The following is a 144,179-nucleotide window of genomic DNA, read 5'->3' on the forward strand; positions in this document are numbered from 1 at the left end:
CCCTCCAGAGCTGTAGTTCATTGTCATTGCTAATGGAGCCTCCTCTGCAGGTTGTTGCTCTTCACTAAATTAGTGTGAAGTCTTATCCCAAAAACATTGACTAATACTGCACTTAATCTTAGAAACTCTCAACTCCTGTGAAAAATCTCATCTGGAATGACACTGATGCATCGGAGCATTGCCCTGTATTGCATTCATCATGTTCCTGACAAAATTAATCTTGATAGACTGAAACCAAATTACACCTGAGTTCACACCAATTGCTCACCGGAAACACTGAATAAATATTTATTGATGATATGTGTGATTTCTTCTGCAGTAGTAAAGTTGTTCAAGAAAATAAAGATGAAATAAGGCAACTTTTGAAACAAAATGTGGGATTTTTACTGTTTGAACAGAGACAAAGAAGAGTGTGGGAAATTATGAAAATAACTAAGGCTGGCTCCTCAAGGTGGAAAACTTTACTGATGGTAAGATGAAAGGAAAACCATTAAAGTCTGACTATATATATATACATATATATATATATATATGTATATATATATATATATATATATATATATATATATATATATATATATATATATATATATATATATATATATGTGTGTGTGTGTGTGTGTGTGTGTGTGTGTGTGTGTGTGTGTTTGTGTGTGTATAATGTGAATTCTTCTCTTAAGACGAGTCTTTTAAACGCTTTAAACAAGCAGCGTTTGGCATGGTTACAGTATGAAAATTTATATCTCTGTAAATCTGTAAAAATTACAATTTTAGCTGCACTTCCCTTTGCAATTGTGCATTCTTTTCAAACCATCAGCGTTCCTTTTAAGTAGCTGTGTAAGCTATTCAAACAGTCTCTGACTCTTTCAGGGAGAATGGGGCAAAAAACACTCATGTTTAGCCCTGCCAACCAAAAGCATGCACAGCTCACGTTATTTATCATCCAAATGAACTCATTTTTCACTACTAATTAAAACATGTTGAAATGAGGAGGAACATGGAAGAAGGGAAGCATTTGTTTGTGAACTGCACAGTCATTCATTTAGACATGTATGTTTGGCTTCTGTTTAAAGAAAGCAAAGTGATGTACGAATGCAGAGCAAGTTGTTGTCACTAATAGTGAAAGACAGTCGTTTGTATTGTTGCGGTGATGCTGACACAATCAAAGGGATTGACAGGTCTTAAAAAAAGGTCGGCCAACCTTTTTTGGTGCCCCCTTTAAAACAGATCACCCCGTTGCTTGTTTATTGTACTCTCTCCTGTTAGTTATACGGCAAACCAACAAGAATATTTTTAGCTGATGGGGTTTATGGCTATGTGTTGGTGATTAATTGAATAAAAAGGTGGCATTTCACAAATCATCCCTTTAATTAGTCGGTGAGCGTCAGTGTGACGATGCTGCCTCTGTCTGAAAACGTGAAGACGGGGGTGGGTGTACCAGCCAGAGCTCCAGCAGGGGCCGGGGGCCATTAGGGGGCTTTGGAAAGAGGTGGGGTGCCGAGGAGGTGGAGGGGAGGCAGCACAGCCCCAGGCAGACTCTGCTGCACACCCAGGTGCTGTTGTCAGCTGGAGTCCTGCTCCAGCTGCTCGCCAAAGATTGATTTAATTATTTCCATTCCCTCCGTCCCTGCATTTCTTTAATTCTTTGTCTTCTCTACCTTGTTGCCTTTTGGCTTCTCTCTGAAAACCCAAAGGTATATATTGTGGCCAAAACAATACATCATATATATTCAAATCTCCGCATGGAATTTATTGGATTTCATGCAAATCTAAAGCGTCTTTCAACGTTTCAAAGCAGCACAAAGAGTGTAAAATTAAATTTACTAGATTTTCTAAGCCAAATTTTGACACTCATATCGCTTAATCTACTTCCTTTCATTCGGTTCATTTTTGCACATAATGAGACAGATTTTATAATTACAGATGTACTGCATTGTTACAGACCATAAGTGCTGAAGGAGATTTTGGCTGTGGTCGCTGACTTTGAGGTCGCAGGACTTGTGTTATCAATTCTCAATGATTTAAATTACTAAAGTTCTTTTTCTCTTATCTGATCTTTTAAAGGGTAATGAAAGGGCCCATCTTTTTACTGAAACCCATCTTCAATCACTGTTAATGTTAACTCCATGTACACATAAGAGGGCTGATAAAGAATCATTAGTCTCGTTAATGGAATCACAGGTCCAATCCCTCCATCCTTTTCTATTGAAAAGCCCTCTTCATTTCAAAGTTGTTCTGCTTTATTAAAGCTCATTACCATTTCTCTTTTAATAAGCACTCTTTAAAGTCATTACCTGCAGTGGAGTTAAAGGCTCAGCTATTAAAAGGTTACTTTAATGTGAATAATGGCCTCCCGATATACTCAAGTTAATTACTATTGGATACTGGTTCTAGTTTAATCTAATGCTTAAACCTTAATGAAAGATATGTCACAGTACAATGAAATGGCAAAAAATTGTTCCCAATCAACAGAAGTATTTGTGCTATCTCTGCTCACACAGGCAACATCCCTCCATCCTCAGCTTCACAGCAGTCTTCCAATACATTGAACTGCAATGTGCACTATTTTCTCAGAGCACCAATAGTCACATGGTTAGCATGGTTAATTGCAATTGAAGACAATCTTGTTAATGTTGTCTTCATTAATCACTTTTTCTAATGTTATGCTGGAATCAGTAACTGCTCTGTGGTTTAATTTCTTAGGTAAACATGCTACTTCTTCTTCCTGGAAAAGTAAAGAACTAACTGCTATCACTGTGCTGATACTGCATAAATTTAAAATCCTGCATAAATTTCAAAACTTGATTCCTAATTGTAGATACATTATGAAAACATTATCCTGGCCCTATATCTGCCATGTTGCACAATACTGATATCTATCTATCTATCTATCTATCTATCTATCTATCTATCTATCTATCTATCTATCTATCTATCTATCTATCTATCTATCTATCTATCTATCTATCTATCTATCTATCTATCTATCTATCTATCTATCTATCTATCTACACACAAAAAGACTGGCTATGGATACAGACTATAGAATGGAGCAAACATTAGCCATCTCTTCTACATGGATGACAGTAAGTTGTATGAGATTTTAATTCACTGATTTACACTACCAGGATCTACAGCAGGGATCCTCAAGTCCAGGCCTCGAGGGCCGGTGTCCTGCAGGTTTTAGATGTGTCCCTGATCCAACACACCTGAATCAAATGGCTGAATTACCTCCTCAGTATGCAGTCAAGTTTTCCAGAGTCCCACTAATGACTTCTGTATTTGACTCAGGTGTGTTGAAGCAGAGACACATCTAAAAGTTGCAGGACATCGGCCCTCGAGGCCTGGACTTGAGGATCCCTGATCTACAGCAATGACATCGAAATGTAATTCGAACTGGTAGTCAGATTGGAACTGACTACCAGAAGGCAAAACTGTAGAAACTGAGGACAGCTACAGGTACCTTGGAATCCCACAGGCAAACAGGAGCCATGAAGTGGCTGGTAGGAAAGCTGCAACTGCCAAGTACTTGCATAGATTAAGACAAGTCCTGATGAGTCAGCTGAATGGGAAGAAGTTCCGGGCAATCAACACCTATGCGCTGCCGTTCATCAGATACCCTGCTGCCAGAAGAGGAGATTGAAGTTACTGACATCAAGACAAGAGAGCTGCTTACCATGCATGGAGGGTTTCACCACAAATCCAGCACCCTGAGACTGTATGGTAAGTGGAAAGAAGGAGGCTGAGGACTAGTGAGTGTCAGAAGCACTATCGCGGATGAAACAACAAAGATCCATGAGGAAATCAAGAAGATGGCCACAACTGATCAACTACTTATTAGTAGTAGTTAGGCAGTAGAAACCAGAGAAAGAAGAGGAGCAAGAACAGGAACCATCATGGAAAGACAGGCCCCTGCATGGCATGTACCACCGACAGATAAAAGAAGTGGCTGATATTGAAAAATCCTACCAATGGCTGGACAAAGCTGGGCTGAAAGACAGCACAGAGGCACTAATCATGGCAGCACAGGAACAAGCTCTGAGCACAAGCTTTATAGAGGCTGTGGTCTTCCACACCAGCCAAGACCCCAGGTGCAGGCTGTGCAGAGATGCCCCTGAGACAATCCAGCACATAACAGCAGGGTGCAAGATGCTAGCAGGCAGGGCATACATGGAATGCCATAACCAAGTGCCTGGCATAGTATACAGGAACATATGGAATATTATCCCCCACGGGTGGTTGAGAATGACCGAGCTAAGATCCTGTGGGACTTCCAGATACAGATGGACAAACTGGTGATGGCTAACCAACTGGACATAGTAGTGGTGGACAAGCAGAGGAAGCAGGTCGTAGTGATAGATGTAGCAATGCCAAGTGATGGCAACATCAGGAATAAGGAACATGAGAAGCTTGATAAATACCAAGGGTTGAGAGAAGAGGTAGAGGATGTGGAATGGGAAAGTGAGGTGGTCCCTGTGGTAACTGGAACACTCGAGGCAGTGACCCCAAAACTGAAAGAGTGGCTCAGGCAGATTCCAGCAATTACATCTGAGATCTCTGTCCATAAAAGCGCAGTCCTAGGAAGAGCTAAGATACTGTGCAGAACCCTCAAGCTCCCAGGCTTCTGGTAGAGAATCCAACTTTGGAGGAGAAAAGATTTTGCAAAAGCTTGTAAAAGTATGACAAACATTTCTGAGTTAAGGTGATTTTCTTTGGTGCCTGGTACGGTGCTCAACCTAACCACCCTATTGTATGTCTGTTTCTTTCTTCCTGGGATTGATTGAGCTGGCAGCGCCCTCAGTGGCAGGGGCTGCAGACACCCATCTCCCCTATGTTAGTCTTGTCTGTCCTCTTGGATGGCTGTTCTGAGTGGAATTTCGTTGTATGTATAATGATTAATTTCGTTGTATGTATAATGATTAATTTCGTTGTATGTATAATGACAATAAAATTCTATTCTATTCTATTTTTAATATAAGTCACTTAGTATTTTGTTAATACAGGCATAAACAGCCTCTCTATGTTAACATGAAATCACATCACTCACTGAATGTGGAAGGGGTTGGTAGTGTTGCCTGACCTTACAGATCCCCCCAGCTTAAAGTGATTTTCAGCTTTCAGCACACAACTTTACTTTTTTGTTTCAATTGTATAGAGTTGTTTCTGTACCATGATAAATATATTAATATACAGTTAAAGTGACTCATATGGATTACTTGGAGATAGTGTTGCATGAGACAATAAATTACAGCTAAATGTCAGTCAAACTGTGCCACCAAAGGTATTCAGATATTTGGAAGAAAAACTGTGAAAACCCAAAGTTTATTCAAATTAATAATTGTTAAGATTTTGCTATCATCTTGGCCATCTAACATGACACATTTGACCTCTGTGTTATCTTCTTTTATGAGGGCACAGGATGGATAACAAAAACTGATTACTTCATTGCAAAAATTAAGATTCACAAGTGAAAAGCCAAATTGCAGTGATCTCCACAGAAGACCAGAGCTAAGGACTGCTGAGGATCATGAATCTTGAGATTTTAGTGCAGTACACCTTTTAGTGCTGCAGCTTTGGGAGAAATTGAAATTAAAATATAGAACAAATTTTACCAAAACACAGAAAATCAGGCACTTCCACTGGACAGATACCCACACTTGAGACTATTAAAACCAAATCATGGCATTTATCTTCTTGCATGTGCAGCAACGTTCCAATTTTGACCATCCTTCACTTGTACACAGTTCATGGTGGAATGATCATTTAAACTCTACATTTATTGAAAAATATATGAATGTTCATTTTGAATATGATATCGGCAAAAGCAGTTTTTTTTTTTTGCGTCACTTCTTTGTTTTAAAACATTCTCTATGTGTTTGGGCACTAAGGGGACAATTGAAATATTTTCACATTCTTGCTTTATAGAAGATTTTAGTTGCTTAACAGTGTGGGATCTCCTTGTGTTTTACATGTCATAATGCACCAAAAAATGTTTTTCGTATATTTTAACCAGGTCAGATTAACACAGAGACTCTTTTGCAACAGAGCCATGCTGCTGGAGTACATGCAGAATGTGGTTTGACACTGTCTTGCTAAAAAAAAAGAAAGACTTTTTTTTTAGCAAGACAGTGTCAAACCACATTCTGCATGTATTCCAGCAGCATGCAGAATGTGGTTTGACACTGTCTTGCTAAAAAAAAAGTCTTGCTAAAAAAAAGAAAGACTTTTTCCTTAAAGAAACCTACGTTGGATGGTAACAACACCTGTATATGTCTGTCAGCATTAATTGTACCTTCACTTATAAGCTAACATTAGCCCAGCTAATGTTAGGCTCGGGTGTCCTAAAAAATCATACTTTCCCTTTAATAAACAGTTTGATTACATTCTCACATCGTATGAAAGTTTATTTGCTAAGTGTCCGAGTCCAACAATGCACTTCAAAGCAGTGTTAATTTCGTTGACAAAATATTTTCATCATAGTTTTCATCAATGACCCTTTTTTTTCATGACGAACATGGGACGATAACTAAATAAAAACTACCTAAAGGGATAAAAATGATGATGAAATTAATTGACACTTTCGTCAACGAATGAAAACAAGATGAAAATGCTTGGCGGGGATGACATCCAATCAGAACTGATTTAATTTTGTGAAAGGCAGGGACAAGTTAGGAAAACATCCTGTCAGAACCGATTTAATTTTGTGACAGGGCAGGACACGTTAGGAAAATATCCAATCAAACACACAGTTGCACAAATTTGCTCTAAACCCAGGAAGGCCAAACTAGCCTGAGATTTGTCGTTACTTCCGATAGATCTAAGTTACGTAAACAATGTCAGCAGGGAGAAAGAGAAGAGCCGATGTACGGACACATTTGTCCTTTGATGCTGTGACAAACAAAACGATGTGTAAACCATGCAGGGCCACTATCTCATGACAAAAAAAACATGACAAATCTTAAACAACATCTGCAAACCAGTCACCCAGAGCTCCATGCAAAGGTAAGTGTTTTAATGTCATGCAGTGTGAAGTGTTTTTCCCAGTTTAGCGTTTGTGTTTAGAGAAAATCTCCACACCGTGGTGGATTAGCCTTTCCTAATCTTAGTCCTGAACACTGCTCTGTACCTTTCAGAGAGTGTCCTGCTGTAAAACGCTCGTATTATCTCAGTAAGGTGGTGTTAATGATCAGGTGTGTGGGAAGCAGGTGAAACGCTAATGTTAATAATATTAATAATATTGCATAACTTTTAATAAATGTTTAATTCTGTGTAACTGCGTATAATGACTAACTCAAGGGAACTGAAGAAAAAGCATTTAAATTTTACACCCTTTATATTTTATATATATATATATTCTTACGATAATTTCATTGACTAAAACTAGACTAAAACTAAAACTATCCAGATGACTAAATTATGACTAAAACTAAATTACATTTTCGTCAAAAGACTATGACTAAAACTAAATCAAAATTTGCTGTCAAAATTAACAGTACTTCAAAGAAAGTTTCACTAAACCCTACTAACAGCAGTTAACAGAGGCTAACAGCAGCAAAACCAGCAGTGCTTACCGACAGAAAAGTTCAGGATATTCTCAACAGCTCGCCTCAGTATCGCTGTCTTTGAATAGCAGTGAGTTTCACTGACTCATCAACTCATATTGGACTCCTTTCGCAAAGTTTTACAGCCTCCTCCGGAGTAAACAGACGTGGACGCTTCTCAGGCGTTATTGGTAGCTGAGGTAAGTAGTGGACTGATAGCCTACCCACATACCAACTTTGCTATCTGGGTACACTCACCACAGATAAACGGTTTTGAAGGTGATCATTTGTTTTTAGACAGCAAGGGGAAAAACATTGATCAATGTTTTTAGTTCCTAATTTTTGCAAAGTGCTGATATTGTGCACTTGAATTGGGAGAGGGGTAAGATAACAGAGCACAATTGATTGCAATCTACCATCTAGCAACATCTAGTGGTGAAATTTTACACACTGTAACTTTAACTGTTTGACAACACCCTCTCCCCCCTTTTTTCCAGCCTCTCTGGAAAGTTGTTTTTATGTTTTGATCTCCAAGTCTTCCTTTTATGAATTTCATAATAAACTAATGTATATAAAAAAAGAAAAAACCACAGAATTCCCCAGTTTCAGTGTGTAATATGTTTTCTTTGTACTATTTTAAATTGATTTTTTTTTTATTCAATGCATTCTATCTTTATTTACTCAGTGTTCCAACTTTACTGACTTGACATTGTACATCCACGCAATTTATTGAATTTCAGGATGCTTTACTTCAAAACAAATGACTAAGTTCAATATCATCAAAAGAAAACCTAATTATAGCTACAATATCACCATATACAAATTAGAAGTACTAACACTAATTGCTAAAGAGCAGATTCCCGTAATTTTTAAGGATGATGAGAGAATACATCACTCTAATGCTCCATTTTTATTTTTCCTGAAGTGAAATATGTGTCTTATTCATGCACAGAATTAATGTGCACCAAATGCACCACATTAGCATTTTCCAGTGATATGTTTCTCTCTCTCTTAAGGTCATGTGGCTTTAGCAGGAAGCTTAAGTAAGACTCATGTGCATGTGTGTGACCCATTTCATAAATCCCATCACCTCCTCAGAGAGATAGTGGATACTAAATGTCACAAACCAGTAGGTCATCAAATCCCTTTTCCTCAACAAACAGCATTAAGACAATGATAAGAAGTGAGCAATGGCTGCGTTGGAGGGCTTCACTGTGCTAAAATACTCTGATGACAACAAACGCATTCCATCATGTCAACAACAAACGGTGCATTCATGAATAGGTTTGTTGAGATGTGGTGGACAGATGCAGTTGTACTCATTGGTCTCCATGCTTGACAGATTATTTGCAGAACTTCAATGTATCTTTGAAGCCCAGGGGTCGCTTACTGCCAACCAAACAGAAATGGCACTGTCAGAGAAAGAATGGACAGGCGACTTCCAGCAAAGAACAGCAAGATGAAAAGATGCAACATTGTTTCTTGATCAAGAGCATGAGGCTTCTGTGGTGCATTGGCTTTTAAGATCAAATATTTCAGTTGAAAATTGGCTGTAGCGCAGGCTGTATGGTGGTGCACTTCATAAATATTATACTGTATGTTTCACACGAATGCCAAGAAAAATGGGACATAGTCACCTGAAGACGTTTGAAGCAAACTGACAATTAAAAGTGTAATCATGTGACTTCACAGAAAGTAAAAATAAGGATTTTTTGCTTTTAGCATTTATTAAAATGCCTCCTAATTACACAACCCAGGCTGGCTGCTGTTTTCCTTCTTTTCTTTGAGCCCTCCATACAGGACACTTAAGAGAAAAAAGAAGACAGCTTTTGGTGTGTACGGTCACATTCACACCACTGCTTGTCAGTAACCCAACATTAATGAACTCACTGTCTGGTTGTTTGGTGCACGAGGACTATTTCTACCTGGCATGTTTTTATGAGAAATAAAGGATGACAAATGTTTGTAAAGGAGAAAAACAACTGTCTTAAATGCTGACGTGTGTCAAATGAGCTACTAATTTGTAAAGTGTAAAAGAAAAATCAAGTTTAGGTAACAGGAGTGTGTACATGTGAATCTGAAATAGCTGTCAAACAGGCTATTTTAATCGAGCTTGAAATCCCTGGATAAGATTCATATGGTTTTCCAAAAACTAGGATATGACAAAATTTCCCAGCACATTTAAACTTCAGTAATAAATTATTTTTTAGTCCTTACAAAAGGCAGTGTAAAAACAGCACATTTGATGAATGAAAGATTCAAGCTGAAAATCTTTACTGACAAGTGCTGTCTAATTTGTTGAGAACAAAATGATGTAACGGTGGTGGGTGGAATCCAAAATCATCAACCCTTTTAGGACTGGCTTAAAAATCACACACACACACACACACACACACACAAAAATCAAAGTTAAAATTGTTCAAGTGTTCACTTTTTGAGTAGTATACTTTGAGCTACTTAAAAGAGAGACGTGGCACTCAAATAATCTTGAACTGAAATCTGTGGAAGAATTCTGTTAAGATGCTAGTTGTGTCTGTTCTTCGGACAGACAAGACCACAGTGGAGGTGTATGGCCATAATGCACAACACCGCATTTGGTGAAAACCAGACACAGCATATCTGCATAAACGCCTCGTACCAACTGTCAAACACGGTTGTGGAGGGGTGATGATTTGAGCCTGTCTTGGAGCCACAGGACCGGAGGACCTTGCAGTTATTGAGTTGACCATGAACTCCTCTGTATACCAAAGTATTGTAGGGTCAAATGGGAGGCCATCTGTCTACCAACTAAAGCTCAGTTCAAATTAGCTCCAGCAACAGAACAATAATCCCAAGCACACGACAGCTGAAAAAGAAAAATACCAAGTTGCTGCAATAGCTCAGTCAAAGTCCAGACCTCAATCTGTCTGGCATACTGTGCCGGGGCCATAAACGAATACCCACAAACTTCAATGAGCTGAAGGAATGCTGTAAAGAAGAGTGGGCCAAAATTCCTTCACAATGCTGTGAGAGTCTGACAAAGTCATACAGAGAACCATTATTTCAAGTTATTGCTGCTAAAGGTGGTTGTACAGGCTGCTGAATCATGGGGCGTACTCAGTTTTTCAGACACTGTTTCTGCATTTTGGCTCAATTTTGGTTGAATAAATGAGACGGTGTAATTTGTCACATGTAATATGTCAGATGAATGCTGCATTCACCTGATTTTAGACCTATTTAAATTTTTTTATTATGTCCTGATATGTAAAACCTCAAACTTGACAGAGGGTGTATTTCTTTTTACCATTTTTTTTTTTAAATATCCTGATGATCATTAAAAAAAAAGAAGACTCTCTTGCCATTTATTTAAATAGCACATTGGTCATTTTCGCTCAGCATTAGGACAATGGCTGCCCATTCACAACTAAGCAAATATTTTGCCAAAATGTCTAATTTAAACTTTGGGCTGGTTTTACATCGCAGGCAGTTATGCATTTTGACTCCTTTTCCCGATGCTTCATTAGTTTTCATTAATGATAAAACATCTGTGATGTTTGTTTGCACGCTACTATTCTTTCATGCACCAAAGAATTTCAATATAATGACTATTTCATAATGATGAGCTGAAAATTACTCGATACACTCGTCTCGCTCTCGTTCTTTCAAGTGAGAAAAAAAGACAGTAACACTGCACCCCCCCATAATAAAAATAATGAAACTCGCTGGTCTCCTTGTTTCTAGCAACACTACATTTGAACTTTATGTTGACAAAGCAACAAAGCCATCACTATCTACAGCTAGAGCTTGCATTATGCTGATGAATGGAGAGCCCTGCCAGATTACTTGATTTGATAAGCAGTACAACCCATCGGTAACATAATACATCACAAATTGTTTTGTCAACAATTTATGATACCATTTATCAAATGACCATCGCAGTGGGCTGAGTTATGGTGTCATAGCTGGCATAATGTCAATACTCAAGCTGAGTTGAGGGCAGTCTGGCCGCAGTGATTTAGACATGCTACACTCTGACCTCTTCTGAGATTTTCTCTTCATTACCAGAAAAATTGATGATGGAAGGAGTGAAAAATATAAAATTTTATGCTTTAATCTTTATAATTAGACTCAAGAAGGAGATAAAGTGAATGAAATGGAGTCCAGAGTTAGTCGTGCTGAAGGCTTCTGCAGTTTATGTTCATTACATAGAAAGACAGCCTAGCTTAAATTTAAGTTGGACTTCACAAAATGAAGGAAATTTGACCCAAAAAGTAATTAAGATGAACAATAACTGATTTTTATGAGCTGTATGAAAGAATTTTACATCTATCCGTCATCAAGATTCTGGCTGCCGAGCCAAAGTCACAGTCGCAGTGGGATGCGGGTCGCCTTCCTGACATCCCTTTCTCTCTGACTCTGGCTTTTTGTCTCCTCACAAATTTAAGAAATCTAACAAATTGATTTGAATTTTTTGGTCTGATTTTTATTCTCCTCCTGAGAATCAATTCGGGCTGTAGCCTGGATGACAATTAAAATGTGAGGCCTTAAAAAGTCTGCTGAACTCAGTCCATGTCTTTGGTATTGACCAGAATATATGGCCCGTGTCCAAGCCACCACCACTCGCTGGCCAGTCTTAAAGGTTACTGCATCCACTACATGTACCCACATTAACAGGACACTCACCTCTCTGGGTTTATGGTCTGTGTAATAATTTTAAGCAAAGAGAGAAGAGCATTCAGTGGAGACAGTAACAGCGAGAGAGTCGAGGGAGGACAAGTGTAGTATGATTGATCGCGCTGAGCAGTATAGCTGTGTATTTCTTACCCCCCTTCCCCGCCCTCCCCCCGATTAGTGACTGCTCCTGATCTCTCACATCTGTCTTGACTTTCTCAAGAAACAAATTCCTGAGACATAAAACTCTTGGGATTAAAACTTTATTGAATGGTTGACTTTTTAGTCTCAGTCATACACATGAATGAAGTGGACAGAGTGAGGCGCTGCGTAGCTCCACCAGTACAGGAGCTACAGTAGGTGTTGTGTTTTAATTAAGCGTATTTAGGGGGTTATAGTTGAAAATTCTTCATCTGAATATTTAACAGCCAGATTTTCAAAACTCAAACAAGCTATAAATTCAGTGGCAACATTTTCTCATGTCCCACAAACATGTTTGAGGTATATCAAGTCTCTAATTGTGCGTTTACTGGAACTTTAACATTGCATTAGTTTACCTCCCAGCACTTGCTTGAAATAATCACAAGGGGAGTTAACGTCAGTCATTAGCACATGTAGTATTTCCTGTAAACTGTAAACTACTGCCTGCAGTCTGAAGTACTGCTCCAGTTTAAAATGTACTTGTTAAAGTATTTGAATTTTATTTTGCGATTGTGTTAAATTTGCTATCTTTTTAGTTTACATTTGTAATTTGAAGTTCACCTGTCTTCTCCTGAAAGCCTCTGTGTGGCTAATGGTGTCCAAAAACATGCAAGTGGCTCTTTGTAGATCAGAGCTACACTCAACAGTTTGTAAAGTACTTAAAATCGACTCGAGCTTCAACACCAAAGTGCTTCATGAAAATGCAATCAGCAAGAGCCACAGTCCCAATGAGTATTTTCAAAGTTGATGCTCTGAGTCCATTTTGCTGATAATGCTTTGGAAAGCTGGATGTTAATTCAATTAAGAATATAAATACTCCTTCCATAAATACCTTTTCATTTTGCTATGTTTCTCATTAAGTTTATAAAGTATCACGTTGTGTCTCTCTTGTTTATATCACCTATTCTGTGTATTTTTGTACATTTGTACTGTCAAAGCATACTTTAAAATGCATTACATGAATAAAGGAGAACTGACCTAACTTGAGCCGCTTACATCCAGATTTTTAAGGGCACCATTTCCTGCAGTTCAAACCGATATTCATGCAACTTCTCTCTGCTCTAACATTTGCAGGCATAATGGAGACAAAGTGCATGCATGGGAGCAACAAATATCAATAAATAAATAAAATATCCAAACCAGATGAAAGACTGTTTATAATTGGGTTAGTAATGTCCCTGGCACCGTCTGCTCGGTCATTTCCTTCAATCTCCCTGAGCAACAGGGGATCATACAGGCGACACTCAGAACAGGAAGTGTCTCGCTGCTCTGTGACAGGCTGCTTTCTACATTCTTTCACCTTCTTCAACACCAACTCTGATCCAAGGAAGCCGGGAGAAAAGACATCCTCACTTGTAACACACCCGGCGATTTCACAAATCTTTTAATGATTTCTGACCCCTTTTGTGGACGGCGAAATTGTGAACTCACGCACCCATAACTTCTCACTTAATCTGTATTACTCTCATCACAACAGAGCAAGCCACTCTATCAGTAAATGCTAATCTCCTAATTAACAAGCTAATTAGGCAATTACAGCTTTGCAGAAGGATGCCTAAATGAAATATGACAACGCAGTCACTTTCCACAGCACCTGTGGGTCTTTTCAGATGTCACAATGAGAAGCATGATGACAAAGTGTTGTCTCTACACTCATAGGTGCTTATTCCTATGCCTCGCTAAGCTCATTTGTAAAAATATTGTCATTTTATTTAACCTAATCTACAGTACTTGTGGAAACAGCGTGTCAAATTTAGGTCTAAATTATTTCTTCACAGATAAACTGACCTGCATCATTTTCACACCAGCAGCAGTGGTTAGCGCAACCCCTTGGTTATGTAAAGATGGTTTTGTCAACTAGTAGACCCGCCGTGTCTTACTGTAAGGGGCTGTCACATACGGAAATGAATTATGTTGACATATGGCTGAAAACAACAGCGAATAGGCCTGCTATGCAATGCAATGAAGAATCATGCACTGCAACAGAGGAGAGGAGTCGGAGCTGTACCTTTGAGCCCCTCTTGACAGGTATGTAGTGTGACTTGACAGCTCAGTATTTCAATGATAAATGCAGTAGTCCTGGGACTCCATTCACTAAACTCAAGAGTGCATCGCTCCCATACTTCAAGGTCAAATGAATGAGCAAAACTGCACCGACCGCTAGAGGCAAATTTGATTGTTTGGGGTTTTTTTCACATGTTGAAATTGATTGTGATGTTAACATTTCTAATTTTGGAATTTGGTACATACAGGAGTGCAAACTTTCAGCATTAGTGGTTTCTTTTAAATTGAACATGCCAATCCTAAAGCTGGGATTTTATGAATAAAACTTCACATATTCATATCTTTTAATTCTAATCTAAGTGGAAGAAAATCAATGGATGGATGGCTGGATGGGTATTATAATTACTATATGTAGATTTTTTAACATCTTCTACTTATCGTCTCCTACTTCTTGTACTTTAGATTGAAATCCTGACAAAAAACAAAGCAGTGGGCCAGTCTTCTTCCTATTATTGTAAGAAGATCAGAAGCTGAACAGTTATTTTAAGTAGTGACTCATCCTATCATGACATCAAAGGAATGTCTTTTAGTAAAAGTTGCTTCCTGTTTGCAAGATCGATCCAGTCACTGAGTTCTGACTCATGAAGATGAATCATTCTCCAAAACTATTCTTTTTAAAGACCAGTAAGAACACAAACTACTACAGTATTACTTGAACCCCTGACAGATGCCAGGAAAATATTTAAAAAGGAGCACTTCCTGAAGTAATAAGAATTTTCTAATAATGCTGAACAAACCACATCATATCCGTCAGCTCTAAATGAGAAAAGTAACTTTCATAAGTGCCATAAGAGTTTACTACATGCTATAAGCAACATTACTAAGAAAACACTATTTACCATAGACAAACTAAAGACCACACACTGGATCACACCAGTGAGCTTTTGGACCCATAGTCATAGTCTCATACTCGTAGTCAAGCTTGCTTTATTCCAGTGTCAGCTACACACCTGTAATATTTTGTAACTGCATCTTGCACAGTTGTGACTCTCATGTTGACAAAATCTGTCACCAGACACGCAGACAAACACCTGCCAAAGCTCTAAAAAAAAACGCCTTTGTGGTAGTTCCTGCAACATTGTCTCGAGGACCACATTTTGTCGCGATGACATACACACACACGCACAAGCAGACATGCACACAAAGACACAAAAACAGACCACAGTTAAAACAATACCAGCTATGTCTAGTAAATATCAGGCTTTCATATAAAAGATTAAGACACTTAATCAGGGAATTACAAAAATATTAAGAAGTAAGAAGAAAGGAAGGGAGTATTGTGGGAAGCTGCCGTAACCTCTTCTAGTCCCTCTATTGGTCAGACCACACCCCTCTTTGATTCCTGCCTTCATTTTGAGCTCAGCATCACATCTGTAAATCTCTGAAGCTTTAAATTGTATGATTGTGACACTGTTGTGTTGACAAAAATCTGTCCTCAGATAGACATATGAAAACCTGCCAACTACAGTAGTTGTCTCCAGGAAAACATTTTTTCGTGACGATGCACTGACAGACTCACAAGTTGAACACACTGCCACCTTCCCATGTCAGAGTTGCTGCTGGTGTGTATCAGATTCAGACTTAGGTGCTTTGCCTGCTCTTTAACTTAGCGTCATCCTGTGAGTCTATGAAATCCATGTTATCTTGTGAAAAAAAATTATACTATGTATCATGTATGTCAGCCTCTTAATCAAAATCAAAATGTTAAGTCTTTTCTTTTTAAATATATGATTGTGTTATGAGGGCATTAGCTGCACAATAAATAGATAAATAAAATCAATAAATAAATAAATAAAACACAAAAATGTGGTTTATTCTGAGAATTGCTTTACAATAAAAATCAACAGGCCGGATTGTCACCAAATACAAGATTTTTTTTCAAAGATAGGCAGCATTTATTGATCTTATTTTCTTTGATGGTTGGACAAACTGGAGCTCCAGGAGATCACACACAAGCAAATGGAAGCGAATGCAAACTGCTCACAGAAGGGCTCTGTCCAAGTTTGAACCCGGGAGTCTCGCTGTGAGGCACAAGCGCTAACCACTGAACCACCGTGCTGCCAACAAAAAACCCCTTAGCCCTTAATGGCTGCAAAATCACCTTTTCACACACTTATCAACTGGATCTTGCACTTTTCTTCAAAGGTAATAAATGCAATTTTAGTCTGTTTTTCTCTGTTGCTTTTTTTTTTAAGGTTCAGTGAAACACTGGATGGACTGCTTTAAATTATGCAGACACCATTTATTTAGAGATTTCAGTGTTAATCTGCCAAAAGTTCACCATTAAGGCCTTGGTACAACACAAGGCCTCTTTTGGAAATGTGCTTTCTTTTTTCCTTTTTTTTTTTTTTTTTTTTTTTTTTTTTATAAAACTCTGCCCACATCCTTTCCCCTCGACATGGTTATCATTCTTTTTAACTGAAGGGAACCCCCTATTTTTTTTTTTCTCTCTGAATCCATGATCTCGATGTTTATAGTAGAGCTGCACTGTATATTTGCTGCCATTCCTCCGGCTCAACAACTTGTCTGCTGCCATAGCAACTGCGAAGGAGCACAGAGCAGCGCCGCCTGCTTGTGCAGTGGATGTCACTCGTAGCAACGACCAATCAGAAGTTCCCATCCTTTTGTAAGAGCAGTGTGAAGATGGAGGGATGAAGTGGGTGGGCTTTCGGCATCATGCATCTGCCAGCATAGGACACGGAGATCGTCAGTCTTCGTCATTCTCGCCTGGGATTGGTCGAGGAGCTTTACTTTCCAATAATATAAACATGTCTACTGCTTGCCTGGCTTGAACCGAGGCTTACAAGGGACTATGCAGTTCTACATCAAACTGTATAAAAACTCTCATTATGTGTTTGCTTGTATTGTTGCAGAGCTAAATCTTTGTTATTGCTAGAGAATATGCACATAGCTTCACGTGCACGCGTGAGGAAACGAGGATACCCTGCTGCCGCTGTTGCAAGAAAGAGAGGGGACTCAGCCGTGCTTTCATCATTATAATCACCATCCTAAGTACTAGCGCTTAACATTTTGTTTTTCGGTGTTCAGGCGAGAAGTGACAAGAATATAGACCCCTCCTCTGCAGGGCGGAGCGTGCATTTTCATTTCGTATTTTGTATTTTTTTTTTATTATTTTTTTTTCTACCCTCTTCCCTGCTCTGACACGTCTGCACTGAGTGAGTGGCATTGGCACACTGTCAATCGCTCACTACCGCTGCCATCAAACAACATAAAACACACACAGGCAGAGGCTGGAGCTCATAAATTTCAGAAGGGCAAGATATTTTTTTGCGCATCGCCTTTATACAGCGTTGTCTCCTAATTAATTTCTTCTCGCCGTTGCCTTTTTTTTTTTTTCTAAACAGAAATCTCCCAACTTTTTGTACATTTCATATTTTTTGTAGTCACGTTTGGAAACCTTGCTGCAGATTGTGTATTTTTTTTAAATGCTGTCAGTTGTCGCGGGAATAATTTCTGCACATTTATAGTTGACACCTGCAAGCCACAGATTGTTTTATTTGTTTACACGTTTTCACAGCGGATATTTTTTTTTTTTTCCTGCCGGTGCTTCACGAGGAGGATTTGGACATTTTCGAAAGGAAATGCGCCGGGAGTCCCACGAAGAGCGTTAATGAATGAGAGACCACCAAGGACCGTTTCTGTCTCTACCACCCGTCAAAACCCAGAGAAAAGACTGATCGGTATGAGGATTCGTGCGGGATGTGATGGACCGTCAATTTTGACAAATAAGTTTTAAGAGGAAGAGAAAATATTTATGCGTTTTTCTACAAACACAGACACGCGTTTTGGCACTTTGGACCGCGCGTAAAACAGCGACAACTTGGACACAAGATTCACGCTAAAAAAAAAAAAAATTAAATAAAATAACTGCTGTCTATTAAAAAAAAAAAAAAAAAAAAAAAAAAAAAAAAAAGAAAAAAAATTGCGTGTGCTGTCTCTCGCCGAAGAATCAACACAATCGTGCATCTTTCCAGTCTGCGGCACATGTTGTAGCCCATTTCGTATATGAGTTTTTCAATTTGTGTGGCTCAGTGCACAGACTCTTTAGCGGCTACTATGGACGATCAAGCCCGGATCATGCAGTCGATCGGCGGTGTCAGTCTGGCTGGCCACTCGGTACAAGGAGGCATGGCACTGCCGCCTCCACATGGACACGATGGGACAGACGGAGACGGAAGAAAACAAGACATTGGTGACATTCTGCATCAAATAATGACCATAACTGATCAAAGTCTGGACGAGGCGCAAGCAAAGTTGGTTGATTTATATGTTTTATTAACTTCGCCACACCAAAACGCTGAACGCATCATTATTGAGATGTGGCCCGCTTAACTTAACTCCCCAGTGCACAACAATAGGCTGGAGTGGCTTTAATGATAATCTTACTCTGAGGTGTATTTATTGCCTCGCAAAGCTTTAACACAGAGAAAGTTGTCACTGAGGGAACAACAGCATTTTAGTTAAACTGTCTGAGAGAGCACACGTGTTTTTATAAATGTTCATTCATCTACAAAACTATAAGTGGTGTTAAAACACAATTAATGCCAGTGGGCTCATATTATGAATAAAATTGCCACTGAGAGTAATACAGTGGAGTATTGACATTGGTTTTATTTATTAACTGCTTTTATTTTTTTATAACTTGACAGTATATTTTACTAGAAAATGATAACATTTAACAGAAGAGGTCTAGAACATTGCCAGGCATCACAAAGTGTCAGCTTGCAACCTTGAATAATTCTTTTACCTGTTCATGTCTAACATGTGATTTAACAGTGAACTTATTTCACTATTTTATTTTGTCTTATACTGAAACAGGAAACACGGGCTGAACTGTCACAGAATGAAACCAGCACTCTTCAGCGTTCTCTGTGAAATCAAAGAAAAGACAGGTAAGATCTTTGTCTAAAATATTATTATATTAAGCTACAAACTCAAAACTCACAGAGATATATAATTGGAGAATCAATAAAATGGCACACAGGCATTTTTACCTCTCAGTGAGCTGATGACAGCCTGCATCCAGGTTATAGGTGACCTTTGACCAAATGAATCAGTCACTTTTTTAAAAATATGTCACTGTACCATGCAGAAACTCCCGCTGTCACGGAACAATAGGCAGAGTCTTCTTCCTCTTGTTTCTGCAAGTGTGTTTTAAAGCACTGGTTGCTTGGATTTGAACATAAAGTGCGCTCCAGATTTCACACTCACCACCCTGCCAGTGAAGAGGATGGAGAAGTCCCGTAGCATATGCTCTACATAGCTTAGATCACACAGATTTCAGGCTGTAAAACCTGACAACATTTTGCCACACTTTCAACATATAAGAGAACTATTGTTATTTTTTTGTCAAATGATATGACAGGCTCACAAATGAATAATTAGATTGCAGTTGCATGAAACCCTTCCTACAAAGGGGGTTTAGTTAATCTTGGGAAATGCAAATAATAGATCTTCTTCTGGGAAGTTATTTAGATAAAAAGAATAAGAAATAAAGAATCTGATATTTTTTTTATAATTATATAAACTGCGCTTTTTGGTGACTAGGGCTGAAAATCTTAACACCTCTAGTATGCATACACACCTATCCATTTGTATATTATAGTAACAGTTGTAATTGCAGGTGATGATTTTGTTTCATAATTTTTATAGCTTAAACTTTGCTGTAAACTTTGTGTATTTTTTTTAAGTCCAAACCTTTATCTAGAGAGTTTAGTGTTTAAACACTTTCCCCACAGTGTGCATGGGACATATGATAAGGTGTATTTTCATAAATGAAGACAATAGCTTTTTAGTAACAATTTTTTACAGACCAGGCTTTCTAAACAGGTGCTTCAAATAGCCAGTCTTCGACATGTCAGCTATTTATTTTCCTAGTAATATGTATATTTTAAAACGGTAAAAAAAAAAAATCAAAAAATTGAATATAGTAGAAAAAAATGAGCAAACCTGCTGTCTTGTCAGATTTGTGACCTTTGTGTGGTTTATGAGGAAATTAGCTTGAAGGAGATCATAAAAGTTTATGAACTTCCTCAACACAGGTGGCGTCCACAGGGGCAGGCTGAGGGTCCACAGTCTAGCCGAGCTGCTCTGCTATGTTTGTGAGCCTGTTGATTTCAGACAATGAAAGAGACAGAGCAATAAAAAAAAAGAAAAGAGTAGATGCAGATCACACAGGATACCATCGCTGAGGTGAAAGTGTCTTCCAGTACTGAAGCGTTGCTGCGATTGTAGAATGTGGACCTCACCGGAAAAAAAAAAATAGTGTTAGAGGTGATTTTATTTTAAGACTGTAGCAACCTACTTTCCCAGATCAGATTCACCCGTTTGTTTGCTGAAAGTTATAATGGGTCCTGTTTGAATGTTTAAGCTGTGCACTAAGCACAAAGTCATTCACAGGAGTATTAAAAAGTACATGAAAAATGATTTGAAACTGACTCCTTTTGCATGTGCACATGTGCATTTGATAGAGATCCTGGGAAGGGGTGAGTGTGAAAAAGAGATGAGACAGAGCAGGAGAGTGAGAACAAGCCTGTGTGTGCATGTGTGTGTGTGAGCGAGTGTGTGTGCATGGTTAACCTGTGGTTTAAAGTCACAGCCTCCCCCTCTTAGCCATTGACAGAGCTCAGCTGGTCTGGTGGCCTTGTTGACCGGTCTGCTTTTCCAGCTCACAGTAAGCCATTCACTGGCTCCTGTAGCATCATTCACAAGGCTTCCTTGGCCCTTTCATGTTTGTTGAGATGGCACATGGGACTGCTGCCTTTTAGCCACGGAGCCCACCACTGTCTGAAAATGGCTTTTAATAATAAATTTGAAAGTGGTCCAAGAATCATCAGTGTAATTACTGCACACGTGTATCATGTTATCAGGGCTTACTGCATAGTGTGCAGATGATTAGTAAGACTAAGGTCTGGCTTAGTATTATTTTGTGATCAAGATGGTGAAAAGGAGTTAAAATCTGAAATTATACTGTAGTATTTTGGAATGGATAGGTTAAGAAAATGCATTTTCTAGTAACAGCAAGACACTTCAAAGCTTTTTTTTCAAGGTGTTTAGAAGTTTATGGCACTCTTTTAACTGTTATTGTAGAGCTACGGGCACATTTCTGCATTGCTAATGCCCTCGAAGTATTAATTCACTTTGATATGCTAATTAGAGAGCATTATGCAAGAAATGAGATTAAGTGGCAGCATGAAGTCATTTGCCTGTCACTAAATTGAGTGTTTTAGCAGGAAGGCTTTTTTCCTCCAAAATTTCTTGGTTTTGCATTTAGATAAGCTGAATGTGAGATTTGGCTGGCAAGTGTTGTTCTTTGTCCTTTCGTGTGTGATCTTTTTCTTTAGGTTCATACTTTAAAAAAAGAAAAAAAAAATCTTTCATGTTTTTAACTGTTATAGGACAAAGGATACATTCACGCTGTACCTTTTCCCCCCTTAGGCTTCGTGAGGAGACAGTGAATGCATTGAGTGAAAATTGCCTGCGATTTAGATGAGTTTTGCAGTTATGCCTCTGTGCTGGGTTTGTTTTATCCTGCTGGCTACTCCCTTGTCTTGCTCTCTTGCTTGGAAGAGGGGCTCACAGCAGCAGGAGCAGCGGGAGCGGCAAGAATAACAAAGGTGAAAGATTACCTCCATATGGTATTTCTGACCAGGAAAAGAGAGGTTCTGTAGCAAGACTCCTCTTTGATGTGAGGTTTAATCAATAGAAAGAGATTACAGAAAACTATTACAGGCTAAATCATGGAGTACTACAGAGAGGCTTAGCCCTCTCCACAGCTCTCTCAGCTGCGTGGCGCTTCTTTGGCTGCGTATTGACTTGTTGTTTTCCTGACCTTTGACTCATCAGGTTCAGAAATGGGGGGTCTGGAGAGGTAGGGGAGGGAGGGAGAGAATGTGGCAGATTCAGGCTGATGACTGCTGCGATCCTGTGTTAGAGGCAGTGGATTAGGGAGGGACTGCACTCACAGGTTGAGGCGGTGTCGCCGTTTTTGTTGCACATTTTTGATTTGGCTTCTGAAAGAGCTAAACGTGCTTTCATGTATGCACTTCGGCTCGCCCGTGTTATAGTCAGTGCTCAGCTAAGAAAGACTGTGCTTGCTAAATACAGTTCAGGATGAGCCTGTAATTAACCACATGCAAGGCGGACTAAAAGTATTACCTGAAGTAAATAGAGTTAGGACTGAGTGGGTAAGCATTTTTGAATTCTGTAGGGAACATTAATTTGAGTGGTGGCAGGCAAATTTAATGAGGCTTCTCTTCCTAATTGAATTATTGCTATTATTACCGATTTATTATTATTATTATTATTATTATTATTATTATTATTATTATTATTATTATTATTATTATATTTTTCAGAAGCTAAATCAAATTAACTTTAGAAGCTAGGGAATTTTTAAAATTTTATTTTATTTTATTTTATTCTTCCCTTTTTTTTTTTGCTCTACCTCATGGGTTTTTCTTCATCCTGAAAAGGCTCCAGTAAATGCATGACAGAGAACAGAAAGCTATTCAGCAGCAGACACAATTGACTTTGGCTGCTTTTTGTCTCAGAGAGCCCCAGTGATGCGGCTGCAGTGACTAGATAGTGTTGTGCCGAATGGCTTGCGCACAGCTGGGTTCTTGACTGGCTCAATGTCAGGGCCACTAGTGGTTCCCCTTCTAAAGCACAAGGGGGACCGAGGAAGATGTGGCTATTATCTAAGTAGCTCCCAAATACCCTCCATTTCCCCATCAGCAAAGATGAAAAGAAGGAGAGCCAGACAAAGAGGAAAGGAAAAAAAAACCAAGAGTATACATATTGGTTTCATTTGGAAGGGTAAATGCTTTTGTGTTGTGGAGATAGATGTCTCTGCAGCTGTACTGGCTGGTAGCTGCACGTACAGAACCTCAAATCTTTCTTTTTTTTTTTTTGTACAATGATCCAGTGCTGTCCTTCCATCTGCACATGCACGCACCCATCTTGCACACGTCTCCCTCTCTCCCCCTTGAATCGCTCCAAGCGTTTTCTGCGGGCTCCTGCGCGATCAACAGCTCATAATTGTTTTTTGCACATACGTTATGCAAATGAGTCTTTATGGCAACTGGCATAACAATTAGCATCCTCCAACAATATTTTAGTAGGTTAATTGCGAAATTTCTGAATTGTACATCTGAGTTGTTAATTAGGCATGACAGAGGTGGTGAAATAGTTATCTTCAGGCGGTGGCAGCCAGCAGAGGCTGCTTTGGATGCAAAAAGGAAGGATTGATTGAAATTAGTTTACAGCAGTAGGAGCGTGCCTGCTGGAGACTCTTTGCATGCCCCTCTTGCTTTTTGTGGCATCTGTTTGTTGCTGAATGTGAAAACATAAACCAGAAGCAAACATGAAGAAGGTGGGTCAGATTTTGACACCTGTAGAAATATCGCACCTTTGTGTCTATTTGAGGAAATACTTGATGTAAGTGGAGTAAATTGACAGGAATCATACAAGATGTCTTGCTGGTGTGAGTTAGCATGATTTATTTTATTTTATTTTATTTTAATGCGTCACTACAGCTCGACTTTAAAAGATCTTATGACTGTCAGACACATTTAAAGCAGTTTTTTTTTTTTTACTTTTGTAAATGTAACAATATGAAGTTTTTTTTATTTTAAAGTTAAATGTAGCAGGGGGAAAAAAACAAAAAAAAAGTTCGTCTTTGTTATTCAGTTCTTGATTAAAAGGCAAAAGAAAAGAAAGTCAAAATGTGCTAAACTTGACTTCTAATGTGTTGATGATTATGAAAACACAATTTATTAAGTTTTTTTTTTTCTTAGACTCAAATTGATTCTATATGCTTTCAGCTATAACTTGATTTTATTTACAAGTCAGTAAATAAAGTCACAAAGAGACTTTATTTTAAAATTACGCTCCAAGTCTCTTGTGTCATGATGTTCATTACTGTGTCACCCGATGGCCAAGTGTATGTAATGCCATAGAGCTGGTTATTAGTGTAAAAAGCGTTACAGTGAAAGGCTGGTGCAAAGTAAGTCCTCTCTCAGTAATGACTCTGCTATTTATAGGTCCGTATTTCATTAGCTTCAGTGTTTCAGGGAAGAGTTTTCCTCATGGGACAACAGACACCATGATGTTCATTTACTCTGTACACATTACATGTGGACAACTAAGTGACCCATCATCTGTGAATGCAAGAACAGGGAAAGCAGTCTTGAATTTGCTCTTAATTTCACTTTTGCACAAGTGATGTTTTGCGTGTTTAATCTCTTTAATAGATGGACGCCTGTTCATTTTGGAGGGTGTGTATAGGCATGTGTTTGTGTGTGTGTGTGTTACAGGTGATGCAGTTCTCTTGCTAAAGTGACAAAGGAGATAAAGCCACTAGTCAGTAAATGTACACATTTGTAATATCTTGACACCGTAGCGGTCTGCCGGTTGTTATGTGGCAAAAGCGATGTGATGCGCAGTCGTCACCTTTCTTCTCTTTACACGCGATTGTTTTCCAAAAAAAAAAATCGGAAAATGTGAATCTTTGCTGTCTCTTCCTCATTTGCAAGCTTGAAAATGAAGCCCCTCTCCCCATTGTTCCAGATGCCATTGTTCCACGTTTCATACATTAGAATGATATATTGAAGGCAGAAATGGGAAAAAGACTGCAATGCAATGAAATTTTAATCAGCGTCTTCTGCTGCTTTAATAAGGCAAATAATTCTTATTGGCTGCTGTGTTAAGATTTCTAATATTTAATTCATAACAAACCTTGCATTATTCTGCTCTTGCCCTAAGACAAGCTCCACTCTGCTGCCTGCTAAAAGGCAACTGGGGGGGGGGGGATATAAAGGAAGTGCACACCCAGCATTTTTCTTATCAGTTTTGGCATAAATATCACACTGTTTTGATATTGCTCATGACTTCAAACATATATTTAAAACAATTTTAAATAAATGCGTCACTGGAGCTAATGATGGAGAAACTGGGCTGCCACTGCTGGTGATCAATGGACAAAGACTTAAGCAGCTTTCTTTGTAATTTTGTCAGCAGTCAGTTAAGCGCAACCATTTGCCAAGCTAATCATCTTTTTATTTTCTTTAGTCCTTAAAGTTCATTTTTGGGTCTGAAGTAATGGAGAGATGGCGAAGGGCCAGCAGCTAGGTGCTGGCTCATGTTACAGTGAAACGGTGGGACCTGTTTTCGTCTCTCGGTGAAATGGCTTAATTGGTGTCAGAGCCCCAGGGATAAAGGCCTCTTGCTCTGAAACACAGCCACACAGGCCCTGTCTTCCCTCAAACCAGGAGGAACGGCCGACGTCTGCTGGTGAATGAGGACTAAGCCGTGGCATAACAATACCAAATGATGTTTGGGATGACAGAAATTAATATGCACTTGCTCCCAGAAAGCTATGATTAATGACGGCGAGCAGGGAAATGCTGTCCCTCCCTTTGCTCCTCTTTGACGAGGATTGAAAACCAAAAAAGAAAGGAAAAAGGCTGGTTTCTCCTCTCTTTAGAAAGTGGAGGTCATCCAGAGTACATTACTGCTATTCCTCCTTTTTTTTTTTTTTAAGTTTTTCCTCAAGCAGAAGGCAGGAAAATACCGAACACTGGCAGTGAATTTTGGAATCATTCAGTAACATTGTGACCTAGTATACTGTCTCATGGCATGTGGCTCAAAGTCAAAAGAAGACAACACAAATACACGGATACCTTTGCAAAGCTTCTCACCCCCTGGTCATAATTTTGACTCTAGTTAAGAGTCTGAATATTACACTGATAACCAATATGCTTTGTAATGTGTAAAAACAAACAAAAACAACAAATAGCTCACTGAATATTAATAAGTGACGATCTGACAATGTCTTCTTTTCATATAGAATTTTGCACACACCCATCGATTCGAAGCCAAAGGTGTGAACAAAATGGTGGTGTGCTGTTGCCATGATAATGATCTGTATCTGTTGTGTCCTAGGAGGAGATGCATGAATATTTAATTGTGTCTGCTCGAGAGATTCCCCAGACCCTTCTGTTCATTTCTTACTTTCTCTAATGTGTTTCCACCCTCCCAGGTACTTCCTCTCTAAGTAATGGAGAATTAAAGCGTGCATTAAAATGATCTAAATTGCAATGTAAGGGATTTCTAAGGACATTTGTCTCAGCACAATGCGGCTGAAAATTCAAATGGCAAGTTTTGACAACGGACATTCTGCTGACACCGTGTATTTGCTTCATGTTGGCTCCTCAAATAAGCATTTCCTCTGTCAAGGTGATTGATATGTATTAAGCATGCACTTTTTACATCACGGCGCTTTGGAAGATAATGTGGGTGCACGGATATAAGTTTTAAGCAGTGAATGAGCTCCCCTCATATTGATCTATTTGTGCTGGCGGAGTGGCAGGTGCTATACGAAGACTGTGTCAGTTTTGATTGTTTGTGTCAGTGATCTGAGCCGACACTGAGCTCTTTTACTGTTCGTCGCTGCACTTGCTTCCTGTTGATGAATGGCAGCGCACTGCACAGATCCTCAAAAAAACTCATGTCTGTGCTGTCTCACCAACCCTGTGAATCAACCTTGGATCTCAGAGATTATTTATCGCTTGTGTACACTTGGATTTTTTATTTTTTTTTAATTCAAAACTGTGGGACATAGCTAAAATGTCCATAGGGCTGTTTTTATTAAATTCAATAATATAAAAGCTTTCAGTGTGAATGGGAGCATCAGTTGTTGGGGGACAGGAGGTGTGGTTCCTCTCCTTTTCTAAATATTCGAGTTCTTAACGTGTGTGTGTGTGTGTGTGTGTGTGTGTCTGTTGGCAGGAATGCTAGGTTATGGCGTGAAGGTGAGCCTCTGTAAGTATGCAGAGCACGGCGGGCCTCGCACGGGTGCTGAAGGAGAGCATGGAGTGGCAGAGTTAATTTATTTAATGACTGAGCGTCTTATATCTCCCCAGCCCTGATTAGAATCCATGCTTGATGAGGGAAGTGATAGAGGGGAGTGCGCTGCCCCTAGGCCCTAGCACGTACGTTCATGGTTTTCTTTCTCCAGTGCCTATTTCCCCACCCCCCCAAATCCACTGGGTTTTGCTATAAAAAAGAAAGACTTAAAAAAAAAGGAAAAGTGCACCACCAAGTAGGATAATTTCCGTCTGTGTCCGTTGTGATATTTTGTGATTATGTCTGTACATGTGATCGTTTTGTTGCACACTGGCAAGAAATGCAGCTCTGAGGCTGATTAAATGTGTGTGTTTGTGTGTGTGTGTGTGTGGCGTGCTCCGTGATAAAGACGAAGTGCTGTGGAGCTCCATGAACGTGGGAAAGCCAAACAGAGTGTGTCACTTTGGCAGCACGGGCTGTCAGCATTGGGGAGCTGCAGTTGTAAAAACCATGACCTTCCTCTTTGCCAGCATGTCTCTTGCAGAGCCAAAGCGCTGCCCTGTAGATCTGGGCTGGCTGTGGGAGGGAATACAAACATGGAGAGAGGACAGACAGTGAAAAAAAAAAAAAAAAAAAAAATGGTAAGAGCCATAATTGTGAGGAAGGGGCTGCTGAAGTAATGAAATACTTCTTGGAGCTATCATAACTGAGAAGGTGAGGGAGGGAAAGCGAGAGCAGTAGCAAAGAGGGGGAAAAATACTCCGTGGCTTCTAACATTTCCATGAGCCATCATCAGTAATGCCGCAGCAGCCTCACAAACCAGAAATTATTTCTTCAGGCGTCGCTGTCAAGTGTTATTCAAATAACACCGGCCTCACATTTGAATAACAGCCGACATTTTGAATTAATTAATCAGACAAGATAGTCTGGGCCTTTTCTCATTAGTCTACAGGTCAGGCTGGGGAAGATATATGCGCCGGTGATGATATACTTGTCTTTAATAGTGATTTATGGAGATTTTGGATTGTACTCGATTTGTCAAAGGGCCTGGTAGCAGAAAAATAGAAGAGTGTATATTTCATTACCTAATCTTTGATACGTTCCACGATGGTGAAAGATACAATCCCGTTGTGTAGATGCACAGGAAAGCTCTTTTATATTCACTCGTCTTGAGTGAAGAAGCACACACACACACACACACACACACTCAGAGTCACACATTTAATCTCATACTGTAGGCTTCCCATTTTACTTTTCCTATGCAATTAAGCGAGAGCTGTAAATTATAACTGTACCGTACTTTAATTATCATGGTGTAAAAATAGAGTTCCTGTCTTTGAGAGGATTTCATTAACTTACTCAATATTCCATGTCAGCTCGGAGGATCGCAAGATCACAGCGAGGTTTGTGTTTAACATCCTCTGAATTAAGTGTGCTACTTACCTGGATGCTATTTAATTAATAGAAGAGCGAAGGACAGTAGGCTTGCATGTAAATACAGACTCTGTGGCTTCCTGGCTGCATTTTAGCTCAGCTGGCTTGACATTTTATTTGGGGTTCATACTGGGTTGTGTGCGTATGGTCACAGTGAATAAAAAAGTACAGTTTTGAAAAGGATAGTGCTTATGATGTAGTGTCACCTGCTTCGTGGGTCGTTAGATATGAAGACATTCAGTTTATCAACAGCTATTTGTATTGTTTTTAACACGCAGAGGTTTTAATTATCCAAAGCAGACACGCAGCACGTGCAGTATACATCTGTGATTTTATGCTATACAATGTGTGCGTGCGTGCGTGCGCGCGCGCGTGTGTGTGTGTGTGTTGGAGAGTGTCAGGAAGCTACGAGCTGTTGCCATTCCAGTGAGCAGCCCACACAAAATGCACCAACACCAGTGTGACAAAACATTCAAATAAATTGCTGTCAGGCTGCCGAAACACCAAGTGCAGCGATTTTTATCTGACATGTGGAAGACCCAGACATGCAGTCCTGACAAGTAACGCCAGAGCACCTGTGAGAGACGAGCGATAAAAATCAGGATATGCCTGATCCTCGGCATAACAATACCTATCATTACTTGATATTATTACTCTTCTTAAAGAGAGAGCTCAAGATGGAAAGATAGTATGAACGTGTTGGCTTCTTTAAAGTCCGGATAATAAATGATCTTAGACCGCTGTTTGTTTAGACGCACAAACATTTATGGTTAAGTGGACTTATGCAGGCTGATGGCTTTTCAGCAAGTATTAAAATGGCTTTTAGGTTCGTGCAGAAATGTTTGTTTGTTAATATTTTTGGGGCATATTTTTTGTCCAAAGGTTTAATATAAAAAGTGCCGATGTCAGAAAATGAAATTTACTGGTCCAGCATCAGTATTCACCGATGTATAGGTGACTGCAATCAAATGCATACGAAGAGTGCAATGTGAAGATTTTTACACACATACACACACACACACACACACACACACACACGCACACACAATATTTACATTGCACTGTTAAAATGTTTAACACTGTTGAACAATTCTGCTTTTTTTTTTAGTTCATTGCAGTTTAAATAAAATTTAGCGCAAAAATCAACCTGACTGATGCTACTGATTGACTTTGTTTCAGCGCTGCACGCAGCATGGAGGCACAAATTAATACTAAGAGAGTCTGTGTTGCTTCACTTATTTTCATTGAGTCTACAAAATTGACTCAGTAATTCTTAAATCCAATTGAGAAGCATTAAAAATGTGCTTTTTTAGAATCTCTGAGACAAAGGACTCACTGTGCAATGTGCCATCCATTCTCTACTGTATTGTTATTTTCTCCCTTATAGGTTACTAATGAGGAATCGGCCCTCATTATGATTTTAAGGATGAGAGAGGAAAGCTTTTAATTAATGATACGTAAATGGTTCTGAATTGATTATGTTAGAATATCAAGAGAGATGGGTAGAAGCTGTGGTGTAATATATTTTAATTAAGAATTAATTAAAAATGATGGCAATTTTATAGAGGCAGAAAATAGAAGAATTTATTCTCTGTCACAATTAAATCAGCTCTTGATTAAATAAACAGACACATGCTGTATTCATTGAAGAGTTATATTTATACTTTGCAAGGAAGAATTATCCTGAAAATTAAAAAAAAAAAAAAAGAAAAAGAAAAAAAGATCAGCGCAGTATGTCAGTGGTCGACCACAAGCTGGGTTCTCTGGGGTTAATGGTGATTTATCTCATTCCTAATTCATGAGATCCTCCTGGTCTGTGTTAGGTGGATCAATAAAGCTGTGTTTCCTTTTTGAATTCAGTGTCTACAATTAGATTTGCAATGTGGAACACAATTATAAGTAAGACATGAATGCATGTTTTTATCTCTTGTGGCAAGTGAATGTGCGCTCCCAAAAGATATCAATCTGTTTATGAGGTAAAAAGATTTGTGTGAAAAAGATGACTTGTGACTAGACGTGGACCCTTGTTAACCCTTTTAATTGTTATCTGCTTTCTTTCATTCATTCTTCAGGGCATAGGGAAACAGAGGACGGTGCGTTAGCGGTGCGCGCTACTATTAAAGGGAGAGAGGTCTTTGTTTTCTGCTAACAGTGGCATACATGCTCTGTGCTAAACTCCGCGATCAATGGCAGAGAGGCTGCTATCACAGTACTCGGAGCAGGCGTAGCTCAAGGGGGGGAGGGAAGGGGGGTCCCTGGTGGTTCATTTTGATTGGAGCGCAGAGTTTTGTGTTGAAAGGCGAGGGAGAGACAGGCTGTTGGAAGCAAATCCCCCCGGATCAGTTAGAGCTTTGCAACAAAAACACCTTGATATTCCTGGGAACATTTGCTTAGGAAAAAGAATGAATTTAAATAAACGGGCAACGAGAGAATGAAATGATCTAAAGCATTTCTGAAGGTTTCTGTGTTCAGAGAAAGCTTGTGTATCTCCGGCTTAGAATTAATTTAGAAACCACTTTTCAAATCACAGTAAAGCGCTGCAGTGTACAAAATGGAAATGAGTGTAGCTGTAGTGTTTTGGTAATGTTGCTCAACATTCTTAAAAAAAAAAAAGGAGTTTTTTAAACAAATAAAATACATGGTAGGAGGAAAGTGTTTAAGGTGGTGTTAAGTTGATTGTCTAGCAGTGTGTGAGAGAAAGCCTATATTAGCTAACCAATCTAGAGTGGGAGTAAGAAGAAGAAATGCCTTTTATTAAGTGGTGAATGGATTATTAGTCTGACTTCCCTCACACAAGATCACATATAAAGGCTTAGAGGCATCAACAGTCATGTGTGCACACATCAAATGTCTGTGAGCGCACACACAAATGTAAACGCATATGTGACGTGCAGAGCGACACATGTCGAGGAAAACGCACGGGGGCCCAGGTGTGTTCATGCATGCACATACTGTATATATTGCATGCACACCAATGGCTGGCAGAGCATCTTCTTTTTGACACCTGCAACTAGTTGCAATACATCACTGTCAGGATCACTTTCTCCACCCATCCGCATTTGCACGTTAGTTATCCGCGGAGGCCTTCGTCAAAAAGTTGAGCAGTCTTGACATCAGCTCCCTTGTGGGAACCGGAAAGGTGAAGTTGCGCTGGGAGGTGCCATGGCGGGTGTCATTTCTGGCTGTACTTGCTGCACCCAACAGCATTGTAATCACTGCACTGAAGAGAGAAATGATGCTTTAATGTGTAACTACTGTGCCACAATTAATCGCGCAATTGACATGTGAAGAGAAATTGTGAATGGCAAAAGCAAACATCTCGTTTTTCTTGCTGCTCTTTCGCCAAAGTCACAAAGAATATTGCGCTCTCTGCACTACTGTATTTATAAAATGCAGGGAAAGACATAATAAAAAGACAGGTTGACTTTATTGGATTTAGAGCTCCTTGTAGTAAATGCATCTAGTTGTGTAATTGACAGTGAGTTTGGCTGTTGAGGAGGAAGTAGTCGGGGCATGGTGCCTCCTGTGTGAGCTCACAGTGGAGATGAGGAGAGCCTGCGAGTGGCGTTGCTAGTGGTGAGCACCATCAGGTCTGACCACGACAGAGAAGAGGTGGGGAGTGGTGGGTGGGTGGGTGGGTAGGTGGGGGTGGGGGTCAGCATCTGAACTGGCTGATGGGAGCCAGAACATGAAACAATGCCGGGGGAACGTCTGGTGGGTTCGCTGCACAGAATTACAAGCGAGGGAGCAGGCCTGCTGAGGCAATTACAGCTTAATGGGGTCATTTGGAAGGCAATTGCCAGGGGTTAATGTAGTATGGAGAGATGAGGTGAGATTGAAGTGAAATTTTTGGCTAGAAAATGTGTTCAAATGAAAAGGGAGCAGGCAGACAAGTTGTGCACTGATGGGGTGGGAGGTTGATTGGGGGAACTGGAATGCAGGCTTTCACTGCCACACAGAGAGACATTAGGCCTGACCGTTCACTCCGATGTACACCAGTGCAGGCAAATGCACATGTCTGTACAGGTACTTTTGCACTCCTTCTCCTTCTGGCCTCACCTTTCTGCCCAAAACATGAACAAGAGCCCCTCTGTCCCCCCCCCCTGCTTCTGAATACTGTCTGTATTACCCACAGGCATGCCCGGTGGAGGTTTTCCTTTGTCTTATATTACTTGTGATATCAATTCCTGCATTGGGAGCATCAACCATCAGGATACAAAATTGATTTTTTTGTGTGCAATACAGAGAAAGATGTATCAGATAAAATACAAGAGGCACCTTAGAGAACAAGGATAAAAAGGATCATTATGTGCTGTTACGTTAGCCAGTTCATTACCTTAATTGCCCAACATAATCCGGTGTTGGAAGGGTGCATTGGAGCTTTGGGAAGGAGTCTTTGCCAGGGCTTCCTACCCCAGGTCTCATCTCCCTGATCCCCTGATCTGCAGTAAGCAGACTGATCATGCTAAAGCTAAACTTTGATCAAAGCCAAACTTATTTAAGGTCAGCCATGTGAAATCTCCTGGGAGCTGCCGTGTGCGCCGAAGCGGACTGCGATATAGGAAGTAGTACAGCGCTGTGCCTTGCTGCTGCTGCCGGTGACCGTGCTGGATCACTGGACAGCAATAGCATTATCATCAGCCCTTTCAAGTCTTCAGCATTTTTACACGATTATGCTCAACAGTGGAACTTAAAATCATCCACGGCTGGAGATTCCTTGAGAGTGCGTTCTCACTCCCTCTCTTATCCCTCTCTGTCTGTCTTTTTCTCACTCTCTGTCATCTCTGTGAAGTCTGTGTCTCCCCTCCTCTCACTCCCCTCCCCTTCCCCATCTACACAGGGTTTTGGCCAAGAGCCGGCCACTTCACTGAGGCAGATTTTCCCAGGCTCCCTGAAGGCTATTTTACCAGGATTCCCATTAGGTCTTTACCCATTACCAATGTTCCAAATCATTTACAGAAGAATCTATTTATTTTATGCCGTAATGAATTCATTTGACATGCCTTTTCTTAATGAAACTCTTCTTTTAACATGCATATTTCCCCGACTGAATAATTTACTGTATTTTGTATATTTGGTTTGATTTTTATCTGTTACTGTCTCTGAATATGCCCCAAATCATCCCCACAGTATGCTCTCCGTCACAGTACAATATTGCACAATGCAGAGGTGGTGGAGCATTGTGTCAGTGCTGCAGGAAAAACAAGTGTGATGCAACTGTGTTGTCATTTTAGATTGACAAATAGACAGTGGCAGACCATCAGAAAGGGGAAGAGAGTGGAATGGTGTCGCTGACAAACTGCTATGACCTTTGGGGTCCTTTGGCCTCCAGAGTGCAAGGCACATACAGTGTTTACCGCAGGTCAGCAGCAGCATGAACATGTTGGTCCCCCATGGAGAAAAGCCTATTGCACTCATCACACTGTATTGTCAACATCAATAATAAGTCAGATAACCTTTAGTCAACTGGATACATGTTTCCAAAATCTGATTTTTAAATGTCCAGAAGCTGTGCATCTTTTTAGATTGGAAACTGCTAATTGGCTGTGTTAAATATGTCATTTCCGATCTATACTGCTTAAAACCTTTACGTCATCCGAAGAGAAGCAGAGCACCTAAAGCTGGTAGTCACTTCTCTTCCCCCGTATTCCATGTCACCAAAGCATCCCATCAAAGCTCGCCTCCTTCCTGTTGTAAGGTAGGAAAAAAAAAAATCAATGATGCAATCTTTTCTTTTTGGCTCCTCCAATCCGTAATTGAAATGGAAAATCAAATGAACGGCAAGCAGATAATTGTTTTATCAATATTCCCTGCCTGCCCTACAAGGGTCAGTGCAGAATGATCATGAGTCGGGGATATGACGAGGACAAAATGTGAAATTGAACAGCTAGGAGGCAATAAATCAGCCTTGACAACTAAGAGTGACCAGCATGTAGCTGCAGCAGGCAGCTCTCCCTTCAGAATTTGTCCTAAAGCTGTCTACACTAAATGGGGAATATTCATCTCATTATTGTTGCACTTAATATTGCTATCAAATATTATTCCTAGAGTCCAGACGGAAAGTCAAGGTCACCCATTCTATTATTGTTGTCATTGTTAGTGCGTGATATTGAGACTATAATGGAGGGCAATGCCATATGGTCTGCTAGGCTTATGAAAAGACAAAGAATACATTCAGTGAGTTTTTAGAGTTTAGGAAATTGGTTTGCTGTTCGGTTTTCATTTGATGACTAATACTGCCACTTTTAAACAACTAGGAAACCAATAAAAATGTACAAAAACAGACATCAGTAGTGATAAATGTCAAGTTTCATGGTGAAAGAATAGATACACACAAAAAAAAATTTATAAACTTAAATAATAATAAATAAATTAGTACATCATTCAGAAAATTTAAATTAATCACCTGATGATAACAATCCACTGGAAATTAACTTGTATTAACTTAACTTTACATTACATTAACTCATATTAGCTGACATTCTGTTGATTATTTTTCTTTGGTGCTCAGATTCTCAAATGATGTGCTGCAAAAATTTGTTTTTGTTTTACAAAATATTCCACCTGCAATGAGGTTGAACTAAATAAATAAAATAAATGAATTCTTCATATTTTAGATGCTAGAATTAGGCCATACTCATTAGGTCCTTGAGGAGACTGTTTGTTGTGATTTGGCGCTTTATGAATAAAATTGAATTGAATTGAATAGGTAATCTATTAATGACCAATTAATAACCAATAATGCATGCTAGCATTTTTAAAATGTTCTCCTGCATTATATATCTTTAAAAAAAAAAAGGTTGTGCCAGCTTTCCAAGTCTTGTAAAAACTGCAGATAAAACTGTTGCCAAGAATCGACATCTTAAATCATGTGACATCCCTTCCCATCTGGCTCATCCAGTTGCAAGGCATTGACAAAAATATGAAATTGATTTGGTTGACGGGTGTTAAAGAGCCGACAGGAGAATGTCACAAACAATGAATGGTCACAGCTTGGAGGAAAATCAATGACAGAGGTTGAAGCCAGTCTAGAGTGCTGCTTGGCAGCATTACACTGTTCCTGGGAAAGAGCTGTCTTCTGGCCCTGGTTGTCTGATCAAAAGGAGAACTTGATAGTTTTAATGATGGAGGATACGATAAAAATGACAGCTGAAATATGGACACCGGAGCAAAGATTGTTTGACTTCTGTGTAGGTGGAGGCTGCTGCATTGTTTGAAATTCACTTTAATTGCTGCAGAGGGATGATTATCTATATCCATAATATAATGTGCAGTTGTAATGCAGAATCACTGTGACTGTCTATTAACATGTAAAGTAATATTGTTTTCATTTAAAGCACATAGTTCTGCTAGAATGTGTACATTACTGCATTTTAAGTACAACTTTACATCATGGAGATATATAAGTAACACTAGTCCACAGTCAACAGATGAGGGGGAAAAACGGCTCTGTTAGTTTTACAGTTTGGATTATCATCCTTGGAAAAAAAAAAAAAATTGAATTGGCAGTGTCTTTCAAGTGGACAAAGTGATGAAAATCCCCCCTACTTTGTTGGGATTGCAGTTGTAAGCTTTGCACCATATGCTACTTTCCTCTTTAGCTGGGATTATGCCATCATTATTGCTGATAAAAGCTGTTTACTGCCTTGGCTCCAAATCGATGCTCGGGGCGCTCTGAAACTGGCATTCCCTCTCCAGAAGAGTTCATTCCCTGCCAGCTGCTCAGGATTCAACCCCCTTTTGTTTAAGATTTCACAGTTTTTGTAATGTTTATTTTCTATTTAGCCCCCCCATCTCCCCCATAGATTTTTTTTCTGCATTAGCATATGTTTACAATAATTTGACATTTACATTTGATTTGCTTACAGCAGATTGAAGGTGTCTGAGGCATGGTTTTACAATACTCCTGGAGCTACAGTGCTAGATAACGCAGTGCATACAAATAATAAGGCCTGGTTGGAGTCAAGGGTTTTGGTAGCACGGTGCTATCTTGGTACTCAAACTACTCTGATTTTGGAGTAATATCCTAAAAACGCCCTCCTCACAGTGTTACCAATCAATGGCATAATCAGTCAATGCAGACTCAGCTCGACAGCTGTGTTAAGATAACAACTGGTTCTCATGACTATACCGGCCCCGGTGACCTTGTGTGCCTCAAATTAATAATGTAAAATCAACACAAGACAACCACCCCCCTGGTTCCCATGCAGACAATGATGAACTACCTTCTTGCCTTACCATCAAAGGCCACTCAAACTAAGTCATGTTTCAAGGCATATACAATAATGTCACTTTTTTTCCCCTTTCTTTTTTTCCAACTTAGGCTCCATGTCCCTTAAATAATGTCTCTCACTCTTCCTCTACAGCTCTCTAGTACCCAGGGAAATCATACTGATCAATATTTCCCATTTTAGAGGAACTGCAGCAAACATTCACACAGGATTTACTGTAGCCCTCTGTTAGACTTTAATCAAGCTATAATTTAGATCCAACAAACAAAAGGTTCCCTAGAAAATAAATGGAAAGTGTATTTGCAATTTTACAGGTTTTCTCTTTTATTAGGCTTATTTAATATTCTGTTCTTGCACAGATTATGCTGTAGTAGTTTTTATTTTTTACTTAACCTGTCTACCGGTGAGCGACAAAACAAAGGAAAACCCAACAACCAGCAGGTGGCTTAGTAAGATGTTTAACTACCATGTGCTACCAGTAGCTTCAATATGCTTTGGCTTTGATTCTTTGTCACACATCTATCTATCTATCTATCTATCTATCTATCTATCTATCTATCTATCTATCTATCTATCTATCTATCTATCTATCTATCTATCTATCTATCTATCTATCTATCTATCTATCTATCTATCTATCTATCTATCTATCTATCTACCTACCTACCTACCTACCTACCTACCTACCTACCTACCTACCTACCTACCTACCAATTTTTTCAGCTACCCTGTGTGTTGTTCTTTATGCATGTGCTTGGATGCATTGATAATGTCTTCACAGGGCATAAATCAGAACATGCTATCTCAGTACTTCTTTATATTGGTCAAGGGCCATTGAGCAAAACAGCTTAATGCGCCCTTAACCATTTCAGTCATGGCAGGAAGTAGAAAGACTGCTGACTGCTGACACCCTGTGCAGTCTCTTTACCTTAAAGTGCTCATGATTTTCTTCAAGCATTGTTGTTTGTTCATTCATATATATATATATATATATATATATATATATATATATATATATATATATATATATCCTCAGTTTTTAAATCACAATGGCAAATATCAATTTACTAGTTTGTGACATATATAAAATGGGCTAACTAAAGAAGACAAAAAACTCACACTTTTTGGGCATTGTGTAGGGGCTCTTCATTCATGTGTGACTGTCAGCACAGAAACTTAAGGTTAAGGGTGCATTCCCAGATCTCCAGAAGGTTTGGCAAGCATGCGGAGGACAGGGGAGAGCTGAGGGAATTTTATACCGAGCATGCAGTCACAATTATTGGAACATATACATACTCACATAAAAGGATAAATTGAACATGGGTGCACTGATGATGTGTTGTAAATTTCACTCTGGTTATTGTAGACTCACATTTGCTCATGAAACAAATGGGTGTTGAAAGAATTTTGTGAATGGAACCAAGTACTAGATATTTTGGGTTTGCTCGCTGATCTCTGCTTGAACTTGAGAACTGGGTGATGACAGTTTTGCTGTGCGTTATCCATGGCAGGTGGTGGCATAGCATGTGTGGTCCCCCATCACAGGTGTGTGCAATTAGCTTGACAGCTACTCCTGGATTGCCATGAAATAAGACCCTGTACTCTTTATGTGACTATGCTTGTGTGCTTAGGTGTCTGATCTTTTTGTGTTTACATGTTTACATGTAAATATATATTGCTCCACCCCCCCAAATGATCTTATAACGACGCCCCATGGTGCAGCAGTGTTGGTAATAGCACGCTGTGTAGATCCGAACTGGGTGCTACAGCGAGGTAAGAGAATTTGTGTGCCGTTTATTCAACCTCCCGTAATGAGGAATGGACTTGGAAGAGAAGAGAGGGTAATGTATTGGAAAATATCCCTTTCAGCACCTCAGCATAACTTGTCATAGGTCAGGCTTAAAACGTAGCTTGATACAGTTATTAACTCTAATCCGGGCATAAACACAAATCCTCAAGCACCAGCCCAATTAATAATTTGCATAATTAACATGCATTTTAAATAGAGGCTGGTCTTGTCGTTGCCAAAGCAGGGATGGGGGTAATTAGGGCTAACGGAGCAGTGCCTAGGGCCCTTACCCGCAGACGTGCTGCAGTCATTTCCAGCAAAGGGATTGACAACTGCAAGACAAGCTCCCTCGGCTTAGAGCAAAACCCCCTTTGACAGAATTAATAGTTGACAAACTGCTCCTAAAGCCCTGGCATTGTTTCTGTCAGTTGTTTGGTTTGATGTCACTGTTAGACATTATAAATCAATAGTGTCAGGATTTAGTAATGTTTATAGCCAGCCATGGTTTATTATTTCATGTGACTGTCATGGACAAATAGTATTTATCATAGCTGTCTATAAATTATTGCAGACAGACTGTTGGTTTACCCAAACCCACTCTGCTCTTACCGGGCCCATTCCAACGTCCACTTACATATTTAGAGTAATTTATTTTACCAGCCGTAGGCCCACATTAACCCTTCGCTTGCTCATACTCCTCAGAGACGTATTGTAGCGTGATCTCTTCTCTTCCACTGACACATCAAAACAGCTGATCAAAGCTCATTTCCGACTGCTTGTTGCAGATTTCTTTTTGACACTCTTTATTTTTGGATGTGTTTTCAGAGGGTTTGGAATTCCGATTAACAAAATTGACAGCCTACATCCTTTCATGTTTTTACGTGATATGTCAGTGGCTCATCTCTCTCGGGTAGAAGCAGGTGATTATGTAGAGATACTTTATTCAGAATGAAATCATTGTTAAGTGTTTCAGCAAGAAAGTCCACTCCTGCTTCATCAGTGTCACTCTTGACAAATTTATAACGCATTCATTCAGTCAGCCGCCTTTCACCGAAACAAAATGGTCTAACCTTTGCATCAGTGTTACACTCATCAAAAACAATTAGAATCATCGGTTTTAATGAGATGATTGATTGGTCAGCTCCCGCAATACTTTGTCAACAGAGAGCAAGAACACAATTGCTGTATTCAGTGATTGATGCTATCTGGTCACATTACCATTACTTACACTACCACATGGATTTGTCTTGTTTACATTCTGTATCATAATGAATACGTAACAATGAGACATTATTGACCAATGCGCTTTCTTTGGAGCAGTTGCCATTCAGGTTTATTGATGAGTTTTGCCCACCCCCCAAATAAACATTAATGCAGATTGCTTTTAAAATTCCTGATTTCATTTTGCATTAAAATGTCTTTGAATACATTTCCCAAGGCTGAAAGAGGATGCCAGTGAACATTAAAAAGAGAGAAGAGCGGGTAAACTGAGCTGAAGCTGTGGTATTGATCAGCTGCGCCATCGACTATAAGGTCCACTTTCAGCAGGGCGGTCATTAGTTACTCCTGGGTGCTAATTCATCCCTGGGTTGAGGCGTATCTGTTAGAATGCTAATTCGCTACTATGATCTGACAGCTGGGGTAAAGAAAGGGGCAAGCAGGCTGCCGCAGAGAGAAGCAGAGGAGGGAGCTGCAACGGTTTAGTGGTAGGGTCTTGTGTTTGGGTAAAGAGGAGGACTTCAGTTCATGGGAGTGTGCACAGAAAAAGGGGTGCGGAGCTGACCCCTGCTGTCTTTGCCCCCTAGCAGTAATGATGTAAAAGAAAGATGATTGGTGTCCACATTTAACTTGCATTTGCAGTCCACTTGAGAGGTCCAGTATGCGTGACCTACCTTGATTAAGCCTGGGGCTGCCTTGGACTGTACCCTTTAGACTGAAACAAAAAGTGGAAGCTCACAGGAGAAAGCTGAGCCTGTATAATTGGGCCAAGTAGAGCTGCGGGAGGCAGCCAGTCTCCGCTTTGCCTTTTGTATATTCATGACCCCCCCGACTTGATTGATGGAAGGATAGCATTTGGTGACACTGTCATTTGCAAGTTGAAAAGGTAGTGTAGTGGCTGGAGCGGTGCTGTGGCTGTGCCTTAGAAGGACCATGGAGGAGGCTCATTTCTATGCTGATGATATCCAGCCCCCTCTCATTTTCTTTGTCTCCGTTAGAAGGACATCTGCTGACAACACAGAGTTTAAAAAGAACCAAGTTGAAAATGAAAAGGGGATAAAGGAGCATACATCTGCGTGTTTGCATGTGAAAAGCGTGCGGTTAAACCACGATTTTAATCAGTGTGAAAGTTTGTTATTTGATATCTGCATAACTGAGCATTAATCGAGCATTTTGAAGCGCTAGGCTTGAGAAAGGAATTATATTTATATATATATTATAGCTTTGAAGAAATGCTATAATTGATCTCATCACCACACATTAAAACAGGTAGCTTTGAGTTTTGACAGATTAAAATCATATCTCACTAGTAGTTCTTTCTGCAACAGCTGCAGGGATCTGCTCATATCTCTGTTTAAAGCCCTCTGTTGCACTGCTGTCAAGGTTATGATACTTTTAGGATAGTTAATGAGTATTAACCTAGTCTTCTGTTTACACTTTAAACTTCTGTGATGATAAAAAGTAAAATTGCAGCTCCCAATGTTAATTTTTTTTTTATTTCTTGTTTTTCTTCTCCTTGAATTCACAGGATAGTCATCTGTAATTCCCTGTTAGACCTCATAACAAAATGAGCAATTGTTACATTGTTTCACAGAAGTGTCATCCCTAAAAATTGTAAAACAGTTATAGTTTCGTGACTGTCAAAATTATTTTTGTGAAAACAAGCAAAAACCAAAAAAAAAAAAAGCAGACATATACTCTCAGTGGAAAATAATTCAATGTATTATGTTATTTGCACAGAAAGAAATGTGGAAGCAGGCAAAGAAAAAAAAAGAGTGTAAAAAGAGAGACAATATTGCATCACCTCTACAGTGAAACCACAGTGTTTTCTGCTGTGGACCAACAACCCAGTTGTTATTTTTCAGGCTTTCCCCTCAGCAACACCACAGTCAGTTTAAAAATGAATATTCTGTATCTGTACAGTACTGTAAAAGGCACTACAGTACCAGAACTCAGGTTTCCACGTTTCTGGGAAGTGTGGGTAGTATATAGATTAAATTGTCTTTGATTGAACAGTGCTCTGCTAGTGCTCTGTAGCACTGATAGAAATGCTTAACCATAAATCTATATATAATCCCGAGTGGGAAACACTGTCACGTCTTCACAATTAGGTTGACAGCTTTGTCTGGACATTAGAAATGTGACATCTGACATCAAAAGGTGAATGAGACTTTCAAAGGCAGAAGATGTGAAGATGTCTTAAGCTATCTAAATATTATTCACGCTTTGCAGCACTTTGATTGTGTAAAGAAGGATGGGGGCTGCTGATTGAAATATCAGTTTCCTAGAGACACTCCTGCTATCCCTTCAGCACTACAACCCACACTTATCAGAGCCACAATTTATAGCTGCGGTGTGAAGTGTTCGCCTGCAACTCCCATCTTTGTATTTACACCAATTAGCACATAAACTCTAATTACTGAGATCAAGCGAACTGGGAGTCCATAAATGCAAAGCGACACGGGAGAGCCAAGTCAGCTGACAGAGAGGGAAGGTGACAATAAATAGGGAAGTATCAATTAGGCATCAATGACGCAATGATGCATGTGTGCGCTGGGAGGTGTCACACAGAGGGAGGTAGGAGTGTGAAATGTGTGGGGGCAGCAGGGTCCGCAGAATGCACAGGCTGTGGGGTCTTGTAACTCACATGCAGACACACAGAGCGGTGACACGTTGATTGTACAACATATCTCCATATTAACACCGAGCGACAAGTCTGCACTTCTCTTGTGTCTCAGTGAAAAGTAGCATTTATCACAGCACTGCGCCACTCATAAGGTAACAATGAACACATACTAATTTGAGAGGGACATGAAAAAGGCATAAAAGTTGGCGCAAAATAACTAGAAATGAATATGTTGCGGCAAAGGGTCACTGAAGATCCGTCAACACTGGACTAGAAGCCCATTCACAGTTGGAGAAAGTAGAGGCTTCATATAATGACTTGAAATGGATCTAAGACTACACTTGAACCTCAAGTTAAGCCCAATAAATTGAACTTGATCAAAGGCTATGGCAATAAAAAACTATGGCTCTGCACATTAATCTAACTAACGCATAAAACAGGACTGGCTCAGTTCTATAAATTAAACTCTGGCTGCAATAATGCTGATCTGGAGAAATTTTGCCAGCATTGGCTCAAGCTGCCTCTGAATGTCTTTAGTCTTGTTATCCCCTTGTCTTGATCTGGAATAGTGTTATCTTTTTCCCCTCTCCTTGTGCAGCTTGATTTTCTTTTCTTTCTTTTTTTTTCTTTTTTTTGCAAGATGGTCCAATGATGGATTTGCAAAGTGGCTGTTTACAAGAGAGTGTAGAGCATTAAAGAGCTGCCAGAAGGCCCATTAACATAAATGTTTAAATCAAACACACAAACTTATGCGCCCAAAATGAAGCCGTTTCCTGCATTAATCTGCCACATCTGCCTTTGGTCCAGCAATTAGTCCCTTCTCATTCCATCCACCTCCCACTCAGTGGCCAGTGTTTATAAAAAAAAAAGAAGCATAGAGGAGCTGATATGTGGTCGGACCGGTGTGACGCACCAGACAGTTTACTTCTCCTTTTTTTTCCTCTCTCTCTATCAACACATGGCTCCGCTGCTGATTTAAAGCCTTGTAAAAATGTCTCACTTTAAATACTGTTTGCATGCAGGTCCCTGGAAGACATTTCCTGCTCAGCAGATTTACATTATAGGCTATTAAGGTTTTATGATGCTTAATTTAAAAAAAAAAAAAAAAAAGCATTTCCCCAAAAACGCTTGGGAATTGTCCGAGTTCTCTCTGAGTCTGACTTTCTGTCTCCGCTGAGAACCGGAAGGTCCCCGACATCACGGTTGCAAAAGATAAAACCGTGTTCCACGAGAGCTTAATGGCATGCTTCGTCTTGACCCAAAAACTGAGCATAAAATTTAGAGAGACAATGAAAGCTAAAGCAGCACATGAATACATTTCCTTAGGGTTGTCAGTGAATGACCTCAATCATAAGAAATTCGACTAGAGTTTCGTGTTCCTCACCTCTTTGCTGAGATAGCAGATTTAATGGACTGATTCTTATGCTGCTGACATCAAGGGGAAGATGACAGAAGCAGATTAGAGTAGAATTAGCCTCAACTTATCTATTTCACTTACACTATCTTGTCTTTCGAGACATCAAGCTTTTTTTTCTTTTTTTTTTTAAAGTTAGTGTTTACAGGATATTTCCCAGACACTTTCCTCAGTTTCATGCCTTGGAAGTCCTGGAAGCACGATTTGGAAGCAACTGAATTTAGCTGAGATGAATAAAGCATGTGAATTGATTCCTCCATCACCTGGATAGGCTGTTGATTTTGGGGAGAGTTATCGCTGTTTTCCTAAGTGTGGCGTGGAGATTTGCTAGAGGGCTGAGTGATCGATTCAGCAGCCTGTAGCATCCTAGTGTGTTTATACATGGCTTGTATGGCAGCTTTCATAAGACATTTACCCCATGATTTGCGATGAGCTTATGTGTGAATAATTAATGGCAATTAATCCTTAATTACAGTAATTAGGCAAGTCACAGGAAATTAGGCTGCAGCTGGAGAAGCCCGTGCCTAGGAAAGGGAGGACTGGGGCTGAGAGAACGTGCCATTTAGTGACAGTGGAGCCATGCTACAGTGATTGTGTGGCAGTCCTGCACCAGTGTTTCTCGCTCACCAGCAGAGATAAGAGGTGTAGGAACACACAGATGCTACCGTCCAGCAAACCAGACCCTGAAAAGCAATCACAGGCTCAGAGCTCCAACTCACCCAATAAAACCCACCTATAAAACTCCCAGCGAGGTGACCTTTGACCCCCGACAGCACTTTTATTTCTTAGTTTGCTCAAAATCGCGTGAAGGTGATGAACCACTTCAACAGGTTGGGACTGATGAGCTAACAGTAATTGGTTAATGCTACGCAGTGAGCTCCTTTTTTCTTGCTTTTATAAAACTAGATTTACCACTTATTGAGGCCCCTTAGGCTGCAGACTTGAGCGCCCAGTGTGCTGTTAACACGAAGTTTATGAATCTACTGTGGCTGGAAAGGGAGACACTCCCAAGAAATATTTATTTGTACCTCTAATAAAACAATTAGGCTGCTTGGAATTATTAAAGGAAACTACAGCAGGCGGACTTGTTTTGTTGCTAATTTCATTGTTTGGTAATGGTGGGAGAGATTAGGTGGATCTGTTCTGGGCAAAGACAGAGCAGAAGAATAGGGACAAGGCTCTCTGTGTCTCGCTCGGAACTCATTTGTGCTTTTCCATGCTTGCCTTGATGAATTTCCGCTTCTTTCTGCTCCTGTTGCTTTCAATTACACTCTTATTCACAATCCTAATTGATATGCCAGTCTCAGTAGATGAACCATGGACTTTTTACAGTCAGTTTTTCTATTCTTAGACCAGCGATTCCCCAAAACAGGACAGGACTGCGGATATCACAGATGTGAATTTTTTGTCTTTTGTTTTCCTCTGATTTTATGTAAAAACATTATAATGATGTATTGCTTTATTTAGAATAAAAAAAAAATTATATGCTTTTAACCCACTAAACTTATTTTCTTAAGGGGCCCTTGAAAGATTATTTTTATGGTGTAATTTGTGGGCCCTCTGCCATTACGAGCTCCCACAATCGTTACATCCTTTCATGCATTGCGCGCTTTTTTCCCCCTTTTTTTTCATGGACAGACTTTTAAGCTAACAGGGAATGTAAGTGAGTTGAGGAGGCATCCAACTGTGATATTACATTAACCCATAGTGCTTGGCAATGTCTGTCAGTGACTGAAGAATAAAGAGAACATGCTCTGCTCTACTCTTTAGCCTTCAGAAGTGCTATTAGAAATAATGAGGATATATAGTAAGATAAAAGACGCTCTCCTAGCTCCTGAATTTTGAATAGCTGCTCATATTCCACCACCAAAAGCTAAATAAGGCTCACTAGTGATGCTTGCAGAGCCATTGTAATATGATTAGTGTATGCATTATATTATATATTATAAAGCATCTCATTACTCTTATATTCAGAAGCAAGCTGGGTATTCAAAACCAGATATTATGCAGTGCTGTGATATGAGCTTATGCTGGATGTGTAATAAAATCTTTTAATCAGAGCTCAGTGGGCATGTTATGTTGTTCAGCCATTCAATAAGCAACTGTACTGCTCCCATTAACTTCTCCTTTAACATATGCAGGAAGCCACAGAGTGGTTGGATAACAATACCTGAACAGGCTCTTCACTAGCTCAGGGAGAAGCTGCTAACAGTGACAAGGTCAGCACGTTCCACAGGCCCCGCACATACATTCCTCACTATAAGTAATATAAATGAGGCCATGTTAGCCGTAAACTCACAGCGTGTTGCCTGTAAGCAAAAGGGTAACTGCACAAGAGCAACACCTCCAAATCTCCTCCTGAGCAGATCTCACTGCACATGGGAGTCTGTGGCGTGAAAGATAAAGCCACCTGCTTGAATCCATCTCCTGTGTAAAGGTTTTGCAGAATTGGGCAAATCATTTTAGGTAAATATGCCAAACAGTGCTCAGTTGCATATGAATACATACACAGAAGGCGTCGCAAGAACTGTCTCCGCGATTCGTGCAGACTACACCACATATATGCATTAGCATGCATCTGCAAGCTCAACTAAATTTGTTGAGCATACAGCTTTAAGTGGGAGCAGCAGCAATTGCGTTGTTAAGGACATTCTTGTATCTACAGTGGTGTTTACTCACATTGGCAATTAATTATTAATGCAGAAGCAGTGAGAGGTTACAGTGATATGGCGCTCAGACTTTCTAAGCACTGTCTGTATGAACAGTCAACATAGTGAGTGCTTCAAAGCGGTGCTCTGAAATGTTTCAGACTCTCATGGAGAAAGCTTATTACAGCTGAAATGTTTTTCTAGGAGCCCCAGATATTCTTTGTGAATGCTATTGCTGGGAAAATATGGGGTATTTTTGTTTATCTATATCAAGTGGCATGTAAACAAAGAGACAGTCAGCACTTGCAGCTCACTTGGTGTGAGTATTTCAGTTCACAAGTGAGAACTTGTTTGTGCAAAAAAAAAAAAAAAATTGTTTTGTGAAAAAAAAAAAAAAAAAACTGTAAAAATACAACAAAGAGCCAAAAGTCCAAAAATATATTATTTTCTAATACAACTCATCACACAACATTTGCACAGTCCGAGGCTAATCAATGTATCCCACTAATTTCAGATGTCGTCTGTCCAAGCAGACACAGCCTGTGAAAGTTTTAATAATGAGTGCCGAGATAAACATTAGTTGGCCGTCTGCTCTTTTTAAGATGGCTTTGTTGCCTGCAGAGCCCCTCTTGATGACACCTCTGCGGATCTGCTAATAGAGGAGGACCTGTAAGGCTATCCCCTGGCCTTTGTCTGACCTCTTTGTGGAGCTGAATTCTTCAGATGTTTGCAGGATCAAGTCACTTAATCTGTGGCACAGACTAGGGCCAGAAAAATGAGGACAGGGAGAGCACAAGGGTGGGGGGGGGGTGGCAGACAAGTGCCTCACTCTGAAGGCATAGCATTCAGCACGCAGGGTAAAGAACTGCAAATGTCTGGCTGTTCTGCTATGCACCATTGTTTCATACGTAGCTGGAAATAGACAGAAACAGTGTAGCAGCCGAGCTCTGGCAGGCGGTGCGTTTTATTACTGCTAGACCATAGACTTCGACATTAGTGAATATGGCTCATTAAATGGCATGGAATGTTACCATTTTACATAATTCCTCCTGTATCGTTGTTGCAAATGAAATCCTGTTTCTGTCCGTGACTGCACTCCAGTCACTCAACAGCCATTACAGCTTTCCCATCATGCCCTTGCACTCCTTTAAAGTAGCTATCTATAATTTCATGTCAGTGTCACACACAAAAGGCATGCTTTACAAGCCTAATGGTTTGGTGTGGTTGATGTGGAAAGGATATTGCACAAATAAGAGCAAATCTGAAGAAATATTTGAGAATTAGGCAATGATGTATTCAGATGGCTAGAGACTAGGGTGGGCAACAAATATAAATAATGTATGTGGCAGGGCTCCTAAACATAAGCTGGAATTTGCTGCCGTTCTTTTTGTTCTCAATCACCTTGATGAAACAATCCCGAAGAAATGGCTTTGTGAATGAGACCACTGACAAGCTGATTTTCCACCCCTGGCATGAGACTGCTTTCTCCACTTAATGTTCTCCGATAAAGTGTAGCACAGAAGTAAACTAGAAGAGCCTCCACTCCTGACACATGTGACAGTATTTGCATCAATTATGCAGTCTACGGCTGCGGCAGGAGGGAGAGGGAGAGAGGGAGAGAGAGGGGAGGAGATAGAAGAGAAAAGGGTTCGTGACAAGACGCAGAGGCAGAAATGAGAATTTCTCTTTAAAATGCATTCTTTAGAAAATAACATTCAGGATCATTTACATGAAAGCGGCTGCAGCAGTGAACTCGACAAAGCAGCAACAAAGTCTGTGGAGCATTTTGACACTAAAGACTTTGGCAAACAGAGTACAGTATAATGGAGAGTTCTTTGTCTTCTCTGTATTCACTGTATGCTGAATATCTACTCTGAAGCATACTGTAGGAGACAGTAAAAAAAAGAGGAGAATGACTGGATTAGAGCTGAGAGGAAGGCTAAACAACTAGGCTCTACAGAACCAAATAGACCTAACTAACTGGACTTTTAACCCAAGTAATAACCATTTATGCATTACAAAACAATCTTCTAAAGACAGTTCAAGTGCATCAAGGTCAGTTGTTAAAATAACATTCCAGAATTGCATTTGGCAAAGTTATGCTAACAATAGTCTGCAAAAATGTGTGTAATAAACCATATTTCCAAACCCATGAGTCTGCGATTCTTGTGAACCCCTAGTTCTAGAGGGAGGCGAATGTTTATTGGCAGAGGGAATAACTTTTAAACCGTGTCCCAGTTCCAACAGACTCCAGCACAGCATTTTATTTCACTGTGTCCAACCCTATTTCACATCCTAGTTAAGTACACTTACAAATCTGCTGTGCCATGGTTTCTAACCTCTCATACACATGTGAATCCACACACACACACACACACACACACACACGCTCACACATATACACGCACACAGAGTCACATCACTAGGCCTGTCACCGCCTTTTATCCATCGTCAACCTTCAGCTGTATGGTTTATCCGGAGTGACACTATAGCAAAGTGCTTGACTGCTTTTTGCCAACAGACTGCAACACTTTAACTGTACTTAGTCATGCATCATTATGGCAGACTCAAAGCGGTGTGTCTGGGAACGCCTGCAGATGGTGGAGGCTGAACCATTTGGAAAGGAAGCCTCTGTGACAGTGATGCTTATTGCATGAGTAAGTGTGTATGGACACAAGAGTGCATCTATGCAGCGGCACTGAATAGAAAACACTGTTTGAAAAAAGGTGCAATGCTGCTAATTCAACAGGCTTGAGAAGGCATTCTCTGAGAGATATAATATATGAAATCTGCATGTAAGTCTTTGTTAGAAGAAACCCTTTATATGTGTGTATTGATCAGTCATTGTTTACTCCAATCGATGCTGACTTAGTGAAATGCAGCCTCCTCTCTGTTCTTTATAGGGATTTAACCCTCTCTGCATTGCATTTCATGGCTTTGTTCTCCTCTTCAAACCTCCCTTCTGCTGAAAATGTGATAGCATTTACTGTCACTTGTCACTTTATCTTTATTTCAACAGATGACAAAGCTTTTATATTCAGCATTCTGCTCCACACATGGGTATTTTCAACAGATCTCTTCTGCTATTGAAAGATAAATGTTAACTTCATTCAATAGAAACCTCATTCAAGGTTCATACAAAGCTGACTTCTTTATTCTTTAAGGAAATGAAGAAACCATTAGCAAAATATTCACTGACGGAGAAAGAGAATCTTATCTTTATTCTGCATGACCATGCAGAGCCATATTCCTTTTGACATCATTATGTAGAACCAATTTCTCTTTCATATCATTTCTGCTGTACTGCATTGCCACATCTATGCACTCGCTATTCTTTATTACAAAGTAGGTGGCCTAGAGGAAAATATATGCATTTGTTCCCTATGGCATAAAATATGCATATAGGTGCCTCGTTTCATCTCCAATCTGTGTTATTCCTTTAAAAATTCACCACTGCCTGCAGTCCCTCTTTAATATTTAATTTGACAACTTTTTAATCTGTCTTTATGTGATGATGAAGTAATCGTCAGCTGTCACAAAAATGATTGAATTGTACAATGGGACTGAAGTGACTCATAGGTTGTAGGCTTCATTATTTGTTTTTGCTTCAGCTGCAACGTGAGCTTGAGGGAAAGAAAATCCTTTTTCACACACTAATTTATCTTCCATCTTTATTCATCTTCTCCCCCTCCCCCTCCCCCTCCCACCCCCACCCCCACCCCCCGACACCAAACACAACTCTGTATAACATTCATACATCATTCATATTTTGTTTACAAGCTTTTAGTTTGAAATCAAAATTCTACTTTCTGTTGGTATGTTTAAAAAAAAAAAGTATTTAATTGTGTATCTGTGCTCCAAAGTCCTTCTTCCTGTTTTTTCTTTTCTTTTCTTTTTTTTTTTAACAAGAACCACAGAGCAGTGCTAATTACTCCCTTTTCTTAGCTCTGATCTTTAATGATCACATATTATCCATCAAGCTAGCTAAATAATTAGCAGGAACGTCTCATGAACAAACCACCAACAGATGCTTTATCAGCCACAAGGTGAACATGGGTGCTATTTCTCCTCGGCGAGGTTAACAGAACAGAATCGTTTGGAAAACAAAACAAATAGATAATGAAGCAACTTAAATGAATGCTGCAGCAGATGAATGATCAGTCCCTGCTAACTCTGTAGCACCACCTCTCCTGGCCTCTCTGGCAATCTGGCCATGTCGGGCCCCCACTGTGGACCAGCATGGCACTGGGAGTTGTGCTAGCCAGTCACCCCCATAGCCCCAGGCTGCTTCTACCTTTGGTATGCTACTCAAGGTTAAAGGGATCCCAGTTGGGTGTTTAACAGTGTTGTGCTCAGATCTGAATGGCTTTTTTTTCTCTATCTGTACTGTAGAGTGTTAGCCTAGAGAACTATCCAGAACTGTTCATCTTAGATGATTTTACATTCATAATGTAGAACCTGCTTCACTATTTCACTTGCACTATTTCCATAGCAGACCTCTAAATCCCTACACTAGTGTTATACTCTTATAAAGTAGCAGGGGTAAGTGATTTGAACCATTTTACCGTGAGGATCTGCTGTTTGCTGTACACACGCAGCTTTTGCTGACATTCATTTTGAAACCACTCGGAGCACTTGCGACTCAGAGTAACAATGCTGGGGGAAAAAAAAAAAAATGCCTGCTGAGCTCTACAGTGAATATACCTCTGACCCAGACCGAGGAAGGGGAGATTTATGAAATCCACATGTTTAATACATTTCATTTTGTCCAAGGGATTTGTATTGCTTACCACAGTATTTTAGGGTTGAAGCATTCCGTATAGTCACAGCTTGTATTGTCTGAGGAGAATAAACCCTGTCCGGTTCTGGCTGCTGAAGATTTGTTTTATAGCACCTCCTTTTCCTTGCACACATCAGCCATGTGCTGTCTGAGGTATTGCATTTTGTTGTGCTGAGGTATACACACCCCTAATCTTTAATGCATAATCCCCTGAAAATCCGCTACATAAATGAAAAAGATAACCCTCATATCAGCGTGGTGACAGAAAATAAGATAGCTGGGTAATTTAATAAAGGATTGATGCTGGCCCTGGTGTGATATGGTGTGTGACCTCTGTATATTCATTGTGTAGCACAGAGCAGGTGAGCACTGCTTATAGAGAGCAGTTCTTCCTGTTCTGAAAACCCATCCTGGGAGTGCAACATCCGTGGTGACACACGGGATGCGCCATATGGATTAAAGCACAGCGAGGGTAGTCACTGAAATATTTGCTTTCCCAAAGTGTTGATACAGTATGAAAAAAAAAAGGAGAACCATGGCTACGCTTTCCTCATGTAATCAGGCAGCAGTTATCTCACTGAAGTGTTTGCCTACCTAATGGTGTTTCCATTTTGTGCGAGTCTGTGCCATTGGCTTCCCATTTAGACCCGCTTCCTCCCACAGTAAGTGCCGGCCTACAGAGGCTTAACATGTAAGCACTTCTGTGTTTGTTCTGTCTGTGAGAATCAACAAACAAGACAAACCGGTGAAGTGGGCGAGACAGAAAAGTAGTTTGAAAGCATCACAACCGTGGCCAGCCACCGCTGTAGGGATCGTTTAGTTCATTTAGCAGCTGACCACACCGAGTCATAAATACTCCTCCCGGTGAACGCTTGTTTTACATCTAAAATGCACTTGAGTGTAATGTTGACAGATATAGCTTGTGACGAGTGATAGTCAGAATGTATGAGCGCCCATAATGCCGCTGTCAACCTCTGGTGCCAGACTGAAAATAAGCAGTTCACCTCTGTTTTCATTCACGAGAGTGCAGCAGACAGCACTGACTTCTCCGCTGTATTTATTGACTTGTTTTACTAGCCCGAAACAGGGTGCTTTTATACGGGCCTGCTCAGTCTTAAGACTCTCCAGACATTTACATTATTCCTGACTGAGTTACACACACATATAAAGGAGCAAGTCCGCAGGCTAGGTTAGATATATGCTTTTTCCACCTCTCTTTCTCTCCCACATTCATACAGACTCATGCACCATTTTATTACCCCACCATTTTAGATATTGTTACACTGCACCTTTTATCCTATTACTGCTGTACTACATTCGTCGGAGTTAATTATTTATTTTTCCGCGTGTTTAATGTGTATATAAAGAAAAAAAATTAGACACTATCTTTCAAATGCAATAAATTCTGCATATTTGAATACCGCTAAAGCTGATTCAGTATTCGGTGTATAAAAGCCTAGATTTCACAAGGCTCTAAAAATCATCTTTCGCTGACTAATCTGCACAACTGCAGTGGAAGATAATGAATGCCAAAACCAGAGTCACAGCAGACACTATGATCCCCCCACCCAGCCTAAACCTCCAGCAGTATTTACATGATATTTCATTTTAGAATAAACCTCTTTTCTCTCCCACTGCGAAGATATTGAACTCTTTCACACAGATGTCATCTTAACCAAAGCTTATTAAAAAGATGGACATCAAAGTTGTGGGTGCCCATTTATCTTATAGCACTCTAATTGGCCACCACAGGCTAGAGAACAACTAACTCCAAAATAGGAGGCGTCGAGTGGTTGGGCTAAAGAAGAGGATGTCTAAAGACCTCTCAGTGGATTCATTGCCAATAAATCCTCTAGAATGAAAGCGGGGCTTTTCTGGGGGGGCGGTATGGAATTTCGTAAATACATTATGAAATGTGATACGCTGAATTAACTGAACACTTATGGCCACGGGGTTTGGTTTCTTTGTTCTGGTGTGTTTTGTGGCTACATTGTCCTCCGCCTGACCAGTAACTTCAGTGTTTGCTTGACATATTTGGAGTTTTTTTCTTTTTTAACATCATCGCTGACGACGTGAGGTAATGCGCTCTGAAAAGGTCAGACGGCGCAGTAGCCATGAGTGAACTGAGATTACATTTCACAACTCCATATAGTATGGATTGTTTTGAATTCACCACGGTGAATGAAACTGATTCTTTAAGCCAGAGTCGCTGCTGCTCCATCAAACATCACACGCAGGCCTGAGGTGAATAATGTATTATGTTTTCCACTCAAGTGGGCAATAAAAACACAAAAACAAAGTCATTAATTGCCCACATACAGTAACCAAATGCCATCAAGAGCCTGTGCTCTCATTAACCTGGCACCTAATTATCTGCCTCCAGTCTGAGTCCTGACAAGCCCTACCGTCTGAACCCTCAGCTCGGTTGTGTTGTGTTGTGTCAGCACTCGCCAAGCACAGCCAAGGCACCATTAGGTACAAAGAAGACAAAAGCTTCTCGCAGCAAAGGTTCCCTCTGCATGCGCCACCACAATGTTCCTCCTGTTAATGCCTTCCCTTCCAATTAAATCTGCAACTGTTAATTATTGTAATTATGAGAGTGAGCTCCCAGCTCTGAACCCCCACCCCACCCCCCCTCGCCGGTGTGTGGAGACGCTACGGGAGCTGTTGTGTTGCTTCAGTAGCGCCTTGTCTCTGCTCCAGTGAAGCCTTAGCAGGGAATTGGATGTGGAGGGGGACTTGGTACACATGACAGGGGTGACGTGAGGGAGATTGCATGGTTCATCTTGGATAACTGGGCGAGCAAGTCACAGCCAATGGCCACACCTCCAGACTAACTCATTAAATGGTGTGTAAAGTACATGCTGGGAATAATTAGTACCAAATAGCCTTTTTTTTTTGGCTACCTTGTTTTCCATGTATGACATAAAAAAAAGTGGAGTATCCTCTGCAGATGTGTAATAAAATTAAAATTAAATGAGAGAAATGATATTTTCCCAGCATTCTTTCACTCATTTGCCACAAACATGCAGCCATTATTTTGCCCATTTCTTATAGTAAAGTGAAACTATATTCTTGCTGTGTTCTTTGAGAGTCACTTGCGATGGATCCGAAGTGATGTGTTGAGTATAAGGAGAGCTGAAAAAGAGTGGATGGCAGGCCGGCTGCCTGTTAAATCTCTGCGTGTCTCAACGTCCTCTTTGGCCTGCTTCTGTCACAAGCTGTTGTTTGGCCTGGACCTGATCTGCCCAGCCACTCCTTGCACTGCACTCTGCAGACCTAGCAGTAACCTGCAACATGGCTCAGACTCAGGATGCTTTCAGAGAAAAAGCACTCTTGCTCTGGTACATTCAGCCTCAGATACTGGAGGTGGATTTGTTTTTCTGAGCTTTATCAGTCCTCACCAAGAGATGTTCTGAGAACCAGTACGTCAAGCGCAGTCTCATTCCGATGTCATAACCTCGCTTGCCTCGTAGCAGAGTCCTTACACGCTAGCACGGCTAGCAAAAACATTCTGGCTTTACAATTTGGAGCTGAATTCTCTTCTATAAAAGACACTGAAGGAAAGAGCAGCTCCTTCTGCTTCAGGCAATGCAGCCTTTTCGTGGATACACTGCAAAATCTAAATGATGGACTGTCAACTCTCTTGCAGAAATGGCACTGCAAAGAATAATCTCTCTGGCAGTGGATCATGGTTGGCTGTATGCTACCAATGCCTTTTCTTTGTTTATGTGAGCATCTAGCCTTTGCACGCACACATGCAGACATGAACGTATGCACATGCACAGATACACACAAATACAGAACACACACACACACACACGTGCACACACACAATGCTTCCAGCCCAAATCTTTTCTTTGGAAGCATACAGTGAAATATATGGGATTAATAACCTGAATAGCATTATTTTTCACCTCTAGCCTTTAAAATAATGCATGCTTGGCTTAGTGTCTGGGTAAAGTTTTGCCTGCGTATTTGCCTGGTTATCGGTGTGTACAAGACCTGCTGTGTGACCTGGTTTCATGCAATCTCCATCTTCTAATTAGGAGGCTGTAGAAAGGCTGGAACGAGAGGAGGAGTGATTAGTTGCCGTTGGGTATTTCATAAGTGGCTTTCAGTGCCACATTTGCATTATTTGCTTGGGGTCTGAATAACAAATCAGCCTACCTTTCCAGCAAATTGAGGCTAGCAGCTAAAGACCATCAGTACATGAAATATAAAATGAAAGTGAGGAAAAGAAATAAGCAAAACATGCTAACACAATATAGGGGCGATAAAATGAAATATTGAAACATGAGATGTAATAACACTCTCATAGTGATCTAGACTCCACATGCTAGTCTAGATGAGAGATACAGGTATTATTTGACTAATAAAGATGGGGGACAAATTAAAGGAAAAACACAATGAATACAGATGCTTTCACACAGGTACACTGCAGTTAAGCAGTTGGCATCCAGTCCTGCAAAAACAGCTCATGAAGCAGTGAGTCACAGTCTGATTCTTGGACAATCAACCCCCCCACCCCCCCATATATTTCTCTCCACTGGTGAAAGAGTGGTTTCATTGTTGGGGCACAGATGGCAGGGGCTTCAGTCACAAAGACTGCTCGGCTGGCTAGTGTTTCAGTAAGAACAGTGACTAAAGTGACATCTGCATTGAGATCTGTGGGAAAGATGGTCCAAAATTGTTGTTGGCTGTGCACATTTGATGCCCGTGATGCATGTGCATTAAAGCAACATCTAAGGAAAAACAAAAGAGCAGCTCTTTCTTAGCTGACTGAGAATGCCAATGCAGTGTGTGATCAGACTGTCTCGGCAACAATAATCTGTTGACAGTTACATAGAGAGGGATATTATAGTAGCATTGCAGTCCTTAAACCCCTCATTACAAAGAAAAATGCAGATTTTAAATCTCAGAAGTGTAAAAACTATCACAGGCACTGGTTTAGAGACAAGAAAAAGAGTGACATTGTCAGATAATTCATGCCTTGCCAGCACCAGTGGAATGTGTAGATCCTAATGCTTAACACCTTCTGAGACCTAGTGAGGCGGTTTGGGGGGTGGCGGGGTTTCTCACGTGATTTGTGTCCACTTGTCCCCTACAGAGGGAAGTGTCACTGCAAATCTTTACAATGAAACATTTCTGCGCTGATGGGAGTGGTCTCTTCCAAGATGACAGTGTCCCAGTGAGGCGTGACTGAATGGTAGATTAGGAGATTTTTGGCCAGTGTGTGAGTGCTCTCCACCGCCATCATTAAAATAACAAATGAACGAAGATCCTCTGGAAGAATGGTGTTCATCCCCTCCAGCAGAGTTCCAGAGATTCAAGAGAAGTCAATGCTAAATCACACTGAAGCCGTTGTGGAAGATTTTCCTTTAATTTGTTCCCTGTCTGATTATCGAGTGCATGTTATGTTCGCTGTAGTTTTGGTGCGACTGCCTGAATAACACGCGGATGTCTCTGTGTCTGTGGCTCATTCTGTGACTAGCCAGACCACGTGAACCATGTGAGCCCTATGTTGGAGCCCCATGCTGTATGTGTCCTGTAGGGTCAGTCAGTGTGCTGATCTGTAGCGAAGGTCCTGTCCACTCATTTGGCCAGTCTCCCCCGACCACTGCGTGTGTCCGCCACCACCAGGCCTGGTCAGCCATCACTGAACCACTTGGCTGTTTGCCCACATTGAGTCTTAGAGGGCAGGAAACAAAGTGGGCACTCACATGTCCACATATAAACACACAAATGCGCACACACAAAATGCACATGCACACACGATCGCAGCGAGTGACAGTGGCTCTTGTTTACCCAGCCCTCCCACCCTCCCTCGCTCTCCTTTCATCCTCTCCCTCTAGTCTGTCATGTTGTGTGTCACTTCCCACAAATGTCAGTGCCACCGTGGGACAGTGATTAATTTTGGTGTGCCTGGCAAAATGTCTTCAAGATGTCTGTTTGGGTTGTCTTTTTCCCACCCCCTTGCCCACCCCCGCTCCCTCGCATGTCTTGGAGTTGTGGGTCGAGAGTGGCATGCCCTCCTCCCACCCCCAAATGCACCCCACCACCCCCACCCCCCCCTGCTGTCACATCCTCCTCTTTGGGTGGGTGGGTGGGTGAGGGTGGGGGGTTGCCTCATCATCACTGAGGGACAAAGGCTACCTGAACTGACAGAGATCTTCTTTTCTGACCACAGCCACTTTTTGTCACTCCCCAGTGCCACCATCTCCATGCGCTGTCTGTTTAGTGTGTGTGCTGGTGGTGTATGATGGGAAAAGTCTTGACCCAGCACTGGGGGGCTGTAACACTTCACTGTCAGCGCGGCTGATTAGCTTATCACTCACCGCACTGGGAGGAAATACATCATCATTCCAGACAGGGATTCCCCAGTTTAAGGCCCATTCCCTGTCTTCCTCTGCTTGGCATTTAATCACCAGACTCTTTGTCCCTTCCTGTATTTCAGCCTCACCTTTAAAACCAATCCTTAGTAGCTCACAATGGGAGCTTTTTTCTTTTTCCAGTGTGTTTTTAGTAAAATTAGAACAGCTGCGTTATTCACATGGATGTTCTTCTTACTGTTTGAGCTGGAGAGACAATGTATCCATTTGCATTGACACAGATATTGTCCATGTGGAGGAAAGCAGACTGAGCCATCTTCCCAAATTATTCTTTTCAGCTCACTCAACAAAGAAAGTGAAACACAAAGTGGCAAATGTGCTTTGGCTTCCCCACAGAGTGGTATCAGGTATGGTAATTACCCTGCCGTTAACATTGGGAATAGTTAATGTGTATTAATGTGTTAATGGCATGTTAATTACTGTACATGCTAGAGAGAGAGCCCACAGGCATTTTCTCAGATTCTTTGTGCCATGTGGATGTAGGCCAATCTTTTTTTTTTTTTTTTTTTTTAAAAGCCTTTAAGAATGTCGATGAAAGAGGATTCTTATGTTTCATTTGACAGAACAAAAGATTTTCAATGGTAATTTGATCCAGCTCCCCGCCTCTCGAGCTGAAGGTTACCGATCCAGGCGCCACGACAAAGGAGATGATATGAAGTCAAAGGAGACGTGGAACGCGGCTGTAGTGACACTGGCCTCTTTGTGAAATGGATACTCTAAACCCTCTGTAGTCTCTAGTGTTTTGCTTTGGCAGCGGGTTTTAATAACACGGTGGATTAGAAGCCCTGGATCCCGAGTGCCAAGCTTGAGTTAAAGCTCACCTTGGATGAGCTTCAGTAACAGGCTAGAAGCCGCGGTCCTGCTCTTCCTTCCAGACGATTCTCTCTTCACACCATCAACTCCGCGGCTTTAAGAGAGATGACCTTTGCAAATATTGACAGAAAATAAATTCTGTTTCGATTAGTTGGCTTTGGGAGACCTTTGTGGATCAATGCAATTAGATGAACAGACTGTCGATACGTGGCCGGAGCTGTTCACTAGAGCCACTGGGTAGGAGAGGAGCTGCAGGAGGTCAGGGTTACTTGTAATGAACAGGATGTTTTGGAAACAGTGGTGGAAGTAACAGAGTCACAGTGTGTATCATCTAAACATAGAGAAGATTACTGAGACACAGAACCTTCAATCTCAAAAAGGCCTTTAGTTATTGAAAGAAAAACATTACCAGAAATAAAAAAAAATCAAAAATCTCTGGCTTCATCTGCAAGAAGTGCCTCTCTTCCAGTGTATCATCTCATGTCTGACAGTGCACTCAGTGCAGCAGAATGAGGTGGAGGAGCCCAGAGCCACCCCTTCACTCTTCAGCAGGCCACATTAACCCAGCAGGGCTCTTCCTTTATGGCTCTCCTGCTCACACTTCAGTGATGAGAGTAAACAAGCAGCGGGGCAAAGGTCAGCTAAGCCCACAGAATAAAAGAGGGCACAAGGGGAAAAGAGGTGGGAGGAAAGGAGAGCAGCCCGAGGCAGTGCTCAGATCGCTGTCAGGGCTTCAAGCAGGGAATGATGTACGAGACAACAGCCCCGAACCGGAAATGATTATAAACAGTGAACAGGGGAGAGTATATGAGAGAAAAGGGCTGCATTGCCTTTATCTGTCAAATTTGTTACTTCCACGGATCAGATAATGACACTGAAACCTGTAAAAAGTGAAAAGAAGAGCCACCCCTAACTGATAGGGAAGGATTAATCACAGCGTCTCCTTTTGTCTCGGCCGCAGAAGAGAAATGAGGAACAATCATATATGCAAGTGCTTTTTTTCCCAGCTACCCCACCTGTATTGTTGAATGACAAATGGGGCCGATTAAAGACATGTGACATTATTATTACAATTTCTCATTTTTCCCCCCCTTTTATATCATGAAACGCACCCTGGTAATTAAGTGAGCCAGCATCATCATCAAGCCTACGTGTACAGTAATAACTGGAAGATATAGATTTTTCATTCTTAAGTTCCTTTTGCTTAGAGGCTTTACCAAGGTGACATGACTCCCGCACTTTCCCCTTGCACTAAGATTAATCCCACTTTGACTGTGGAGGTGGATTAAAGCTAAACTCGGGTGCCCAAACTTGTTTTAATACCCACATCATCAGACAAAAACAGGATAAAGATTTGAGCAGGAAAAGCAGCATTGCAAAATGTTACTGTGGAATTGCAAGTTACTATACAGATTTGTCAACCGCACAGCAAATTAAAGATATTATCTCGCTTGAGCTTATATTGTGGAAGTTGTGTGATGATGCTGAGCTTAGGCAATCTTTAGCCGCTCCAACAAAGGTGCGAGGAAAGCCACAGCGAGACAGAGATACTGTTTTACTCTTATTCTTTCTTTAATTTTTTAGTATTTATGTGCTTGAGATGAACTCGCCATCACTCCCAACATGTGTTATGAATGACCAGCCAGAGCCGCTGTGGCACAAATACACCCTGGTGGACTCCTGCAGGGCCGTCTCCTTCTCAGAGCAGCACAGTAATCATTTTTATCCTGCTGATTTCCTAAATAGAAATGGACACGTATGATAAAAATGTCACGGCCACTCCACATGTCAGTGGACTAACAGGATTACATGTCACTTTCTAATGTCTCGCTCTGTTTTCCTTTTGCTGTGAATGGCCACAGTATTGCACACAGGAACTTTACGGTAATATATGGTAAGAGACAAGTAGCTCTTTATGGCCTGTGATTATTTAGTTTGAATGAAACCAGTGATTTATGCCCATTTAGCTGAAAAGCCCTGTAAATTCCCTCAGCTGCATTTCCCCTGGATATGGAGTGAGTGGAGTGAAAGTGACAACTACGTTTGGTGTGGAAATGTACGCCGCGTCCCAGAGTTATATTTAATATACCTGACATGAAAAACGTGGCTACCTACTTACCACCACCCTCAGCACAAAGAAAAATGCAGCCTGCTGAGTTTGCGTTGATTCAGAGAGTGGGAGTAAATAGTGAATTAGGAAAATATGAACCACTGTGGCAGACAAACCACCAGCTATTAGAGCATGTTGAGATCTGCAGCCAGGCATCTGGTCAGTCACATTTGAATCATGTGCCGTTTTGTTTCACGCAGCACAAACTGGAATAGAAACAGTCGAGTCTGTCCAGAATGATAGCTTTGGGTGGAGTTGTGCAGATGCAGTGTGATGTGGATGAGGGTTAGTGGAGCAGCGGCATATTGTCCACATGGATGGCTTGGCTCTGCAAGCCTGATGGAGCCTTGTCCAGCATCTCAATGTCTCCAACACAAATAGCCACATTCATCCACTCCTTTCACACCATTACACCTAAAAGACTCAAAGCCAGCCGACCTATAAATAGAGGAAAATTTGTTTTTCAGTGGCATTGCAGTTGAACAAACCACCAACAGGGATAAAAACATCAGAAAAGAGGTTACAATATGTTTTTTTTAACCTACGATCGTGTTTATAAGAAAGATATAAAGAAGAAAAGGAGTGTTTTCTCTCTAGTATTTACTCTTGTGGATGGCTTGCAGGGTCAGTCGGTCAAAGCATGGTAAAAGGGCTTCTCTGATTGCATGCCTACTGGCTGACACAATAGAGCCACTAATCTTCTTATTTAGAATCCAAAGGCTAGCCATATCTTAATGAAGCTGTAATGAGCTCTTGAAAATCCCTGAATTGCGGGAGAGATTATTGAATTGAAACAACTCTGGTAATCATAACGTTTGAGTAGCCACTCAGTATTTACTGCCCATTGAGCCACATTTTTATCCACTTACTAGACTTGATTGCTTAAGCGTGTTTGTGCTGTAATTTTGACCTGTAATGCTTTCTTTTTTTCTTTTTTTTTTTTTTGCCCATTTGTTTTCTGAAAAGCCTGACATTGTGGTTTCACTGCCAGTGCATCCAGGTGTGCACGTAGCCTGCGCTATCTGCTGTGTGATTACGACCTGCTGACAGGCTGGCGAGACAGAAGACCGGAGGAAATAAACAGCACGATCTGAAAACAAAAAACAGAATTCATGAATGAGCACTTTGCATACAATTCACTGTGCAATCATTTTGCTTTTTTGTTTTTTTTTTGTTTTTATTTCACCAGCACGTTCTTATCATGCCCCAGAATCCTCTTAAATCAGGGGTGTAAAATAATCAAAGATTCAAAACTTACACGCAAATAGACATGAGCAAAACAGTAGTTACTTTGTGGCTTTCCCAGCATTCACTGTGTCAAAGACAGACACTTACTAGAGGTATAGTTTTCTGTTTAGCATCCTTTCACAGAGTAGAAGTGCCACTTCACCATTGAGCATTTGTCAGTTTATGGATGTTGCTGTCATGTCAGCCTTCCCGTACACACAGTGTGCAGCGCAGTGTGTAAATAAAAGAGAACAGGCATCCACATGGGCGACAGGAACACAGCATATACACAGGAGGCACTCAGTTCCTACCTGCCAGGGAAACATCACAGCATAAAACAATATAGATGTAATGGTTCTGATTGCACCTTTGACTTTTTGTCTCATTAATAACATTATTTTTCCAATCTCAACTTGTCCCTTGATGGCATTTGCTGAAACTGTCCCTGTTTCTGTGTCGCTGCAGGTCTCAGCATCCGTGGTGCCCAGGAGGAGGACCCCCCAGACCCGCAGCTCATGCGTTTAGACAATATGCTGTTGGCAGAGGGAGTAGCAGGACCGGAGAAAGGCGGTGGATCTGCCGCCGCTGCCGCCGCCGCCGCGGCCTCGGGCGGGGCGGCCGACAACTCAATTGAACATTCCGACTACAGAGCCAAACTCACCCAGATCAGACAGATTTACCACACGGAGCTGGAGAAATACGAACAGGTGAGGAGGGAACTTTGCAATCCCAAGGTTAAGATCTTAACAAGAAATGTGTGCTGGGTTTTTATTTGAAACAGCGCACCCTCCAAAATGCCCTTTGTGTATTGTGCCATGTGACTGCCAGCTTTCAAATTTCACTTTGTGTTTAAATGTTTAAAAGCTATTGAGTCGTACTTCACGATTCACAGCCGCAAACTGCAGTGAATATGTATGATAGAGGAGAATGTATTCTCGGCTTGGGAAAAAGAAAAATTGCCGTATTATTCACTGTGTTTTAGTTGATTATAGAGATCCAGAGGAGTGCCCCAGTCGTCTGTGTTAAATGAAAGTATGATCAGCTCTTTCACCCAGCTCTTTGAGGCTGCCATTAAACACAGGCAATATGGGTGAAAATAGAAGGTGAAACTGTGATGCCTCAGCAAGCCAGTGAGGTAAATTAGAGTAATTTACTTTGTGCTCTCCGAGAGAGGAGGTGGGTACGTGGGGGCACACAACACTTCGCCTGGAGTAAATGCATCTTTCTTAAGGGTGTTTCCAGGTTTTAATTATCTAAATGTAAATACTTAACAAATTTTACTCAGAGTAATGAGCTAAAGTGTGCACTACGTAAATGAGTTATTCTAATTAATCATGTATGAACTACTGTGTTAACGAAAAGCTGCTTAACTTCACTGCATTAAGGCCAAGCCAAATTGCAGATCTGCATTTATTCAGAGATGACTTCACCTATTATGTCACAGTTATATGCAAACACTGCACTCCGTTGAAGCTTTTATCAAGAGCAACGTGCATGTAATTAACTCGTTTTAATACATGAAAAATGTATGCAACTTTAATACATAAGCCAGGAGCTTTTTGAAGTTCTCAAAAAAAAAGAAGAAGAAGAAAAACTCACGTTGCTTGTTTTTGTCACTCGTTCTTTTGGCAGGCATGTAACGAATTCACTACCCACGTGATGAACCTGCTGAGGGAACAGTCTCGCACGCGGCCCATTTCTCCCAAAGAGATTGAGCGCATGGTGGGAATCATCCACCGTAAGTTCAGTTCCATCCAGATGCAACTGAAGCAGAGCACCTGTGAGGCTGTCATGATTCTGCGCTCCAGATTCCTTGATGCCAGGTCAGTTGATCATGTGTGCTTAGTGCAAATGTGTGTGCAGGTAGAAAGTTTTTTTTATCTTTTCGTTGCTTCTGCGTGACCCATATAAGAGAATCCAGTGGGCGAGGTCATTTTTAGACAGTGTGCAGGTCTAAAGTTTCTTCCAGTTTTCTGGCACAGCACACAGTATGAGCACTGCGGAGATGCATGATTTTAATTATGTTCATGTTCCGTGCATTATCCATTTCCAAGACAATCATGCCCTCACACCTGAGAGCAGTTAAGACCCAAATGAAATGGGGACCGAGTCATGTGTAATGGATGGAGGGGAGGTCATCAGCAGGTGTTGTGGATTACTCTAATCACTAACAGTATGGTGCATTGTAGAGCTCTGCAGAGAGCTGCACAAGTTTGGGCCAAACAAGCCAAGTGGAAGCACATTTGCTGCCCACTGCCTGTGTGAAGCGCAGTAAACAAGGCAAAATAAGCAAATGCTCAACAACATGATAAGTAGTGCCCTTGGGAGGGAAGGGGACCCAGATCTAGTTAGAGTTTGCTTGTTTCTACTGGAGATCCCTGGGGCTGTGGCACTTCAGGAACAATGCTCAACTGTGCATGCCATGATTTCTATAATGTACCGAGATGCACTCCGACTGGGCTTTGCGCTCCATCATGAAGCCCACCCATCCGCTGCACTAAACTCTACACATTACACGCTTGGACTAGAGATTGGAGACCAACACACCAAATTAAACATTGTATGTATTTTGCAACGGTGTGTGTGTGTGTGTGTGTGTGTGTGTTTGTTTGTGTGTCTGTGTGCTTGTCAGTTTGTTGGTTGTAGTCTTTTCTTTTGTGTGTTGATGAGGCTCTTGGAGCAGGACACGATATCCTGCTCCTGAGGGCCCTTAGAGCCCATTCCTCATTATTTTCACCATTTATGTGTGAGATTGATTGTGCAATTTGTGCAATCCAAATGGATGAGTTAATGCTGGTCTCACTAATAGGCTTGCTCGGTCTTTCTCTCGTTTTGCTCCCCACTCAGGCGGAAAAGGAGAAACTTCAGCAAGCAGGCAACAGAAATTTTGAACGAATATTTCTACTCGCACCTCAGCAACCCTTATCCGAGCGAGGAAGCAAAAGAGGAGCTGGCCAAGAAGTGCAGCATCACAGTTTCCCAGGTGGGTAGTGCTCATCTAATAGTAGCTGGTGGGTAATCAAGGTGGGAAAGGCTAAAGCCTCGAGGGAAAGTTACCGTAGGTCGCACCACCAAGGCACAATGTCCTCTGCTAACCTTGACATTGTGACTTCCTAATGATCCTTCAGTCAAGGCTGCTCCCAGTCAGTCAGAGCAGGGCCACAGGGAAGGGAGGCCTGTATCATCTTAGCCTCAATCAAAGCACTATGCTGTCCTTCCTTAGCTGCCCCAGTGCTGGGTCCCCTGCCATTTTTCCCCCTCATTCCCATCCACCATGTGTGCGCTCTCTCTTGCCCGGTCAGTCACTCAGGTCATATGGGAAGAAAAAAAATGGCTTCATCCATTACTTTAAGAAAAGCAGTCACTCTGGTGCTTGAAAACACTGGATGATCCCGGGTATTTACTTCTAGGTTTGCTCTTCAAGTGACCTTGCAGGAGTCTGCTAATTCTGTTATATTTTACGCTTAAAAAGTCAACTTTCCAATTTGATATCTGTCATAGCCTCCTCACTGGGTAAACCTGAAGGCAATATCTCTCACACCTAACCCCCACATCCAAAGTATTATTATCCTGTCCTTTCTTTTTTTCCCTGCTATGATTGTGACTACTATCTAGATTTTTTTATTCTCCATTGTTCTATGGTTGTCCTCTTGAGACACAATATCAGAGAAACATGAATCTATACAATAATCTGCAGTGTTTTGTCTGTGTGGGGAGGGGGTGATGAGGGGTATATTGAGTGTAGTCATGAAGAGTCAGATACTGTAAAAGCCCATTCTTTTTTGCCTTCAGGGGGTGGGAAGCACCATCACAGTATCACAGGTATGTCATAACTTCTCCTGATCCACTGTTTTCATTTTCTTTTTTGTACCTCCTTTGTTCATGTATGTAATGGCCTCACAGTTGTCCACTGCACAGACCCTCCCTCCCTTACACTATTGGATCCATGCTAATGCTATAATATAATATTGATAAGTTTGAATTTACATTTAATAAAAAAAAGAGTGGCTAAGCTATATCAGCATTTACATCCCACTTTAAACAAGAGACTGCAGCCTAATTTTTGATTGTTTGACATTTTTACACTACACCCACATTATCACCATATTATGTGTGTACAAATGTGTCACATGTAATTTTCTTTACTTTTTTGGCTATTGTTTATGACATTATGTATGTATTTATTTATTTATTTTTTGTTGTAGAGCACTGAATAATTGTGTGGTATTTCTAAATCTTGAAAAAAAAAAACAACAAAAAAAAAAAAGTGCACTGAGAGTTTATTTTTATCCCTCCCACCTCACGATCACTGTGCGATGCACAGCAGTTAAAGAAATGGGCATCATTGTCTGAGTGTCTCCGAAAGCAGTCCGCTGCACCAGTTCCCATGAGAACAAATAAGTCTTTGTAGAAATTAGAGGGCTTTTAAAAATTCACCTGAACTCATCTCGGGCCCCATTAGTGGCGTGCTCCTCGATAAGCGGAGGCCACGGCAGACATCGTTATTGACTTATTCTTAGTGCTTTGGCTCATTTTAGGAGGGTAACAGAGTGAGAGGCTTGACATAATACTGGGTGCACTATAAGTGTGTTATCCCTCACTGTGGCCCAGCCTCTCAGATATGGCTTACTGTGGTCACTGTGGCAGGCTGGGCTAAGTAATGTTTCAAACACCCCCAAACACTTTTTTTTTTTTTTTTTGCTTTTTGCTTTGTTGATTGCACAAGTAGTTAATTAACTAAACACCATCAGTTGTGACTGGTATGCCAATATCGCTCTGCAGCTTTGCTCAATACATCTTCGCTGATGAAACACCCTGCATCATTTTAGCAGGGATCATTTAAAATGAAGTCATCTTCAAGTCAAGTGCAAACTCAGATTCCTGTGGCTCAAATGCTGCATTTCCATTTTGTTATTATTTGAAATGCCCTTAAAGTAACCTTGAATTAACAAAATTGCAGATGTCTGTTTCACTTCTGAGTTCATGACTGCTTCAGCACACAGCTGAAGTGCAATGACATATTTAAGCTGGCAATGTTACCCAGTGCAAGACTTGGTCTTATTTCCTGTTTGTTTGTTTGTTTGTTTGTTTTTGTTTTTTAAATTCATTTATGATTATTATTCTTTAATTTGCATGTGCATTGCAGTAAAGGCTTAGGGCATGGGATCTGATGGTTATAGCTTGTATTTGGGTGCTTCAGAGGCCACCTTTGATGAAATCTGTGCAAATATAACACTGTTTAATTGCTAAACCTGATTCCAGTGCAGAGTTGATGTACTTTGTCATAATGCATAATGTATAAGGATTTGATTCTGTGACTCTTTCCAATATTTCAACAAGTTTTTTTAATTTAATTTAAAATTAGTGAAAGCTTTATGTTTGTGTTTGATCTTATAGTAGGGCATTACAAGCTCACATATGAACATAGGGGGATCATGCATTGGTCACATATCGACCTGAATTAGAGTGAGATAGTTCAAACTGTAAAGCAAGGCTCTCTAGTGTGCAACAATGAAGCCAGCGGAGCGGTATCATACCTTTGCAAAGGAAGTCTGCATTGTCATGACACAATCGCTGCCTTTGAGGCAGGTGATGTCAGGTAATTCAGCCACGCAACCTGGTTCTTACCAAACATAGGAGTCAATTGAATGCATGGTCTGCTGCGAGATAAAACGAAATTAGTTCTGTAGATTGGGTTGTGCTCCACACCTTGCGGTGCTGTGCATCTATTCAATATTTAGCTGAACTTGAGAATCACTAAAGCCAGAGTTCATTGGGCAGGAGATGTGCAGGATAAAGAAGGGTGGTATAACATCCAGAAGATCTGACGCCAACACTGCTGATCCTGTCCAGACTGCTGAGGCTTGTAACACAATAAATTTGTGCAGTACGGACATAACACACTCGTGACGGAGAAGAATGGAAGCCAAAAAAAAATCAATTAATTTTATGAAATAATCAGTCATATTTTATTGCAGAATTTGCTTGCATCATTGCCATTCTGATTAAAGTAATATGTGATGAAAGTAAACTAGTGTATAGTCTGTATCTATTAAGTCAAATTTAATGATAAAAGTAGGTCTTAATGTGCAAACACCACGACTGGCCACAACTGACATTTTAATAAATGCAGATCTGTTTAATGCACTGTTTTTATGAACATTTTGTTAAATTAAACAGACTGATGAGCTTTACAAAACATTTTATATGATTTTTCAGCAGTTTGTGGGCACATTGTGAGCTGTCCAAAACAGCAAGAATATTGCATCGTCTTAGGCTCTACAATCCACTCTAAGCAGGTTAAGTAAAAAGGATGATGGCCAGGGCTTTCATTGCTTCCAATTAAGCCTTGCTTGTTAGTTTAACCTCTAGGTAAACCCATCAAACAATTGATGTCAAGGAAACCCTGCCAACAGTGGGCCTCGCCTGAATGGTCATTAATTTTAATTGCCTAGATATTAAAGATTTAGAGCACAGAGACGTGGAGGATAGAAATGATCTGATGTCCTGCAAATCCAGTCAGTTTTTACGCCACAGCATTGGCGGGCTGCTGGGGATATTAAAATTTAAGCACATGGGTGGAAATTAAATAAAGCGTCATTAGGGGCAGCTGCTCTTTGGCTGGTCCAGCCGTGGGCTGCAGGGCCTGAGAGGGGGGCTGCAGCACAGCGACAAGACACTCTAATTTATAGGACCATTAAAAACAAGCATCATCTCATTATTATTCCACTGTTATTGCAGAGCCAGCATTCACACATAAGGTTCACACCATACAACTTTCCAGCGTCTGATATTGAATGTCATCATTTCAATCCAGCGAAATTAACATTTCCAATCGCTCTAAAATCTGAACGGACCCAATTTCTAATGCTTGTTTGATCCCAAGTCTTTCTCGTGCCTTTAGAGCTCTAGAGCTGCCCCAATAATCTATTTACAGCTTCCCATGTCTACAGTTGTTGTTTTTGAAAGAACAAAATTTGCTCTCTAAATTGCTGAGTTTGCATAAACTCACACATACACACACAAATGTTTCATTGCCTTAGTGTTTTATTATTTTTAACAGTAAAATAACTAAGTTTAGCCCAGTTTGGACAAAACTAGAAAGAGCAATGTCGTGTTTTCCAGTGGTTATGCTAAGTTAGACATGCTTTACATATGATGAATAATTGCAATATTTTAAGAAGTTGTATTTATATAAAGTGTCAATCACCATGACTCACTCATCTGGAGTGAGTGAGAAATCTGTAGAGGATAAAATATGAACATTCATATGTTTCACTGAGGGAAATGTCAGAATTTGTATCCTTAACAACCAGTCCTCATATGAGAAATATATACTGACTTCAGTGTCTGTGCAGTAGGAGCCCCTTGTGTTTTAGTTTTGTCAGGAGACAGATCTGAGAGCATGTCATGCTCCCATCCATGAGAAGACACAAGTGGCTCCTGATTATGGCTTAATTAGCTTGTGTACCCGGCGGACATTAGTGCAAGGGCTGGGAATTGGGTACTTGATGGACCCAAACATGACATCTTGAAACAATCGCACTGCTCAGTGCATGGTGCTGTGCCTGCTTGACATCTGACTCCTCTGCTCCTCCTCCTTCTGCTCTCCCACGCAGGTATCCAACTGGTTTGGCAACAAAAGGATCCGGTACAAGAAAAATATCGGCAAGTTTCAGGAAGAAGCCAACCTGTATGCCGCCAAGACTGCTGTAAATGCAGCACATGCTGCAGCCGCTGCAGTGCAGAACAGCCAGGCCAACTCCCCTACCACACCTAACTCTGGTAGGCATTCCTGCATATAGATAAAAAAAAACAAGATCTACCCTCTACCTCAGTCCTTAACCTGCTGCCTGCCTGCCTCACTCTCTCATACACCATTCACACAGGCTAGAGTGACAGGCTCTGCTCCCAGCTTGGGGATCACAGTGTCTCCTGTCTATAAGACAGTTGATGCCAAGCAAACTCATGCATAAAGAGAGCGTTCCTGACTTGTGAACCGAGAACACATGTATTTTTGGCAAAATAAGAAAAAAAAAAACCTCAGAATAATGCCTTGGGATTTGTTTTCCCTTGACTTTCTGTCAACTTCTTGTCATTTCTAATGTAATGGTATGTATTCCCACTGAATGGTAAAGGTATTTGCAAAATAGTGAAACATAATTGCTGGGAGCATTTTACCTGCAGTAATAGCATCAAAATGGCATTATATGTAGTTGATATTGAATAAAAATAGAGCCTAAAAGGGCGTATTTAGTCGAGTTTCATGAGTAATGTAATGCTGAGTTTGGACTAGGTTGACCTTCGTCGGGATGTGGTAAGCTTATGAAGTGGTCCCTTTTTCTTGCACCCAGGATTCCAGATGAAAGATGAAGAGTTTCAGCTGGATTCTGCAGAGAGCAAAAACACTCTTTTAAGCAACATGTTTACTGGTACTGGTCTTTTCATAAGCTTCTTATTGTCCTTGTCATTTACCATGTGATACCTCCCTGCTAACTTTAGACTGAAAGTAGGTGATGTGGAACAATTGGGAGCTTAAGCGACCAACCACATATAGAACCGGTCCCCTTGTGTCATGTGATTTTCATTTAATTTGTGCTCACTGCATTCGTTAAAAGATCTTCAGTTCTTCTGCATATCATCCCCCTCTGTTTGGTTCCTCGCTTTTCTTCCGTCTCCCTTGTAGTTGCTTGCTTTATGGGAGTCTTTCTTCTGTGTGTTTGTCTGCTTGAGCTGGGTGTGTTTATACAGATAAATGCGTGATGTGTGTGTGTGTGTGTGTGTGTGCGTCTGTGCGTGTGTGCGTGTGTGCCTGTGCTTTCCCTTTATAGCCCTCTCATGTATTCAGCTACTTACATCTTCCCTTTCCAGGTTCTTCAGGTTCTTTTAACCTCCCAAACTCTGGGGACATGTTCTTGAGCATGCAGAGTCTGAATGGGGATTCTTACCAAGGGGCACAAGTCGGAGCCAATGTACAGTCACAGGTAGGATCAACAACCAGGGACAGTTCCTGCCAACTAGCGCAGAGAGCTGTCCTTGTCTTGCCTGTGTACTGAGCCATCCACAGTGCAGTCTAAAAGCACAATAAACCAAAAATACAAAAAAATAAATAAATAAGAAAAATATGCTGCCCATCCACGGGCAGTTCAAATTACCAAGTGAGGCCTCCAATAACATCCCATTGACTGAAGTGTTTACTGACTATTTCGCTTTGGATGGAACGCTTTGGCCGCCAAAATATAATCCCACCCCACTGCAATCATGCCGCAAAAGCAGTTTCCTGGTTACTATTCAAAACATTGTCTGAATGCATTTGGCTTTGACTTGAGCTCTTGGGTTGGTATTTGGGTTTTTGGTACTATGTTATCCCCTTTTTTCTGTACCTCTATATTGCTATCTTCCTGTCTCATCTTGTTATCGTTTGTTGTTGATGTCTTCCATTTTGTGAGTTTAACGCAGCTACACAGCCGACACACTCCACACACTCACTACATGCAAAAATTATTCATAATAAAGGTAAAAAAAAAAAAAAGCTAATTTAAAGTTTTATTTAATTTAAGTGTCTGTGTTATATTACTTTTACGTATGCTTTTATTTGGTATCAATCCATAGCTGCTATAGATAAAGTAATAGCATGCTTTTAACATCACTGTCCTTTTTTTTTTGAAAACCTTTTTGCTGTGTTTTCTGGTTAGTACATTTGCTGTCCCAGAAGTCCCTTTTTTTGATTTCACTTCACTTAGTGTCTTTTGCTTTACTAAGCATGTTTACAGTTAGTGTTGGACCGCTGCAAGCCACACAGCTGACCAGCTTGTCCACCTTGTCTGTCCCTTCAGGTGGATACCCTGCGCCATGTTATCAGTCAGACGGCAGGATACAATGATGCTCTGGGGGGAAACACGATGTATAGTCCACATGGCCTAAATGTAAGTGAAGGTTTTATTGGCTACATGTGGAGCTTGTTGGGGCAAAGGCAGTGTGAAATTCATTGATACTTTATCCCCCCCCCCCAAAAAAAATACAGCCAGGTTAGACTTTAATTGTACCTAATGAAATTATGGTACATTATATTGCTTTACAATCTGCACAAATAAAATATTAGCCAATGTGTCACATCACTATGTCACCTGATGTAAATAAAAGCTGCTTTTAATAAAAACGTGCTACGCAGCAGGTGAATAAAATCAGATTTACTTTAATAAACACCTTTTAATACTTTGTTTGACTCAAACCAAGAATGAGATGGAAAAAAAAAAACCCTATCTGTTGCATTTCAGCTGCTTTGAAATGCTTCACAGAATTTTCCCGTAGACTTATCTCCTTGATAAAATATGATCATGTGATCGCCCGCAGCCTTTTCCAGACATGAATTTCTCCTTCCCTGATGAGGTTTGATATGGCGCCTTTTTGTAAAGCAGCGCATAATCTGAAGCTATCAGAGTAAAGATTAATTTCGTTGATGAGAGAGGATGGAGAGTGAGGGAGAGAAAGGGAGAGATTTAGGAGGAGACAGCTCGTTCTCTCTGCACTGTATCAACACTGCAGTATTTGCTCTCTTTGTGTTAGCATGCCTGTTGGGTGAAATGCACACACAGTCACAGTCTTAATAGTATTTAAGAGTTAAGCATGAAAATAAGGGATTAAATTTGCTTTTTGATTTTTTTTTTTTTAATGACTTCTGTGAAACAAAATCATCATTTTTTTTAATGTAAACAAATGGTGGCGGCTGCTGCCAGCATTCCGTGCTGTTGGAGTCATTTTGGCTTTGCTGCAGCCTTATTGCTATAAGCTCTTCAGACATGTCAACTCCTTGTAGGATCAAGTGTTTTTCACTTTCTCCCAAGGTTTCTCACTTCCATGTGCACTGCAGACCTGTGCCTACTGGCTCAGCAGAGCTCAGTGAGATCCCTACTAAAATATTAACAACCTTAACACATGAAAAGAGAGAATCAGAACACAAAGAGTAATACAGTGATAACATATGCCGAAGAGCAAGTTGTGGAAAAGCACACGTTTTAGCAGTACCCCAGAAAATGCACTATTGATATATTCGCATAGACCTTTAGCTGTGTTGGCGGTGACGTAGGGGTGGTGACGTAGAGGGATCCAGTAAAGGCTAGGTCATGCCTGGAGCAAAGCAAAGTCAGGCTGGCTAAGACTGGCTCTCTTGGAGAGGCCCTGCCCTGTCACTTTCGCTCAGCTCTCCCCACCTCATCCAGCCCGAGCCCTCCCTCTTCTTGACTGACAGGAGAATATGTAGCGACAAGCTGTCGGCCGCTGCTGAAATCTGCTTAGACACTGATTTCAGGGATTGCTCCCATTGGTCAGGACACAGGACAAATTTGTTTTTAAGAGTGTCTTTGCTGATGCTACAGTAATGCAGAGAGTACACTAACTGTGTCTGCAACATTTTAATATCAACTGACACACGCACACACACACACACATATATATATATATATATATATATATTTTTTTTTTGTTTCCCCTTCCTTTTTTGGCGTGTCTAGAATTTACCAGGCTCATGTTGCACTGAGTGATTGTAATCTCAACCATTTTCCATTTGTGTCCAAGGCTAATGGGGGATGGCAAGATGCGACGACTCCATCTTCTGTAATATCTCCAACAGAAGGACCTGGAAGTGTGCACTCTGATACCTCGAATTGATCCGCTATTAATGCATCTTCGCCTCTAGCAGGACTTTTTAACTGGCTGACCACCTGAAGAGGATATTGAAAAAGTAAACTTTCTCAGCAGATTGGTTTTCACGTACCTTAAAATTGATCACGACTGTGTCACACACATTGAAATTCCATCCTCCATTATGAACACCAAGTGTTTCCTGATACCTGTTTTTCCCCCCCCTTCCTTTTTTGTCTTTATAAATCAATCAAGTGTACTCACCGTGTTTGTTTTTTTGTTTGTTTGTTCATTGCGGAGGTAAACACATAGACATTTACAAACAAAAATAACCCTCAGTAAAACTTTCAGGATAATTATCTCTTCTCAGCTCAGAACACTGGATGACACTTGTGTATTTTCCATGACATTTTATGACATCTTAAAGGCCCATTTGTTTGATTCTTGATTTAATTACTGCTTTCCATTTTGATAATTGAGTCCTTACAATATACAGATTAAAGCAGCTGTTTCTTTGACTGTAATGTGCTCGCAGTCTTGTCCAGCAACTCAACAATGCTGTTGTTGACAGCTCAATGGCAGCTTTGTAGTTACTTTCAAGATTTATTTTTTGCCTTACAGCTGTATACATTAGTACAAGGAAACGACTATTCAAACTCTGGAACATAAAGAAGCGTAATTGATTGCTTGACTATGACATGACACCATTGCATATTTTATAATTTGATGTTTAGTATGTACATATGTAAACATTTTTTTTTTTTTTGTACTGCTTATGGAAGACCCCCCGACCCCCCGACAGTAGATCATTCCGACATGGCACACAGGAGCAGGCCCCATTACACAGGAAAAGTTGTACATAATATAGCTTCAGAGTAATTATACACCCCACCAATCAATACCCAGCTTTATTACCTCATTCATAGAAACCAATAATTTCCAACATTTCTGTAGCTTAGAGCGTTCACCTACTACCTCTAAACCATATCATCACCATCGTTTCTTTGGCCCCTTATTTAATGTTTTTATGTAGTTATTTTGATTACATCTTGTAACACTGTAAACTCTTCATTCTCTATGTAATCTAATGTATATTTTAATCTTTTAATAAAACGATGTTGCCGCTCTGCAACTTAAAAATAACAAATAAAAAAAAAAAAATGAAATAACGATATTAATACCATGGAAAATAGACAGGGAGAGGGGGGGTGAGGATGTTGTTGCTCTATGGCTTATACAGGGGGAGCGTGGCGAATATTGTTGATAAATTAACACCAAACAGTAAAACTGTTGTAAATAATGGAGGGGAAAAAAAAAAAACATTTTGAATGTTGCTCATCTTGTTACTAAATCATGCAAAAAAAGACAAAAAAATCACTATAAAAACTGTAATGCATAGAGGTTTCAGTATTCAGAACTGTACATTTCCAGCTCTGTTCAACAGGGTTCAAGACTTCTTTTCTCTTTTTTCTATTGTATGTGATTCTGAAGCTGAAAAGTCATGACAAATGATTTGTGGCAGTGATTCTAATGTATTAAAGATGTTTAGTGTTACTTTCTAACCAGACTACACCCTGGACTGAAAAGTCTTCCTTGTGGTAGTTGTGTAATTTCAAACATGAATAAACCTTTTGCTTTCATGACAGCAAGGGGTGTGTGTTTGTTTTTATTTTTGTTTTCCCCTCAACGCTTGTCTACTAAGTAGAACCTTGGCTCTCTTCACCATCTCCATAAACTCCCAACAAGGGATGCAGTTTAACGGCGGCCGACTGCTCCTGCTCATTAATGTAAACTTCAGAGTCATTAAAGCCATTTCTTCCCCCTCGTTAATAAATTGTGTGTATGGTTTTTAGGTATAAAACATATTTTGCATCAAATATAAATTAAGGCTAATATTTCATGTTATTTATTCACCATGTATGGATTTGCTCACGTTTCACATTGTAGGTAGAAGCTGAGGACTTAACCTGGTTTGTAGCTACTGTGGAGCTGACATAGTGCAATTAACTGAAATGTCAGGCACTTCTAATTCAGGCTATTTTGTCCGTCTGTTGTGGAAAGGCTGGCTTAATGGATCATTGGTTACCAATTCCACATGGAAATTGACATCCATTTATTCTCATTTTCTCAGCAGAGTTCTTCATTCTTGTCTTTCTACTAAGCTTGTGTCCAGTGTTTGTGCCTTTCAGTCACAGATCCCACGAGATTTTCAGCAAAGTACTACAGCAGCTACAGAATATCCCCACCAAGTTCAAAGCTCATACACAGGGTTTTTGTTTTTTTTTTAAACAGGAGTCTATATACACAGCAAAAAAAAAAAAAGTAACAAAAAAAGAATGCACACAATTTCCCACTGAACATATTTGTCCACTCAACCAGGCAAAAACACTGAACACCTTTCTCAGGAAATCATGTCTTTATCCTGATACTACACACCCCTGTCACAGATTTCTCAGTGCATGCATATATATTTTCTTAGCATGTGCAATTAAAATTACAATGAAGAAGATGCTTTATTGCACATTATATATACAGTATAAAATTATTTTCTGATCTGCTGTAAGGATCTATGAAAGCATGCAGAGGTCAGTGCAGTGTTACTCTGTCATTGGGAGTGCAATCTATTTGCTTATTCTAGCTTTACAAATGCATTTGCTTCCTCAATACTTCAACTATTGCATTTTAAGTACTGCACTCAGCAAAATTGGTCCCAGAACCTTTTAAATAAAGAAGTTACATTTTCTGAGATTATTCCTATTAGAGGTTTTTCTAAGGTTCATTAAAGACGACATTTTCTAAGTAAAACTCACCATGAAAGGCATGCATCATTAAATATGGAAATCCGGAATTATATTAGCAATATGCACCAAGCTACCGCCAATTAAATTAGAGAAAGATATCATTTATATTATTAAGGTAGAGTTCATATTAGATTAAATATAAAATGTAATTTTGTCACGTTGTGATTTATGGCTTGTAATGCTTGGTTCACAGACCCATGTTATACTGTATTTCAATAGAGTGATTGTTAATATTAAAATGTAAAAAAAAAAAATGTAATTGCATCACACTATTGTTAAATTTAATTGGTAGGAAGTTCAAACAGAGACGTATGAGCTGCCAAATGTATTTTTCCACTCTGAAATGGGGCTTTATATGTAAATGTACACACAAATGCCTTAAAACACAAGCAGCATTGACTGAATCAAAGGTTAACAACATAATGCTGGAATCAATGCTTTATAATTTCAGAGAATAATTACAAAATGCATTATGTTTTGGTCCCTGATCAAAGATTGCAGCAATCCGAGGAAACATATAAAGTGCATGGAATTCTTTGGAAGTTTCATTTGAGGACTGTTCCCGAAATATTGCGTACGCTAGTTTGAGTTAATAAATCACAGCTTCTGCATTTTAGGGACATTTACAAATCCAACCAAAAATATAGGCAACAGTTCAGCTCCAGAAGCATCCAAAAGCAGTCTGTTGAAGTCTTCTGAAGCATCGGGTTCAGTTCTTACATGAACTTTTTCACTGCGTCAACAAGACGTGACTCGCAGTTATTGAAATGTATCGAGAGCATCTTACATTCATCCCTTTGTTTTTAGCATTTTAAGGTTTAATCAATAATGTATGGCACTATATTTGTGATGTGACCACAAGGACATTTACATTTTTTGTTTGTCAACAATTATCTCTACTTAGACACTTTTGATTATTATAGCCATGCTTTACTAAATCCTCATTTCTTCTCATAATTCATAAACAGTGCAGTTTTGTATAAACAGTTCATTCGAGGTTACTTTATGGCTTCTTACAAGTGTGAGAGATTTATCACAACATTTAAGAGCAACAGCTCTTCAAATAATAGATTAATGTGTTTAGCATGAGACGAGAAGTGTTCGTTTCTATAGGAGCATAACAGTTCTTCATCTGCCCGTGAAAGAAGAGTGGAGATTACTGAAGTGAACTGCTGGAGTGGTTATTTGTCTCTTTAAACACCTGTTTTTATAGAAAAAATAAAAGTATCTCTTATTCTGAAAATTTGCCCTAATTTTTTACTGGGATTTTGAATTGCATGTTTAAACATGTAATTATTTTTTTTTTTCAGCACATGAGGCTTACATTTAAACACTGGAGATGTGGTTGTGTAGCTCTTATTTAGAACTAACTTGTTAATCACCACCCTTGGACAGATGCTCATAAAGAGCGAGAGAGAGAGAGAGAGTAGTATAGGCTGAGAGTAGTGTGCAGTAGTTTGATTCACTGAGCAGATGTATAATGACCATAGACTGCCCGCACTGATCTCTTCAGCCGCACTGACTTCTATTAAGAGATGAGTCCTGAGTGGCCTTTGAGCTTAAAACAGTAGAGTTAATTAACATTTGATCTGGCGTCTCTTTACATCTTTAGAAGTTCATTTTCAATTTCATTTCAACCCGTTCATCCATTTTGGTGCTGAAAGATTGCTTTAAGATGGCATGTAGTCTCTCCTCTGAACTGCAGGTGGCTTATCAAAGCTCCTTGGACAAAAGCATGCACGTGAAGGCTCGTGACAGGAGACAGATGTTTGCCTTACAATTTAGCAGACACGTGTCAGGAAGAAACTGCTGCCTTTGTGCTGCTCAAATACACTGACACCAAGTCACAAAATCCAGAAAGCACCAAACATATCAACAAGGAAACAGATGAGAGGTATATTTATTTATCTGTCTTACAAACATACAGACATACAGTGCACAATAATTCACATTCACTGACCTTGGCTGGACTCCCTCATACTAATTAAGAAATAAAACTGCCATGTTAACATCAGAGGAGAATTTCCAGACTGCTTTGAGCAGATAGGAAGGCAACAGTAACTCAAATAACCACTTGCTGCAACTAAGGTATGCAGAAGAGCATCTCTGAATGCACAACACATCAAAAACAGATGGGCTACAGCAGCAGAAGACCACACCAGGTGCAACTCCTGTCAGCTAAGAACAGGAAACTGAGGCTACGATTCACACAGGCTCACCCAAACTGGACAAGAGAAGATTGGGGAAAAAAAATGCTTTCTGGTGTGATGAGTCTCAATTTCTGCTGCAACAGTCAGATGGTAGGGTCAGAATCTGGTGTAACAACATGAAGGCATGGATCCATGGATCCTCCCTTTATATCAACAGTTCAGGCTGCTGGTGGTGTAATAGTACCAAATGAGCATCACTGAAATGGCACAGTCTACCTGAGTATTGTTGCTGAACATGTCCATCCCTTAACATCAACTAAGTATATCAGGAAAAACAAAAAAAACAAACAGCCTAAATCTGTGTTTGGATCTTGGCTTTAACATGAAGAATGGTCTTGGGACTTATAAGAAGTGGAAACACAAGAAATGATGTGCAATGTGGAAATCAATTTTATTATTTTTGGTTCCTGTAGATTTTTTCCTTCCTTTATATCTTACACAGCATAAAAAAAATATGTTGAATAAACAGTTTAATCATCAGTTATATATTAAAACTACAGTAACTAATAACTTCACAATCTCTGGTCCTCAAGACCAGGGAGCTTGTCTCATGTCTTGCCTCTGTCGCCCTTCTTTACTACAATGTACACCCTCACATTCAAAAACAAACAAGCCTGTTGTCAACTTCTGGAAAAAAGATAATGCGACTGAACCATTTTTTTTTTTATTATTCAAGATTAGGAAATTGGGTCACTGAATAAGTATACCAGAGAACAGACTACATTCATTTGCAAGCTTTAAAAAAGGTATGAAGTGACAAGCCTACCTAAAATGACAACGTGTTTGTGATAGATTCCTTTGATGTTTTTTTTTTCTTTTTTTTCCTAATACATTAAATGGTCTGTTAAATATCGTGTGCTATGTTTTTAACGTGGTTGAGGTGAGATGCTTTAAAAGAAGGATGGCACCATTCTGAGAAAGATTATCAAAAGCTTCTTCAAGTATTCAGAGTCCCGTCGAGATACCAAAGGAGCTCTGCAGTCAGAGTTATATTTGAGGTTTCTAACCTGGATGAACCTTATTGTGTTCACCCTTGTCACGGTTTGCTCCTGCAAAGCAGGAGTTTTCCCAGCAATGTTTCTCTACAAAGAGAGTGTGACAGTCATTTAAGTGCAACAAGACTCTGAAATCATCGGTACCAAAATCATTTTCGGTGTTTCTTTTCAGCAGCACGTATTCAGATAATTGCTTCATAAGATGCTTCTGAATGTTTCCTGTGTTTCTTTGTCTTTGTGCACCACGTCCTGGCTCAGTTGTGGATGCATCATGAGGCCATATTTTATAATAGATGCCTTGTGGAACATCATTTTTCTTGCCAGACTTTAGGTGATATGGTTTACACCACTGACTGCTAGTTAGCTAAGCTTAGCATAAAGACTAGAAACAGCTATTCTGGCTATGTCTGAAACATGAACCTATTATTAATGACCTGTGCGCTGGAGTCGCCATTTCCCCTATTTTCAATCTTTATGCTAAGCTACCTGCTAGCTTATTATTCTACTTTTTGATACTTTGCGTGTCAAAGCTTTAATGAGATGTATTTGTGTTAATTATAATTATTAAGAGAACACACCACTGTTCAATAAAAAAGCATATAAAGAGTGCTGCATTTTAAAACAAGTTGGTGAAATGTTCATTTTACTGAAGTCGATTCAAACCTGAAATCCTCCAGCTAGCTACTTTGATTCTGGTAATTACTTGAAATAACAGCTAGTCTTTACAGCACCTTCTCCATCCTCCATTCACTATGCAGTGCAGTGTAGCTATAGGCTACATTGTGTAATGGGAAGTCATTAGCTTTTGGTCTGATGCAGTTTGTTCTCAGTCCCTCGCTGCTACATTTATATTTCATATCTTATGTTTCACACTGTATTAACAGCTGTGGCTTGTTTTTGCCATCTGCAGACAATTACTTTAGTTTACTTGGCTTTGTAATAATAGCATGTTTTCTTCTTGCAACTCTCTCAATAGACAACATGCTGCAAATTCTTGACAGGTGCTGAGGCATTTGCTCGGGAGACATGGTGAGGAGGATTATTACTGCATTATTTAGTTCTCCTGAAATAAACAAACAGATTCCCTTCCTGGCATCATGTGCGACTAGCAAGTCAGCATTGTGTTTTGCATCGCTCCAGCTCTGAGCAGCCAATTATGATGTACGTTGACTAGCAAGAACCTCGGTGCCCCTTTTCACCTCCAACAAGACCCACTCAGTGTCGAATATTTTCCCTTCCATCCCCTCTCATTTGCTCAGTATCTTCTCCTTTTATGACCTTTTTACATTCACCTTGCCTTGTTTCACCTACTTGCTATCACCACAGTGGCTCAGGTTCTGCTCCACAGTCTAGTTTAAGTATAATAACTTGACACTTCACATTGCATTAGTCTTAGTCCCGACAACAAGGTTATGTGACCTATAGTGTCAGAGAGCATACACCATACTTGCCTGGAGTAGCTATTTATCAAGACAGCTTTGGGCCACCTATGATTCAGAGCAGAACAAATACAGATGTGAGGCGGTTATACCGAGGACATATTTGTCCAGAAACCGTAGCTTTAGCTGGCAAACACCATCACACAGTTTTCTTTCACAGACATTTCAATGGGATTTTTAAATCCTTTACAAGTCACCAAGGTGCATCATTACAGGTCAACATGAAAAAATATTAATATCCAATCCAATTTTATTGGCTTCAAATACAATCATTTGACTTCATTGAATGTGCACATCTTGTTGCTTCATATAAACAAAATGATCCCACCAAACGCAAAATTTAAATATGTAAGATCCATATAGATGCGACCATTTTTAAGGGCACAAATATATTTGCACTTTTAAGTTCGTTTGACTCTAAATTGCCATATATTTTATATTTTGCAACTACCTTCAACTATTGATTAAGAAGAGTGAGAGGAAAGGCTGTGGCCGAGCACTGAGGAGGCTGGATCTGAACCCTGAGGAAGTCATTAGGAGACCAGTGACCTCACTGGTGCAAAGCACAAAAAAAGTTGCCCAGTGGCATGATGTCATATTTAACATGCAATCAGTCATCCTATTATCCCTGGCAATCAAATCCAAAGAGACGCAGATACTGAAGAGTGTCTTGAAGAGCTGTTAACACTGTCCATCGTATAACAACAAATTTCTGATCATGACTTGGAATTTTGTTTTTTTTTTTTGCTTCTTAAAAATCACTGATGTACAAATCATACTCATAAAAACCACTTTCCACCACATTCTGGCCACAGTTTTTAATATAGAAATAAAGTTACTGATTTTATGCATGAATTTCAGTGGTTGTACCACTGTGTAGCATTTTATTGGACATGTGAACCCCCATCAGTCTTTTACACAATTGCAGCCCTAGTGCATATGTTTATCTTGTTTATTTCTCTCTCCCCCTCTCTCGCCTGGTCTCTGGGCGCAGAGTGGCCCCTGTCTGCTTCCTGGTGGTGTCTGGGAGCCCAGGTCTATGAGGCACCAGGATCATTTTCCCTCTGTAGCTGTTGTCACTAGCATGGACCCAGCTAATTCATCTTGCTAATGGCAGGTGGGTCAGTTGAGCGCTGTAATTGTGATTTCTGTTGTGTTTTTTTTTTTCCACCCTTTATCTGATTTGGTCGCAGTAGTTATTTTATAGCATAGAATAGTAAAACAAGCTTTACTGTTCATCTTCATGGAAGCTATACAATATACCTGGTGTTTTATATACAATATAATTGATGCTTTAATAGCAAAGAATCACTCTTTTTTTCAGCTGGCTTTTTAGTTACACTTAGATTATTGTCATAAGATAAATTGTGAAGGACATTTTTCAGGATTAATATAATGAGCTCTATGCTTTTTAAAGAGTTAACAGATTTTCTTCAGAGTTACTAGAATGAAGTCAGCAGTCAGTTGGAGCCACTGGGGCATGAATCTCCAGAGAGCGGTGGACATGCAATGAGCCCGGGCTGATTTCAGGCAGGAGGAAGGTCGTCACCACACAAATGAAAAACATGAGAAGGGGTTCAAGGTCTAATCAAGTCCTCAGACTGCACTCACTGGGAGCAATTAAGTTCCTCCCTCTCCCTCAGCATAGGTAACCAGATCCTCCTATTGACATCCTCAATAAAAGGTCATTTACTGTATGGATAAAATGATCAGCCTGCATTGCCTAAGAACCTTATAGCATAAAATGAACTTGAAAATTGTGGTCAGAGCTATGACCAAAAATAGTAAGTTATTTACCAAATTGACAAGGACATAAAATCGAAGAAATGATTCACATTAAAAGAACAACAGGAATACATTTAAGATGTGGTTCGACAATAAATGATTGCACCGCATATTTTGAATCTACATGCAGGATCTTCACTGCATGAATTTTCAAGACCTTGGCACTGAGTCTAACCCAACCGCAGGAATTCATTACAATCATTGCTAGTCTGACACAAATTAAGTCCTGGTACTTTCTGTCTTCCCTCTCAGACCACAATACTTCATCATAAGTCATCCTTAATTTGTATGGTTGTCACAGGCTCTTGTTGTCAAGTCTGTTAGCTTGCAGCTCCCTTTGTCAAATCCTGTCAGGACTGCACAGAGTGGCAAGGAGAAAGCATCACATTTTCCAGACTCTGATCCTACCTAGAATGTCTTAAAAAAAAAACAAACTCTTGTTTGCCTCTGAACTAGAAAGTAAGATATAGTCCTCAATTTCTGATTGTGTGACTCCCTATTTACAGGGGGGTAACATCAGAGGGGGAAAACTATATATTATACCTCAACAGATAATGTTCTATACTAGACTGCAACATGATGCTTTTTCAATTAAAAAAAAAAAATCAAAACATGAATTTACCGGTGGTGAAAACATGTTTAATTTTCCCATCTTTCATTCCCAGGAGGAAACAACGTATCTCTGTTTTATCTCAGAGCGTCTGGCTTTTACTACACATCTTAGTTCAAATTAAATTTCATTTTGATGCTGCCAAGTAAAATTGAATAAGGGATGCAGATGCAAAATGATACTATAAGAATTGTGATTAGTGATTCAGCTATTCTGTTGACTAAGCCTCCGGGGGAAACGTAGGCTTTTGGCGCTAACGGTGTAGCCAGCACTTAACTGGGTGGAGATATCCATTTGCGCTGTTGTTTATGAATGCAAAATATAAAAGCTGAACTTATGATTGCTACATACATAGGATACATTTCAGCAAATGCCAGCACTTTTTTCCTCTCCATATGGACTGTTGATCTCCATGCAAAAAGAGCATCAGTCTGAGAGCGACTTATGGCAATAATGAGCAGATATATAAAATCCTAAAAAGTCTTAAGAATGTTTCAATTATGATACGGTAGCACATACGATGACCTTTCTTTTGGCAAGCCTTCAGGCAAAGTGACACAGCCGGTGCTGTGGGTAATATAAATAAAAGAGTTGCATTGACTATAAAATAATCATCTCCCCAGGACAGCATTTAGCAGGAGCCACAAAAATGAGCAGCAGAGATGAAAAATGTAAATGTATGATAGTGGTGAATGGAATTCTTTGGAATTCTTTTGCTACAACCCTTCCATCTCTGGTAATTACTTGCATAGCAAATTCATAAATTCCTTTGGGCTCTTAACCAAAAGGCAACATTGTTTCACACTGACTCACCTACTGGTAAACAGCTTAAAAAAAAAACTAAGAATTAAAGTAGCCAGTTAAACAGGAAATCCATTTGTCATTATTGGTAACATTTGGTTGGTTTTTATTTTCTGAGTGCTTTCAACCTTGAGCTAAATAAATGCTCAGCTTCCTTCATTTTCATGTTACGGAAAGAGTACAAAAACAAAAGTAAAAAAAAAACAAAACATAAAGATGGAAATGTTGAAACTGATTTAATTTTTGATGAAAAAAAGAACTATGTTATTTTAGGTGTGATGCCAGCAACACACTTAAATAAAGTTGGGGCAGCGGCGTGTTAAGCTGTTGCATCACCGGTTTCTTTAACAGCACCCTGCAAAGGATCAGGAACAGAGGAGACCAACTGCTGTAGCCGTGAAACATTCTCACATTCTTGCTTGGTAGGATTTCAGCTGCTGGGCGTGTAAGGGGCTCCTTTGGGTTATTTTTTTATTTCATAATGCCCCAAATGTGTTAAATGAGTGATGGGTCTGGACTGCAGGCAGGCCAGTTAAGCAACCAGACTTGTTTGCTATGGTCTTGCTGACAAAAGGTAAGAGCTTAAATTTTAATAGTGTACTGTCCAGGCCCAGTGGATTATGTTCAGTTTATTTTCATTTTATTTATACTTAAGCCAAAACCAATGGCACTTTACACTGTATGGTAAACTATGGCAACTGGTTGTGGCAGATGAGCCTCTCTGAGCCTGGTTCTGCTGGAGGTTTCTTCCTGTTAACAGGGAGTTTTTCCTTCCCACTGTCACCAAGTGATTGCTGATAGGGGGTTGTTTAGATTTTGGGGGTTTTCTCTGTATTATTGTAGTAACGTATTGAGACAACTATTGTGAATTGGTGCTATATACCCTTAAGATTCCCTAAGCTCAAGCACTTGGTGAGAGTGGGGGGTGGAGTGGGGGGCAAGGCTCAAGTAGGGCAGTTATCTGTCTTGACTGGCTGAAGGGAGGGGAAAATAAAGAGAGAAACAAGAACACAGAGAGGCAGCAAGCAGCATCTCAACAAATGCTCAGCAGTTTGGTTGTGTTGGTACCTGAGTATCAGGAACACATGGCTCTGAAACCAGAGGTATCTGCTGAAAGATACAGGGAGTGAGAGAGGATAAAGTAAAACATACTGTAGCAAGAAGATGCACAGTAAATGACATGCAATAGTGTGGATTGAAACAGGAGAGTTGAAGAGACATGTTCAGTGCAGAAAGTAGCAGTGTTTCTGGATCTGCTTTAAGGTTTATTCTTTGCAAGGTTGAGTTTAAAGTTGGTGCATGCAGAGGGAAACTATGTTCACTGACAATGCTTTTTGTAAATGTTCCTGAGACTGTGCAGTGATATCCACCACAGAGTCATGTCTGTTTTAAAAGCAGCGTTTCCTAAGGCCCTGAAGATCACAGCCTTTTAATATTGGATTTCAGCCTGGTCCTTTCCAAGTGGAGATTTCCCCAGACTGCAAATGTTTTAATTATATCATATACCATACCCAGCCCAGTGTTTTATCAATTTTACAATGAGATGCATTATTCTTAAATTGTTGAACTATTTGCTGCAGTCTTTCACAAAGTGGCAAACATCTCCCCAGACTCAGCCTCTCTGGGATGCTCTTTTCATACAGATTTGCATTACTGACCTGTTGCCAGTTGACCTAATTAGTTGTGAAATCATCCAGCATTACAAAACTTTTTCAGTTTTGCGTTCCCCCGATCACAGCTTATGAAACATGACACTGACATCCAAAACTAGTCAAAATGAGCATATTGCTCTGGTATTGCTTTCTGTCTTTATTAGTATTTTATAAAGTGTTTTGGATATGGGCTTGTCTTGCACCAGCTTGTTTTCTGTAAATGGGTTGGTTTATCCTAGGTGGATAGCAGATTTAACCACACGCGCTAATTTTCATCTGTCATCCCTGACAGGTTGATGGCATGTATAACAAGTAAAGTGTTCTTATTACGACACAAAGCATGTTTATTAAATGTGTACCAGTATAAAAAATGAATTCCTGGCTTGAACAAAACCAGGCTTGATGTTTTTCTCTGTTTTCATTCTTTATGGCAAACTTAGCTGCTTTGCATGCAGCATATTAACAATATCAGTGGTGTCATCTAACCTTTAATCTCAAGAAAGCAAATAAGCAGATTTCCCCTTTCTTTGTGGTGAGCGTGGTGTTTGAATTTAAGTCATTACAATATCTGTGTTCTCTTTGAGTAAGAGCTTTGTAATCTGAAGCTTCTTACTTAAAGCATGTAACCAAATCTAAATTCTGTAAAGGACAATTAATCAGGATTTCTGTAAAGACTTCAGCCTCTCAAGCTCTGTTTATTTTTCTGTTTTTTTTTTTAGTTCATACAGGCTCTTCATGGTTCCTGTTATTAGATTTAGGTAATTGAGTGCAGAGACAATAGAGAATGAGAAATGAGACTCATTTTTTTTACAGAGCACTACACATTTTGTCACTCTAAATCTGCAAAATCTTCCAAAACATTTATTACATTGCAGAAAATAATTTGTGGTGCAATGATTTCGATGTTACACGTAGTATCTGGGTTCAGTGGTTAAATTGTTGTTTTACATGATAATAGCACCACATTTATTAATTTATATTTTAAAAAAATCAGTTACACACATGCTTTATTTCACAAAATAGGTCAAGAAGACCTCTTGTGAAATGACAATAACCTGAAATGGCAGCGGGTAAATGGCACATTTACAAAAAGTATTACCAGCAGTCTAGTAGGCACTAATAGTATTCACAGAGAAAATACTGTGCACCTTCTAAATGCCAATTTTTTTGTATACTAGTTATCATTCTGAAGAAAATTTCAGCTCTAATAAAATGTAGTTGTTTTTTTTTTGGAGATATGTATTTTCTATTTTAAACTTTATTTTAAAATAGAAGAGCATTTTCAGTTGGAACATAATTTAAAGTGCCTCATAAATAACAGATTATCATGAGGAAACTCAGTCCATAAAAAAACAACAGAAGAGGAACAATCTACTCTGCTTCTGTGGACCAGCCTGCTCTGGTGCAGTTATTTTTGTACCAGAGCAGGCTTGCACAAACTTGTAGTATTGCAACATCTGGAAGTAGGAATCGCTTTTACCACCTTCCCCCTGGCCTTTACCAGAGCTATTGAGGTGATCAATATTTTAGTCGGTGGCTGGAGGACAGCGTGTATGATTGTTGCCTACGAGGGCAAACACGGATGATCCAACAACTTCACTAAAGTAAGCTAGAAGATGATGCTAAAAGACATGTGATCCACGTGCAGCCCAAGCTGCCAGGATCCTGGCTACTGGGAGAAAATTAGCCAAAGCAGAAGTAGTAGTGCAGGCAAAAGTGATGCCCAAGCACGGGGACATTGTAGGTCAAGTGATGTTAAGGAGGTTGGGTCTTGGCTTTGGCCAACCATTTCATTTCTTAACTGGGAGCTGGAAGTTTCTCCTTTCTGCCTACAAACCTGAAGTTGATTCAGAAAGTCACAGCTCCAAGAAACGCAAGAAATATGAGTTTCAGAGAAGGGCTGGAATGGGCATATTTCTTCATATTTTTAGACAGAGCCAGGTTAGCTGTTTCCTGTTTCAGTCTTTATCCTAATGAGTTACTGGGTATAGATTTGTATTTAGCTACCTTGCAGACATGACAGTTTTCCAATACTATTCCTCTAATGTTATGTTTGATCTGGAATTTTCGTATGCCTCACCAAGATTTTTTTACAAGCTACAACCTTATTGAACATGGCTTATAAGTATCAATTTCACCACAATATTGGTGATATTCAGCACAGGAATCAATGCAGCAGAGTTTCGAATAGGTAAAGAGACATTATTTCAAACACATTCCTGTTGGCACTAGCAGCAGTGAATCATGGATGTGGTGAAGGACTGTACTTATCTGAGAACAGGACAGGGACAGGGGAGGGTTATCAACAGTTTCACACATCCACCGATTCCCTCTGAAGTGAGATGCACCATATAGGTGTAAGAACGGGAACAGCACTAGCAAGAAATGTTGGCAAAGCCACCTGCCTGTGGCCTAATTATTTCTGGAATATAGCATTTCAAAAAAATTACGGAGGTGTTCTTACGAAACCAGGCCGACTGAGAGGATGTTAAACTTTAAAAAATCATTATCTTGTTTGTTCTGAATGGCTTCAGTGGAAAATCACATTTCAGCAAAAGGTGTCACACCCATACGTCTTGTGATGTCCTCGTAGTGCTTACTTGCAAAGTGACATTGTTATTTATGTCTGACTGGGCATATGCCACACAGAGGACACCTCACAGAGAATGGATTCAAGTCATTGTGCGCATACAGACTAAGAAGAGGTAAAGTAGTTGTACTGATGCATTGACATGACATCAAAGCAAACCTCAACATTACACAGAGCTGGCTATCTTTGGAAAGTGATGATGATCTTAGCTGTGCTTCTCATCAACAGTGAGAAAGATTGCAATGTACAGCCGTCGGCAAGCTACATCCCATTTGACATGTTGACACAGTGGGTCCTTAAAAGTGCATGTGTCAGGAACTCGGAACTAATAGTGCAATGTCTAAGTTCAGAAGATTAGCCAAGCAATGACATAAGCTGTGGCTGCTCTGGTGTTTAGAAGGCATTTTTGAAAAATGTGTGTGGCACTCGTACGTGAGGAGAGAGAAATGAAGGCGATGGGAAAGGAACTGCAAGAGTGGAAAATAAGTGAAATGTAAGTCATAGGTAGCAATATTTTGATAAAGTAATCATGCTTCAGGAGCAAAGCTCGGACTCTGATATCAGCCGTTGGTGATTCTGCGAAGCTCCTCCGAACATGGCAGCATCAGATTTACAAATTGAAAATCATTAATAATTCTAACCAGGATGTGATAAATCTGGAATCACTCCCGATGAACCTGGACACACTTTCATAAATCAAAAAGATTACTTGGAAATTTTTTAAAATCTGACGTCAAAGTGTCAGGCTTACTAATGGTTTTTGTAGATCCCTTACCGTGATATATCATTAATCTGAGATGCATTTGAAGTGTGTCACCGAGGGAATATGGCATTCCTCTAATATTAGGAATATGCTGGTGTGTGTCAATACTGGAGATAGAAGGGATAAAAGCAGGTGGAGGTGCTGGCGATAAACAGATAAGGTGGTTCAATGAATATTTAAAATGACCATACACAGCAGAAACTGAATACCCTCATATTGGAATGTAACACTTATTCTGGTGGTGTAAGTTATTAGAACCTGACTGATATACAGGCCGGCCAATATTATTGGCAAAGAGCTAATTGGCCTATATTAGCCGATTGCCTATTTGTCGATATATCAGTATCTGCAAATAATTTTCATTTATCAGCTGATGAAATTTATAAACATAAAGAAGAGATGGAAGAAACACCTCTGAACAACAAGAGTTGACGTTGCATAGTTTGTCCACCAGAGGACCCTCAGCAACTTTCCTGTTCGAATCGCAACAACCAGCTGATCTGAACAGAGTTGGGCAGAGACTAAATAACCTGTCTCTCCCTCCCCTTCACCCCCAACCGGTCACAGCAGATGGCTGCCCCTCCATGAGCCTGGTCGTACCGGAGGTTTCTTCCTGTTAAAAGGGAGTTTTTTCTTCCCACTGTTGCCAAGTGCTTGTGGGGTCGTTTGATTGTTGGGGTTTTCTCTGTATTATTGTATGGTCTTTACCTTACGATATAAAGTGCCTTGAGGTGACTGTTGTTGTGATTTGGTGCTTTATAAATAAAATTGTTGTGGCAATAAAACAAGTTTAATTTTAATCTGGATTGCCATATTTTTGTAAGGACTCACAAATAACTACACATAAAAAAAATGCTAGGGAATCTGTTTTATGTGCCTAAAAGAAAACAAATATCAGCCCATTTATCGGATTTTTGAATTAACAAATATCTCAATCGGTGTTGGACTTAAAAAAAATCCTATATCTAGTAGTGATAATGATGATTATCAGGCACTGAAATCTAAACAGATAATATGCTGCTGAGAAAATCTCCTATATTTTAATGCACTGTCAGTGTTTCCCTCCTAAATCCTGAGAATATCCACACAGAAAACTCTGCATCCGCAAAATCCACATCACTCCTGAAATGTGTTCTTTATTCTGAGAGCAGTGTTGCTGAGACTTAGGAGTGCTATTGTGAAGAAGGAGGTATTGACCGTGATGGTGAACAGGGCACCTCTGTAATCTAAATGTCATTCACTGAAAAGCATCTCCCACACAGCCAATGGCTTTCATCTGAATGTGCCTCCAAAAGATTCAATTACTTTTTCGCTCCTTCTATTTCTTTCACCCTCTGATCTCCACCCTTCCCATGCACTAGTTGCTTATCTGCTGTGATTATAGTCATTATGAAGCAGCCGTGTCTGTAGTGCGATTTCATCAGGGGCAGACATACTCTGCCAGCTGCCTCTGCAACCAGGTCCCGTTTAGTAAAGGAGCTGTACAAAGAGCTAACCGGAGATGTAATACTAGATATTTCAGCTACTACTTGGCGCTCCATAGATTGTTGTAGTCGTCACTTAACTGGAGAGAAAATGAGAAATAATTACACATTCTGTGCCATATATTCTGTAAACATCACATTAACACAAGTGGCAGCATCTAAAACTGTAAAGGTTATGTACTCCCCAGCTCTTACTGTTTCCTATTCTGGTGAGGCAAGGGGAGAAGTATGGCAGCCTGAGGAGAGAGGGCTGTATCAGTCAACACAGCTGCTCTTTTCATGTTCAAAATCTGTTTCTTGCACGTCTCCGTCAAGGTTTCAGCAGAGGGGGTGGAGTTTAAATGCGATGGAACAAAACTCATTTTTTGACAATGACATCAAAGGAGATGGCTGCTTTTGTGTTTGAAGTGGAGCATGTTTGAAGTGTTCAGAAGACAGTGGAGTGGTAGGGCAAGTTCATTGTTGCTTCGCTCTGGGGATGATTATCAGCTGCTATCGGCACGAATCTCTGAAACAACTGTCAGCATGACATGTGAATAATGATCTCCCTTTTTTACCTGCTGATGCCAAACCAACTCTGACACCTAAATACCTACAGTACGACTAGAGTTCAGACATTCATTTCTTCTTTCTGTCTTTGGCACTAGTTTCACGCAATTCTAGGAAATTATGAGAATACATTGTTTTAGCACAGACTCCCATTTTGCCCTTGTAAGCACTAAAGAATTCATTCATTTTCTTTATACCCTTTTTCCAATTATAAATGAGGCATAAGTGAGCAGATATGTTTAAGGTTTAAGTATCTGCTTATTATGGTATTTCATTTAAATATACAAATAAATATGCAATATTGATGTGACTGTTAAACCCTTAGGATTAAAGGTGAAAGTCTGCACTTTAATTCATACACACTCTTTTACTTGATGTAGTCTTTCTTTGATGATGCTGGGAGTCATAGAGCAATGGCTGACACTGCCCTTAAATATAAACCTTTCAGTCATATTAGCTACTAGCTTATAAATGTGTGCTCTTAATGGTTACATTAACCTAGTAAAATAAACAAGTCAACAGTCCTCCTAATATGTGTAGTTAACTCTAGATTTAGTTGGGCCTCTAAAACCCTCCTCTGCTAACTATTATTGTACATGGGTTGGCAGTCTATAGTCCAGCCTGTAAAATCTTTCAGGAAGGGTCATTAAGGATATTTCATTATCTCCATATTGCCAAGGTCAGGTTGCCCATATATCCACTTTACGGCTGCTAGGGGAATATGCTGCGACTGTAGTATAATAGACCAGAAAATGTCCACACCAGGAATGATGGGAAATCAATATCGGGCCCAGCTCATCAATACAAACCCCATTTTCACAAGCAGGAAGAAGGTACTCTTGAAAAAAAACGTCGAGGGAAATAGATTGAATCAGAGCGAGAAAATGAAATAAAACAATGTTTTATTGTTAATAAAATGTTTGTTTTTTGCTGTACAATATGCTGTGAGACTCGTCACAGAAGAGGTTTAAACTGGTTTGGGCTGATTTTGCTTTAATCTGCCAGCACTGGATCAGGCAGTCCATAAATGTCCCAGCACAGTCATGTAACCACGTTAAAGGAGAAAGAAACATGGGTTGTGACAATGATTTGCCCCATTTGTTACAGCAGTGGCAGCCAGGAGCCTCAATCTGCCTTTGGTTAGTTAGAAGAATGTTGATGCTTTCAGTTTATTGCAGGGTAATGGCAAGAAGAAATGTAGGGATGCCAACAAACGAAAGAATGTTTATATCATTGCGACTTGGGGAGGTTGCGTGTGTTGCAGACCGTTCAATCATCCCTAAAACAATTCTGCTGTCATACTGAGTTGCTATTTTTATGTTAATTAATTAATTAATTAAAGCCTGAACATAAACTATGGACAGTGTGGTTTTTCAAAATGCAAGGTGTAAATATTCAGAGGTAAAATTGTCAGGACATGTAGGCTGTTCGTTAAATAAACATAGATGAGCATGTTGTGGTCCAACAAGGAATTTACAATGTGCTATGGTAGAGAAAAGAGAAAACAGCCCGTGGTTGTTTAACCAGCCAGTGGTAGCCTTGGGCGTTGTTTGTTTATGCAGCACAGCTTCCAACAAATGAATATCACTCTGGCAAACTGATGTTGGGGAAAAAAAAAAAAAAGACTGCATACAAAAGCTTCTCCCATGCCAAACGACCATCACATCCAAACACTCCAAAATACTTCAAAAGATGACTGTTAGTTCTGTCTCTCCATATGGTAAAATGTACCCCCCCCCCCCTTTGTTTTTTTATGGCACAAACACTGACTCACTGGTCTCACTGTACAGTAGATACATTGTCTTTGTATGAACATTACACATTGTCTGCTGCATGTTAATGGCTTATTGACCATGTGTGGTGTAATGAGACCTTGGGTGCAGGGGCAGCCATGATATACGAGGGTGAAAATTGGCCTCCGCTGCACTGATGACCTAATTTCAATATTCAGGGACTTGGGGATGGAAATGACACTTTTCACATTTAAATGCTTTGTATTAGCCCCTGGCTTACTGTACCTCTGCCTAATCCCAGTTCACAGACAGAACTGCACAGACAGTGTGGAGCCTCCTGAATTGTGACCATTCATTGCAAACACAGCAAGGTGTACAGCCTACAACCGCCAGGCAGGGTGCACAAAGAGAGAGCATTTGACTCGTTCTAGGAGTCACCTTCATCTTTTTCTTTTCAGCTGACTTGATGCATGCATTCAAGAAAATAAAGCAGAAGCAGATTCCAAAAGGGCTCTGTCTTCAGAGATAACCTTGAGGATGTATGGCATTTAGCATTCCACTCAACCTCGGTCATGGCTTCCTGAGAGCGGTCATGATTTCCCTAAAGCACATATTTTGGTCCTCAGCCTTACATAGGGAAATATTACTACCTCTTCAAGCTAAATAGGAAAGTTTCTTATATTTAGCTTTTTTTTTTCAGCTTCCTGCTTCAAACATAAATTTAAAGACTGTCATCGCACGTTAGGGCAATAGGGGATGAAACTCAATGACCTATTTGCATTTCTGTCTAGGAGCTGAAAAGAACACGAGGGTGGGGTATATAGTGGAAGGTTGTGAAAATGCAGACTTATTTATCATTCATCCTTTATTTCTCTTGTATTAGTGAGTGGAGGTGTCATGTTTGGCACATCGAAACTCTGTGTTCTGCCAAAGAGATGTGACGCCAAGAAAAATAGATGTTGTTTTAACCTTGAGCCTGATTTAAGCAAACATGAATATATTAGGTGCAGTATCCCTCATCTCCCAGCTGACGTGCTCGCACTGTATTCTTGCAGTGCCTCTGTATATTAAGTGCAGTCTTTACTGCAGACAGGAATATGAGCTGTCAGGGTCCACACAAAGGACAGGTGAACCACAGTGTAGCAGCTTTACTTTCTTCCTTGACAAGGGAATGAAAAATCCTGAAAGATCTTCTGTAAGCTATAAAAAAAACCAAAACACACATATTCGTTTTTTTTTTACTCACCTAAGATGCCATACAAGAGTAGATGGGACAGTGTGTTGGTCACCTCTTCATAGCAAGTTTTTGCTGTGTGTGTGCATGTGCGTATGTATTTTTGTGTGCCATCGGGACAGCGCAGTAGCTCACGGTGCTCCGACAGGTCCACTGTGTGTGGTGTTCTGCAGCATCAGCAGCCGGACAGGGGCCAGACGGTGGATTTATGATGCTAGGGAGCGGAAATGACCTGCTTCTGTCATTGGGTGTGTGCCCCATCACGAGAGGCCCTAAACTATATTGGCACAGCACTGACAGACATGTTTGTCATCCAGTCAGTTTTGAAGATACCAAGCAAGGGGTATTACTTCTTTGACAAGCCCTTCCACTCAATCTGTGTGTGTGTGCGTGTGTGTGTGTGTGTGTGTGTGTGTCTACGCACACACCTGTCTTTTCTACTCTCTCTGCTCTTTCTCCTGCTTCCTTGCCTTCAGATGTTTTCTAGTTCAGATTTGCTTTTTGGTCAAATTAGAGCTCATCTCATGAAAGCAATGAAAAAACAACTCATATTAAACTGTGTTGGTCGGTACAGGGCAGCTTGTGTTTTAGTAGCAGACATACTAGTGTACTTTAATAGTATTAGTAAGTGTTGAATGGTATTCAAGCTGCTGCAAAATATGAATTTACGCCTCTGTAATTAACTAAATATTTAATTAATTAATTCAAATTAATGTCCATAATACATTAATTGCTGTTACCCCCCCCCCGCTCCAATGTAACACATGCAGTATTTGCAAAGCACTGATGTGGTTTCATCTGTCCGGGATTAAGTGTGGAAGTATTGCATGAACAGTGACACCTTCTGGCATTATGAAAAGGCCAAGTATGACTGGATTCAGATTTTCAGTCACTGCCTGCTTCACTTTGAAAACACTCAGCATTAGTATTAGACAAGTGATCATGCTTGAAATAATTAATAATTGCCATTTTTAATGAACTAATGATTGTCATTATAAAAAACAAAACAACTAATGTCTGCATGTGCTGTATATTTTTAAGTCACTGCTATAGGTAGTTTGTGACTTTTAGATACAAATGCAAGTCTTTAATTTCACAAATGCCAGCTGCACTGAAAATATGTGCCAATTAATGTGCAAAATGGGCTAATTTATGTTAACTAAACATTACCTTTTTCTTAAAGTTGGAAGATAAAAGTGAGCAGTGCAGTCATACTACTGAGTTAGAACTTTTAAACTTTGCTTCAAGTCTGATATGCATGACAATGGGACTGTAGCCACTTATTTTTAGCAATAAAGTTTTCAATCTCTCAATCAGAGACACTGAACAAATGCATTCACATGTAGAATGAAACTGTAGCTATACTCCTGAGTGTGCAAAAGCTATTTACTCGGTTTTAAAAAGTCATTACTCATCTGTGTGTGCTTGCGTGCATGTGTGCGCGCACATGCGTGTGTGTGTGCGTTTATTTGTGCCACAATTAAAAGATTAAAAGTGCACTGAGAACAGTTTAGTGCTGCGTATATGTGTTTGATGCTGGCTCAACAGGGAATAATTGCACAAGTCGGGTTAAGAAAGTTAAGTGTTACACACACTTTTAGGACATGCATTAAATGGATAGCTGATGTAATTGGGAATTTGTGCTTTCATAGGAATGTCAACACACTGATATAAAATTTGAAATTATAAAAAAAAAAAAAAGGCCCCAACCAGAATGGGAACCACAGAGCAGAGATTGCCAAGTGGGTAATAAAGGATTCAGCTGTAATTGAATCATGATCATATCTTAAATCAATCTTTTGGCCGTACAAAATGGATGAAAGATGCTGTAGCAAAAGCCGTCTCACAACAGTAAATCACTTGATCAACTCATTTAGTAGATGCACACCATTTATTAAATGCTCTGGAAAATATCTTTGATAAGTATGCAAACTCACAATTGATTTTTTTTTTTGTGTGTATATGGAAGTTTTAGGATTAAATCCCTGACCTACTTGTATGATTTACGCAGAAGACACCAAATTCGGTTTCTTTTCCGCCATCACCAAGCAACCATCTACAGAGCCTTGCCTCACCCATCCACTCCAATGAATATTTTATAAAGATGCAAAGATTTCCTCCTTCTCGGTGTGTAATCAAATGCACACTGTGCTGCAGGGATTTAAAGAAGAGATATAAAGTCACATCTTAAGGAAAAAAATCCATTTTTCTCTAGCCTTGCATTCATTTAGGAATCAATGTGCCTCTTAAGAGACTGGCTATTTGAATCACACACAGATGCACACACTTGAAAACCTTTGTTATTTTTCTGATCTTTTAAGCTTTAAATGGTTTTAGACAGCAGCCATTATTGGACTGCAGGTGCTTAGTTCTTACTGTAATAATGCTGCTTCACTGAATATATGAGACATGCTAATTAGGAGACCCACGCAAGGTCAAAACTGTAAGACACAACATTCGAACATAAACTGTGTGTACTCTGGAAGTAAGATCTTTCATAGTCACAGCAAACAAACCCAAATTCAGAGTTTTGGTCCATTATTGTTATATCCTACTTTTAACAGGCTCATATCATTTGATAAATTTCTACCATAACTTCATGGCTTCAAGTGAATAATGCTAATAACTTTTCTCATTCTTGCTCAGAGCTGATCTTTGTGAGTGAATTTTATAATTAGTTTTCATTTTACACATGCTGTTAGAGAGGGCAACCCGAGATAAAGGGTAAATAGTTAGAAGTGATTAATTTAAAACACATATATTTTCTGTAATTATATTTTTCTCCTTAGCTCTGTTTCCATTAGAGTGAATTCAATGCCCTTTGAATTTCTGAGACAGTTTTTTTTTCCTTGGAACTGCTGGCACAGTGTGCAATCCATTTGGGTCCTCTTGTTATTTTTATTGTCATGTTTTGAAATGCTGTAATGCTGAACTGTTTTAATTAGTACTCTGCACTTCATGGAGATCATTGTTCACGCTTGCCTAATTATGTTTAGATGGCCCAAATCTCCATCAAAGGAAACCATTATCTTACACTGATGGTGAAGCGACGGGATTCCATCTTCACCCCTAGACAAGGCTATTACTGCTCTGCCTTGGCTTGGACACGCTAAATAAACACATCAATTTCATAGGTCTGGAAAGTTAGAGATTGAGGGTAGATTGTAGTTATCAGCTGCATATGGTTGATGATACACATACTGTAGTGAACATCACAAGGATTTTTGCACGAGCTGTGCTGACTTCTTAAACCTGTGTTTAACTTCAAACTGACCTTTGCTGGGAAAACTAGAGAAAAAAATGAAACGCTATCCTTCCATTACTTACATATTCCTTTATAGTGCCTTCCTATTTAAGATCTGTGGAGGAGGGGGATGATTGGTGATGTAGACTTTTTTTTTTTCTTGCATGCATCCCTGCCTGAGAGCCTAGTGAATGTGATGGTTTCAGATTTGATTAGGCAGCCCAGGGGCCTCAGCAGTCCAGGCCTGCAATGGGCCGGCAGGGGCCTAGTACAGGCGTCTCATTGCTCACCATGCCTCAGTGGTGATGTACACATCGAGTGTGACCGCCCGCTTGATTTAAACAGCAGTACAGCCTCGATGTGGGAGTGCACTCACTCAGTGCAATATTGTGGGCCATTCATCCAGTAACCACTGGACATTGGTCTCTGCCAAATACATCGAGCTTGCCACCACATTTGTGTTTGGAGTGAGTGAATTGATGCTGTATGAGTGCCATGAGACTTTGTGCTTGTGTGCCATGTTCCCTTAACACTGCACAGAACAAAGTTCTACACAAATCTTGACAAGAACAGATTCTGTTCAGTGTCACAGTGTTAACTTGAACGAATAAAACTTTATTTTAATCCTCCGCTCAAACAGTATGTTGAACAGTGTTAATAAAAAGCCCTGGTGTGTGACTAAGAGGTAAGTCAATCTTTCTGTGTTACAATTATAAAGTTTAAATCATTAGTAATGTAGCACTTTAACTTTTACCTTAGTAAGTCAGGAGCTTTACTGCTAATAGCCCATCTTTTTCTGGGCATTTTCCTGACTAAACCAATTTCAGTGTAACTTTGTGTGAGCTGGTTGATGGAGGGTGCTGGCGGTCAATAAAATGAAATTGATTGCAAGTAGATATAGAGGTATGCACCAAAAACCTCCTTGTGATGGCTTTAGTTGCTAGCAGGTTGCTATGATTGATAGCAGTTTGGATGGAAGATGTTGACTTGTCTGCAAACACTTGCAAACTATTTGCCAAGCGGGGCAATCTGCTAGCAATCAAAGCAATTACCAGGAGAGTTTCGGTGCAGCAACCTCTTTGCAACCAGTCACCAACTGTTCGGGGAATATGCAAGTTTCCCTAGCAACTTAAGGTTGCCAGGAGGTTGCTGACTGGTCTCTAGGCCTGTGTGACTGAGGCCTTTGCCAACTTTAGACATATGTTGCAGGACTAACATTACTGAGCTGTCAGGAAGTTATATTGAAATAATTTTAGGCAGGAAAATACCCTGCGAAACAGTTCCACTACACAGAACTGATCATTTACACATTGTTTTGCTATGTGTTGTTTTGTAATAGAAAATAGACACATTAAGCATGTAATGATTTACAGAATGCATGCACTGACCATTTACACTGATGACTTTTCAAAGTAAGAGCTAATTGCCTGAGAATGTCTTCTTTCCCCTTTTTTAAGTCTTCTAAAAGTGAGATCAGCCATGCTTCCAACACAGCTTCCAATGCACAGTGGCTTGTGTAGTGCCCACGAGAAGCTCGTGAGGAAATAAACACTGAAGAGCCTGTCCTCCTTCAAAAAATGACCTCATAGGTTATTTGTGCAGGCACACTTTATGACCAATATCTACGTTTTAAAATTAAGCAACCTCTAGTGGTCATACACGAAAGGTTGTGGTCGTGCAAATTCTGAAGAAATACACTTAAACATTAAATAAATAGACTGGTCCTTATATAGCACTTTTCTACACTACTTGAGCACTCACTGCACTTGGCACAACATGCCTCATTCACACAAGCACTTCAGCATCTTGCCCAAAGATACTTTAGCATGCAGACTAGAACAACCAGGTACTGAACCACCAACCTTCCAATTAGTAAGTGACCTGCTCTGCCTTCTGAGCTACAGCCACATTACACATTACCCTGGCACACAAAGCCACATGTAGGGGAAATGCCCATATGGGTCATTTTGGAACAAATGACCCATATTGTCATTTGGATTGGAGGACAGTTTTTTACATTTGGTTTCAAACTTCACAACTGAAGAAAACAGTGGTTCCATTAGCAATTTAAGGTCCTTGTAAACTAGCCTGTCCTGCCCTTTCTTTATGTAAGAATATAGCCGTTTACGAGCACTTAAGTTATATTTAGAGATTAAATTCTTTACTCAGACCCTCAGCCTGCAGGCCTTCGCTTTGCACAATATGTGCAGTTATTTTCATTTCCTAATGGTCACCACAGCCAAGCAGTAATGAGCAGGGCTAAGGCGAATTGTTTTTTCTTAAGGAACAAATTAAAAAAAGAAAGAAGAAAGAAAAGAAAATTCCTGAGTAGTTCCATCATTACAAAAGGAAGCCTAGAGGAGAGTTTGCAGTTCATTAGTCTACAAGCTTGGCCCTTCCTTCCTACAGGGTGAGGGAATATGGGTGATAAATTGTGCATCCATTCAGTTCCACAGTTCAAGTTGTCATTAAAGGCCCAACCTGGAATTGGAATATAGTGCCACCTTTGAGATCCACCTGCTGCTCTTGCTGTGTTTGTATTTATTTTGTAGGGCTAGAGACTTTTATAACTCCCAGAGAGAAAGGCTGAGTTCCTGAAATAAAGACTACTGGGTATGTAATACCCTCTAAATGTATTTTGAAGCTAGACTGATTTAGCGTTATTAAGTTTATAAACACAGAAAAAACTGACCTGGATTTTTTAGCAAAGTTGTTTGTAGGAGAACCACTCAGAATTCTTCACACTCTTGGAGAAACACCATGTATTTATATGCAACAAAACATATAAACATGTATAAACTATGCTGATTTTGATTCAGTGCAATATTATTCACTAAAGCTGCTAAAGCAGCCAGGTACATGATGTAGTTTTCACAGTTTTGGACTCTTCATTGTGTCGCTGTGATGAAGGTTGACATGTGAAGTATGACATCATGCCAATGGGCAGCTTTTTTTGAGCTCTGCACCAGTGAGGTCACTGGTCTCCTAATGATTTCCTCAGGGTTCATAGTCTGCCCCTTTCTCTGCAGCCCATAGAACTACCCCTCCCACACACACACACACACAAACCACCCAGCGCATGGCTCACCCAACATGGACAGCTCAACGCTTGGCTAGCCTCTTTCATTGTTCCTAATCAAGAAATGTGAGGCATAAAGATGCAGCAAGTCAGTTCATGCATGCCCAGTGGCGTCCTTTTTGTCAGACAGTCAGATGAAGCCGAGTGGAAAAAAAGTGGTCTCTAATACTGTACACACACACACACACACACACACACACACACACACACACACACACACACACACACACACACGGGGAGAAATTCTGTAGGGCAATGGTGGCTACCTTTGGCTGGTTTGTGCGATATAAGATGATCACATATTCAGCTTACATGAACATAAGCTCCTGAACATGATCTACTATTGAATACAACTGTTGTGCATTGTGGCATTAACAGCACATCCTCAGATCATCAAAGCAATGCTTTTTTAGCACACTATATATTTATTCTGCGTGCAATTAATGGACCACAGGCCTAGAGTGATTTTTTTTTTCCTCACTACTTTTGCATCTAAAGGCAGGATGAGAGGCATGTAAATCAGGCAGCCCATGTACTTCTTTAATATTTAACATAGGTTATTAGACAGGGCAAAGATTTGACCCCCGAGCGCTTCTGCACATCACATGAATAACTAATGTTGGCTGATTATGTTAATCAGTAGTACTAGGCAGTGATGACCAGGAACGCAGCACCACTGCTGCAGGAGAGAGCTATAATCTCAGATGCATCACAAAAACACAGCCCGAGCCCATCATTAGCTCTGAAACACAGCCACTGCACACTGTGTGTAGCACTGGGCAATTTACACTTCATATGCTCAGCTTGAATTTTCCTTTAATATGTATTCTGGAGATAAACATGCTGCATTTGTGAAGCTACTAGCTGTGATCTCCCTTAACAGATAATCAAATATTTGCATAATGATAAGAACACTGTGGCTACACCAGTCAGCGCTGCATGTTGGCAGCTTCAAATGGCAGCGAGGGGAAACTGAAACAAACTTCAATAGCTAGAAATCATCCAGTGTTACTGCTTACATTACCCCTATGCTTTAATGCCAAATTATAGCAAAGACACAACAAGAAGATCATTTGAAGGTCTGCCATTTGGGAAAAAGTATATATTTCATTCATTTGTGGATTTATAGATTTCACTTTATATTTGTCAGTTTATGTGAGTGGATATGTCTATATCATACAGATATGTGTATATGGTACCACAACGGAATTTTTTTGAAAGTAATATGTGGCAGATGTGCAATATAACATTTCCAGTACTTTGAATGAGCCAATTATTTGTTATATCTAGTCAAAAAAAATGTTTATTGATACTATCGATAGCTGCTATTTTGTGGAAAAGTTCTTCAGAGGGAGTTTGTGTGCTTTCAACAGTCATGCCAGTTTTGACATTTTTATCATATGAGTGAGTGAACTTCAGACACACTCAAAGAAAACGTCTTTTTTTTTCGGAGTTGATAGCGCTGATTTTCAAAGCTTATTGCTGCATCATAAAGCAAGTGCCTGTCTTCACTCCTGTTTGTTTTGAGCCAAAGATAAAAACATACTCTTGGAAAGCCATTTAGAAGTAGAAGCGGTTTGAGTGTGGCTATATTCCATCCCCATCACAGGAGTTCTTTGGCCTCCACCATAAAGAATTCCAACGAGACAATTTTGCGCAGTGTGGGGTGAGCTGACAGGGAGTGTTATTAAAGCGCAGGGTGCTGACCGCTCTCAAAGTTATTAAAGTGCTGTGAGATTGTGTCTGTGATAGCCCTGCCGGTCGGGATGTCCTTCACACACATACAGGTACATTACTGTGGGGATGCGGTCATTGCAGGGAGGGGGGGTATGTTTCAGGGATGGCAACTACAGATTGATCAGTGATTCCCTATGAACTAACCGGCATCATAGACCGTAAAGATATGAAAATATTATCTCATCTAATTCTTGTAACAAAATAAATAAGCTCATTTAAAAAGTTTCCAAAGATATTGCATTTGAGTTTTGGTTCATTTTTTTCTGTCTCCTTTTCTTCTGTAGCCTACCTAGCAGTGCTGGATGGTAATGCCACTTGGCAGCTATAACTGCGTTATTGTAATTTCATTACTTTTTACTTTTCAGTGACAAGAAGTGAAAAGAATTACAATTTTTGAAAACAATATCTGTGTTATAGTTGTTTATTAGAATTGCTATGTTCCAGTAAGGCTGGGTTACCACAATATTTTTTTTCTTTTTGTATAGACTGTATATAAAAGTCAGATGTAACAACAATGCTGTTGTCCGTTGGTTTTTGAACTATTTTACTGAAGTCTCAAGCTAGCAGCTAGCTGGCTAATGGGATGCTAGGGCTAGAATTTTAGCACAAGCCAGAAGCTGCAACACAACGGCAACAAAGAAGGAGAAAAAAAGCAAACAGGTGATTACAGGATGATTTCTATGGTGGACTCTGGCTAAACAACAGAACCTGGATATTAGAGCAGGACACAGTGAAGAGGTGTTAAATAGACAAGATTCAGTAAATAAATAAATAAAAAATATATAAATGAACAGTGATTTGTATTTCTTTGATTCAGCCCCTAGGTGAGTTTCACATTTCAATGTGGAGGTAGCTGCCTGTGTAAAATGATAGGCAAATGGGAGGAGGGCTAATGGGCTGATTCTGTGGATTTCAGCGGAGATGGAAGAAGCCTGGAACATCAATCTGCTGTCTGTTCCCTCTCAATCTGTTTCAGCTCCACTCTGACATGACAGCATGGGGGACTACAGCCCTCGATTCATCACCGGGTCTGGAAATAACAGGACACCTCCAGTTTGTCATACTAGATTAGTCTGTGGCCCATAACCACTGTCCTTAATAGAGTCTCCAGCGTTTCATCTGAGGTGTCCACGAGACCACCACTGTAGACCTCAGGGGAAACACAGAGGGTGCAGAGGCATCCCTACTTACTTACATGTAGTGTATTCTAGTTCTACTATAAAACTGACAAGAAACAAAACCTTTAAAAAAAAACGATTTTATCTTGTCTAACATTTTGCACAAATGCAGTTGCTGTGGATTATCCTGCAGGGTAACTCTAGTGCTTCATGTACAAGTCTCTAAGGGCCATAAGTCTGATTTCTGCACATAAAACCAATTGAATGTAATCCATATATTTCTTATTTGGTGATTAACAGAATCTTGGTGGATCACAGGTCCTGGCAGTAGAATTAGCCTCAGTCTTTAATAATTGCTTGACCAGACAGCCGGGAAATGTAATGGACAGTGCAGGGTTAGGGCAGGACTCTGATAGCTCCTCGGTACTTCCCCTTCTGACCTTGACTGGCGGTATGGCTCTTTGAAAGTCTAAGTGCCCATCTTACCGTATGCCTGAAGCAATTTAGAAGTCCATACACATTCATATAAGTCCTACTTATTGATTCTTTTGCTGCTGTTCACACACAGTCTAGCAATGCAGAGTTTCAATCATCTCTATGTGACCTGCCATTGTCTAGGAAAAATGTGATCTGTAGCTAAGGAACTCGAAAGTTTGCAGGAAAAACATCCTCGATGGCATCAATATGTATGCATGCAGAGATATTTTTGACCTTGCTGACATAATTTGAGAAAAATGTGTAACTTCTTTGAATACACAAGTAATGCCTAGGTTCCCTTGGCGTGTCAACTAATCAAATGCAAAGTAAAAATAAACCTGAAATTGACAAAAGACCATTTCAAGCATAAATGAAAATATTGATTTCACAGACTATTGCCAGGTTTGTCTGTAAACACATATGAGCAACAGAGTCAGGGCCCCTGATGGAACTGCTGGGGGTGGGGGGGTTGCTTATTTAGTCTAGGATGATGTGCACTGTCTCTGGCTCCAGAGCTTACCCCTCTTCCTGTTTACCTGGGAGTCCTTTGGGGTGAGGTTGAGCTGAAAAGCCCAGTCCGAGCCAGTCAAAGGGAGCGTGGCGCAGTCTTGACCCTGGCGCTCCACTCATTGTGTAGTGCAGCGGTGTAATGAGGCCCTGTGTGGATATTGATATGACAGAACAAAAGGCCAAGGTGCAGTAAGGACAGCAATCCACACGTTTCACACCATTTGTTTTTCACACCGTATCCATCACATTAATGGGTCACCTTTCTGTGACAGCTCATGATTACCTGCTTACCCATGGAGAGAAAAGGGGGTGAGAGAAAGAGAGAGAGAGAAACCTAGGTAGGTGCAGAGACAGAGAGATAGGCAGGAAGATAGGGAGCGAGGTTCTCCAGTAGTGAGGGTAAAGGGTGAGTTGGGGTTGGAAGGGGGCTCAGGGAGTAGGGGGAAGGGAACCTTGTGCCATTTTTTTTATTCTTTCATGAAGATTGGCTCCGGCCCTGTCATCATCCCCACAGAGTGAATTTATGACAGGTCAGCTCTCCATGTAGTCACCTGATGGATGAAGAACATCCAAGTTTATTTGGGGCATAGTGGAAATGGCTGAACAATTCCCTAAAGCACTGAGGGATTTTTTTTTTTTTTTTTTTTTTTTTTTGCAATTAGGAAGCGATGTACCCCTTTATTGCAAAGGGGTACATTCACCAGTAGTTACCAATAAAATTACTGTCAATTGAAAAAAAAAACAGATTTTGTTTTCCACCCACCTCCCCTTTTTCACCTATTTTACTTCCCTAAAGTACCTTTTTAATTGTCTTGTTTATGAGGAATTCCAAAAGCATAATACATCTGTTACCCTCTGTAAGTGAATAATTATCGGCAATAAAAAAAGAGCAGATGTTTTTTCTCCCACTGACCACATATCTTGATATGAAGTTGTATATTTGCCATGTTCTTTCTCCATCTCTTTGTTGATTATTGCCCATGCATGGCTCATTTGCTGTAATGTCCAGCAATTTCAATTGCTGAAATTCTTGACCTGGATATATTTTACTGCTGCAGCAATGAGTCTGCTGCTGATACTTTGAAAAGATGAATTATAAAGATTTGATTTTTTCCTTATGACGGCTGCTCTAATATTCACACTAGCCTCACTTGGATCTTACAGACTAGTGCAGAGGTATACTTCTAAGTTTTATTTCCAGAAGTTCAAGTGGTTGGCTCGGCTTGAGCAGCGCTCACTTTTCACAAAAGAGCTTTTGTTCTCAACTGTGCGCAGCATTTTATATGTGTTTGTGTTGTTTTGCCTGGATCTCCCAAATACTTTACCTTCTGCTTAGCTCAACAGCTATTGATGCTGCCCGTTCCCAGAGCACTACTGCAGGTGTCATCTGTGAAATCTTAAGTCAGTTAACTTCCTGTCATTGTAAGGTAATGGCAAGATCCAATTTGGTGATAAAACCACCCAAAATCTTAGCTCAGCATATCACAGGAGAGGCAGGGGAGGATCCGAGTGGATAAAGACAGAGCTCACTGTGTCCCAAATCAAGATCAGAGTGTCATCTTTCAGTCTAATTGCTTGGAACCTATACTTGGAACTGCAAAAAATACTGTCTGCATATGCATTTATTTTGCAGTCTATTGAGGTTCTTTACTCAGGGCATAGTCTACTGGGACCAAACTCCAGCAATGCAAACGCGCTCTTTTTGTATGAATGGGTGAAAGATTGCAGCCTGTACTACATACAGACAGTTTGCCATACAGTATGTCATAGCAGCCAGCACATATTAGGTGATGGTGTCAATATATCTTGCGTCCGCCCAGTGGAGGCTTACTCCGCATTACGCTAAAACATGAATTATATGAGCGGAACAATGCTGTGTTGGGCCGTGATGTAAATCAGAAGGGAGAGAAATCGCTGACAAGTTTTGCTATTAAAAGATAATTGTAATCAAGGTGCAAGACGAGCAATGAAGTGGCGATAGCAGATAGATAGACAGCTGCAAAAGATGGATTGTTTTAATTTGCACCAATTAAATTGAAGTTCACTGGATCATCTTCCTCAATCTTCATGAATACTTGATTTTCTGGCCGCTACAAAGCTATTAAAAAGAGTGATTGGACTGTAACACTTGGTATACCATATTTTAAACTTTCATTAACCCTTTGCAATAATACTTAGTTTTATAAGAGGAACTAAAATTCATACTATGCACACATTATTATGCACACATTATGTTTATTATGTTTATCAACCCAAGAGAACAACTGACGCCTGCTTTGAAACTGGTCACTGTTGGAACCTTGAGAGGTTTGACTTTTATATAAAATGTGCATACAGTACATTCCCGCTGTGTGTCATTAATGAAGTTGTAAGAAATTATTGTCACATGACCACCATAAGGGTGATATTGTTCTGTATTTTTCTTATATCCGTACTTCAGTTCTCTTGAATAAAGTTAAACCAGCAATGTCAAAACCAATTTATCATTACTTTCTTACCCAGTCTGCAACACTCCAGGACACCAGAACATGTGTGGCACTTGCAAATTTTTGAAAATATAATTTACATTTAAATTTTCACGACTGTTGCAGTTTTTTTAGGTAACATCACTCAAACGGAAGAAAATGGTGCATTTGGGACTATCTGGACTGTTTTCCATGCCTTTTTAATGCACTTGTTTGAGGGTTGCCTCAGAGCACACTAAATTTCCCCAAGCGATGTATTGATGTTATTTTATTTGTTCCATATTTGGTAACAACTGAACTCTATGGCACACAAATGCCAATCCTCTTACTCTGGATGAGCATATTTTGTAGGATTTCACGGTCAATTTAAGAGGAGTCCAAACAAAGAAACAGCTGTGTGCATACGTCCCAATCTGAAATGTTTCCGTGTTAACTGATGCTGATTGTCGCTTGATGGTAATATTATGATTTCAAAAGGTCAGCGATCTTCATGTTTGCTTTAGCCTGATATATAAGCTCAAGTGTGCTGAATAACCTCAGAGGGCGAACACAAACCCTTTGGAGCAGAAACTTTATATATTTAAGGAAAAGTTACTTGGTATTGGCAGATGTAAATTGATGTTGTAAATCACAGTTTCATACATAGGAAAGGCAGGGAGTGCGGTTGTGAGTGTAGTGAGGCATTTCAGAGGGGCTGGGAGCAATGTTCCACAGTGTTTGCTTCTGAGCCAGACTCGCTCCAAGGCAGGGTGATTAGTGCTTGTCGGTAATTTGGCAACCTTGACCATGTAACCTTGCTAAAGCTGGATTAACATTTTACCCTGGAAAAGCCAGAGATGCCTTAAAACATGTTCCATTTTTTCTGTTGCTTATTATGAAACAACAGCCTGCAGAGGCTATTGAAATAAGTGCCCATGGTATGCTGCATGAGCACTCAAGGAGAAACTCTTATTAGATTTAAGCATGCTAAGTGTCAAAGAAATGTTGACATATCCATCTGATTGCTCCTGAAAACATCTCATATCACAGGCATGCTTATCATACAGTGCTGTGCAAAAGTCTTGAGCCACCCCTCATTTCTTTATGTTTTGCTTGGAAAATGAGAAATAGGTGCAAAGTTTTAATGAAGCATGCAAAAATGCATGGGAATACAGTATATAAGGAAACAACACAGTTTGTACAATTCTAAAAAGCTAGCTAACAAGCTAAGTAGTCTTCAAAAATAGTTCTCCAGGCTTCTTGAAGGTCCTTCAAAGCTCTTCTTTGGATGTTGGCTGCCTTTTGTTCTGTTGTCTGTCAAGATGATCCCACGCTGCTTCAGTAATGTTGGGGTCTATCCAGGTATGCTTCTACTGCACTGACAGCGTATTTGGGATCATTGTCATGCTAAAAAAAAAAAAAAGACACTTTTCTTATTGTAGTATATGGTTGGTCAAAATCTAACTGTACTTTCCTGCATGGTGTGCAGTGTGTCCTTAAAAAGTTTGAGGAAACGGGTTAAGTAGACGCCAAAAGAAGAAGTGGCAGGCCTAAAATACTAAATCTAGAGGAGATGAAAGTCATGTTCTTAAGAAACAGGAAACAAACTGAGCAAAGACCTGACACAGACCCTGAAAAATTCATCTGGTCCTTCAGTTGATTCATCCTGTTCACCAAAGCTGAAGGGTGGCTGTCGTCAAGAAGCCAGTGAAAGTGAGTGAAATAAACTTTTCAATTTACCCCTCTTTTTATTTTGTTCTGTAAGACATCTGCATGATTTTATTTTGCTGCACTTTTTTCTTATTTGCTAGAACTTGTATGAAAATGCTTGTGGCGGACTGAGACGCTAAATTGTATGTTTCAGCTATTTTTAAAAGCATCCCAGCACCAATTTCACTTTCCTTTGGTCTGTCTGATTGAAGCAACATCTTCAGAATAATAAACTCTTGATAAAAGTTGATTTTATTACTAATAACTTAAAGTTCACGCATTTAAAGTATAATATGCTAATGATATGATAACTAATGTAGCCACACTGTCATAACAAAACTAACTGGAATATATTCAAATAGTTCATCCTGTCAACTAAACATTACATGAAAGTTTTTCCTTTTTTGATAAATATTACTTTACTATGGCACTGCTTATTGTTAAGATGCAAGATAAAGTGATGATGGATGCTGCTGGTTAGTAACAACTAATGTCTTCTCTGGAGAGATAACTTTCACTCATTAAAGACCCTCTCTCACCACCCCATAATGTAGCCTACCTTCCCTTAATAATTTTTATACAGTCCCTAAAGTAGCCAGTTTCACATCGGCCTTTAGTATAAATTGCTCTCTGTTATGCTTGAAGCCCTCTTTTTCATTATAGTACAAGGTTGTTTGCTAATATTTAAGTGCTTTTTTGTGAGATTGGTGCATCTGAGGTAGGTGGTACACTGCCCTCCTACAAAAAGCTCAGGCTTATTATTGAGCCTCTTTATCTTTACTGTAGCTAAGTTGTTAATTAGCTAGACCTTGAATTAGATTATTTGCATGTCTGAACAAGGGCTAAGGTATTAATGCTCCCTTAGGACAAACTGTAATAACCTCTTCGGTGGCTCCAAGATCCCCGTGGAGGGGGCTGCATGGACGCTAGCCCCTGGAAGGAGGGAGAGAGCCAGCCATTTCATCCAATTAGCTGTGGATTATACTGCTCCTCTCCCTTTGAATCCTATTTGCTGTGATAAGGTGTTCTCCTACAGGGACAGAGCTGAGCTTTGCTATCAGGAAAAATGATTAATTCACAACCCAATATTAAAATGCAGTGCCTTCCATTTCACACTGTCTGACATAGGAGGAAGAAACAGCTCAGAAATCAATACAGGCACTAAACAACCACACAGGAGAAGGAGAGGTTGGCCAAGTAAGAAAATACCCCGAAGAATCTCAGAAGCAAGCTGCATTTCATTCTACACATCACACTTATATAGCTCTCCATGGTATGGTATGTCCTTGAATTATTCAGAAACTGTTAAACCGTGGGAATGGCTTTAAGACTAATGTGGCACAATATCATGGTCGCTATTGTTATTGCATTGTACTGTGGAATTTTCACAAATATTTATCTCTTTCTTCCTATCTTCCCAAGGGCATGTATTTTAATTTTACAATTCTATGGTTGTTGCACCTCTTTGAATAACCAATATAGTCACACACATACGATGGAGTCAAAGGAACATTTTTACAGGTATTCATGTCTTTCCTGGCCTGTGACTGGAATAGGTGTGGAGAATCTAGAGTCCAGATTTTTATTTTCCAAGCCCTCTGACGCTGCACAAATGATGTTTAAACACCCAGCACCTAGGGTTTAATTAAGTCCCTCTAATCGTGTTCCAATCAGAAGCTTGGACTGATGGGCTGGAATTCCTGATGTGCATTTCTGTCAGTCTTAATTGGATAATTGATTGCCAATTTGAACCTGGCCACACACTGCATACACAATAAAGCGCCTGGCCATGTTCCTCGAGGATTCATTTTCCATCCGAATAAAGATGCTGCTTCGATAGGCAGAACTCCAGCTATTGGTCTTGCTGAAAAATAAGCCCTGGCTGCTGGTGTAGACTGAAAGTCCACTTATGAATGCCTTTTGAATTTTTAGTGCACGAGCACAGGTTTTGATGGGTAAATGCATTTGTATTGTCTTTTGGCTCTTTGTAGAGCAAATTTATGTAGCATTTCCTCTTGTTTGGTAACAGTGAGCTTTGGATAAGATATTGTATTTGTTTGTACATTTGTATAGTTTATGTATATATATATATATATGTGCTCAATAAAATTCAATTTCTTTGACTCACATTTTAAAATTTTGGTGGTTTGAACAAGAAGTGTGGCTTTGGGATAGCAGCATCTAAATTTGCACTCTTGACCTGTGTTGACCTCAGATGGCCCGGGTGTACTACATCCTGCTGTTCAAAGGGAGAAGAGAAGTTTTTTTAGAAACACCTTTCATTGTGAACTGTAGCCTGTGAGTGCACAACAGAGGTGGCAAGCAATGAAAATAGTGAGAAATTCATTGCAGAGATCGCGTATTGCATGGCGTTGCATCATACAGGTGTTTGTGCTTTCCTGCTCGGTGCGCTTTGTTAACGCAGCCATAGCATGAAAACAATCAAAAGGTGATACAAGGAGGCTAAAAAGGGGATAAACGAAAGGCGAGTAGGACATAAATATTTATTAGATAAATTATTTGTGATGACAGTGAGGTGGTTCAAATTCAAGCGGGCTATTCCTGAGGCTCTACTTTATCCAGATGTGCTTGGGTCTTAATCAACTGGAGGATATATATATACATTTGCTCTGAGACATGAATAGCCTTATTCATATATATTGGCCTTATTTATACAATGACCAGTCATGATAATATTTTAAAAACAGATACGTTTCAGTATGAGTGAAGCATAAACATTTAGCGCTGCAGAATTTTAATGTGGCAACGACACTGATCTGCGAGGGCAAACAATGTGGAATAACATATGAATAGCGTCAGAGGATGATAACAGGCTATGATAATGGTAAACAGATTTCTAAAGATCTTCATGCAGTTACACAAATTTGCCTTGTCAAGGAAAGTGCCTCTGGAGAATGTGAACCACAATGGCTTGATGGGAAGCAGATTTGGAGAGTCAGCACAGCACCAGCTGATCTCCTCTGATCTTACTCATCAGTGACCAGGTTGCTGTCTTCTGGGACAACTGTGCATTTGGTTCCATTTAACCTCCTGTGCTGAAATGAGGGTTGATGGTGTTCTCAGCGATCTAAATGTCAGCAAGTCCACCACAACGCGATCATTTATAAGAATAACATTTTCTCAGCCTATTGCTAAGAAGGAAAATTAGACAAGTTGAAGGTGTTTTGTTATGCTATGGCAAAAATAATAATAAAAAAAAATAAATCTCCGGAGGTCCAATTTTGTATGGACACCCATAACTGCCTATGAGTACAGATGTGGATAAGCTTTCACTGAGTCTCGCAACTTCTGCAGTTTTCTCACTAGAAATTGCTTCTTTTTTTTTTTTTACCCTCTAAATAAGAATTCTTCTAGAAGCGAAATAGTAAAGAGAGAATTCTCCTATTATAAATGGCCTTTCTCAGCCCTGTAACCTCACTACAAGTTTTAGCTCTAAAGTGCAACCCTTGGTGGGATTAGATATTTTGGCCACCATTTGTACAGAGTGAAGTTTCTTTGGAGTCTCCTTGAGACAAGTGACCAGTGCAGGGCAAAGTGAAGGCCTTATCAGTCACCCCACAATGGTGCCACCCCATGAATTATATTAGGGACGGATGTGGCTCTCCAAGCCACTGCATTGTGGACCATCTGGGTGACAATAAACATGTCGCCACATGGTTTCTTCCATCATTCAAGTCTAGATAGCAGATCTGGACCTTAACTATAGCTCACTATCTCCTGGATCTCGGCGTGACCTGTTAGAGAGATGGAGGTGAGGCTCAAGGATATCTCTCAGAGACTCTGCTCCAGCACCAGGAGGTTATTATAGCCATGCTGGGGGGAGGCAGTCAGTATATCTAGTGTGCTGCTCTCACCGTCTCTCTCTGTATGTGTCTCTGTGTTACACAGACAGGAGGAGTTACTGAGAGAAAAATGTTGAAGATGCACATGTTAAATAGACAACAAGCTTTTTTGATTAAATCCGATGGTTTGCAGGGTCTTTGCTCTGTTAGCCTTCTGTTAATGCTAGTAAAATTTAATAAATATCAGTTATTAAATTTTGTCTGTTGCACACAATCAGATGTGGCATTATAAGTAGGCAAAGCAACTGACTTGCATGACAGGCATTAAAAACTATTTGAACAAAATATTATCATATGACTGCCAATGTGATAAGCCCTTAGCTCCAGCAGCAATAGGATTCACATGCGCCCATGGCAGTCAGGTAAATGTTAATGACCTCTTAGCTCTGATTTTGGTCTCCACTAACTCAACGGTAACATCTTAGCTGGCATTTTCTGTCAGCAAACAGAAAAAGATTTTGAAAATGCTTGCCAAAAAATATAAAAAATGCTGAAGCTGGTATAGAAAAAGTAGCACACTGTATATTAATGTGTATATCGTGTATATTAATGTACTGTTATTTATTAGTTATTTATTATTGAAGCCTTTAAGGCTAAAATATTACCAGCATCCTACTGTACATTTGTATACTATAATACAGACTCATGAGAATGTAAATGTTTAAAATCAAATCATTAATTGAAAAGATTTGTGAATTTTTTAAAAGTAATTTTCTATTTAGCTTTGATTGTGTAGATGTTTGATATGTTTCCCAGTTTTTGTTTAGCTAAGGGTTTAGCTAGTTAAGGTTTAGCTAGCAATGCGCCACAATGACTAAGATGTCCTGTAGTGATCAGTGAAGGCTGGCCAGCATTTAGCTTAAGGGTAGTTGTTGAAAAGCTAAAGGCAGCTGCATTATCGAAAGCATGTGGTTCATAGAGTAGGGGGATTGTGAAAAATGTGATATAAGAAACTAAGTGCATAGGTGAAGACCACAGACTGTATGTAAAATATGGTCCTACCCACTGTGATGTCACCCACTGGTTTCAAGTCTCCACATTTTGAGGCCTCAGTGTTAGTGTTTTTACCACCTTGTTACAGTAGCGCATATTTGGACGAGAACGTGTTATCAGCCGATGCTAGCAACCTTGCTTAGCAAGGTCCTTTCATGAACTTTAGAGCAGGGGTGGGCAAACTTTTTGGCTCTGGGGCCACATTGACTTTTTGAAATTTGACAGATGGGCCTAGCCAGCACCAGATGCATACAGTACATGTCAAACATAAACATAAAAAAAAGGCATTACAGTGTTAATACTTACATTTACTTTTAGTGGGAACAGTGTTGTTTTTACCAGTACATCGAAGTCTGATGTTAGTTTTGTTGTAGCAATTCTCAGAATCCTCGACATCAGTCATAATTATGACATGACTTGATTTGGGCAATTCTGTACCAATCTTCGGTGGGCCGGATTAAAAAGACCAATGGGCCGGGTGTGGCCCACGGGCCGCAGTTTGCCCACCCCTGCTTTAGAGTCTCCAGAGGTTATGTTTTAAACTGGAGATGACCAAGTATTAAATCACTGCCTATTGAATATTTTCTCTGGAAAATAGCCTCACGATTTCTGGAAGATTACACAGCTAACATTTTTGCTGGCTTTCCTTCCTGGCTTCAAATAGTCTAAACTTTATTAATATGTTACCTCTTTTCCAGTCTTCCTGACAAAAAAATTTAAAACACTCACATTCATAGACTTTTAATACTGAACTACTGTACTGTGGTTTTCCTCTCGCACCACTTTCTGCAGCAGTGTGTTGCTTTCAGTCTGTGTTATGTGTTTAACCTCTTCATATTTTCCCCCTATTATAGTTTTATCTCCCGTTGTAAAATCAGCCACTCTGCTGCCTGTACTTTTAGGTATTTTAACAAAACATTGCAATTTTTAAGCAATAGTGTAAATGTATACTTGATGTATGGCCCAAAAGATGCTCTTTATCAGCTTAACACATCAGAGCATATTGGTACAAGTTCTCATTTTCCCGCTGCTCCAACACTTGTCACCAACAATTAGACTTCTCTGCAGGCTTAAATAAACTTTCTTGGTCCAAGTTTTTTTCCTGTGGCAAATTCACCTGCTTTAGCAAATGAGTTACAGAAGCTAGTTATTCCCTGATAGAGAATCACACAAATGAGTCCTTTAAAGGGAAAAAAGATTAAGTGGGTTAAAAATGTGAATTTCCACATATCTGGCATAAAAAAAAATAAAAAAAAAGATTGATTTGACTTAACATGGTAACGCTTTGGTGATGAAACATAAAGTGAGACTCAAATGAAGTGTGCTAAAGGCAGGCAACAAGAAAACAGTGGAAGACCAATGAGGAAGTGAAAAGTGATGCATAAACAATAGCATTTAATACAATTTCATAAAACCATTCATAGCACATGACAGGAGCTCACATGTAATCACTGTAAGTAGAGACGAAGATGGGGGCTGCAGTGTTGTCGTCGCGATGCCAGAACACTCCTCCATGACACATCCCCTGCTTCTTCTCATTAATCCCCTAAGCTACATTCATTAACGGTCACTCCCTCCATTCAGCAAGCCTGCACACCCGAGTGAAGTCACACTAGCCATCACAAAAATAACCTGCTGCTGAAATGCAATAAGATAATCTGTTATAGCTTTCCAGTCTAAATGCTCGCAACATTATTAATTAGTGAACGCAGTTGTTTTATGCACTGTGTAAGATTTAAATGGAAAGGATATTTTGCATGGATTAGATTCAAGTCAAATCAGGAGAAAGGTTTGAAAGAGGCTGGCAAAGAAAGCTGTGTTTCATCATCACACTGTGAAACCCAGCTAATAGCAGACACCGAAGGACAGTTGTGTAAGTATGGGAGTCGGCAATGAGAGGTACAAGAGGAGACGATAAATACAAGAGATTTACAGGTCCTGGGAGTGTCAGATGCACTGTGGAAATAGTGCTAGGTGTGCTGTTATCTAGATGGGCCAGTTAGTGGCTTTTGGAGGATCCCCTGTTCTGAATAGGGTTGTAGCTTCAGAGGGCAGCCTTTATGGCTCACCAGTGCACTGACCACAGCCCATTAACTCAAAGAGCCTCCACAGGAGCACTGGAGCAGGGAAAGGGGCCGTGACCTACCCACGACCATCTTATTACTTTAACACATTATGTCTCCCTCTGCGATCTTTTTATTTAAGTGACTTCAGCAGAACGCATCATCTCGGGCCAAGTCGGGGACAGACAGGGGTTTCTAGACATGAGGCAAGAGGAGGGGTCCAATGATTTATTGGAAACGTCTGCGATCAGGTGTTACAGAAAGAGAGTGCAAGGATGGACTTTGAGCAAAAGAGTCAGGGGGAAACAGTGATGAACCTCACTGCGACAGGAGCTGTTTATGATGTGGAGAGGCCGAGCTGACCCCAGAACAGCTCCTGGGAGGATTCTCAAGTTCTCACTGATGAGCTTTTGCTGCTCTCTGATGGCCACATGGCCCCGACAGTAAGCGAGGGGCATAAGGAATAGCAGGGTCTGGGAGATGGGGGGAATGATTTATTTTACCACAGTGTCACTCTTTATTGGCCACACTACGAGAGATGGCCTCAAATGTTACTGTTCTCAGGAGGAAGATCAGCACACTTTGCCTAAGTGTTACAACAGCTTAGAGAGAGACTCATACACCTTTTCCACACTTCTCACGGCTTCTGTCTGTATGTTTACATCAGCCCGAGTCAAAGGTCACAGGGTAAATTACCACAGTGCATTTAAATCTGTAGAGCTTTATTTTTGTCACTAATATTTGTTGAAATTAAAAGTTCATATTCCTAGATTTACTATCTCTTTATTGGTTACATTTATACATAAATAGTAAATTTCCCACTTTGTGACTGAGCTCCAGGGCTGGTCCGGTGTCCAGACCTAAGGCAGTACTGTGCTGCTTTACTTGCTTACTGTAAGCATGATCTCAATGTGGGAAGCCAGAGCTCACATTCTTCCCAAAAGCATAATTAATGTTCCCTATTTTTATTTACAACAACAATGATCTTTGCCTGACCGAGTGTTTAAGTTGTCTAACCTTTACCATACCCTAACTCTGCAGACTTAGTCCATCAGTCCTTGTAATTTTGGTGACACCAGCGTTCAACTGGTTTTAAGAGGGTAATTACTGGATCCGGACCATCAAAGTTTGGCATTTCTGAAAAAAGGCTCAAACAGATAATCAATTATTAAATTACAGCCAAATAATATTTTGGGGATCAGCTAAATAACTAATAATCCAAGCCTTAAAATAATCCCTTATTAACCTTTTCCTGAAAAAAGCCATGGTAGAAATACAGATACTTAAATGCATGCGGCACACATCCTAGAAGTGCAGGAAATATTTTCCTTTTCTAGTTCAGTATCTCACAAGGACCCTTTGGTTCATGACATGGGTCATGGACATTCCGCGATGGCTGATTTATTTCAAGCCATTAGGATTACAGAGACAAATCTGAAATCCTCCCCATTTTCAGAGGCTGTCCCCTCTTTTTTCACCCAGCCACGGCTGACAACCCACACATCAAAACTATCATTACGTTCTTGTTAGTTCACACTGTCGATTAGAGAAGGGCAACATAGATTCCTGCCAAGGGCTAAATGTGTTTGTACTAATTCCTCCCCCCTCTCTACTTTGTCAGAGACAGACATCCACAAACACAGAACATCTGAACGACTCCAACAGCTCACATCAGAAGGACTCAATCCTTCAGGAAGTGGAAGTAACCGATTAGATTATGTCATTGCCACAATCTGTTACGAAAAATAAACACTGGGCCTTTTCATTAACCTAATGAAGACGAAGCACGCTGATGAGCTCTTAAGTCAATTAACGATATTTAAAAACAGGCGGTGCAGCCCCAAGGTAAATTAGCATGCAGAGAGTGAGGAGGACCCAGGTTCAAACAAATTGTGCGTGGAACCCTCTGGTTCAAGCCGCTTGACTCTCTCTCCCCTAATGTACACCCTCCTCTTCTGCTCAAACAAGCTTTCATTAGCCATAATTAACTGCATGCTTTCTGTCTTTGCAATACCAAGAGAGTTCAAGTTAAGAATGTGGGTAAGGATGTGGAGAAGAATTGTAAATATGCGCGCTTAGCTGCCGATTCTATGTTGATCGATTGCAGTCTTTAGTTTTTGCATGGTTTGATGTGAGGTTGATGTAATCTATAAGATTACAAAGAGAGCACAATATGGCTGAAATAATACGCTCGGAGCATCTGGAAGTCAGCTTGTTTTGTTTTCACGGTGTTCTTCTCTCCTCTGTCTCTTTTTTGTGTCTGTAAACTTATTTGAAATCCTCCTGGGTTTTAAACCTCTCTCTCTCTCTCTCTCTCTCTCTTTTTTTTCTTTCTTTCTTGCTTTCTCACACACTCACTTGGTCTCTTGGCTGCAACAAGGTCTGAAAAGATTGCAGTTCATTTCGACCCACAGTGGATGGAGGCCTCATTTAGTGGCTGCTGGCAACTCAATCAGCCTGCCTCACACTGATGAGTGAGTGACTACTTTCAGAGCACCAGTCAATATGTGTCTGCTGTGATAGAAAGTCAGCACCCATGCCCTGTGTTCTCCTGACCCAATGTTATGGCTTTTTTATTTTGTCTAATCAATGATATATGAAACAACACAGACACATTTCAACAATAGATCTCTTGTTTTTTACTCACCACACATACCCCACAATGCTCGGTATGATCTCTGTTCATGCGGCTGCTGTGATGTTTAGGATTAAATAAGTAGATGATATTTTTTTTTATTTTTCCCCGGCTGTCTGGATGCAGGTAGAATTCAATATAGATGGAAAACAAGCAATAAACAGTGTACCTGGAGTAATTCAAACACATGAAACCTTTGCCTTCTTTCAGTGGACTTCTCTCAGCATTATTGGCTCTGAAACTGGTGCCGTCTCTTGCACATTGTTAGCTAAGTTTGAAAACAAAAGAGCACCGCAGTCACATAATTAGTATTTTCTTGATGCTTCGGTGTCAGTGCTGCATTGTGGGTGAAATACAGTATGTAGGTACTTTTTTTCCCTCATGTTTGTTTATTCTGTTCTTTTTGCTGTGAGTAAAGAACAGCCTATATTTTGAGGCTGCTCAGATGAGCCGATCTCGCTGTCCCCTGTGTCCTTTATTTCACACAGCCCACTGCACATGCTCTGCAGTCTGCCGACCTCTTGACCCGCCTGTCACTGTGATGGCCTCTGTTATCTGGAAGTAGTTATTTCATATAGATGGTCTCCTGCACTGCTGATCTTTTATTGAAAATAATCATTAGAAAAATTACCTCAGGAGTACTTTGGGCAATACACTTCAAAGCAATATTGTACCCAAGACCTATTGTTTTAAAGTTACACCCTAATAAATTATTTTATAGTCAGCTAACAATATAGATTAATTAATTAATTAATTAATTAATAACTTAATAATTGATTAACTGGTTTTATTTGCTTATCTGTACCTCACAGAGTAGAAATCACTCCACTTTCCAGCTCTTTCAGATTTAACAAATGCAATAAACACATGTACTAAATTATTATATAACATTTGAATGGCCTTCAGAACTGTGGCATATGTTCAACAACTTATTGAAAACACTCCTCAGAGACTTTGGTCCATATTGACTCACAGTTGTTTCAGATTTACAGTGCAGTGAAAAAGTATTTTCCCTCTTTGTTTAAAAGTGTTTTGCATGTTTCTCATTATCAAACAAATTTTAATGTTAAATGATAAATACAGAATGTAGTTTTAAAATAAAGATTTCATTTATTAAGGGGGAAAAAAAAAAGCTATTCAAACCTACCTGGCCCTGTGTGAAACCTAAACCTAATAGCTGGTTGTGCCACCCTTGACAGCAAGAACTGCAGTCAAGCGTTTATGATAACTGGCAATGAGTCTTTCACATCTCTGTGAAGGAATTTTGGCCCACTCTTCTTTGCAGAATTGTTTTAATTCAGCCACATTGGAGGGTTTTTGAGCATGAACGGCCTGTTCAAGGTCATGCCAAAAGCATCTCAATAGGATTTAAGTCTGGACTTTGACTAGGCTGCTCCAAAACCTTCGTTTTATGTGTTTATTTATTTCTGAGTCATTCAGAGGTAGACTTGCTGGTGTATTTCCGATCATTGTCCTGCTGCATAACCGAAGTGAGCTTGAGCTTCAGGACACAAACTGATTAGTGATGGAAATTCCGGCTCTTTTCAGAGAGCCGGCTCTTTCGGGTCCCAAGTGCCTCCTCAGATTTTCCTTAAAAAATATGTAAAATGAATTAGTAATGTAAAAACTTACATTGTATCAAATGTTTCTTTATATACTCAACATAGAATAGAGTGCTCCAAATACAAATTATAAAACAAAAGATTGACACTCAGAAAAACCAAGGGCCGCGTAGCCTCTGTGTAAAGCGTAACTTCCTCTAGCTCTTTCCGCAAACTTTGAAGGAACCTCTCCCTGTCTGGCTTTTTCTTTGGCCCCTCCCCTCCCGCTCACTGTAGACGCACAGATGCTCCAACCCAGCTTAACCAATCACGTGCGGCTTCCACAAAAATCACAATCAGGAGCCAGCTCCCATCGTTCACTAGAACTGATGGCCGGACGTTCTCCTTTAGGATTTTCTGGTAGAGAGCTGAATTCATGGTTCCATCAATTACAGCAAGTCGTCCCGGTCCTGAAGCAGCAAAGCATCCTCAGACCATTGCACTACCACCACCATGTTTGACTGTTGGTACGATGTTCTTTTTATGAAATGCTATTAGTTTTATACCAGATGTAACAACATTTTGGGGCACAAATTTTCCAAAAAGTTTGGAAAATTTTGTCTCTTAGTAATTTTGGTAGGCCGGCCCCTCCTGGGAAGGTTCACCACTGTTCAAAGTGGTTCTTTGGCTTTGTAACCCTTTCCAGACTGATAGACTGATTGTCAGTGACTTTGTTTCTCAGCTGTTTCTTTAGATTGTGGCATCATGTGTTGCTTTCTGAGCTCTTTTAGCCTACTTCACTTTATCAGACTGTTTCTATTTAAGTGATTTCTTGATTCAGTGGGTAATCTGGCAGTAATCAGGCCTGGGTAAGTTATGTTTACAATGATTTGAAAAGACATAGACATAGTTTTCTGGTCCAAGGTTTTCAGTTGTAGGAAATATTACTATGAAAAGTAGTACTAACATGTAGTTTTGCTTTTTGCAGCACTGATTTCTGGTCATTAGACATCAACTACCACACATTTCAAGGTAATCATCACACTTCTTAAACTCTGATTTAATAGCTTAATACCATGGAACTAGATAGAAATATGTAGTTTTACATTTTGCAGCACTGATTCCTGGTTATTACGCAGAAAATGCCACTATTTTTTTCCAGGTAATAACATACAACATTAAACAACATAATATTTACACTGTTATCTTCAAACAAGGAATAATGCTGGGGACATAAGTTGAGCTTAGTTCCAGCATTGTAATATAGTAATAGTATCCAAACATATTAAAACATGAACATGTTTCCTAATATTACCGTCTTGTTTTCACCTTATTACCCAACTATTAACAAATTATTACTGCTGCCAAAAGACCAAATGTTTCAGTGAGCTGCTGCTATAGCTATATTTCATTTTTAAACACTTTTGAAAGTGTGACATGAAAATATTAGACAATGAATATATTGCCATTTACTTTGGGAAGCTAACAAATATTGAAGTAAGCCTCTTTTTTTCAGTAACAAACTTATAATACCAGTTGTTTTTATTTTTGTTGTTTTTTTTGCCAAAATCCTTAATTTCTTAAAACTGAATAAATTCATCATTAGAATATCGTCTCCTTGTTAAAATAATGGCCTAAGTAATTTTATTTCAGGTTTAAAAAAAATTAACAAAACATGGAAAAGTAGATGATTTAGGCAAAAATAAATAACCAAAATAAAACTTTTATTAAACAGTGTCTAAGGCCATTATTTTAACAAAGTGGTGTTATGCATTTTTTATGATTGCTGTATGTACTTGTAATGTAAGTTTAGGTTTCATTTATTGACCACTGAACTTTAACATCTCAGTTGTTAAAGTTTCTTCAACTTTAGTGTCAGGATTAAAACAGACTCAGAAACGGTGCTCTTTCGGTGAAATCGGCTATTTGAAAGTCACTTTTTTTTTTTCTTTTTACTTTTAGCAGAAACCTCTTGAAGCATAAGTTTTAAGCCAATGTGGAGGCACCGAAAACTGAAGTTCCTCAAGTGGCCACTTAAGGCTGGCTCCAAAAGTTAGCCAAAATGAACTCGATAAAATACATAAACAACCCAAAAAAGAAATAAAGTAATTAATTAAAATATTTTTAAAGATTAAAAGTCTCTAACTAATTCACTACTTCTTAACAACTGGCAAGTGAGTGTCAACACAAGCCTGTGCACTGTTGGTCCTACATGCCACCTCATCTTTTGGACCATTTTTAATGTAGTAATAACATGACTTACAGTAGGGGTACTTGTACAGTACTAACAGCTCATGCAAGTAGTTCAATTTTTTTTCGTGAGTGAAATGGTCATTAGCCAACGAGCATACCACAAAAAAATCCTCAATTTTGAAACATAGTATGATCATGATTTACAAAGCCAAAAGTTGTTTTCCCATCAACTTCTATATGGCTGTAAGTCTTTTTGCAACTAAATTAGCTGATAAATATCCAAATATGGTTACTTTGGGCTACTGAAAAATAAAGATGGCAACAGCCAAAAATGACAAACTTTGAGTTGTGGACTGATCTGTGGTCCACAAATCAAAGGGTAATATCATGGTGGCTATATGGATTTTATATGCAATCCAGTCAATATTTCCATGATCAAAAATCAATCAATCAATCAATCAATCCATCCATCCATCCATCCATCGTCTTCAACTTATATTTAGCAGTATTAAAATGAGAAATAAAAAAAGCATGATGAAATCCTCAAGAGGACAAGTGAAAATTTGAACACAAAATGATCAAAATGATCAGGTTACAACTACATGCATGGAAAATCTACGGTCAATACTTGACATTAGCGAGCCTTCTTTGCTAAATTGAATTTTTGTCATGTAAAGGAAATATTCTGTAATTGTGTGCATGTGTGTTTGTATGTGTATGCTGGTTATTAATATATTCTATAAAGGAGGGGGCATAAGGGGGGGGCTCACTAATACTAAGTAAATCAATCAACTTCCAAAGTCTTCCAGGGCTTTTTAATGGCTGTCCCTCTTTGCCTGTCTCCTTTAGTGTGTCTATCGCAGATGCATTCAGCAGAGATTTTCAATTTATTTCTAATCAAGCTTTATCTAATATTCTCCCGACAGGCAATTAAAAATTCAAACTACCCTGAAAAGCCATTGCTCACTTTTCATTCTCTCCCAGTGTTCATTTAAGGATGTTATTTCATTAAAAGCTCTTGTTGATGAGTTTGAGGTAATTTGCAAGCACATTTGATTACCATGCTCTGCATTGCCGTTACCTTGTTGTATATGTAATGGTGAATTTTGTGTATGTCTGTGTGTGTATGGCTATAATAGACATTTTGCATCATCTTACGAAACATTTGCAATGCACAGGCCCTTAAATAATCCGTGTACCACTTCAAAATGTGCACAATGCAAAAACATTACTGACTTCCTGCATAGGAGCTTTTATTTGTCATTGCTGTGAGAAGGTATATCACCATCCTGCCTCATGCACTACCTCACCAGGTTTATGGCCAACCATGCACAAACTGAATCCTCTCCCCACAAGATAGAGCTTTGAAATGGCAGCAAATAATTGCAAAGGGTGAATTTGTCATTACGAATCATAATGAGATTCTCCTGGTGAGAGGCTTTGTTTGGTCGGGTGAAAAGCCGCTCTGTTTTAAAGCCTCATAAACAAAATGCCACATTGTGCTTTTCTCCTCCTAAAGGATCAGCTGCACACTCTTTTCTTCTATGCATCATTCCAACTTGTTTATTTGGAAAAATAATTGTGTCCTTGTTTATTGTGTAAATTATGTGACTGCAATTAAATTAACAGTCGTTCTGGAGCCGGTTTGGATTTGTTTGGTGGAATCGTTTGACGCTAGACTCGGTTAAACCTCTGGTTTTACCCGAGATGACAGTTTTAACCTCTGCTTTGTTTTATTTTTCATCCCTTGATTTAATCAGACGTCACTTATGTGGTACAAATGTTGTCAAAAAAGCAAACATGAAGATAGATAGATAGATAGATAGATAGATAGATAGATAGATAGATAGATAGATAGATAGATAGATAGATAGATAGATAGATAGATAGATAGATAGATAGATAGATAGATAGATAGATAGATAGATAGATAGATAGATAGATAGATAGATAGACAATTTCTAAATGGGTGATATCTGTTTCAATATGACTGAGAGATGACTCTTGGAACAAGTAGCAGGATGTCTGTGATAAATTCTCTGTGGCTGACAGTGAGGGGAGGAGGACATTGAATATTTGGGTGATGTTCCCATCAATTCAGAGTGTATCGGTTCTTATAAGAATAATGTATTAATATTTGTTTATAAAAGATAGATGACTTTGATTTTCATGCACTGCTCCATTCAGCTGTGATGTTGATGGGTACCAGGGACATGAAGTGCCTACAGCTAATGTGAGATAAATGCCTTGAAGGGCCTTGATCAGTATGTGCTGGAGGTGCTTGAAAGAAGAAGGGGAGGGGGAAAAAAAAAGAACACATGGAAAACAAACCACCCTTGAGTGTTGCACGCTCTTCGCCTATTTAGGGCAGCCATGTCCAGCAGTAGATTTGAATATGCATGACTATCCCAGCTACCCTTGCAGCACAACTCCGTGTCCAGGCACCAGCCTCTTTTCAGAGACAGAATACGCATGCATCTCATTTGAATGTGTTACAGGCCCTGTCATACACAATAAATACATGGCCATGAAAAATAGTTATTGGGTAAACGATGGCAAAATAACCCAAAAGTTCAACAAATGTTACTATAAGCACAGTTGTGCATGATTGCCATTAACAACAACTGGATATTCTGAGAGTTGTTGGACACATAAAGATTGTGCTTTGAAAGTCTTGTATTAAATACTCTGATATTTTACGAGAATCATAGCGGTCTCGTATTAGTATTGTATTTATGAAGCTACAAAACTCAACAGGTTATCTTACCTTGGCTCAAGTAACACTCCATAAAACCATATGTTGTCTTAATGCTTTAATGTGCTGTCTTTGATTGCTCTAACTACAGTAGGTGTACAGTTGGTAGAAGTAAATGATAAGCTTTAGTCTTCCTTTGGACAGAGCCAGGCTAGCTCTTTCCCTCTGTTTGCTGTCTTTTTGCAACTAAGATACAATAAGTGACAACAGGCAGTAGCTTCATGAAGGAATTTTAATCAATCTATAAGTCTCTGTAAGAATGCAAATAACCATATTTGTTCAAATGCAAAGTTATAGTATTGTAACAATTGCTATAAATTTGGCTTAAGGGCATTTTATGAACTTATGAAGTCAATTCTGAGTCACAGTAACTCTAATAACTGATTCAAAAAATGATTTTGCTCATGCATGTAGTACCAATAAAGGTTTTGCCAGCCCTGCCAGTTTTGTGCTATGATCATTTCTAGTTTATTAAGGTCATGCCTTGATGAGTATGTCAGCATAGCAATTGACCTAACTCCCACATGAGCGCTAAGCAATGATGCCTCTGCATGTAAGCGATGAGCTGACTTGAACAAAGCCAAGCCTGCACCTCAGAGCTGCAGTGTTTCTGCAGAGAGTCTGACTCCACTCCAAGCAACAAGTCTGTGTGTAATATAGTTCTTGTAAGCTGGGGAGCAGGAGACCTCCAGTTTACATCTTGGAGACTTGGTGCCACCATAGTGGATGTGAAGCTATCTTCCTTGCTCCCTGTGCTAGACTGGCTAATTAAATACTAAGGAAGGAATAAAATCTTAATGAGAAACACAAGCTTGTTGCGGTGTTTGGCACTGACCAGCTCCCTCTTATTAGGTGTACTCGCCCATATGTGCTTGGGTGAAGTGCCCATTAGAGCCTTCCCTAATGGATCTTCATGCGTGGCACTGAGATGCTAGTGGAATGTACATTTTGGCAATTTACAAACTTGGCAGACGAGAAGGCCTCTCTATGAAATTTCTTAGCCACAATAAATATTTTATGCAAATTAAAATTAAATTCTTTGCTTAGTTTAGGCAATTTCTCTTGTAAGTAGTGTATCTGTGAAGGAGATTACAACATTTGCTGGTTTGTTTATAATTTAATTTTTTATGTTGTGGCTGGCGGTGGGGAAAGACAGAACACCTGTGAGTGTTTATAATGTCCCATCTCCCTCACAGCTGCTCCTTTTCAAAACACCTCACTGGTGCAATAATTTCATAAAATTTCATGATTTACCATCTGGTAGACTGAGCTATAAGCACATGCAATAAGCATTTGTATGGCGCCGGTCCCAGAAAGGTACAATAACTGTATATTTTAACTTAATGGCTTTTCGGGGCATGCAAATTTCCACAGAGCAGATTGCAGAGATGCTACAATGTAAGTCTGTTCCCGTCTGTCTGCTTCTGTCTCTCCCTCCCGCTCTCCTCCACAATCCCTCCTATACAGTAGGCTACACGATTCCCCTATCAAGTGCTATAAAACATCCACACACAGCAGCCCTCTATTGCCTGTGTCTTTGACTGTGAAGCAGCCCATGTCAAAATCTAGATATCAAACTCGGGAGAATGAGAGACACAGTAGGAGGTACAAGCAGATTATTTTCCTTTTAGCATCTAATGTCTGTGCATTTGGGTAATTAAAATGATTACTACAACAATTACACCAAGTAATTAGAAACTAATTACACTGGCATTTTTTGTGATTACAGGAGCAGATGAAAATAGTGTTCAAAATTAAATTCATTGCATATTCATGGAAATGAAATTAAATAGTGTTGGGTGGATGAGATAATAGAAGCTCGGAGAATGGTTTTCTAAGGGCTTTGGAGAACTCTCTGTGCCTAATGCTCTGAACAGGCAGTTTAAATCAGCGATAATCTTTTAATGGCCTTAAAAGAAGTTCATATTTAGAGTACTGTCAAATGCACCAAGGGGTGTGATGTTTTTTTACTTCTTTACTTTTTTCCCCCTCTTTGGCTCTGAGAATGATTAAACCTTTCAGATGTATAGCACAATAGAAAACATTTAATCACGATCTTCTCAAATGAAGGAAGAAGCAAGACCCTTTATGGCTCCTTTATGTTGCTTCATGCACAATGATTAAATTAAATATCCACTTCTGAATTCATTTTTTTTCTCTGCACCATCTTCTTTCGCTGCAAGCCCTTCTCTTCCCCCCCACCCACCCCCAACCCCCACCTCCCATCTATCGACAATAGTCAGGGCTTTAGCTGCTGCCATGATCATGTAATGAGATTCTTCAGATTAAATAGATTTCCTGTTAAACTTGGGGCTTGGTAGATAGGGTGTCAGGAATGAATGGTTATTAACATTTAAATATATCACAGAATAAGAGAGAGCGGGATAGGAGTGAGTGAGAGGAGGGTAGAGGGAGAGGAAGAGAGACAGAGAGGGATGGGGGGGAAAAAAAACAATATGAATTTTTCATTGTTATCGAGTATGGATTTTCCTCCTCACCAGATTTCTGTAGGACCTGATGAAACCAAAGTAATTAGAGAGTCACAAGCAGGGCACCTAACACCCATTACAGCAAAGAGACCTCATTGTTTATGGAGTAAAGCCAATACAGCTTCACTGCTTCGAAAAGTACAAAAAAAAAAGCCCATTTTTGTTTTTCTCATCTCCCATGTCAGTGCAGGAGAGTATTACACAATATTAACAAGTGAAACGTCTCTGACTGGCCTTCCTGTGAAGGGACTTGTGATGAAATTGATGGTCTTGTGATTTATCTTGTCTTGCCGCTCCCCCCCCCCCCCCCTTTTTATTTCAATATTCCTCAAAGATGGGATGAACCTGTAAAAGTTAGCAATTGCACTTGAGTTTCAAACCCCGACAGTGATGGACAATGACAGCATTTGTCTTTTTTAATACCTCAGTGGATTGCTGGTGGATATTATTACAGCTTTACAGAGCATGGGTAAAATTGAGCAGCGCCACAGAGGTTGTAGGTCATTATGCGTTAATCACAAGTGGTCCTGTGATGGCTGACTAAGTGAAGGAATGCTGAAGATTAAATACTGTCAGCAATATGTTCCATAACAACAGTTAAAAAAAATAAATAAATACAGACTCCTTTAAATTCACTTGACTTACAAAGCATTGGAAAATTATGAGCAGCAGATGTGAGGATCAGAATATACATGAATTTTTGTGTGTTTGGATGGTTGTTTAATATCCTTTTCCCAGTATAGTTCTGTCTTTTTGATTAGTTGTAAATATTTAGTGCTTAGATTAATTATCACCACCGTGTTTTGTCATGCCTTTCATTTTTGGTGAAATTAAAACACTTTTAATCAAAAATTAAGTGGCAGAAATTAATAGAAATCTATAATTCTATTCATTTATCAAGGTTTAAAGGTCCACAATGTTATCTGTATATTTCTTCTAAATGAAAAATCAGATTTAGCCCCTTCCTTACAATGTTTTTATCCTATAAGACAGTTTTTTCCATAAGTCAGGCACATCAACGAGAGGACAGGTGTGCTATTTACATTAACACTGTGACTGTCTGTGACCAGGCAGCCTCTGTAAGCAAATGTCACATATCCACTTTCACTTGAAGTCCCAGCTGACATCCATCAAAATTTAGTTTGGTCCAGTCTCTGTCTGCTACCACTGACATTGCAGTAATTAGCAGGTTTGGTCTTTGATCCAAAATTGAATGTTTTCTCTCATCTGTCATCACCTGGATCTCTTGAATCCATTTTAGCTATGCAGAGAGTGGGGGGAAAGAATACAGTGCACAGCCAAACCTCACTGCTGCATGTGTGAAAGTAACAAGAATAGTTGGAAAATCAGACTATTCTTCTGACCCAGTGTGTTAAAAAATGCTGAATTGATAACCCTTCCTCGGTAAAATGCATATACAAGAATGCATAACTGTTCTTCTTAGCAAACAGGGAAATATGCTGTGTTTTATATCAAATACGAAACCCATCTGTAATGTCAGTGACAGCATGCAAACACTACCTGCTTTGTTTTGGGACAGCTAACTCTGATATAAAACCTTCATGACAGGCGAATGCTAATTTGGGATTTGTAAGTATCGTCAACATGATTATCTGTTGAAAAGCTTAGAAACCATAGTTCACAGTAGGGATCTCTTAAAGGTAATGCGTTATTTTCTGTAACAGATTCTTGAAACGTGTCAAAGTTTTGGGGCAAATTCTTGGATCCTGTTTTGATTGTGTAAGATTACCTCCCCTGTGCTCCTCAGTGTTAAGCTGTAACTCGCTGTTTCACTCTGAACTTACTCGTCTCACTCTTCTTTGCGTCCTCGCTTTTTGTTTGTCCCTCACTGGTTTCCATCCCTGTCCTGATTTCCACTCAGTTCTCTGTGCATTTATAGTTTTGTCTCCCCTTCTTTTAGTTGTCAGTTTATACGTTTTTCCAGCCTCTATTCACCCGATTGCAGTTTTTCCTCTTGTCCTCTGACTTTTGGTTTTCACTCATTCTATTTTCCTTAATTGGATTATTTTCTGGTTGGTTTAAGTTGGGCTTTACTTGCCATAACCCCGCACAAGCTTTCATTATATATCTCAAATGTCTTTCATGGAAATGCACTTTTATTTGTCTAACTTCCCTGTGTGTTTGGGTCTTTTGGTAACCGCAGTTTATCCTCCTGAGACCTGAGCTCCTGTTTGTGATGCATTTTTAATTTCTCCTAGATATTTGTGATTCGAAGGAAATGTAAATTAAGCTTCCTCTTTGAACAGGAAGCTGTATTTTGTTACATGGTTGTTACATACTTTTTTAAAAGAAAAATGTCCTCAGACGGGGACAGTGGGTTTATTTTACAGCATAACACAACAAAGTCAACATGGCTTAACAAAGTATAAAACACAGTTGAACACAATGAAGTATAAGGTGCAGCAAAGCCATAATGTTATGTCCCCATATGAGGACGCAGGGTCTTTTTTTTAGCATAATATTGTACGTGGATGGAGGATTATTCCCCACTGAAACATTTTTACAGAATCCTGAGTTAGGAAAATCTGATACGTAGACAGAACTACTTAATTATTTTTAGTTAATTGTTATTAATTATTAATTAAAATAATTAAGTATTTTCTAGGCTTCAAAATTTCTTGTTTAAGTCTCGTGTTTGGTTTTCTGATGGGAGCCATGGCGACAAAGCTGCCGAATTAAGCCGTTTCTGCTGTCCTGAGCTATGGACTGTTGTCAGAAACTCTTGAATTATCAAACAAACAAGACAAGAGGGTTGGCTTGCTTTCCCTGGAGTTCACCGGACTACAAGTCATCCTTCATGCTGGACCAGCCTGACTCCGTGAATGTGGAAGCAGGTGTGGTGGCAGGACAGTGGAAATCCCCTCTCCGGTTTTGCCTTCACCGTTGCCCACTTGTTAATGACTGGGCTGTAGGAAGCTAGTCCTTTGTGTATGCTGTTATAAAGCACTCAAAGCCTCCAGGATGGCAGCAAGCTCACTCCTTGGCCCCGAGGCACTCTGTGGAGAATAAGACACACCTCATGCTTTGTTTTCCTGCTCCATGGGATCCCACTCCAGAGGAGAGCCAGAGTATAAAAGGAGCAGTGTGTCAGTGCTTTTTCTTAAAAGAATTCCTCTGTTTACATCTTAAAGGTAAAGAAACTTATTTTTCCAATGCAGTATATGAAAGGATATAGAAAAACTTACTTTCTGAGAAATGTAAGCAGTATTAAAACATTGAAATTCATTCCTCATTTCTTCTCTCTGTATCTTTAGATTAGTCATGACAGGAACCACACAGTCCAATAGATCTGTGCCTTATTAAGGCTTATCACAGAAATCCAAGAAATACAGAGGGTGTGGACTGCAGTCTACATCACACATACAGTATCAGTTATATCTTAACACTGAGATTTATCCATCCATCCATTTCGTGCTGCTTATCCAGATCTGGGTCGCAGGAACAGAAGTCTAAGCAGAGATCCCCAGACCTCCCTCTCCCCAGCCACCTCCTGTAGCTATTCTGGTGGGACAAACACCCCCAAAACCAGCCAAAAGATAGAATCTCTTCAATGTGTCCTGGGTCCGTGTCCTGTGTCCTGGGTCTACTCCAGGGTCTCCTCCCAGTAGTAGCAGCCTGAAACATCTTACCTTGGAGTAAAGATTTCACAATACCAGGAGCACAGTAGTTGGTATCAATACCAGTAGAGTTACATGATTCTGGATACCCAATTTAATACCACAAAAATGAATTGAAGTACCCATGTACTTCAATTCATTTATTAAAAAGTTCTTTTAAATCACTGTCATGGTGGCATAGCTGAAATGTAAGTATAGTTGCTTAGCCTGCTAGACTTACTATGATGTAAAACATTAGTTGCATTATGTTATTTTAAGGATTTATATAATGTTGGCCATTGCCTTGCTAAGGTTACCTAAGCTCCAAATGCTGCTAGTTAAAGCTATAACCTACTTATAACTGTAGGTAATGTGGCTGTACAGAAAGCTAAACGAGTGAGTACTGGACAGAAGACAAATGTTGAAGAAATAAGCATTTCAGCTTGCATATGAACTTTAAAAGAAATGTTATCTAAGTGTTGCATTTGCAAGTTTTTTTCTGTTGTGCCCCAAGTGGCCAAAAAGTTTTCGCCTGTTTAAAGATAAGCTCCTCCACTGGGGCCGGGGGGTGAACAAGTTATTATATCTGGAACACTTATCTTTAAGTGTTCCAGATATAATCTCATTGCTCACCGATACAAAATAAGTCAAATTAGACCCAGGCTTGGGAACCAATAACAAAAATGTACAATATAATGTTCATTGATGTTTACATTGTGTGGCACAGATTCATATAAAGTGTGATACCATTGGATTTTCAATCAGTATGTCCCTTTCAAGCATTCTCATTTTTTTGTAGATCAATAGTAGCTCCTGTTCAACTTCAGCTCTGCCTTGGTTTGATACCCTCCTGTTTTTCCATCATATGCAATCATTCCAGAGTTTATTCAATTTATATTTAGGCTCTCAGAATTACAGCCATACATTCATTTGACATTGTTATCAATATTTATCACATTTAGTGTGCAAACATACAGGATTTCACTGGTCAGTTACAGAGACAATAAGACTGGAGACCTAGAACTCATAATATTTTGGTTCCAATTACTATTGATTTTACAATTGGTTTGCAGCAGGATGTTGTTTTATTACTAATATATTTAATGTGCAAATCAATATGAACACTTGCTTGGCTCATTCATAGGAAGGATATACAATCAAAGATGCGAACTTCAAACAGCTGTGGACACTTTCTGATCCTTCTAGTAAATGACTGCAGCAGACGCTTTGATGCTGTTGTTAAAGGCTTGCATTGCTGGGTGAAAATACAAGCATTTAACCATATATATATATATATATATATATATATATATATATATATATATATATATATATATATATATATATATATATATGTATAGATAGATAGATAGATAGATAGATAGATAGATAGATAGATAGATAGATAGATAGATAAACTCTTCAGCAAACTATTAACCTCACACTATGCACAAAGAAGGTAAAAGATGCGCTTTAGGTTGGTAAGTTGTCACATCTTCAAGAGCATTGCGACTCTATTGGCTTGGAGCAGGGGCTAACGGAGAGCCAGCGGTGGGGTTTATCTCAACAAAAGACCGTCAAATGTAAGTGCAATTACTGCCAGAAGCAATAAAACAGGCTCTGCATTCCAGAACCACAGTGAGAGGGCACCTAGGAACCTGAGAGCTCCCCCGGCCTTCCCGTGTGGGCCTCAGATTGAGTGATGATAGCACAACATGATGGAGTAAGGCATAGAGAACCAGACCGTGTGGAGTACATTTATAATTTGTAATTGATAATGTAATAAAGGCTGCAAATAGGCTCAGAGTGTAGTTTCGCCGTTTGCAGCGACTGGCAACATGGGCTCATTCTGCCGAAATTACTAGCATTTCTCTCTCTGTTTCACTGCTTTCTGTCAGTTCACTCTTTATCACAGACCACGTCTACCTCTTTTTTCGCTCCGTGGACTGTGTGACATGGAATTGACATGTAGGTTCGCAGGCAACATGATGCTATTGAGCTGTGATGTAAAGGTAGCTACCAGGCTTCCTAAATACATCCATGCTAGAGTGGGCATGGAGCAGGGGGAGCAGGCAGGCAGGCCTCACCACTGGGTTTAGCTCAGCTGTAGGCCTGTTAGATCAAATGAACCGCTCCATGCTTCTACACCAGCAAGGTCAGGCTGGGGATCTGTAGTGGATGAGGTCATGTGACCATGTGGGATTTGAGGCTGCTGAGATGGAAGTCAACATTTATGAAAGCTGACAATGATTAACCACGTAGGGATGTTTTCACATAAAACTGAAAATGTGGACTTTCAAAGGGTGCCACTGGAGTGACACAACGCATGGTGCTGTTATGTAATTGGAGACATTTGGGTAAGATGCCTGGGACATCTAAATGTTCATCAAAAAAAGAACAGCTGTGTGAGTGAGTGGCACACATGCCTGTGGACTCTTCAGAGGCTGCTTGCTACTTGACAGTGTGTCTCACTAAACTGTTGAGGTTGGGGGTGCCGTTTGCAGGGCTCTAAAGTGAGACAGAGGTGCACACTGGTCAAAATGAAGGTAAAGTGGTAGCTTTGGCTGCACTCCTTCACTAATGCCCTACGGCACCTCCACCATTAGCATTCCCCACTGCGACTTGAGTTCATAAGACTAATGGAGTTGCTACCTGGGGACATTAATTGTGCGTGACACCACTTGGGGGCTTTTGTGCACTCACACTAATATCACTGTGCCTGCCTGACAAAGCGCCCGAAAAGATTACAAACAAACCCCAAATAACTGCCAGTGTTTTGTTGCCGTTTGACAGGAGAGTATGTGCGAGTTTGGTCTGTGTGTATGTGTGGAGGTTTTGGGGGGGGGGGTCAAGGATGCTCAGGTTCACCTACAGGATTGCTGTACAACCTGAGGAGTCAAGTGATATGTGTCTCACCCGAGTGTATGGATGACTTCATCACTGCGGGACAACTCCCAGCGACAGTGTTTTGCCTCACATCAAATTTTTGACACATGCATGACATCATCCAATAAAAATGCAGCCCTGGTCCCCAAGAGTGTCTTCAATCCACAGGGCACAGCAGGCTGGGCTGTAATAGAGGAGATGTGAGAGGATGTACTTCTCTGCCTGTAAAAGTTAAAGCATATAAATGTACACTGAGCTATCACTTCATTAATGCAATCCATTATAGCAGTCCTGCAATAAATCCTACTGCACCACTGTAAAGCGGCAAAGGTAAAGGTAATAGTGATGCTTAATTTTGGCCGGTACTGTGTAAAGACATGCTTTGCTTTTGGCATTTGTTTGGTATTTTCTGTTTTAGAGGCCATTGAAAGGTTACATCTTTGTCCACCTCTGTTTACACAGACAAAAAAAAAGCAACCGCTGCAACGATCATGTTAGATTGTGCAGTGTTTGTTAATCCAAACAAATATAAACATTATATAATAATGAAATATTGTGCATTTGTAATATTCAGCGTAGCTTTTTTTTGATTTGCTTTAAAAACATTGGGTGTAAACAGTGTGCAATTTGCACACTGCAGTTGCAGTTGCACTGTACTGTAAACACTCAAATGGTTAATTGTTGGCTAGATTAGCTCTTTTCGCTCCCAGATTGCAATTCCGGTGCATCTTTATTTCCATTTTTCTTATCTAAAACTATTGAAGGCTCAGCGCTGGATACAGTAGTTGAGTTTATTCCAGCATGTCATACAGCCTAATGACACTTTGTTGTACTGCCGATAAATCCGGTGTGGCCGAATGGCAGTTTGGTTTGGGAGTGAAGGGCAACTGGTGGCACATAAAAACAGAATGGCAGGATCATTCACAGGAAAGCAAGGCATTATTGCAAATGACTGCAATGCCGGCCCTGTTTATTAATTTTTCTTTACATATCAGAACTAACAAAAATCACAACCATTGTTATCAAAGATAAATACACAGCAGCGAGTTTAAAACATCCTAGTTTTTACCTAACTCGCATCTGGAAACACAAACACGTAGTAACTGATCTGAAGACCCCGAGTTCCTATTATTAAGATATTCTTTTTAAGAAGTGTGACACATTCTGTGAATTGATTGTGAAGAAAGGGGTAAAGGGTGGTGGCCTCTCTCCAGAGAGTCAAACCAATTTACACTTCTATAATTACATTTGTATTTACACTAAGACAGTGAAAGTTTGATTTGTCATTTCTGATCTATTTTCTTCACTGTCCATTCTCTTCATAGAAAGCTGGAAAATCATTATCCGCCTTTGTCATAGCATGTACTAGCAAGCTACGATAAAGCAAGAGTCATGTAATGAATGTCAAAGCTATTTCCATCAGATATTGTGAAATATGGGTTCAGAAGACCCATTCAAAGAGATAATATGATAATTTGATTTCTCAGATAGGCTGAACGGAAATGCCGTGTCTGGACATTTTGAAAAGCAGAATCCATTACTTGTTCTTAATTCACCCTGGCATAAATTAAAGGATTTCTGCAGGCCATTAACTCATCCATTAATACCCAGAGTCAAGATTATTGAAGCCCAGGTTAAGGCAATATGAAGGGCTATTTCTTCGAGATGTGTCATACAATGATTACAGTAGGGTTTTGAATTCTCTGCCATTAATTGTAAAATTATCCCCTCTTTTTGCTCCAGATAAACAGCAGGGAAAGATAATAGTCGCACGGGCAGATAATCCTGTTGCAAAAAATTAATTTCCATTTCATTTGTTTTGTTATGTTTCAGGCAATTTCAGGCCAGCGGTTGATTGTTTCAGAGGATATGAAGTGTAAGAACAGGGGAAACTACTGAAAGGAGGTGTAAAATGAGGTTTGTGTCAGCACAAAATTGAAACCCGCTGAGCTATTTTTAATTTGGAGTGTTGGAGTGTATGATGAAGGTGGCCACAAACGCAGGGGAGTATGAACAGACAAAACCAGGGTGCATGTGCACAAATTGCCGTCCCGCATGTCACCGCAGACATAATATATACTCGTCCTAATTTGTTTCACGTGTCCCTGCAGTGAAATGCAATAGTGACACAGTGTGCTTCTTACTCCAGTTTACTGGGAGTGTTTTTTTTTTCTTTTCTTTTCTTTCTTCCCTTTTGTTTTTTGTTTTCTTTTTTTCTCCAGTCCATATGGCGCGCAAAGCTTTGCAGAAACAAGCTCTGCGCTCAGGTGTTCAGCAGCTCTCTACCAGTTTGGGACCTGCGTAAAAGAAGATGAAATTAAGGCAAATAAAAATCATATTAAAGAATATTACAGCCTAACAGCCATTAGTCTACAGCTTCCTGTCAGCTTTTGATGGATTCCTCACTTAGTTCAATGAGTGGTCTAATGACATTGATAAAATCACTTGCAAACAAAAAGAAAGCCAGTGTGTTCATCTAATGCACATATGATACGGAGGACAAATTCACTTAAGATGTTAGCAGTTGTTTATGCTTTTCGAGTTTTTATGCATTATTTACATGCAGAGAGATTATATTGTGAGCAAAACCCCCACAGAAGCAGAAATCCTGTGCATTAAAGCAGCTTATATTTCCCCCACTAACTCCCGGGGTCTTCAGCCACACTCTGACATACTAAGGGGAATTAATTTTACAAGCAGGGAGTTCCTCCTTATTGCTTCCTGCTAGTGCTAAGGCGTCTGGCTTCAAAAATGATCCTGACATACACATGCACAATAGATGAGCTGTACGGATGCTTACAGCTCAGGAATACAAAGACAGACCTGCAGCCAGTGGAGTTGAGTGGACTGGAAATACTTCAGTATTCACTGACCTCTTTGCTATTTCATCCTCTCTAAACTATTTTTCTAGTTTGGGGAAAACACTTTCTATCACTGTCAGGTTGGGCAAGGATAAAAACTCTCTACTAGCGGATTAGCTGTCTGCTTGCTCTTGCCGCCGTACTGCAGCAATAAAACACAGGCTTGCACAGCTCCCTTACCTTTAGTTTGAAAGCTGAAATGGGAATTGGATTTATTTTGTTTCATAATTTTAGCAGACAGTGACTCCCACTGTGAGAGAATATCAAATTGTGACCAAGCACGCCATATGGATTTACAGTGGTAGTTTAAAAAATGATTGTCCAAAAGCAGGGACTTCTTTTTTGTGAGGACAAGCTTTAAAGATTGAAAGATTGTAACCCCGGCTCCCCTTTCAGCGGCGCACATTATCCGTGTGACATGAACCTTGTTTGTCTTAAAAAGTTGAAATGTGCAAATAGGATGGCATATTTCACCGCACCCTGCACTGTGACAGTGTAAAAAGATATGAAACCATTCAATCTATTTAATTAAGACAGCTTAGTAGTGGCACCCAGTTGCAGGGTGTTTAAGCTAATTACAGTATTAATTACAACATTAATTAAATGACATAATTGCCTTTCAAAACAATGACTCCTGTATCCCTGGTAAGGTAAAGGGTTAATTTACTGTGGAAGCAGGCATGCATTATTTACATGCTTGGTTGAATAATACATTTAAGAAGTGGGCTTATAAATTTACTGGCACAAAGAAAAGCAAAGCTTAGTAGCTAAGCAAGGCTGATTTAAATATCTGTCTTAAATGAATATTTCTTTGAGTTATGGTCACACCACAGAGGGGGTAAATCTCTTCAGCTGGTGTCTGCGGAGACTCACGGGAATCAAGTTCACAGCGTAAAGAAATCAAATGTGTAATTTCATTATTCTCAGCACTGTAGGTGGATGCTGTGTGATAAATTAGAATATTTGCAAATGTAAACACGGATGTAACTTCTGTCGCTCTGTAGCTTTTACTCCTGCTTGTCCAAGTTTTCTCGTCGCATTCACATCCATATCTCTGCTCTCCGTCAAGGATTTCCACTCGCTGCAATGGTGTTTAATAAACTTTTACATCGCGGGCATTTATGCGTTTTATATTTGTGATTTACATGTAACAGAGAGTGGAAAATGTTTTTTGCGTGCCACTGCAAAAAGCCGGAGCGTGCTTTACAAAGAAGAAGTAAACACGCGGACAAAAATAAAAGAGTAAGGAGTAAAAGGTAGAGCTGTGAAGGTACCATGCTGAGCCAAAAACACTTTCAATTTCCATGAACCAGACACATGAAGGAAAAAAATTACATCTCAGTCTGACGAGTGACTAATCAAGGCGAGCGAAATGGTGCTGCAATAAATTACTCCACTGTGAAATAAACCACACAAACAGACTGATGATAATAAATGTAAATTATTTCTGGGGAGAAATTTTCCTGGTACATGAGTAATATGAACCATCAGGAAGGAGTCTTCCTTAACATTAATTACAGAAAATGACAAGTGAGCTGACAAGTAGGAAGGCTCATTATCTGAAAACATATTCACAACTTCGCAATTTGCACAAGATGGACTCCAGCTAAATTAATCTCCTTTCTTTGCATGAGCCCCTTCTAATTTTCATGTTATTAACAGGTTTGCAGTATCACTCAGTGCTTGTCACCCTAATCAGGTTTTTCGGCGTGTTCGGGAAACCGTGGTGTCATTTGAAAAGGATCAGGCCTCATAATGTGCTCTCCATCACGTGTCTGAATCTACAAGGTTGCTTTTAATAAGGTTCCTTAATCATTTCTCCTTTTTGCTCAACTTTTGGCCTGGTTGGCTTCTATTATCACTCTTTTCATGGAGAGGCGCCATTAAAAGAAGAGCCGGCTTATCTAAGAACAAGAAGCATGGAAAAGAAATTCATTGGGTCATTATGTGATAGACACTTCATGTGACCTTTCTGAACCTATGTGTACAAGTGATCACACATTGTTTTCTTTTTTTTTAACTGTAATGAACCCCCCCCCCCCCCCCCCCCCCCCCCCAAAAAAAAAAAAAAAAATGTAAACTAGAGGAGGTCATTTAAATCCTCAGTAAACATCACATTTTGAAAGCTACAGCAGTGGTTGGGACAGTTATTTATAAAAATGAGGAGCTGCAAACTAAAAGCGTGTTTTTAGATCTGCAAATATTGCTCTCACACTACGAAAAAAATAGATGAACAGAAATCTAGCCAAAAAGAATCCTGGTGTAACTTAAATAGTGAGTAATTTTCCCACTTAATAGTCCTTTCCAGCACTTATCAGCTGTTAAAAAGGATCTGGGAAAATTAAAGGACTTCAATAATTGATGTAAAGTTCTAAAGAAAGCAAAAATATGTTCAAGTGAAAAACATGTACAGCTGTCATTGGCATATCCTGATTAGAAATTATGTTTGTATATCACCAATTTCCAAAAGTAAATACATGTAATTGTTTTTTCTATCTTCCTAATTGATGTGTATGACTTGATTACATTCTGGGTTGCTCTCGAGTGCCAAAACGTAACCATAAAATTATTGCGCTCTATCCCTGCTGGAATATTTCAGTATACATCGGTCTTGAATGATTAGTGATTGGTGAGTCACTAATGAGAACAAAACAATATTCTGGCAGGGGAAAAGGGGAAAATGTTAAGAACAGGAGCCAATCAAGATCTTGAATAGTGCAAAAGTGAACAGTGACTCAGAGCCAGAGTTTTTCCTTATTAACATTTAGCTGAAATCTCAAACCTCCACTAAGTGTTTTCTTGTATTAGCTTATCCATATCCATACGTTCAGGATATTAAGATCTGGTCACTGTGTATTAGAGTACTACATGAAAAAAGAAAAAGCATACACAAGATAAAATGTAACTGGAAAAGCAAATTAGTAAGCTATATGCTGTTAAAAATAAAATTAACAAGCACAGGAAGTCAGCCTATACATAATCTGCTAATTGGCATGTGACCTAATGTGACCCAGTGTTTAGTGTGTGCAGCCTGCTTTCGTCAAGCCTTATTTTCTCTCTTCCTATACTGAAGTTGTCTGCATGTTGAAAAAGTGTGTAGGGAGAAGTGATTAGAACATTTATGCTATGCAGAGCTGTTACAATAAGTGAAATCTCCCAGCAGTAGAGCTGCTATTCAACACTAAGAGCATTAATGATGCTCTAGGTGAGCTTTACTAAGTATATTGCATACTGATTGTGCTGCCACCTCAAAAAAAAGATGCAATTGAATTCTTTGTTAGCGTTTCTATTATTAAGCGAAGTTAAAAATGATTTCTACTACTGATATGTTTCAATTTTCCATTGTTTCAGAATCCATGTGTCATCCTGCTTATCCATCTCATTTCATTACGCACAGCATGCCAGCAGCTGTAAGTGCTGGTGTGAGTTTTGTCTGGTTTGAATTGATAAATCAAAGCAAATATAAGGTATTTGCATGTCAAAAACGGTGATCTGGAAATTTGCCGCGTTAAAAACCCCGTTCAGTTTACAGGTAGCCTCATGATAGCTGGAGCAGAAACGCAACATGTCATGCAAAATTAGTTCAGAGAGAATAAGTTTCAGAGGGAAGCAAAATGTTATGAGGGGAGTCCATAATGGCAGAGGCAGCTTTATCTGTGCTGCTCTCTCTCTCTCTGTGTCTCTCTCTCTCTCACACACACACACACACACGCACTCTAATTACATTTCACAGATTGTACAACAATAGCTGCTGGTAACCTTTAGTGGATGGGCTTTTCAATAATGCAAAGTACACATTTTCATATCTATTTTTCCCACTGTGCTTCCCATTTATTAATTTGCTGAACACAATAAAACAAAGACTCGACGTAATGTGCTCCTTTGCTCAAAAGGCACCCAACAAGATAAAAACACAAAGCCATCTCTCCATAATGAAGAATGGGCTTGCATGCAAACCAGCAGGATAATGTCTGATGTTTCCAATTTAGAAGGCCATTTGGCTAGTAACTGTAAAATAGCCCCCTTTTGTTTCTCAAACTTTTTTGTGTGTTTATCCATTCAAAATAATTTATAGCCATGCCACAATTTACATTGTAAACCCAAAATAAAATACTACATCAAACGCAGATAAGACTGGAGCAGAAATTTGGAGACAAATACTGGCTCTTGCAATTGTACAGTCATATGTATTGCTAATTATTTGCTGACATATTCCTGGAGAGTTAAAGAGCTGACTGTGTTTAAACATTTACTGAAGACAGACTTGCTCTGGATATGAAGTTTTACCTCATGAATGAGTGTAAAATAAATGAAAATGTTACATAGTAGGTACAGCTTTTATTGTTATTCTAGGAAGCTAACAGTTAGGTTTTAATTATTTTTAATAGAGTTTAATGCTTTTTTTTTTTTTTTCAACAGCCAGTTGCTGAACTTAGTACAAAAATTGCTTATACTGTAAGGTAAATACTCTACGTATTAGGGAGAAAACTCCAACAATCAGACAATCCCCTATGAGGAAACAGTGGGCAACAGTGGGAAGGAAGAACTCCCTTCTGACAAGAGGAAACATCTGGGAGAAACAGGCTCAGGGAAGGGCAGCAGTTTGGTTAAATGCCTCATCCACCCAGTCACACACACATTCATACAAGTGCTTTTTTCTATACATAAGCACTTCACCAAGCATTCGCGCACACACACTCAAATGATGCATCGGGGAGAACTCAGGATTCAGCATTTAGCCCAGGGATACTAGGCATGCAAACAGGAGAAGCCCGGGAGCAAAACATCAGCCTTCCGATTGCTAGACGACCCGCTCTACCTCATGAGCCACAGTCACCCCGTTTGCCGTGAGGGGAAATAGAAGAAAAAAGGGAAAGCATAGGGATACAGGACAGAACACACACCATGGGAGAGAAGTGTGTGTTGACTGCAGTCAAAAAGCTAATACACACAGAAGAAACGTGTGGTAACAAAACACAAACTCAAAAAATGTTTCCATAACTGACAGATCTTCTGCCTCCCAAACTGCTCTCCTCCTCCTAGATACGAACCTGAAACTGTCATTTACTTGTGTCAGATATAAGATGATGCAGTTACTATAGTTCGTGTGGGGGGAAAAAATGACTGTAACTAAGGAGTAATGCAAACAATCATTCAGCTGGTATGCAGCTGCATTTGTAAATCTCTCTGCAGAAAAATTGTTTAGTGGCCCTTGGTCTACCAGTTTGCCTCATAACACAAATAACATGTTCCTTTGATCCAAATCAACTATGGCAGCTGCTACAAGGGATTTTTAATTGAATGATTATTGTATTAAATAGTTGCTTTTAATGGAGCGTGCACCTCTGCAATTATTTCCGCTTTAAGAACCTGAACCCTGGGCAGGTCTTTACTGCCACAGGCTCTTGGTTTGCTTCCAAATGAGTGGTCACTGTTGGCGTGGACTCAGCCTTTCACCTGCAAAAGAAACATACAGAAAGATCAGACTAATAAGCCTCAGAAATTCAACTAAATATTCAAAAATACACATACTGTGTAAACACAGCACAAATGCTTGGCTGTGACTTGAACCTGGCAGCAAGAGATTCACAGCACAGAAGGCCCTTTGAAGTTATGTGACTGCTTTGCACGTATAAAAAAAGAAGTCTAATAACTACTAATAGAACAAATCTGAATAACTCTCTTAATCCTGTGATATTTTTCTCTGATAGGATCAATATTTGCCAGAACAATTCCCTTATCTACACAGTGCGATGAAATATTGAATGTATGAAAAAGGTGATAATGTTAGTCATAGTCTTTTTCTAAAGCCAAGCACGATCCCAGATTATGGGATCATTTATGAAAGATTCTGTTGTCTGTGAAGATATTTTCCCTGACATCAGAAAGATGGAAATCCCACATGATCAAACATAGGAAAATACACCACTGCAAATGCAGTAAAGGAGGATTCAGTGCTAAATTCTCTTCATTTTGACTGCTACACTGAGAAATATAAAATTCATACATAAACCCATGCAAATCTTTCATTCTTCAATATGAGGAAAAAAAAAAAAAAAGAAAAATTCCAAAACATCTCAATCAAAAAGGAGCCTTTGAAAGAAATTATGAAGACAGAAAGGGAGATAAGGAAAGGTTTCATATATTATGTACACAATAAATCAGGCTGTATAAAAGTCATTCATGTTATGATGTCAAGTTTTAAGGGTTAGAATGCTTTAACTTGAGAAGAAGCTCCGATTCAATAGCCGATATTATCCTCTGTGAAAACGGCCTGGCCATGTTCTTGGGAATTTGCTGCTGCCAAATGTGAGTGCTAAAGGCATGTAAATCACACATTGTAGAGAAGAAACAACTACTGTGGACAATACATTAAGGACTAGATCTGCGGCTGGTGCTTGAAAAGTTATAAGAACATAACACGTACCCCAATAATGATTGGCATCTTTTTGTATTTGTTTTGCAGTTTTTGCACTCTTTTTTTTCCCCTCAGTTCTGCCCCCCCCCCCCCCCCCCCCCAGTCTTTTCATTGGTTTAACTTAAATGTTTGGAAACCACCTGCTGCATTCCATGAAAATTTGAACAGCAAATTGCTCAAATGTAGAAATATATGCTAAAAATAATATAATGTTTACATTTTCAAAATTAAATCCTAGTATTTAAAGTGGCCATGTGAGAGCTGGCTGCTGGCTGTGTCTGCGGCTGGTGAAGTAGAGGTAACATTAAGTACAGACAATGTTATTTCCTACCGAGTATCTTTGGGTCACATAGGGCCCATTTCACATTTCACTGTCTTTGATTTAATAATGCACCCATGCTCTGGAAAATGAGGAACACGAGTGATCGCTTTCTTACTTTTCTCTGAAGTTAGCTTGTCATCGCTCTCTCCTCTCTTTAACAGCCATACCCAAACTTAAGTCCACCCTCTTCCCACAGTCACTCTAAAATCCATCACCACACATCTCTGTCAACTCCGGAGAGACACGGAGTCGGGTGCACTGAGTTGTCCATGCTCACCCAAGCACCAGTGGACCTCCGATGGGGAAATGCTTGGCTGCAGAGAAACCTGCACGAAATTAAATTCTTCACTTGGCTGACTAGGGTGACTCGTCCTGGTCTGCCGGCCTGTTCCTTCATTATTCCTGGGCTGATAACTGACTGAACGGGATGTCTTGTCTGTTTAATGCCAGCTCAGCTGCTTCATGGGAGGAACGGGCTTGTCACTCTCCACTATAACACACTGTATTACCATCTCCACTTCATTTATTTGGCTCAGATTTTGTACGCCCGTCAAGCCACCCAAGTACCCCCCCACCCCCACCCCAAAGACACTTGCAATTCTCCACTGCTCAACCTTCTGCATCTTTTAGGAAACCATTCAAAATAACCTGTCTAAAATTTTCATTAAAATGTCATTTAGATGTCAGCCCAATGATTTAGATTTGAAACAATAAAGGTGACTTTAATTGTAGTTCGTCATACCCCATCTACTTCTCAATGAGTAGCACTGTTCGGCTGATTCTTCTTAATATGTGCCTTTTTTCAGCAAAAACACTATCTTTGAAGCGATCACAAAAGCAAAGCAATAAAAATTAACCACTGACCACAGCAAATACTATATAAGCACAGAGTTTGCTGGTGCAGGGGCAGACAGGAAGCTATGCTCCCCTGCA

At 39.8% G+C, this 144,179-nt stretch overlaps 1 protein-coding gene across 9 annotated transcripts; it reads left to right on the plus strand.

The window, feature by feature from the left end:
• The first annotated feature begins 18,389 nt into the window (after positions 1 to 18,389).
• Positions 18,390 to 75,294, plus strand: pbx3b (pre-B-cell leukemia homeobox 3b). 9 transcript variants are annotated; one of them, XM_030737947.1, is made up of 11 exons: positions 18,390 to 18,730; positions 19,290 to 19,369; positions 62,471 to 62,712; positions 63,638 to 63,828; positions 64,853 to 64,988; positions 65,798 to 65,827; positions 69,625 to 69,790; positions 70,360 to 70,437; positions 70,877 to 70,989; positions 71,842 to 71,931; positions 73,580 to 75,294. In XM_030737947.1, exons 1-11 carry the CDS (start codon positions 18,483 to 18,485, stop codon positions 73,670 to 73,672), a joined length of 1,467 nt encoding a protein of 488 aa, XP_030593807.1. In that variant the 5' UTR covers positions 18,390 to 18,482; the 3' UTR covers positions 73,673 to 75,294. The 9 variants fall into 9 exon arrangements, with proteins under 9 accessions (XP_030593807.1, XP_030593808.1, XP_030593811.1 ...); XM_030737948.1 differs by having other exon boundaries at positions 19,296 to 19,369; XM_030737951.1 differs by lacking the exon at positions 70,877 to 70,989.
• Positions 75,295 to 144,179: the final 68,885 nt, after the last annotated feature.

Source organism: Archocentrus centrarchus, chromosome 9, assembly GCF_007364275.1.
Source record: "Archocentrus centrarchus isolate MPI-CPG fArcCen1 chromosome 9, fArcCen1, whole genome shotgun sequence".
Classification (NCBI taxonomy): Eukaryota; Metazoa; Chordata; class Actinopteri; order Cichliformes; family Cichlidae; genus Archocentrus; species Archocentrus centrarchus.

Bases quoted from the DNA above. Each gene is read 5' to 3' on its own strand.
- pbx3b (XM_030737947.1), top strand. From the start codon at position 18,483: ATGAGTTTTTCAATTTGTGTGGCTCAGTGCACAGACTCTTTAGCGGCT. The intron at 19,370-62,470 runs GTAAGATCTTTG...GTGTCGCTGCAG, and splicing joins TGAAATCAAAGAAAAGACAG to GTCTCAGCATCCGTGGTGCC. The intron at 70,990-71,841 runs GTAGGATCAACA...CTGTCCCTTCAG, and splicing joins GAGCCAATGTACAGTCACAG to GTGGATACCCTGCGCCATGT.